This window comes from Hemitrygon akajei, chromosome 9 (assembly GCF_048418815.1).
Source record: "Hemitrygon akajei chromosome 9, sHemAka1.3, whole genome shotgun sequence".
NCBI lineage: Eukaryota > Metazoa > Chordata > Chondrichthyes > Myliobatiformes > Dasyatidae > Hemitrygon > Hemitrygon akajei.
This window is the reverse complement of record NC_133132.1, coordinates 111,817,304-111,961,482: the sequence shown is the minus strand read 5'-3', so window position 1 is coordinate 111,961,482 and position 144,179 is coordinate 111,817,304. Positions and strand designations below refer to the sequence as shown.

At 40.9% G+C, this 144,179-nt stretch overlaps 1 pseudogene; it reads left to right on the top strand.

Moving 5' to 3' along the window:
* Positions 1 to 129,588: 129,588 nt before the first annotated feature.
* LOC140732674 (Y-box-binding protein 1-like) lies at positions 129,589 to 130,861 on the top strand (annotated as a pseudogene).
* The last annotated feature ends 13,318 nt before the right edge of the window (positions 130,862 to 144,179 follow it).

The window sequence follows — 144,179 nt, the reverse complement described above, 5'->3', positions numbered from 1 at the left end:
ACTTAATAGATGTGTACAAGATGATAAGAGGTAAAGATAGAATGCATAACCAGAGAATTTTCCCTGGAATGAAATGGCTAATACAAGGGGGCATAATTTTAAGGTGATTGGAGAAAACTATTGTGAGGATGTTAAAGATAAGCTTTTTAGATAGAGGGTGGCAAATGAATGAAGTGTCCTGCCAGGGGTTTTGGTAGAGGCACATTCATTAGGAGCATTTAACGACCTCTTGGATAGACATACGTATAATATTAAAATGGAGTGTTATGTAGATGAGAAGTACTAGACTCATCTTAGAATAGGGTAAAAAGTTAGTACAACATTGTAGGCTGAGAGGCCTGTACTGTGCTGTAATGTTCTACGTGCTTTGTAATGCATGTAAAAGGCATCATGGAATGGAAATTCCCAGTGCTTCCCATGTACATGGAGATGAAGGTCGACTTGGTTGTCAAACTTTTACTTAGAACCGATATCCCTCCAGAATGTGAATAAGGAAAAAAATATATTCAGAAAGGATGTCTAAATTGCTGTTTGATTTACATTTTTGCCAGAATGAAATTTCTCCACCATCTTGGCTTTCTGTCCTTGGACCTTTTAAAACATTGGCTGATGCAATCAACTGGATGCATCACTTCACTTGAGAAACTCCAGTGCTTATTAATTTGCCAATTTTCTTTGTGTGTTGAAAAGTATACTCAATTGTTAAAGGCAAGATAATAAATGTTCTGTCTGCCATTTCTTGATAGAATTATTGATTCCTCCTAAGCAGCATATTTATCTGCATGCTGTCAAATTTCATCTAAGTCCTTAGACTGTTTGTTGTTATATATGAAAGGAATGACTCCACACTTAATCACTTTGGTATTAGATAGATTTCTTTTGAGCCTTGTGTCCTAGGCATTCCTATCCCCATTTCACAAAGTATAAGCCCCTTTCAGCAAAACATGAATCATTGGGAGTTAGTTACTTGAGAATGCTAAGATTATAAGCAACTTTGACTTAGGCAACACAAAATCATAACAAAAAAATGTACCACTTCACAGTTTACAATTTTTGAAACTAAAAATAGATGGAAAAGTTTAAGCAGATTCCTTCTGTTTACTAGGGGACACTACTGTTTGCATTGCAACTTGAGAGAAATATTTATCAGCTCCTTAGTCCTGGGTTCAGGCACAGTAATGAGTTTCAAACTATATTTATCAGGGAACCAATGCATGAGAATAAATAACAGCTACTTCTTTAAAGATATTCAAATGGGAAAAAAAATCCAGGCAACGTACAAATTCATTGTGGAATCTATTTATCTCTTCTTGAAAGGAGAGGGGAAATAAACAAGTCCGTCTTATTTTATAAATACAGTCACATACAATAGACAGGCGATCAAACATTGATGAGAGGTTTGTAAAAGTACATTTTACGTTGAATATATTCCAATTAAATATGTAGTAAAATAAACAGATATAAATTGTAGAAATACAAAAATTAACAGAAATGACTAAAAGCTAGAAAGAGGGAATTATAGTAGGTTATGAAACTCATTAAAGCAAGTGCCATGGAAAGGCAGATGCAGCTTGCTGAGATAGGAACAGAGAGGTTGTGAGGGATTGAAAGGTAAGAATTCACATTTAACCTTTATACACAGAAACACATTGTCAGTTCTAACTCACCATCTGTCATGGGGAAGGTCTTTGCAGGATCTTCCACTACCATCTCCACCTCTTCCTATTGGCTAAAGAGCTGTGCTCTCAATCACATTATCCTTTCTATCCATCCTGAGGCAGAGTGGGCATCTTCTATATGTGGACTTTCTCAAACTTGTCAGAGCTTTTCATTGCACCAGTAGGGAGGGACCATGAAACACTCTACATATTCAGCTCACCATGACAATTTACCTCTTTACAATTGCTCCATAATGGCATGCAAGCCTTGATATTAACCAACAGAAACAATTCCAGTGAAGACTAGCCTCATACGAGGTGACATCAGTATCTCATTTGAAACACCATAATCTCATCTTCTACAGACATCCTGAGACGGTGGAGTTAATTTGCACTACCAAGGAAAACTGTATAACTGACAGTGACGACAATCCAGAACCACGGTTACTGAAACCTGCAGATAATACTTGAGCTTGAATACACCCAGAGACTCAAAGCTAGATACCTGACCATTTGAAAACAAAGAGCTTTGCATTCAATATTTTGTTTATTTACTTATCTATCTATCTATCTATCTATCTATCTATCTATCTATCTATTTAGTGATATAACACAGAATAAGCCCTTCTGGCCCTTCAAGCCATGGCATCCAGCAGCTTCCAACACCCCTGATTTAACCCCTTAATCACAGAACAATTTACAGTGGCTAATTAACCTACCACTTTGGACTGTGGGAGGAAACCGGAGCATCCAAGGAAAACCCACGCATTCCACAAGGAGGACGTACAGACTCCTTACAGACATCACTCCAATTGAACTCTGTAATAGCCTCGCACTAACTGCTACACAACCAGGGCACTCATATCTACAAGATCAAGGTGCTCTATCAATGTGCACCACATTGTCCACTGACAATAAAGTTCATGCCAAGACCCTGGAAAATGTAGATCACTTCACATATCTCAGAAGCCACCTGTCAGTGAAATTCACCATCACCTTCAACACACAGACGGAGGGAAGGATATCCAAAGATCAAATCACAGACTTACACAAAACCTATAATTGACCAAATAACAATGATTCCTTTCTATGTCATCCTGAGACATAGAGAAGGATTTGGTTAAGAGGAAGACAGAGCAGACTATCACACAAAATAATTTTAACATCCCATCCCAACAGACACCTCCTGGGCTATGTAGATACGACATCAGCCACCTCAGATCCCACAAGACAAGAGTCCCAGTAAATAAATTCTGAGGAAAGAGAAGCAGTGAAACTATGGCAGACATCAGAACCTAATTCCTGATCTTCGCTTTCCACAAGCAATCAGAAATGATAAAGGTGCTTGGACCATTCTAATCTGCTCCTAGATTTCATGAAGAATTTAATTTCTTTATCTCAGGTAAAAACAAAAATGAACTCAGCAATTAGGGATGTGATTAACATTTCAGGTTTGGCACACGTTTTGCATTTCTTCATCGACGGCACAGACTGAGTGTTCTCATCCATCGTGTGATATTTTTATGAACTGACAGACTGGAAAAACGTTGGAGGTGTCATGATTGCACTGTAAAATGCCAATGCACAATAAATAACCTCCATAATATTTGAACATGTTGAAACTCCTGGCCTATAGACAAAGCTTTTAAAATGTTCGTGACTTTTAATGTTCCTAATGTACATCTGTGACTTCTTTATACAAAATTTTATGTTGACTTTCCCTACTGAGTGGTGGGATTAAGGCCACGAGCCTCACCCTTAAATGAAACAGCATTGGATGTAAACCGCAATTCTGGTGAGCATTGGCTTTGTGGGATGCAGGGATGGTATTCCTGGAATGTTCATGTTTTATTTTATTTTATTTAGAGCTACAGCACGGAATAGGCCTTCCAGCTCTTAGAGTTTGAGATGTTTCCATCTGCTGAGAGAAGATGGCCCCTTTAATTATTGGATAATTTTTAATACAACAGAAATTAGTGATTTTATTAGAATGAGAGGTGATAATGGTATGAGAGAGATTATTCAATCCAAAACCTCAGGAAAATCACATGAATCCAAAGCTAAAAACAACAGAATTCGAGGAAAATATGTTTTACCCAAAACAGGACTGGAGCTCTTATTATTAGAAGACACTTTTAAAATTGTTGTTAAAACTGTAACCATTTGGATTCTATTCGCCTTTTTGAGTCAGATAACCAAAGTCCTCTCACAACGGCTTTAACTTCCTTTAAGGTGAAAATCCAGTATTCTAAATGAGTCTCAATTTCTTGAGTGCCCTGAATCTCACACAGGTGCTATATGTCAAAACTAAAAACACAGCCTTTTAAAATAGGCCTGACGTTACAAGCTGAAATGTAGCAATTAAAATGCTTCAAATGGAGAGTAAATGGAAGGCAGACTTTAATGGATCTCTTTTGTCAACGTGCCTTTTTGTAAAGTTGCACAGATATTAAGTAATATGCTACTTCAGTTTAAACACAGCACATAAAACACAATTTAACTTATTAATTAAACTATTTTTAAAAGAAACACATGCAATAATTTAATAGTCCTACAACATTTTGGGTGATCATTGCAAGACCTTGAAGAAATGACAGATGATATACAATGTTGAGAAATTTACAGTTGTACATTTTGGAAGAAGAAATATTCGGGCAGATTATTATTTAGATGAGGAGAAAATTCAAAAATCGGAAGTGCAAAGGGACTTGGGGGTCCTCATGCAGGATACCCTAAAGGTTAACCACCAGGTTGGATCGGCAGTAAGAAAAGCGAATGCTATGTTGGCATTCATTTCAAGAGGAATAGTGTATAAGAGTAAAAAGGTGTTGATGAGGCTCTATGGGGCACTGGTGAGACCTCATTTGGAACACTGTGTGCAGTTTTGGGCCCCCTATCTTAGAAGGGATGTATTGTGTTGGAGAGAGTTCGGAGAAGATTTACGAGGATGATTCCTAGAATGCAAGGCTAACATATGAGGAGTATTTGTCGGCTCTTGGACTGTATTCATTAGAGTATAGAAGAATGAGAGGGGATTTAATAGAAACATTTCGAATATTAAAAGGGTTGGACAGAGTAGATGTGGAAAGGCTGTTTCTCTTGGTGGGTGAGTCCAGGACAAGAGGCCACAATCTTAGAATTAGAGGGCACCCATTTAAAACAGAGATGAGGAGATTTTTTTTAGCCAGAGGATCATGGATTTATAGAATTTGTTGCCACATGCAGCTGTGGAGGCCCAATAATTGAGGGTGTTTAAAGAGGAGATTGATAGGTATTTAATCAGTCAGCGTATCAAGGGATATGAGGAAAAAGCCAGAAATTGGAACTAGATGGGAGAATAGTTTAGCTCATGGTGGAGTGGCGGAGCAGACTCGATGGGCTGAATGGCCTACTTCTGCTCCTTTGTCTTGTGATCTTGTGATCTTGTGAAATCTGATAAATATATAAAACCTTAGATTTGAGCTGATAGAAAATTGGATCACCCATGATGAAATAGCGGAACAGACTCGATGGGCCAAATAGCCTAATTCTGCTCCTATATCTTAAGATGAATCCAGTGGTCCTGATGTGGCCTCATCCACATTGATGAGACCTGATGTTGATCCGGGGACTGCTTGGTCAAGTACCTCAGCTCCATCCACAAAAGTTTTCCATCTTTAATATCTTTATTTTTCCCTTTCTTGGTTCTTTTGAAGACCCTGACCTGGAGTTACATGCTGGCTTCGGTTCTTTGCAGGAATGGGACCCGTTCTTGGGGTTTCAGGACTGGCCGTTGTTTGGCACACCAAGGGTTTGGCCTGAGAGTCTAGCCCGAATTCGGAAGCCTAAGATCTCAAGCTCTGGAGCTGGGCGGATCGAGGGTCAAGTCACAGCTGGGAAAAAGGAGACACCTTTTTGGCCCTTATTAGGGAGACAGAGAACCTGTGGGATGTTGAATGCCAGGTGAACTGTGAAGCCTTTGGGATAACTGTAAGTTTGTATCTTGGTTATTGCTTTGCTCACGCTTGAGTGCTCGGTGATGGTGCCGATGCTTTTTTTTGCTGGTGGGGGAAGGGGTCATTGCTCATTGCCGCTTACTCGCGGGAGGGAGGGGAGCTGGGGGGGACTTTGGGGTTGTTACGTTTATCTGTCATTCATTCTTTGGGGCACTTCTCTGTTTCTTGGATGTTTGTGAAGAAAAAGCATTTCAGGGTGTATATTGTATACATTTCTCTGACATTAAATTGGACTGTCTAACCTTTAAACCTTTGAAAAGCAAAACTTCCCCATGGCCAGCCATTTTAATGCCTATCCCCCTTCCTATTCTGATATGTCAGTACAAGGCTTCCTCTTCTGCCATGATGATCCACTCTCACGTTGAAGGAGCAACATGTCATCTTTCATTGAGGTAGCCTCCAACCTGATGTCATGAACATCGATTTCTCCAACTTCATGTAATTGTCTCCTCCCCCTTCCTTCCTTCTTCATTTCCTCACTCCTGCCTCTTACCTCTTCTCCTCACTTTCCTATCACCTCCCTCTGGTGCTCCTACTTTTTCTCCCATGACCCTCTCTCCTCTTCTAACAGATTAATTCTTCTGTAGCCCTTTGCCTTTTCCACTTATCACCTCACAGCTTTTTACTTCATCCGGCCTCCCTCAAGCACATAGGTTCACTTCTCACCTGCTAGCTTGTCCTCTTCCCTTCCACCCACCCTCTTAGTTTGTTATCTTCCCCCTTCCTTTCCAGTCCTGTCTCAGTCAGCAACACCAACCATTTATTCATTTGCATCGATGCTGCTTACACCTGATGAGTTCCTCCAGCACTTTTTGTGTATTGCTCTGGATTTCCAGCAGCTGCAGGATCTCGTATGTAGAATCAAGAGCTCATTTTTGGATTAAATACAATGCTGTGACTGGTTCAATCTGAGGTAATGCCTGAAGTGAGGGAAGAGATTGTTATTCTTCTTCATCCTCCTCCTCCTCTTCCACTTTCTTCTACTTCCTCTTACTTTTTTTCTACTTCCTCCCTTTTGTTTGAGGGTGACTTGCTTCCTGGTCCTATGTGTTCTAAGGTTACTGAGGAGTATGGTGTGGGATTCACAAACTTCCGCACGTAGGACAGGGGATACTTGAAAGAATGGTTGAGTGAGAGGTTTGTTCCCAGGAATCAGTGGAGCTGTTGCATATTATCAAAGAGGGCTTCAGAATATTCTTTGATTTTTAAAAAATTTATCCACTTGATAACTACTTCCCAGGAGAAAGCACTGAACAGAATATCTTCTCTAGGATAAAGGAAAGTGGCTAATTTAGACAACTAAATAGAGCTTCAGTTATGAGACTGCTGGCTTGTCGACAATGCTGATGTTGATTTACTCATGAAGTCAAAGAGCATGAAACAAGCCCTTGTCTATGCTGACCAAGGCTTGACCAATTTTCATGCATGTGGCCCACATCTTTTCAAATGTTTCTTCACCTTGAATCTTTCCAAAGGTCAGTTAAAGTAATTATACCTGCATCTACCGCTTCTTCTGTCTGCTTGTTCCTTTTTCCACACCCTCTGTGCAAAAAACTTACCCTTCAGCTCCTCTTTAAATCTTTCCCCTTTTACCTCCTTGTCCCAGATTTATGGGATTAAGGGATTAAGAATCCTGCTGCATATTATTTAGGTAGAAGCTTAAACTATTCTGAAGGTAACTATTCCAGTCAAAATTGGAGCAAATACAAAAATCCTTGTGAAAGATGGGCTGAACACTGTTAATGAGAAGCAGAGAAGCAGTTTATTGCATACTGCCAAAGATTATCACATTTTGGGCACAAGATAAAAGTGGACTTAAGTTACTCACATCTGGTTTTCCACAGTTTCTTAAATTTGACGTGGTAACATAGTGTTCTATTGGGTTGATTTCCAAGATTTGAACTTGAATGCCCTCTTACAAGCAGAGAAAGAAAATCTGTTTTAGATTCATTTACTGTGAGAAAAAATCTGTGACCATCCATCATATCTATGCTCCTGATTTTATAAACCTTTTGAAGGACATCCATCAGCCTTCCCAGCCCGGGGAAAATGGTTGCACCCTATCCAGTCTTTTGTTATAACTCAAGACCTTCCTTCTCAGCAACATCCTTGTGAATCTATATTGCATTGCTCTCAAGCTTATTCATATCTATCTCACTTTAAAGCACCATGGCCAAGGCCAGGGCTCTCCCAGTCGGAAGAGAGATAATAGTTCCATGCTCCGAAGGGAACCGGTACAGCTGGAGTTTGAACACCAATGAGCACTGAGTGAGGAAGCCACAACGAGAACCTGGATCACTGTTGAATCCCTCTGGGGATTCTCTGGCAACAGCCTTACCCAAGCATTTTGGGCTTCCCCCTTGCGAAAGTTGGCCTGCGAAGACTTGGAAGTCATGTATCTCTGGACTCTGTCTAGAAATCCTCTTGCTGCGGCTAGCCACTGAGAGACGCTGATACCCAGCTGGTCAATATCTGGCTCAAATTGTACTGCCAACTTAGCTGAGAATGGTTGGACCCAAGTGCTGGAGTATTGAAGGCTGGAATTGAGACATGATGCAAGACTGAAGCGAGAACAGAGTACTAAACTAGATACAAGGGGGAAGCCACAGATGCTCAGGTAAGGCTGTCAGGTACTCTGTAGAGCCAGGACCTCTTTCAACCCGATCAAGATTCCACGGTGACTGAGGTTCTTCCTACAGCTTCCTCACTCAATGCTCATTAGTGTTCAAACTGCAGATAGAACTAATCCAAGTAGAAAAAACAATTGAGCACAGAACCTCCATTCAGGTACTCCTTAACTATTGCAATCCCGGCACAAAAACATGGCTGCCAAATAGAGGGATGTCCTAAATTCTTAAAGGGGCTGCAACAGCTATCAATATTCCAGAGAGTTAGTGTCTAAACCATGGAAACTGACGTGGTTGGGTGTGTTTCATAACAGGCCCCCGTTCTCTACAGCTGACTCCTGATGGCCCTGGATGTTTGGAGAGATGGTGATGGTAGTCATAAATGAGAGCCATATCCAAGATGTTTTTTACAGGAACCCAGCACCATTCCCCAGGTCCAAATCCTTCCCAGTCCATGAGGAACTGCCAAACACCCCGAACAGTTTGTGAATCCAAAATTCTTCTAATGGTGTCAGACCTGGATGGTTGTGGGTCTAATGGTGGTGGGGCTAAAGGATTGGAGTTAACAGGGTTTAATTTGGAGATGTGAAAAGTAGGACTGATTTTGAGGCTCTTTGGGAGTTGCAAGGTGTAAGCCACCAAGTTTACTTTCCTGAGAACCTTGAAGGGTCCAGTGAACTTGGGCACCAACTTTCTTGACATTACCTGGAGAAGCAAATCCTGAGTAAACAGCCAGACCTGATGCCCAACCTGCAAAGCTAGACCCTGTCCTCTCTTTTTGTTCACCTTGATTTTGGCCTTCCAGGTAGAAGCCAACAAAATCACCCTTGCCCTAGTCCATTCATCCTTGCAGTGCTGAACGAGATCTTCAGCTGCAGAAACCTCAACCTCGGCTTCTGCTCAGGGAAGAGTGGTGGAGACCACTGGCTTGCCTGGAATTCAGAGTCTTGGTCCCTAGACTACAAGCCAGGTTCTTCTGGTTTGTCCAAATGATAAAAGGGTTCCTGGCCCCCTCAAGCCAGTGACACCATTCTTCCACAGCCCACTTGATCTACTCCCAATGTCATAGTTCACCTCTGCTGGGGATAGCCACCTGGAGAGGAATGCACACAGGTGCAGTTTACTGTACGAAGGTGTCCATTGAAACACTTCTGCACCCACTTTGACGTTCAAGGCATCCACAATGAAGGGAAGGCCTAAGTTACAAAACCAAAATGGAAGCCATCATGAATCGCTGCTTGCGCTCTGCAAAAGCAATCTCTGCTTCAGTAGTCCAAACAAATAGGCCCGTGGACTTCTTACTCAGGGCCGACAGTGAGCAGAATTTCCTGATGAATTTCTGGTAAAAGTTTGCAAATCCCAGGAATCATTGGACTTGTTTCATATTCCATGGTTGTGGCCAATCTCTGACTGCCTGGGGCTTAGTGAGGCCCATCTTGAGACTGCTATCTGAGATGATAAAACCCAAAAATGAAATAGTGATCATGTGAAATTTGGACTTCTCCAGGTTGACAAAGTCCATGGTCTAGAGGCCTTTTAAAAAATGTCCCTGACGTGCTCCACCATGGACTTCTAGAAGATTAGGATATCATTCAAGAAGATAATGGTATACATGGAAAGCATCCCTAATTGTTTATAAAGGCCTGGAAAACCTCTGGAGGGTTCCTGAGACCAGGTACTAACAGTGCCCTATAGGTGTGTTGAATGCACTTCTCATTGCCCTCCTTTATGTGGACCAGGTTGTACAAGTCTGCAAGTTTAGCTTTGTAAATACTCTTACCCCTTGGAGATTTTTGAAGGCAGTGTTCATGAGCAGCAAGGGGGTTACAAAATGTGACTGTTATGAGCTTCAATCCTCTGTAATCAATGCATGGTCACAGGCTCCCATCCTTTTCCTGCACAAAGAAGAACCACACGCCGGCTGGTGAGGTGGAGGGTTGAATGAATCCCATGGCAAGAACCTCTTATGTACTTCTCCGTAGCACTTTCTGGGCCTGAGAGCACGTACAATCAACCCAATGGAGAACAAGTTCCAGGCAGTTGTGCTACAGCACAGTCGTAGGGTCAGTGCGGTGGACGAATCAAAGCCATTCCCTTGCTGAAGGACTCTTCCAAATCCTTGCGGACAGAAGGGATTGCAACCAGTTTGGATGTTGTGATTTCCTCTGAACCTTTCTTCATGGACGACTCCTGAGGCTTCTTAGGTGGCATGGGTGACTTGACAGACCTCCGAGTCCCCTCCATAGATTCACTAGACTCTTTTGTTGAAACAGTGGCCAATTCCTATTATGGCAACAAGGCGTTACAAAAGGCCCTTGAACCCCTGTGACCAGGATCCAAAGGACTGTGTTTAGGAGTTTTTCTTTAGTTGGGACTTGGCCGCTGGATCCTTTACGTTTAGCTGCTCGAGTTCCTGACTGCTTGGGCACCTCCTTGGTTTTCCAAAAATATACCCTCTTCCAATGAATTGAATTGACTTTATTTCTTATATCCTTCACATACATATGGAGTAAAAAATCTTTATGTTATGTTTCCATCTAAATGTGCAATTTATAGTAATTTATACTAAATATTAAATACAACAGGACAGTCAATATAACACAGAAATACAATTATGTCAGCATGAATTAATCAGTGTGATAGCCTGGAGCCTGTTGGTCCTGGCTTTTATGCTGCGGTACCGTTTCCCAGATGGTAGCAGCTGGAACAGTTTGTGGTTGGGGTGACTCAAGTCCCAAATGATTCTTCTGGCTCTTTTTAGGCACCCGTCTCTGTAAATGTCCTGAATAGTGGGAAGTTCACATCTACAGATGCGCTTGGCTGTCCACACCACTCTCTGCAGAGTCCTGCAATTGAGGGAAGTACAGTTCCCATACCAGACAGTGATGCAGCCAGTCAGGATGCTCTCAATTGTGCCCCTGTGGAATGTTCTTAGGATTTGGGTGCTCATGCCAAACTTCTTCAATCGTCTGAGTAGAAACAGGCACTGACTGGACCAAGGAGTGATTCTCTCTTCCTTCCAGTTCACCAAAGGGTTATGCTGGGATGGCTAAAAATGCCCAAGGATCAGGGGTAAGAGGGGCAAAATGATGATATACAGTAGAAACCAATGTCCTCCCCAATGATCCTCTATCCTCATCCACAAGACCAACATCTGTTACTGGATCTGCCTGGAACTTAGTAGACAGCTGTCCAGGACAGTTGCAGACATGGACTGGCTGAACTCTTGCACTGATATGTTGAGCCAACAGGCAGTCCCACGTCCAGGAAATTACCAGCTACCCCAGACTCCACAGTGTGACACCAGAATCTGTGGGGTTGGGAGTAGTGTCTGCTACCGTCACAGTCCTCCTGATCTTAGCACTTCACCTGATGGCTGCAACCTTTGACATTCGGCCCACAGCTGACCTGTTTCCCCGTAATAATAGCAGACACCTTGACTCTGATGTCAGGATCTCTCATCAGCAAAGTGTCTCGTGCAGCCAATTCGCATAGGCTCGACAGGATCCTGAACAGGGGTGGGTTGGTCATTGTCCGAGATCGAGGAGTGGAACTGGGACAGCTGGAGTTTGAACACCAATGAGCATTGAGGGAAGAAGTCATAGCAAGAATTCCGGTCACCATCGAATCTCTCTTAGGTCAGAAGAGGTACTGGCTCTGCAGAGTGACTGACAGTCTTACCTGAGCATCTCTGGCTTCCCCCTTGTGAAAGTTGCCACACAGCTAATTTGAGGGAGTGTATCTCCAGGCTCTATCTAGAAATCCTTTTACTGCAGCTGACCACAGCAAATGAGAGACTCTGATATCCTGCTGGGTTAATGTCTGACTTAATTGAACTAAAGCAAGAGACCTAGGTGAGGATGGTTCGATCCATGTGCTGGAGTGTCCGAGGCTGGAACTGAGACACAATGCGAGGCTGAACGAAAGCAGAATACTAAACTAGATGCTAGACGATAATCCAAGTAGAACTGACAATTGAGCATTAAACCTCTCTCACTCTCCGTCTTGTTTTACGGCGGTTGGCACCCAGCTTAATGGTGCATTACCGCCTCCTTCTGTTCCGGAGTATGCGATGGACTCATATTCTAAATCCCTTCACCTAATCGCACACATACACATACCCCAACCTACACTTTATCCTCCCCATCCTAGTACCTTATTTTTGTTTATCCATCAAATCCTATAAAAAACCCCTGTACCCCTTAAGAAAGCTAAAAATACCCTGACCTGTGTTCTCTCACCCATGCCCAGCAACCCTTTTAATGTGAATTCCTGCACCCCCAATTCCCTTAGATTAATTGTCATCATCTTTCTCTGTATCCCATACTTCCTGCAACTCAGAACTACCCATTCTACTGACTCCTCTTCCTGAAAGCACTAAACCTCTGTTCAGTTGCTTCCTAAATACTGAAATCCTGGCACCAAAACATGGCTGCCAATTAGTGGGACAATCCTGAATCCTTAAAGGGGCCACTCCAGATATCTATATCCCAGAGAGTTAGAATGTCTCAACGCCAGAAGCTGGAGTGGGTGGGTGCATATCATAACAACATAACAGCATAACAGAAAAAGCACACATATTTGGCCATACTGAACCTCAAAGGGACCTGTTCTCTCCCAACATACCTTTATGTTCTTAATACACTAATAGAATACTTCATGGGATTTGGATGATTCCATATGGAAAGCACTGGTGGTATCACTCCAACATTTTGATGTGCTTTTCTGTATATACTTCAAGTCTCAGATGCACATAGGCCAGAGAATCGCGCTGCCCAGAAAATCTCGAGTTTTGTTCCTCTTCTTCTTTCACCTCTTGATCATCAAATACCATTTTCTCCAGTCAGACATGGAAATGGTGCATGTTTTCTATGGTCTCGAGGTGAGTCATTACACTCGACATTTGCAAGACAAAGGTCCTCTGTTAGTCTGTTCATATTGTAAGGCTGGCTGTGCAGTAGACCAGAGTCAGTGATTCAATTAGAAAAATGATAACCAAACGCTGATCCGATGTCCTCAGATAAACCACCAAAGGAAGGCTTACAGAGAATTGTTAGGAATATAGCTGAAGCAGTATTCCCAAATAGTCAGATGCAAAACGAAGATTTTATTACATGATGCCACACTACTGTATCAGTTCAAAACTGGAGCAAAGACAAAAATCCTTCTGAAAAATAGGGGCTGAGTAGTATTAATGAGAAGCAGAGGTTTGCAGTGAAGTTTTATTGAAAACTGCAAAAGATCAAGACATTTCGGGCACAAGATAAAAGCAGACATAAGTTATATCCATCTGGATTTTCTCCGTTTCTTAAGTTTGGCAACACACCATACTACTCTGTTTGGTTGATTTCCAAGATTTCTATGCCCTCTTACAAGCAGAAAAAGAAAACTATTATCTGACCCCGACTGAAATGGCTGAGAACATTCCAATCTGCAAAATTTGACATCAAAGTGATGAATCTCTGATTAATCTTAATAAATGTTTACTTAACTGCAAATAAACATTGTGACATAATAGCATACCAGTTTCATCTTTAGTGCAAATAAAATTTTGTGGATTAAGTCTGATACATCTAGACTCATAAAATATCATCAACCAATTAATCATGAATAACATGACAGAAGATCCAGGCATTGTACTCTAAATATTATACCCCAGGGCCACATTTTGTTATAAATGCCCTATTTAAGAAAAGTATAGTTATCTGTAGAGAATTGTTAAGATTTATCAGAGAGCTCTTGTAAATATGTGCCGTTATGAAGCTCCAGTCTCTGACTGGGTTTCATTCTTATCTTAAAGAATAGTATTTCACATTTGCTGCAAAGTGTGATGCTTGGCATGGCATGTGGAATTACAAGGGTAGTCAAGTAGGTAGAACATAAGACAAAGAACGGCACAGCAAGGATAATCCCTTCAGACCACAGCATCTGTGCCAAGCATGCTACTGCCTCATATCTCCAGTGAACTGGGTTCAATCCTGACCTCAGGTGTTGTCTATATGATGTTTACAATTCTCCCCATGTCTGTGCTGACTTACCCTTGGATGCTCCAGTTTCCTACCAAAATGCATTAGAAGAATTATTGGCTCCTGCTTAGTGTGGATAAGATGCAGAGGGATCAAAAGGGAATTAATAGGCATGTGAGAAAGAATAAATTGCAGATAAATTAGTAGGGATCAGAGTAACTGATAGGATTGTAGTGCTGGGCATTGGTCTGGACCCAATAAGCAGAATAATGTACAGCTTTTACATTCAGATATATTCACTGGTGGCACAGTGCGAAACAGCAGTGTTCTTACATCACAGCTCTGGTGCCATCTGTTAGGGAAATTTGCACAGTATCCCTGTGATCACTTGAGATTACCCCCAAGATCTGCAGATTTGTAGGTTAATTAGTTACTGTTCAAGTGTATGTAGGGAAATGGTGGGAATGTGAGGAAGATAACATAAGTACTTGATATCTGGCACAGACCTGGTGGGCTAAAGCATCTGTTTCCTTGCCATATGATTCTATGATTTATGATATGAATAGTTTTTCTCGCAACACAGCTCGACATCATATAATATACAGCTATAGCGGTTTTGAGCATGACACAAGTTGATGCAAAACCTATTAATCCACTGCTAAGTGAGACTGTATCACATTGCTCAGCTTACAATGTCTACATCTAGTTGAGCAGGTGCAGGCTGTAGGCACTTTTGAAGCAATTACTAGGTGGGACATGAACTTTAGGCATCAGGTCAGAGAACTGTTATTTCTTTCTGATTATTCTGCTACTTGGCCAAAGTTTAACATGGAAAAGATAGAAAACTAGATATCAATATAAGATGTCATTCTCCCCAGAACTTAATAGTAAAGGGCTATAGAAAAACTTAGCATTAAAGACATATCAAAAAAAGGTCAAACAAAATCCTTTCACTTTACCAACCACATTGCTTAAAAAATTCTCAGAGACTGTTTCATGAACCATGTATCTGTGGATAAGTAGCTTTTCTGGAAATAAAATCAAAATGACTTGGATTTTTTTGCCTTTTACAGGTTTCTGATCTCATTTTTTTCTGCTTGGAATGCTGTCCATAGTACAACTGTAGAAATTTGCACGAGTGTGTGGCGACATATGAAGTCTCCTCAAACTCCAAATGAAATATAGGCACTGTCAGGGGGAGCAGAGGAGTGCAGTCATGATAGGGATACCATAGTTAGAGAAGCTGACTGGAGTTTTTGTGGAAGTGAAAGAGATACCTGGATGATATGTTGCCTCCCAGTTGCCAGGGTCATGGATGTCTCAGATTGGGTCCAGGGCTTTAGAAAGGTGAACAGATGGAATTTGTGGTACATATTGGAACCAATGACATAGGTAGGAAAAGGGAGGAGGTCCTGAAATGAGAATATAGGGAGTTAGGTAGAAAGCTGAAAGGCAGGACTTCGATCTTAGTAATATCTGGATTGCTACCTGTGCCAGACACCAGTGAGAGTAAGAATAGGAGGATCTGGCAGATGAATGCATGACCAAGGAATTGGTGTAGGGAGCAGGATTTCAGATATCTACATCATTGGAATCTCGTCTGGGAAAGGAATAACCCGCACAAAAAAGACAGGTTTTACCTATGGCCAGGTCTGCTAGAGCTGTTGTACAGGGTTTAAAATAATTTGCCAGGGAGATAGGAACTGGAATGATAGGGCTGAGGATGGGGCAGTTGGTATACAAGTAGATTGAATTGAATTGAATTAACTTTATTACTTTCATCCATCACATACATGAGGAGTAAAAATCTTTATGTTACATCTCCATCTGAAAGAGCAATGTGCAGTCATAGTACTTTAAAATAAATAGTATGTACTGCAATATAACATAGAAATACAATTGTATCAGCATGAATCAATTAGCTTAATGGCCTACTGGAAGAAGTTAGCCCAAAGCCTATTGGTTCTGGCTTTTGTGCTGTGGTACCATTTTCCAGATGGTAGCAGATGGAACAGTTTGTGGTTGGGGTGATTCAGGTCCCCAATGATCCTTTGAACCCTTTTTACATACCTGTTTTTGTAAATGTCCTGAAAAGTAGGAAGTTCACATCTACAGATGTGCTCTACTGCCCACCTCACTCTCCGCAGGGTCCTGCGTTTGAAGAAAGTACAGTTCCTATACCAGGCAGTGATGCAGCAGGTCAGGATGCTCTCAATTGTGCCCCTTTAGAAAGTTCTTAGGATTTGGGAGCCTGTACTAAACTTCTTCAACTGTCTGAGGTGAAAGAGGTGCTGTTGTGCCTTTTTCACCACACAGCTGGCATGTACAGACCCTGTGAGATTCTCAGTGATGTGGATGCTGAGGAACTTAAAGCTGTTCACCCTCTCAGCCCCAGATCCATTGATGTCAATGGGAGATAGCCTGTCTCCATTCCTCCTGTGGGCCACAACCAACTCCTTTGTTTTTGTGACATTGAGGGAGAGGTTGTTTTCTTGACACCACTGTGTCAGGGTGATGACTTCTCTGTAGGCTGCCTCATTATTATTTGAGATTAGGCCATTCAGCGTAGGTGCAATGTATAGTGATACTGTGAGGAAGGACAAGCAGATAATAGGAAAAAACTGCAGTTAGTGAGATGACTTAATGTTTAACATGGGAACAAAATAATAAAAGGTGATGAAGAGAGGTCTGAAGGTTTTATATTTGAATGTATACAGAACACAGAATAAGACATACCTGTAGCGCAGTTAGAGATAAGCAGGTATGACATTGTGGGCATGATTGAATCCTGGCTGAAAGAAGATCATAATTGGGAGTTTAATATCCAAGGATACACATTGTGTCAAAAAGAGAGGCAGATACACAAAGGGGGTGCGGTAGCTCTGTTGGCAAAAAAAGAAATTAAGTTTTTAGAAAGAGATGAAACATAGTAGGATGGAAGATGTAGCACCCTGAGGGTGGACTTGAGAAACTGTAAGGGTAAAAAGACCCTGATGGGAGTTATATACAGGCTTTCAAACAGTAGCCAGGAAGTGGGGTACAAATTACAATGTGAGATAGAAAAAGCATTGAAAATGGGCAATGTTACAATAGTCATAGGGGATTTCAATATGCAGGTAGATTGGGAAAATCAAGTTGGTGTTGAATTACAATAGAGGAGATTTGTAGAATGCCTATGAGATAGCTCTTTAGAGCAGCTTGTGGTTGAGCCCACAAGGGGAATGGCAATTCTGGACTCGGTTTTGTGTAACAAACCATATTTGATTAGGGATCTTAAGGTAAGCCAGGAGGCTTTGATCATAATATGATAGAATTCACTCTGTAATTTGAGAAGCAGAAGGTAAAGTCAGATATATCAGTATTACAGTGGAGTAGAGGGAATTGCAGAGCCAGAGGAAGAGAGGAGCTGCAAAATTTAATTGGTAAGGGACACTAGCAGGGATGATGACAGAACAGCAATGGCTGGAATTTCTGGGGACAATTCAGAAGGTGCAGGATAGATAAATCACAAAATGAAGAAGTAATCTAAAGGGAGGATGTCACAAACATGGGTGAAAAGGGAATTCAAAGACAGCATAAAAGCAAACAAGAGGACATATAATCATTCTCTCTGTGACTGTGTGAGTTCCCTCTGTGTACTCCCACAGTACAAAGACATACCAGTTGGTAGATTAATTGGTTGTTGTAAATTGTCCCATGATGAGACTAGGATTAAATAGAGGGAAGGCTAGGTGGTGTAAATCGAAAGGCTGGAATGGCCTATTTTGTGCTGCACCTCAATAAATACTGTAAATAAATAAAGCTAAAATTAGTGGGAAGATAGAAGATTGGGAAACTTTTATAAATCAACAATAGGCCACTAAAAAGTCATAAGGAAAGAAAAGGTGAAATACAGAGGTAAGCTAGGCAATAATATAAAAGAGGTTCCCAAAAGTTTTTTTCCCAGATGTACTGCATAAAGAGTAAAAGAGAGGTGAGAGAATATATCAGAAAGGCAGGTAATGTTGAGGAAGCAAGGAGTCTACAGGAGGATTTAGACAGATTGGGACAATGGGCAAAGAAGAGACACTCTGGTAGAAATAATTAAGCCATAGACTATTCAAAAATAAGAGGTGCAAAAGGACTTGTACAGGATTTCCTAAGGTTAACTTACTGGTTGAGTTGATGGTAAGGAAGGCAAATGGAACATCAGCATTTATTTCAAGAGGAATAGAATATAAAAATAAGGATGTATTGCTGAGAATTTTTAAGGCATTGTTCAGATGGCCCTTGGGGTATTGCAAGCACTTTTGGGTCCTAATATAAGAAAAGATGTACAGGCATTGAAGAGGTCTAGAGAAGGTTAATGAAATTGATTCCAGGAATGAAAGGGTTAACATATGAAGAATGCTTGTATTCACTGGAGTTTAAAAGAATGAGGGTTATCTCATTAAAACATATTGAATATTGAAAGGCCTGGATGGAGTGGATTTGGGAGGTTTCTCCTGTAGTGGGAGAGCCTATGACCACCCCTTGCTCCAATTCCAACCTTACCCCCTCTGAACGCTCTGCTCTCCCTTCCCTCCGCAACAATCCCAACCTTACCATTAAACCCGCTGATAAGGGGGCTGCTGTTGTCGTCTGGTGCACCGACCTGTACATAGCGGAGGCACGACAACAACTCACTGACACCTCCTCTTATCTACCCCTGGACCATGACCCCACTAGGGAGCACCCGTCCATTGTCTCCCAAACCATTTCCGATCTCATCAGCTCAGGAGATCTCCCATCCATGGCCACCAAACTTATAGTTCCCACACCCCACACTTCCCATTTCTACCTCCTACCTAAGGTTCACAAACCTGCCTGTCCAGGCAGACCCATTGTCTCTGCTTGCTCCTGCCCCACTGAACTTATTTCTGCCTATCTCGACTCTGTTTTATCTCCCCTTGTTGAATCCCTTCCCACCTATGTCCGTGATACATCCCATGCTTTACATCTCTTCAAAGATTTCAAGTTCCCTGGCCCCCACCGCCTCATTTTCACCATGGACGTCCAGTCCCTATATACCTCTATCCCCCACCAGAAAGGTCTCCAAGCTCTCCGTTTCTTCCTGGATTCCAGACCCAGCCAGTCACCTTCTACCACCACTCTTCTCCGCCTCGGGGAATTAGTCCTCACCCTTAACAATTTCTCCTTTGGCTCCTCCCACTTCCTCCAAACTAAAGGTGTAGCCATGGGCACCCGCATGGGTCCTAGCTATGCCTGCCTTTTTGTCGGCAATGTGGAGCACTCTACGTTCCAAGCCTACACCGGTATCTGTCCTCCTCTTTTCTTGCGTTATATCGATGACTGCATCGGTGCTGCTTCCTGCACGCATGCTGAACTCGTCGACTTCATTAACTTCGCCTCCAACTTTCACCCCGCCCTCAAATTCACCTGGTCTATTTCCGACACTTCCCTCCCCTTTCTAGATCTTTCTGTTTCTATCTCTGGAGACAGCCTATCCACCGACGTCTACTACAAACCTACTAACTCCCACAGCTACCTAGACTATTCCTCCTCCCACCCTGTCTCCTGCAAAAATGCTATCCCTTTCTCTCAATTCCTCCACCTCCGCCGCATCTGCTCTCAGGATGAGGCCTTTCATTCTAGGACAAAGGAGATGTCTTCATTTCTTAAAGAAAGGGGCTTCCCTTTGTCCACTATCAACTCTGCCCTCCATCGCATCTCCCGTATTTCACGCACCTCTGCCCTCACCCCATCCCCCCCCCAGCCCACCAGGGATAGAGTCCCCCTGGTCCTCACCTATCACCCTACCAGCCTACAGATCCAACGCATAATCCTCCGTAACTTCCGCCACCTCCTACGTGATCCCACCACCTCCTACGTGATCCCACCACCAGCCACATCTTCCTCTCCCCCCCCACTCTCGGCTTTCCGCACGGATCGCTCCCTACGTGACTCACTTGTCCATTCATCCCCCCCATCCCTCCTCATGGACCTCCCTCCGGGCACTCATCCCTGCAAACGGAAGAAGTGCTACACCTGCCCCCACACTTCTTCCCTCACCACCATCCCAGGCCCCAGTCAGTCCTTTCAGGTGAGGCACCACTTCACCTGCGAATCAACTGGGGTGATATACTGTATCCGGTGCTCCCGATGTGGCCATTTATACATTGGGGAGACCCGCTGCAGACTGAGAGACTGTTTCGCCGAACACTGGCACTCAGTCCTCCAGCAGTGGCGGGATCTCCCTGTGGCCACACACTTCAATTCCACAGACTATTCCCACTCCGACATGTCTGTCCATGGCCTCCTCTACCGTCAAGATGAGGTCGATGGAGCAATACCTTATCTCCCGCCTAGGTAGCCTCCTACCTGCCGGCATGAACATTCAACTCACAGACCTCCATTGATACCCCTGCCCCCCACCCTTACCCCATCCCTATCTATTATTTTAGACTGGTTCTCTTTCTCTCTCTTTTTCCCCCCTCGCAATAATCTCTCCCCCCAGCACTACCTTTCTTTCTCTTTTATTTCCCATAATTCTCCACCTTCCCCCAGCCCATTTCCCTCCTGCCAATCACTTCCCAGCTCTCTACTTTATCCCTCCCCCCACTTCTTATCCCCCCTAGACCATCCCATGTTACTTCACCCCTGATGAAGGGTTTCAGCCCGAAACGTCGTTATTACCTCTTCCCATAGATGCTGTCTGGCCTGCTGAGTTCTGCCAGCATTTTCTGTTTTTTATTTATTTCCAGCATCTGCAGATTCACTCGTGTTGTCTATGACCAAGGTGCACGGTTTCAGAATGGAGGGACTTAGAACAGAGATGAAGAGGAATTTCTACTGCTAGAAGGTGGTGAATCTGTGCAGTTAATTTGCACGTATAGCTGTGCCAATTCCTTGAGTATTTTTAAAGTGGAAGTTGCCAATTTCATAAGAACATAAGAAATAGGAGTAGGTGTAGGCCATCCAGCCAATTGAGCCTGCCCCGCCATTCAATAAGATCATGGCTGATCTGTCCGTAAACTCCGCTCCATCTACCTGCCTTTTCCCCATAACCCTTGATTCCCCTACTATGTAAAAATCTAACTGTATCTTAAATATATTTAGTGAAGAAGCCTCAACTGCTTCCCTGGGCAGAGAATTCCACAGATTCACCACACTCTGGGAAAAATAGTTTCTACTCATTTCCATCCTAATCTTCTCCCCTGAATCCTGAGGCAATGTCCCCTAGTTCTAGTCTCACCTACCAAAGGAAACAACTTTCCTACTTCTATTGTTACGTACCCCGTAACTGGGTCACTTACCAGCAAAGATAGAGAGGTCCGTTGGTCTGATGGTACTATTTTTAACAGTATTTATTGATAAAAAATACACAAAATAATGTCAATGCAAACATGCAGATAATATACGTCGTCAATACTAAATCTAAAAGCGTGGGTATAATAATAATCAATAAGAAATATCTCTATCGTTGTCTAGGGGATAATGTATTGTCCGATGGAAATATAAAAGTCACTCAGTTCATTCAAGCTGCAGCTTTTGGGTTGGAGAGAAAGACGGGTTTAAAACTTGCCCATTCCTTTTATGATGTCAATCCTTCGAGAGTCGTTGGGAGTTGGTTTCCCCGTTGTTAGCTAAAAACCTTTCGTCTGTGGAAAAGGGCCCACCGATTCCAGGGCAAATGGAACCGGACGCACGTGGTCTTTCCCCTGGTTTCTTGCTATTACGGGATCGCTGGCGTTTCTTCTGGTGCGTCTGAGGGGCTGTTCCCACAGACCCTCTTTTTATCCTGACTCACAGGGTCTCAGATGTCAATCAGGTTGGGATGATGCAATCCCTCCACCAACCTCCCCCTCATTTCATTGCCTGGGGCGTCGATGCATCGTACAGGATGCAATACACAAGTCCGTCTCCAAGAGACAATAGCCGGCATCAATGGGTCCGCCTCTCGGAGGCCAAGACACATTCCAATGACTTGTGGATTCTGCATGTCTTTCTCTCATTTCCTGGGTCTCCTGAATGGACTCAATAGTGATCTTGCGATTCTCACAAAGGAGGGGGCTACCCCGCACCCTTCGGCCCCTCCGAGCTGTGGTACATTCATAACACCCCCTTTCTTCAAAGCGTTTTCAGCAGCGGTGAAAACGAAGTAGTACAGAGTCTTACAGGATTTTAGAATCTAACACAATACAAAAGCTTTTCTTTTCACTACAGAGTAATACAGTTATACATTCAATTCAGTATCTAGATGGTTACCGATTACAATTGTCACTTCCTTTAATATCTTAACATCTTGTACCCTACTAAAGTCTTGTAGCATCAGACTCCAATTGAATAACCACCTATTTTTAGGTCTTATTTTTCTTTAGCCAACAAAACTAAAGAGTTGTGATCTTAGCTTACGGGTATACTACAACAGTTCATGCAAATACTAATCTTTATGTGGCTTTCAAACTCAACAGGCAGGCTTCCATGGGGGTTGTCTTTTATTATTCACAGGCTTTGTCAAAATCCCTTAAAACCAGTTTCTGCTATTTAAAAATGGTGTCCCCATTAACCCTCTCCTCTTTTCCGGTTAGTTCCCATGTGGGGAGCTTGGGTACCCTGGCGAAATAGGCTGTTGCCCGCTTCTTTCATAGGAGTTAATTTATCAACACCATGTCCCAAACTTAGACCATCTTCTGAATTTCCACCCAGTTCTTTAATCTTACGCAAGTTGCTAGCTTTCTCTTCAGGATCCTTCAGGCTATTAGTTTTCAGTTCGAACTCTTTGTTCAAGCAGCATTTCAAATTCTGCCTTTTCACACCACACTCTGGAATAACAATAACATGGGGGGCCCTGTCATCTTCCAACTCAACCTGTAAGTGATCCGCGGGTTTTAAATTTTTTTCATTCGATTTGGGAACTACATATTTCCCGTTTCCTTCAATGATAATATTCATCTCCCCACTTTTGATCTCCGCATTAACTTTTAACACACCTTCGAGCACAAACACCTGGGAACTCTCACTTCCCACTATTACCAAGGTTAACCCTTTCTTCGCTGAACCAAGTCTATCTGACCCACAAGGACTGCCTTCCTTGTCAACTGAATCAAATACCTCAGACTTTTTCCGAGCTCCATTACTAGGTTCAGTACCACGTGCATCCACATCTTGGACACACTCAAACGGGACATTTGCCTCTTCCAGGCTTTCAATACCCGTACCTGGTCCAAATTCTAAATTCCCCTGATTCTCCCAGCTACTCTCTGGGCAACTCCCTTCCGGAGTAAACTCAACCCCGCGGGCTGAAACAACCTCATCTGCCAACCCAGCAGACTTCTTCAAGGTAAGGGCACCCTTTTCATCTAGGACTGCCCTCAGTTCATTATCGGGAACACCTTTAGAATTTTCAACTTCTTCAAACAGTTCTGCCAAACCAGTCAGATCATCCATGTCCAACTCTGGACCTTTTAACAGCTCTACCTGTTTCTCATCTTTATCTCCTGCCTCTAGAACTTTTCTCCTCGCTAAGGGAAGGTCTACCTCCTCTCCCTTACTCTCTTTCACTTTACTACTCTTCGTTTTACCACCCTCTAAACCCTCGTGGTACAGGGTCGGTAAAAACTTCTCGGCCAAATCGATACTGGCCAGATTTAAACTGCTCTCGTTCTCAGCTGCCTTTCTCGACATGCTGCAAGTAACCGCGCATGTGGGATAGATCTTGGATGCTAGGGGCGGGGCTGCAACGCTCACCGGCCGGCTCGTCAGCGTCATTGCTGACCAAACCTTACCACCGGCTAAATCGTTACCCAGAAGGACGTCCGCGTCAGTTCTCGGGAATTCTGATCGCACCCCCATTTCAACTGGTCCAGAGACTAGTTCGCAATTCATACTGACCCTATGCAAGGGCACCATTTCTGTCCCTTTGCCTATTCCTTTCACAGCTACCATTCCCGTCTTGCGACCAAAATCTAGTACCTTACTGCTGATCAATGATAGTTCAGCCCCCGTGTCTCTCCAGATCCGTACTGGAACTGGGGTGCCTCCCTCCCTCACAGACATGGTTCTGTTTGACATACAAGTCTCAGACCCTTCTCGTACTCTGTCTACCCGGGGCTCTCTTGTCGATTTACTGATTACCACGGCACATCCGATAGGGACTGCTGCTTTCCCTTTTCCTGTCTCTTTCTTCGGAGCAAAGCACCTAGATGCAATATGCCCCCCCCCCCACCTTCCACAATTAAAACAGGTCAAGCCCGGAAATCTCTGGCCGTCTTGCCTTTCCCCCTCAATCTTACCACTAGCCCCCGGCGGGACCTCTGCCTCAGCCGGCGGGCTTTCTCGATCGTTCCCACGGTCTCTCTGGGAACTTTTATTCGAGGAAAACTTTGTCTTGTGGGTTAGGGCATATTCATCTGCGAACCTAGCAAATTCTGAGATGGACTTATTTGGCTTCTCATTCAAATACATCCGGATATCCTCCGAAACACAACCTTTAAATTCCTCAATCAGAATTAACTTCCTGAGTCGCCAATAATCCTCTTCCACTATCTCTGCTGTGCACCAACGATCCAAGAGCACACCCTTCTCATAGGCAAACTCGGTATACGTCTGATTCCACCCTTTCTTTAAATTTCTGAACTTTTGTCTATACGCTTCAGGTACTAACTCATAACTCCGGAGAATGGCTGCCTTTACTATGTCATAACTCTCCTCCTCTTCCTCCTCCATGGACAACGCCGTATATACCTGCTGTGCCTTCCCTTTTAACACACTTTGTAACAACGCCACTCACTGTTCTCTGGGCCACTTCTGATTCACGGCCACCTTTTCAAAAAGCAAGAAATAACTATCAACATCCATCTCCTCGAACGGAGGTACTAACCTCAACTCCCAACTAACATTAAACCGCTCCTCTCGGTCTGACCCCTGAACTCGTTGCTCTTGCCTTAACTTCTCCATCTCCAAGTCATGTTTCCTCTGTTTCTCTGCCTCCCTCTCCTTCTCGGCCCTTTCCTTCTCTTTTTCTCTCTCTCTCTCGGCTCTGTCTTTCTCCTTCTCAGCTGCTTCCAGCTGTTTTAACTGAATTTTGTGCTCTCTTTGTTTCTCAGCTCTTTCCTGCTCCCATTTCACCTCTAACTCCTTTAGCTGGAGCTCATGCTCCCTTTGTTTGTCGGCTCTTTCATTCTCCTTCTCAGCTGCTTCCAGCTGCTTTAACTTAATTGCATGTTCCAACCTTAATTTCTCCAACTCTAACTGAGCCGTCCCACTAGCTGGTACCTTTTCAGGGATATTTTCCAATACCTCAGCTGTAAACACATTCTTCCCAATATAATACTGAGTTATTGCCCTTTGCACCTCCCGCTTTTTCATTGACAACCTCACCTCTGCGAGGTTTAACCCCTTCACCAAATTTTTCAAGTCTGATTTGGTGGCCACCTCCAGCGCCTCCAGGGTCAGGTTTTCTATAAATGCCCCCACATCCATCTTTGCTGGTTTCCCTTCTGGCTAGCCGCGTAACCAGATCCAAGTTCGGACTTACAAGCCCGATTCACTGGACCCCCCAATTTGGTGTCAAATCCTGGGACGAGAACCCCAATTGTTATGTACCCCGTAACTGGGTCACTTACCAGCAAAGATAGAGAGGTCCATTGAAGTCTGATGGTACTATTTTTAACAGTATTTATTGATAAAAAATACACAAAATAATGTTAATGCAAACATGCAGATAATATAGGTCATCAATACTAAATCTAAAAGCGCGGGTATAATAATAATCAATAAGAAATAGCTCTATCGTTGTCTAGGGGATAATGTATTGTCCGATGGAAATATAAAAGTCACTCAGTTCATTCAAGCTGCAGCTTTTGGGTTGGAGAGAAAGACGGGTTTAAAACTTGCCCATTCCTTTTATGATGTCAATCCTTCGAGAGTCGTTGGGAGTTGGTTTCCCCGTTGTTAGCTAAAAACCTTTCGTCTGTGGAAAAGGGCCCACCGATTCCAGGGCAAATGGAACCGGATGCATGTGGCCTTTCCCCTGGTTTCTTGCTAATACGGGATCACTGGCGTTTCTTCTGGTGCGTCTGAGGGGCTGTTCCCACAGACCCTCTTTTTATCCTGACTCACAGGGTCTCAGATGTCAATCAGGTTGAGATGATGCAATCCCTCCACCAACCTCCCCCTCGTTTCATTGCCTGGGGCATCGATGCATCGTACAGGATGCAATACACAAGTCCGTCTCCAAGAGACAATAGCCAGCATCAATGGGTCCGCCTCTCGGAGGCCAAGACACATTCCAATGACTTGTGGATTCTGCATGTCTTTCTCTCATTTCCTGGGTCTCCTGAATGGACTCAATAGTGATCCTGCGATTCTCTCAAAGGAGGGGGCTACCCCGCACCCTTTGGCCCCTCCGAGCTGTGGTACATTCATAACACTATCTTATTTATCCCTTTCAAAATATTTGTATGTTTCTATAAGATCCCCTCTGATTCTTCTAAATTCCAGGGAGTATAGTCCTAGGCAACTCAATCTTTCCTCATAGGTTAACCCCTTCATCTCTGGAATCAACCTGGTGAACCTCCTCTACAGTGCCTCCAAAGCCAGTATATTATTCCTCAAGTATGGAGAACAGAACTGCATGCAGTACTCCAGGTGCAGCCTCACCAGTACCCTGTATTGTTGCAGCATGACCTCCCTGCTCTTGAATTCAATCCCTCTAGCAATGAAGGCCAACATTCCGTGTGCCTTCTTAATAACCTGTTGTACCTGCAAGCCTTTCTTAGTTAGTAAGGGTGTCAAAGGTTATGGGGAGAAGGCTGGAGAATGAGGTTGAAAGGAATAGTAAATCAGACATGGTGGAATAGTGGAGCAGACTCGATGATCTAAATGACCTAATTCTGCTCCCTTGTCTTATGGCTCCCTGATATCAGTGCCCCTGATATTATACCATTCATTAGTCAGCCTTTTCAAAACTAATCGTGACCTCCTGAACCCTGTCAAATTTCCTCTCAACCTTCTGTTCTCCAAGGAATAAAATCCCAGTGCTCCTTCAAACTGTGCAACTGACATCTTTTGTTTTGGGAGGATTTTATTTAGTGTCCTCTCCATGATCTTCTCATCGATTGTAAAGTTGAGACTCAATACTGCCATGTTATTGCAAAGTCTGCATTTACCCATCTTGGTACAAGTTATTACAAGACATTTACTACATTGTATTTAAAATCATGCAGTTACAGAAGCATACATTGTGGAAATGTGCTGTTTGCTGAACTGAATTGTCATTGAGAACCAAGCTTCCGTTCATATAATGATATTTTATTTTCTCCAGACACATAAAATGGATGGTTGCAGTCTTTTCTGCAATGTCAGGAGTCCAAAACTGGAGGGTGGGGGAGGTGATTGATTTTGGATGTGAGGGGAAAGATTTAAATGGGGCCTGATGGGCAGCTTTATCCACACAGAGTGCTGAGTATATAGTTTATGGAATGAGTTACCAGAGGAGGTGGTTGAGTCAGGTACAATAGTATCATTTAAAAATCACTTATATAAGCACAGGCAGGGACGGGACTTCGAGGGATATGGGCGGGAAAGGGCCTGCATGAGATTGATGGACTGAAGGGCTTGTATCCATACTCTATTGCTCCATGACACTATGACTCTGTAGTATTTTCTTTAATTCTCTCCAGATTTTACCACTCCGTTTTTTTGGTTTTGATTCACAATAGCCAGCAAAAATAGCTAGGAATTGTGATGTACCATCATACTAACAAACTACAGTGGATCAAAGCCCGCCAAGTCAGCATGGTGAACATGTTATACTACTTATCCTGGGGAGAAACCATGTCAAACGCAAGCTCTGAGGATGCTAGGGGCAATTCACAGTGACCAGTTAACACGCCTTTGATATGTGAGGGGAAACGAGAACACCTGAACAAAACAAGAGGACCTGCAAACTCTACACAGGCAGCACCAAAAATTAGGATTCATTGCAGAATACTGGTACCTTTACAAGCTGCACCACTGCTTTTTATTGCTTTTTTTTCATGCGCTTGAATGCAATCAAATGTTTCTAAAGAGATTCCTGAGATAAGCTGATGTGGTTCAATGTGAAATATGTTTTTCACTGATGTGCCAACTATTGTCCATCATCGTTTTATTTCTGAAACCTCAAAAGAATGTTCGAATTAATTTGAAAGTGACAGCTTTATTTAATTTTCAATCCAATTACAAAAAATAAAAACATACATCTTCTCCAGTATCCAACCAGACATCTAGTCCAAGCAAATTCTTTCCTTCATACTGGAATATATTCAATGTTTTTGTCAGATTCTGCTTTAACTTAATATTCTTGCATGTAGCCTGTTTTCACCCTTATGAATTAAAACTGCAGAATGCCTTGTTCTGCCTGTTCTTCTCAAACATATATATCCAAAGAATGTTAAACAGATGCCACAAGGTTGATTAGTTTTTGAGCTTGAAGCAGATGACACCCACAGAGACTTGTGAGTGGAAATCACGGATGGCCACTGTAAATAACCACACCAGACAAATATCAGTTTTCAGATGCAAAGATTTAACATTGCTTTCCTGCAAGGTTTTAAAATTAAATTGTTGCATCACAGTTCTACCTCAGTTCTATGCTGACTCACTGACTGAATTATACTGATGCAAAATCAACAAACTAATCAGAGGAACAGCCGTGCTGAGACATTGCATCGGAGTCTCTTTATTCCTACGGAACAGAAAGACTTTAATTTATTACCACTCCAGAAAATATTGGGCCATAACTTTACATAAATACTTTCTATCAAATCATGTAAGATTCAGTGCTAGCTCAACGTATTCTTACTGTAACACTCTCCACTTGGCTACTTCACTTCCCAGAACCAGACCTGATATTGCTTCCTCTCTTGCTGAATCACTGATTAATTACTCATGGAGTATAGAGTAACTCAAGTAGTCATAGAGAGATGTAGCAGGGCCACAGGGTCCTGAAAAACCATCAGGCACCTACTGCGCTCATCCTATCCTAATCAACTTTATTCTCATCATATTTGCATAAACTCCCCTCAGATTCCACCATTCATCTCCACAGTAGGGGCAATTAAAGTGGCAAATTATCCTACTAATCCCTACATCATGTGGGCCATACCGTCATAGAATCATATTGTTATACAGCAAGGAAAAAGGATCTTCAGCCCAACTTATCATTGCCAATCAAAGGCCTTCCTCATCTAGAATCTTATGCCTACATTTGATCCATAATTTGTCCTTCTAGTCCTTTTCCATCATATTTACAGTTCACAAAACTGTTAAACATTGCAGTGTACCCAGTTTTATCACTTCCTCTGGCAGCTCGTATATAGGAAGCACAGTATACAGGAATTCCTTCAGCATTTTGTGTGTGTTGCTTAGATTTCTAGCATCTGTAGATTTTCTTTTGTTTGGACATGTAAATTATAGACACTTTTTCAGAGTCAGAATTGGGTTTATTATCACTGACAGACATGAAATTTGTTGTTTTATGACAGCAGTGCTGTGAAAGACAACATATTCTATGAGATACAGTAGATAGACAGTGAGGTAGCGTCCACCTTTCACACTACTAAGACACTTTTTGTAACTTATAGTATATTTTACAATAAAGTGCCCAATTATGATATGAAAGGTCTATTTTAGTGTAAAGTGAGCAAAGTGGCTGTAGTGCTGCTACACTGTTGGGATCACGGCTGTGCCGATTGGTTCCAGAATCGAATGGTGGAGCTTCCCGAGGAGGTAGTTGCAGTGGGTACAATTGCATTTCAAAAGTTCCATACCGACAGTATTGGAAGTGAGAGTTAAACCAAGGTTGTGGGCAGCAGGTCCCTCCTTACACATTTTAGAAAATCTTTTTACAGTTGACCTTTATCATCACACTAGGTATACCTAATATCTTGGAGGAACTAAAATCTTTTTTAACAACCATTCTACTTTTGTTGTATGCTTTTGAAAACTACAGCAAATTAATGAGAATAATGCACAGGACATTTTCACTTCAGAATGTTTTCTTTTCTTCAACCCATGTTTTCAGAGCTACTATTCGCCATAATTGTTTTAATGTCTCTCAGTCAGTTTTGGTGGCCTCCAAAGGTATTCCTCGAAAACTAAAAGCTCCCACCTTTTTCTGGTATACCAAGACATGAAATCTGACAAGAATCAAAATAACACAGCAATCAGCATAACTTATTGTACATAATTCATAATAAGACCATAAGATATAAGAGAAGAATTAGGCCATTTGGCCTGTTGAGTCAGTTCCACCATTCAATCATGGCTCATCCTTTTTTTGCACCCTGCCTTTTATATATGTCTTTACCACGATTCACTTTTAACAAACTTCTGCATATATTATGAAAAATGGATAATCAATGAAGATGTATAAAGATCTGTCTAATAGTGGATATTATTGTTAAATACATGGCATTAATCAAATAAAGTTATTTCCTGTTCTACGAATATCTGGAGAGAGTACACAAATTTGATGCTGATGAGTTGCTATAAATATGCAAGATGACAGTGAATCCACACTGTGGATTTCAGTACAAACAACACTAAGCAAGTACCTCAATGCAACAGCAGACACAGTAAATGACCATCATAAAGTTGTTCCTTCCCTTGACATTTCCCCTTATATTCGTGGCAGCTCGTCATTGGTGAAATGTTGTATTGATCCCCATTCAGTGAACATCACAAGCTACTTTAGGCACTTAAAGGCCTACTCCAGTATAGCAAAGATACTGTAGATGTGATCAGTACCTGCTCATACCATGACCTCTCTGGTACTACTCCTCACCTATGGGTTGTCTATGGGCCATTATTTTCCTGGTATTCCTTCAGATCTTATCTGCAGTAGCTCACCTTCAGGAGGTGCCAGAGATCTGGAAGCAACTTCCTGGACATTTTCTTGGCTCAAAAGAGGATATGGGCTGCAAATAGGACGAGATGATCATTAACTTTAATTCTTACTCTGCATTCATCCATTACCGTCCTCCCATTCCATTCCTACCTCATGAGTAACAGCAGTCTGGGATGTCACATACTGAAACTATGTTTTTTATTGCTATCCTGTCCCTATATATGAACAACAGAGACGAGTGGAGAATTTACCAGCAGAAATATAAACTCCATTATCTCATCCGGTTTGATGTTATAAACTGGAGTGTGATAAAATACAAATAAAACACTAACACAAATATTTAATAAAGGGTAGAAACAGAGTAATATCAGTGTATTGAGGCCCTGGCTAATAAGAAGAAAGAGGCGCATAGCAGGTATAAGCAAGCAAGGAAACAATGAGGTGCTTGAGGAGTATAACAAATGCAGGAGAACACTTAAGTAGGAAATCCGGAGGGCTAAAGGAGATATGAGGTTGCTCAGGCAGCCATGGTGAAGGAGAATTCCAAAGGCTTCAACAGCGATATTAAGATCAAAGGGATAGCATGTGACAAAATTGGTTCACTTGAAAACTGGTGGACTTCTATGCATGGAACTGAAAAAGATGGGGGAGATCTTAAATGGATCTTTTTGCATCACTATTTACTCATGATATGGACAAAGGGTCTATAGAAGTGAGGCAAAATAGCAGTGAGGTTATGGACCATATCTGGATTGCAGAAGAGGAGATGCTTGCTATCTTGAGCATGTTAGGGTGGTTACTTCCCCAAGGCCTGAGAGGATGTCCCTTTGGACCTTGTGGGAGGCTAGTGTAGAAGTTGCAGGGGCCCTAACAAAATTCAAATTTCAAAGTATAGTTATTGTCAAGGCATGTACACAGAATACAATTCTGAGATTTGTCCTCCCACAGGCAGCCAAGAAACGAAGAAACACCATGGAGCCCATTCCCAGAAAATTATCAAACACCCAACAAGTGAAAAAAAGAAATTGCGCAAAGAGCAAGAAGTGAGTGAATAGCAGATAGAATATCAACACCAACCAGGAGCCCAGGACTATTCAGTTTAGCTCAGTTCAGTTCATTTCAGCTCCTCCAGCCAACTGCAGGCCACAGACCCAGTCTTCATTGAAGCACCCCAGTCATCATCAATCAAACCGCTCAAAACCAGCATAAAAAAAGTAACCAGGAACCAGTAAACCCATGCAGCTTGATCCTCAAAGTCCCCCAAGAACTAATCCTTAGCCATGAGCCTCACGGATCAATCCTTGTAATGTGGAAACCAAGACTCTTGCATTTCCTCCGGCAAGAGGGAGAGGAAGACTGGTCAAATGCAGGCATATGGCACTGAACACCCGTCCATCTTCCACTCTCATTGGTCATCTTCAAACTTGCTCAACGCCTCATTCGGTGAGAAGCAATGGAGTTGATCATGGGCTTGCATCCCATCGCTAGGCTTCAATGCCTCCAGGCTGCACTCTTTGCTCCAAACCTCACTGAACTCCCTCGGAGACAGCAAAGCACCAGATCACTCAGTCAGCCCCAAACCACACCACCAAAATCTCGGACTGGAGTGCTATGCATAGTGGTGTGCCGCAGGGATTGATGCTGGGTCCATTGATTTTGTCATCTATGTTAATGATTTGAATGATAATGTGGTACACTGGATCAAAAAATTTGTGAAAATCTGCAAGATTGGGGGTGTAGTGGATGGTGAGGAAATCCATCAAAGCTTGCAGCAGGATCTGGACCAGTAAGAAAAATGGACTGAAAAATTATAGATGGAATTTAATGCACATTAGTGTGAGGAGTTGCACATTGGGAGGACAATCTAGCGTAGGACTTGCACTGTAAACGGAGGGTACTATGGAGTGCAGTAGAACAGAGGGACCTGGGAATGCAATCCATAATTCCTTGAAAGTGACATCACAAGTAGATAGGGTCACAAACATAGCTTGTTGTACATACATTAGCCTTCATAAATCAATGTATAGAGTACAGGAGTTGGAATGTTATGTTGAAGTTGTATAAGATATTGGTGAGGTCTAATTTGGAACATTGTGTGCTGCTCTGGTCACCTACCAACAGGAAAGATAGCGATAAGATTGAAAGAGATCAGAGAAAATTAGCAAGGAAGTTCGTGGAACTTGAGGACCTCAGGTATAGGGAAAGGTTAATAGTGTAGGAGAATGAGGGAAGATTTGATAAACGTATACAAAATCATAAGAGGTATAAATAGAATGAATGTAAAAAGGCTTTTTCCACTAAGGCTGGATGAGACTAGAATTAAAGGTCATGGATTAAGGGTGAAATGTTTAAGAGGAAAGTGAGAGGGAACTTCTTGACTCAAAGGGTGGAATGAACTGCCAATGGAACTGGTTGATGTGGGTTTGATTGCTGAAATTAAGTTAAGTTTGGATGAATACATGGTTGGGAGGGGCATCGAGGGCTATGGTCCAAGTGTGCGGTTGATGGAACAAGGCAGAATAACATTTTGGCACAGACTAGATGGGCTAAAAGACGTCTCTATGCTGTAGTGCTCTATGGCTCTATTATTTACATGTTTTTTCTGGTGGAAAGACTCAGCAGATCATGCAGTATCTTTGGACGGGAATAAAATTTCAATTATTGAACTTTTTTCCGGTGTGCCCTCACTTTTTGTACAACTTTAATGGAGACAAGTAGCCACAAACAACCTTTGTTGCACCCCTTTCTTCTCCCAGCGTCTGAGAGATGAACATCCAACTCTTAATATTAATATAACTCTATCACATAAATCCTGTGCACAAGATGAAGGAGCTAAATTCAAATATATCCACATATGGAAGATGTCAAAACAAACTAACAAGTAACAAAGCTGTCAGATGATGCACCTTATTATGTGGGTCTATTTTTACCACTCAAGGCTGTCATGACTCTTTAGCTTGATTCATGCACAATGAAGAGCTGTCTTATTAAACCTGTCTGGTCAGTGTTGCAGAAAGGCTCTGTTGAAGTGATTGATGAGGTGGTTTGCTGACATTTAGCAATTGCTTGATTGCATTTGGCTCCGGATATAGAGAACGCATACTTTCCACCTGAATGCAAATAGGTCAATAGTTTTAATTCACTTTTGCTTTTGTGAATGAATGTTTGCTTCAGTACGTGTAGAAGAGCGATCACACTCTTCAGGGCTCTCTGCGCACGATGATTCTAACCCAATATTTGACTGACAGCATTGGCAATCTTATTTGTCACAATTAACTTCACTGTAAATGGAATTGAAGACTTCTGATAGAATCAGTGTTTTAGTTGATATGTGAGCCATTTCTCCCTACCTACGTCAGTGCTGATAATTAAAACAAAGGGCATAGGATTTACCCAATTTTAATTTGTCATTGTCATTAAATAATTGCAGGATCAAAGGACAGATTAAATTGACTTGTCACCTTTAATTCTGCATGGCATCTTCATTTTATAATCAATCAGAAAATTGGAGCAATTTTGCCAAAATATTTTAAAGGGGCAGTCACTTCATTTGTATTTATTTGACAAATTATTCTTGTTTTGTGTGATAAACTGTACATTTGCATTAAATTGGATTATCATTTCCATAAGCATTACCTTCAGTGGTGTTAGAGTGACAATCTTAACATTGTCTTGCTTCAAAAAGATTTCCTGCCTTCGTCTCCCAACCCCACTCCTTCCCCTCTTCAAAGTTGAGTTTGTTCTCATATGTGCAAACACATGTACACACCAGCGCATTGGAAAATGGACATGAGGCAGCATCATAGACACGTATTATCATTTAAGCAACGCTTACAAAAAGCATGAATCAAACATAAATTACAAAATATTTACAAGAAACCACAAGCAGAACAACACAAAACAAAGTCCATTTTAGTGCAAAGTGGTCAATTTAGTCAAAGTGTTGCTAAATTATAGTGAATAGCGTGTTTCCGGTTGGTTCAAGAAACAACTGGATAAAGAGAAACAACTGTTCTTGAATCCCATGCTTTCAGGCTTTTGCAAATCCTGCCCAATGGTCACTAAGAAAAAATAGCATGGTGGTGGGAGCTTTGCTGGTAGATGTTGATTTCTTGAGGCAGCACCTCCTGAAAAAGACTAAGGAGCTGGTGGTGGACCTGAGGAGGGCTAAGGTACCGGTGACCCCTATTTCCATCCAAGGGGTCAGTGTGGACATGGTGGAGGATTTCAAATACCAGGGGATACGAATTAACAATAAACTGGACTGGTCAAAGAACACTGAGGCTGTCTACAAGAAGGGTCAGAGCTGTCTCTATTTCCTGAGGAGACTGAGGTCCTTTAACATCTGCCGGACGATGCTGAGGAGATTCTACGAGTCTGTGGTGGCCAGTGCTATCATGTTTGCTGTTGTGTGCTGGGGCAGCAGGCTGAAGGTAGCAGACACCAACAGAATCAACAAACTCATTCCTAAGGCCAGTGATGTTGTGGGGGTGGAACTGGACTCTCTGACGGTGGTGTCTGAAAAGAGGATGCTGTCCAAGTTGCATGCCATCTTGGACAATGTCTCCCATCCACTCCATAATGTACTGGTTAGGCACAGGAGTACATTCAGCCAGAGACTCATTCCACCGAGATGCAACACTGAGCGTCATAGGAAGTCATTCCTGCCTGTGCCCATCAAACTTTACAACTCCTCCCTCGGAGTGTCAGACACCCTGAGCCAATTGGCTGGTCCTTGACTTATTTCCACTTGGCATAATTTACTTATTATTATTTAATTATTTATGGTTTTATATTGCAACATTTCTACGCTATTCTTGGTTGGTGCGACTGTAACAAAACCCAATTTCCCTCGGGATCAATAAAGTATGTCCGTCTGTCTGTCTGTCATTGTGGTGGGGAGTGATGAGACCATCATGTATTCAGCAGAGTCCATTATTCTCTGCAGCTTCTTACATTCCTGTGCATTTGAATTGCCATACCAGAGCATGATGCAACCAGTACATCTATGGAAATTTGGTAGAAGTTACGCTTGTTGTTTGGTGACAAACCTAACCACCTTAACTTCCTAGGAACATAGCTATTCTGGAGTGCTTTCCTTATGACAGCATTTATGTGCTGGGCCCAGGAGAGGTCATCAGATCTAGCATTTTAACTCTCTGTTTTCTTTAGTTGGTGGTTGACTGAAAAGGAAGATTCAACCGACACAGGATATCATTTTCCAGCTCATTATTATTGACAAATATTGTATACAGAAGCACAAAGCAGATGAAACACTATTGTTCATTTTTCTATTCATGATCTGATCTCAGGGGCAATGTAGGCCTTAAATGGATCAATTGGAATTTTGGCTCCTACCCTTAAATAAACAAAGATACTGGTTAAGAAAAGTACCTTCTTTTAAAAGGATGCATTAAGCAAATAAGGTATGAACAATACCTACCTGCTTAGCCAAGTGTGATTCAGCCAAGTGTTCATGTATGCATTTATGAATATGGCACATTATTTTCCTTGCATTAGAAAAGAACTGTGTGGTAATTTTTTTGTGAGTAAATTAAACTTCATCTTCTATCCATCAACCTCAAGGATGACCTGCTTCAGCTTTAGTTTTGTGGATTCTGAAGTGGCTGATGAAGTCAATGTGCAAAATGCAGATTCTTCCACTGGTACAGGAGGTAGCTGATAGGCTTAGAGCTTAGCAGAGCTTCTGCCACACAGTGCTAGAGATGCAAATTCACTCCTGACCTTGGCTACTGCTGATGTGAAGTTTACACTGTCTTCTTTTGACTGTATGTTCTTTTTCTAACTGCTACAGTTTCCTTTCACCTTCCAAAGACATGCAGGTTGAAAAAGTGAATTGGCCACTATAAATTGCTCCTTATGTATAGATGACTGCAGGAATCTGAGAGAAGATTATAAGAATATGGTGTAAATTAATAAAAAAAGATTGTTGTAATCAATGCAAATAGATGGTTGGCATAGATTCCATGGGCCAAAGACCAGCATCATGTCAAAAGATTTCTGAAAATCCAAGTAAACAATATCCACTGACTCTCCATTGTCTATCCTGTTTGTTATTTCCTCAAATAATTCCAACAGATTTATCAGGCCTGCTTTCCCTTAAAAGAAACCATGCTGACTTTTGCCTACTTTATCATTGCCTCCAAGTACACTGAAACTTCATCTTTAATAATAGATCCCAACATTTTCTCAACAACTGAAGTGAAGCTAACTGGCCAATAATTTCCTTCGTTTTGCCTCCCTCCCTTTTTAAAGAGTGGAGTAACATTTGCAATTTTCTAGTCCTCCAGAACCATTCCAGAATCTCGTAATTCTTGAAAGATCATTATTAATGCCTCTACAATCACTTCAACTACCTCTTTCAGAATTCTGGGTTGTGTGCATCAGGTTTGGGTGATTTACCTACCTTCAGACCTTTCAGCTTCCCAAGCACCTTCTCCTCAGTAATAACAAATGCACTCATTTCTGCCCCCTGACACTTGAAATTCTGGCATACTGCTAGTATCTTCCATAATAATGACTGATGCAAAATACTTATTAAGTTCATCCACCATTTCTAGTCCCCCATTACTACCTGTCTAACATTATTTTCCTGCAGTCTGATATCCACTCTCACCTCTCTTTTACCCTTTATATACACAGTTTGAAAAATATTTTGGTATCCTCTTTTATTTTGGCTAACTTAACATCACATTTCATCTTATTTAATCTTCATAACTTTTTTAGTTGCTTTCTGTTAGTTTCTAAAAGCTTCCCAATCCTCTAACTTCCCACTAATTTTTGCTATATAACCCCACTTTTGCTTTTATGCAGACTTTAACTTCCTTTGTCAGCCATGGTTGCCTTCTAGAATGCTCTTTCTTCTTTGGAATGAAGCAGTCTTGTGCCTTTCAAATCACTCCCAGAAACTCCAGCTATTGCTGTTCTGCCATCATCCTTGCTAGTCCCCCTTCCAATCTACTTTGGCCAGCTCCTCTTTGTAATTCCCTTTACTCCAAGCTGATTTTACTTCCTTTACTGATTTATCTGATTTTATCTTCTCCCTCTCAAGTTGCAGGGTGAATTCTATCATATTATGACCACTGCCTCTGAAGGCTTCTTTTACCTCAGTTTTCCTAATAAAATCCGGTTCAGGCACAACGTTTTACAATACAGGTGACACAGGTTCAGTTCCTGCTGCTGACCATAGGATTTTGTATGTTCTCCTTGTGAACGCATAGGTTTCCTCAGGTGCTTTGGTATCCTTCCACAGTCTATAAATGTACCAGTTGGTAGGTTAATTAGTCATTGTAAATTGCCCCATGATTAGGCTAGGATTAAATTAGGGGATTGCTGGGCAGTGTGGTTCGAAGGGGAAAGGGCTTATTGCGCACTGTAACTCAATAAAATAAATAGTTTGAACACATCCCAACCAGAATTGCCATTCCTCTAGTGGGCTAAACCACAAGCTGCTCTGAAAAGCTCTCTCATAGGCATTCAACAAATTCCCTCTCTCAGGTTCTAGTGCCAACCTAATTTTCCCTATCTATCCACATAGTGAAATACCCCATAGGTGTTGTAGTATTGCTCTTATTACACACCTTTTCTATCTCTCATTGTAATTTATATCCAACATCCTAGCTACTGTTTGGAAGCCTGTATATATCTCCCATCAGGGTCTTTTTACCCTTGCAGTTTCTTAACTCTACTCGCAAAGATTCTACATGCTCCAATCCTATGTTACCTCTTTCTAAGGATTTGATTTCTTTTTTAACAGTGCCAACCCATCCCCTCTGCCTACCTGCCTGTCCTTTCAATATAATGTATATTGTTGGATGTTAAGCTCCCAACTACAATCCTTGACTCAGTGATGCCCGCAATGTCGTACCTGCCAATCTCCAACTGCACCACACGATCATCTAACATCACCGGTTTGAATTTCCCCCCCTCCCCCATGTTACATTTCAATTCATTCTACTGACTACAGTTTTGCCCTATCATCTGCCTGTCCTTCCTCAAAGCCACACTACACACCAGTTGTCCCATCCTCAGCCCTATCACTCTGAATAGCTCTGGCAATCCAGCCCATAATGATATTGATCTTCCTTCAGGTTCAGATGTAACCCATTCTTCTTGCACAGATCATACCTTCCCCAGAAGAAATTCTAATTTCACTTCCTCCTGCACCACTTCTTTAGCCACTCATATCAGCCTATTCCTGCCCTAACTAGCATGTGACACTGGGAGTAATTCAGAGATTACTGAATAGGAGGTACTGCTCTTCACACTCTCCCTAACTCCCAGTACTCATGGTGCAGGACTTCTTCCCCCTTTTTACCTATCTCATTGATACCAATGAGCACCATGATCTCAGGCTACTCACCCTCTTTTTGAGAATCTGTTGCCACCACTCTGAGACATTGTGAATCCTGGCACCTGGGAGACAACACGCCATTCTGGTGTCTCTTTTGAGGCCACAGATTGCTTCCCCCTATCTACAGAGTCTCCTATCATTATCGCTCTGCCTGACTTTACCCTTTCCTGCAAAGCCTCAGAGCCGGCCACAGAACCTCTGGCCTATCTACTCTGCACTGATAGGTCATCTCCCCAGCAGTATCCAAAGGTGTATATTTGTTGCTGAGGGGAATAGCCACAGGGGAACCCTACAGTGACTCCCTTCTTCTCCTGGTGGTCACCATCTACAATCTGCCGCCTGCACTCTGCATGTGACCACCTCAGGAAACATCTCATCTATGAGCTTGTCAGCCTCCTAGGTGATCCTGAGTACCTCCAGCTCTAGCTCCAGTTCCTTGACATTGTCAGTCAGGAGTTGAAGTTGGGTGCACTTACTGTAAATGTAGTCATTAGGTAGACTGTTAAGTACCCTCAGATCCTACATCTCACAGTAGGAGCATTCATTGCCTAAACTACAATCCTGTCTACACTTGTTATATCTCTAACTTCCCGAGCTTAAATTCTAGCCTGCACCCATTGTCGCCTAAGCTTGTTGAGTTGAAGCCTGACTACTCTAATATTGGCTCATTCCAACAATGGCCACTCAGCTTCTACCTTGCTTTCTTTTCCCCCTCCTATCTAGCAGAAGAAAGAAAAGCTTGAAAGTACATACCACCATTCTCAAGGATAGCTTCCATACCACTGCGATAAGACAATTGTACAGTTACTTAGTACGATAAAAATAGACTCTTAACCTCGTAATCTATCTCAATATAACCATGCACTTTATTGTTTCTTGCAGTGCACCTTCTCTGTAATAGTCAGACTTTATTCTGCCTCTATTGCTTTACCTTGTACTATCTCAATACAATGTTGTAAGTACATTGATCTGTATGAACGTATGTAAGGAAAGGTTTTCACTGTACTTCAGGACATATGAATTTACCATTTAGAACATAGAACATAGAAATCTACAGCACATTACAGGCCCTTGGCCCATGATGTTGTGCCGACCTCGTATCTACTCTAGAGGCTGCCTAGAATTTCCCTACTGCATTGCCATTTATTTCTCTAAGTTCCATGTACCTATCGAAGAGTCTCTTAAAAGATCCTATTGTATCCGCCTCTACCACTGTCACTGGCAGTGCATTCCACACACCCACCTCTATCTGTGTGAAAAACTTACCTCTGACATCTCCCTTGTACCTACTTTCAGGCACCTTAAAACTATACCCCCTCATTTTGGCCATTTCAGCTCTGTGAAAAAGCCTCTGGTTATCCACATGACCTCATCATCTTATACACCTCTATCATGTCACCTCTCGTCCTCCGTTGCTCCAAGGAGAAAAGGCCAAGTTCACTAAAACTATTCTCATAAGACATGCTCTCCAATCCAGGCAACATCCTTGTAAATCTTATCTGCAATCTCTGTATAGTATCCACATTTTTCCTCAAGATCTTGCTGATCCTCCACACTGCAAAGAGTCTTACCATTAGTATTATATTCTGTCTTCAAATTTGATCTACCGAAATGAACCACTTCACATTTATCTGGGTTGGACTCCCATCTGTCAATTCTCAGCCGGTTCTACATCCTATCGATGTCCCACTGTAACCTCTGACAACCTTTCAGACTATCCACAACTGGTACTTTTCCCATCCCTATTTATGATGCAAAGATCATCGCCAGTGGCTCGGCTATCTCCGCCCCTGCTTCCCACAGCAGCCTGGGCTATATCTTTTCCAGTCCCAGCAACTTATCTAATTTATCTTTCAAAAACTCCAGCATATCCTCTTTCTTAATGTCTATACACTCAAGTGTTTCAGTCCACTGCGTCATCTCCACAGTTGCTAAAGTCCTTTTCAATGGTGAATACTGAAGCAAAGTATTCTTTAAGTACCTCTGCTACCTCCTCCAACTCCATGTGCATGGTTCCTCTATCGTTCCTGATTGGTCCTATTCTCACATGGCTCATCATCTTGCTCTTCAAATACTTGTAGAATGCCTTGGGATTTTCCTTAATTTTGTTCACCAAGGCCTTCTCATGACCCCTTCTAATTTCATTCTTGAGCTCCTTACTGACACCCTTGTAATTTTCTGGAGCTCTAACAGTACCTAGTTTCTTGAACCTTTCATAAGCTTTTTTTTTCTTAACTAGATTTTCGTACATCCTTTGTACACTTTGGTTCTTTTACCCTACCATCCTTTCCCTGCCTCAATGGAACACCATATTCGCTGAACATTTGCCACATTTCTGCTGTACATTTCCCTGAGAACATCTGCTTCCAATTTATGCCCCCAAGTCTCTGCCTAATAGCATCATATTTCCCCCTACCCCAATTAAATGTTTTTCCAAATTGTGTGCTCCTATCTCTTTCCAGTGCTATGGTAAAGGAGATAGAGTTATGATCACTACTTCCAAAATGCTCTCCCACCAAGAGATCTGACACCTGACCAGGTTCATTTCCCAATACCAGATCAAGTACAGCCTCTCCTCTAGTTGGCTTATCTACATATTGCACCAGGAAACCTTCCTGAGCACACCTAGTAAACTCTACCTCATCTAAAACGCTTGTTTTATGGAGATGCCAATCAATGTTAGGAAAGTTAAAATCACCCAGCACAGCAACCCTGTTATTATTGCACCATTCCAGAATCTGCCTCCCTATCAGCTCCTCTAAAGAGGGGTCTATTATTGCCTCCTTCCTGTTTCTGACGTCCACCCACAATGACTCAATAAACAATCCCTCCATGACTTGCTCCTTTTCTGCAACCATGATACTATCTTTGATTAGCAATACCACTCCCCGACCTCTTTTGCCTCGCATCCTGTCATTTTTGAAATGTCTAATGCCCAGCAGACTCAGCAGTTATTCCTGCTCCTGAGAAATCCAAGTCTCTGTAATGGCTACAATGTCATAGTTCCACTTATCGACCATGCTCTAAGTTCGTCTGCCTTGTTTATGATATTCCTTGCATTAAAATAGACACATCTCAAACCATCTGGCTGAGTGCATCCTTGTTCTATCCTTCCTCATGAACTCCCTACAAACCTTCTCTACTTGTGCGCCAACTGCCCCATTCTCTGCCTCTTCACTTCGGATCCCAGCCCCCTGCATATCTAGTTTAAACCCTCCCAACAGCACTAGCAAACCTCCCTCCCAGGATATTGGTTCCCCTCCAGTTCAGGTGCAAACTGTCCCACACTTACAGGTCAGCACTTCCCCAGAAAAGTTCCAATGATCCAAGAACTTGAAGCCCTGCCCCCTGCATCATCTCCTCAATTACTCATTTACCTGCACTGTCTTCCTGTTCTGGCCTTCTCTAGCTCATGGCACAGGGAATAATCTGGAGATTACCACCTTGGAGGTCCTGCTCTTCAGGCTGCTTCCTACTCCCTAAGCTTACTGTGCAGGACTTCTACCTCTCTCTTGCCTATGTCATTGGTACTGACATGTACCATGACCTCTGGCTGCTCACCCTCCCCTTGAAGAATACTCAGAGACACCCTGGACCCTAGCACCCAGGAGGAAACACATTATCCTTGTGTCTCTTTTGCTGACACAGAATCTCCTATCTGACTTAACTATCGAGTCCACTTTGTCTATTGTTCCACCTGACTTCACTTTACCCTTCTAAGGCTCAGAACCCACCACAGTGCTTTTGGTCTGGCTACTGCTGCCTTGCCCAGATTGGTCATCCCCCCTCAGCAGTATCCTGTTGCTGAGGGGAGTGGCCACAGAGGTTCCTTACACTGACTTATTTCTCCCTTTACCTCTCTCAGTGTTCACCCATCTACTCCTCAAATTCTGCACTCTGGGTGTAGCCAGCTGCTCAAAAGTTCTATCTACCAATTGCTCTGCCTCCCAGATGATCCTACCTTTATGCAACTCCAGTTCTAGCTCCTTAATACGTCTTTCATGAGCTGGAGTTGGCTGCATTTCCCACAGGTGTAGTCATCAGGGAGATTATCAGCTTCCATGAATTCCCACATCCTACAGGGGGAGCATTCTACTGCCAGATCTACCATTCTACCTGCATTGTACAATGGGCAACCAAGGCCAAATCTTCTAGACTGTTTCTTTGGCCTCAGCCTCTTCTTGTTGAAGCCTCTTGAGTCAATGCCTGATACTCATACTCTCACCACTGGCCTACTCCCAACAATGGCCGCCCTGCTTGTCCCTTTTGTATTTGTATTTACTTTGCAGTGCTCTACTCCCATCTCTGATTGGGCCTCCAGAATGTCGGAACAACCGCAAAGCTTTCCTTTTATACAAGGTTCGCCTTCCTGAGAATAATGTTGCCTCATTCTATTTACATCTCATACAGAGATGTACTTTCTTATGTCCCTTTGTTTTCTATGGAACACTTTTTACAGGAATGACTAAGTGTCTTACTGGAAATGGTAGTATTTTTTTGGGAAAAAGCAATGATGTCTTGCAGGTTTTGATGCAGGCTTTTATAATACAGCTTGAGATCTCTTATGCAAGGTATGCTAATAACATTACACTAAGGCAAAGCTTTTCCACAAAGTGTCCTGCTTCCAGAAACTTTAATTAAATGGAGCACATATTCTGTAATATTTTGTGTTAGTTATCTTAATCATCAACAAAAATACAACCAATAATGGCACAGGAAGAAATGTTAAACCTTTGCTTAGTGTAAGTAAGAACTGTGGACTGGAAATATAAACCACTCTGACAGGAAAAGCAAACAATAATAATATTGGTCCAGTTCTAGTAAATGCAGGCAAAAATAAAAAAAAAATCAGATTAGGCTGGAATGTTTTCAAAACCACAGTAATGCAATTTGTAAAAATAGACAACCATTTGTCTTTAAAGGTGATCCTTCCGACTTGAGAGCTTTAAATTTGGCTCAGTCACTGCCAACTGTCAGACACCATCAGAGAAGATAATGGGGAAATATGATCACTTATGGAGCTTGAGAAGCTGTTGCCCATTAAACTTTGTAAAGTTGAGGAGTTCCAATTATCACATTTCCAACACTTGCATCCCCATTTCAGTCCCCCATTATTCAGGAAAGTTGATTAAATATAATTGCTCTTTTTTTGCCTATCTGATCTCAAGTTTATTATCATCAATATTGTTAAGAATTTTTAATTTTTTACATGATTTTTCCATGCTGTTCCTTCTGAAAGACTAGATGAATTTCCCCAAAGAATTTGATAAACTATTGAGGATTACAACAAATATTCTTTTTTTTTCTGATGGATATAAAAAGTCACAGACATCCTGAAAAATGAAAAATAGAATTTTATATTAGTCTGCTCTGCCAAAAAAAAATAAGTACTGTATAGTTTATAAAGAACAATTGAAAATGCTTTTTATCTGAACTGAATAGATGGAGTTTGGCTGAGTGGTTAATGTTTATGCTCACCCTGCTTCTATCCTCCGCCCACTCTCTAGCACTCTGTCTGATAACTCTTCCACTGAAGTCTGTGAAGGGAGATGAAAGAGACATCCTTTCCAATCCTGGAAACTATACACATTCTCTGTATCTTATAATTTTTAAATGGTAACTTTATGATCCAACTGAATGAAGTTCGAAAGGAAGTACAGGTTTATTGCTGGGTATGTCAGAGGGAGTTAGGAGTATAAACAGAACACTGGACTATCTCAGGAGGGCAAGCTGCAGATGTTGAGATCTCAGGTAGAGAAAGGTTTTCATCTTTTTACACTTTTTTAGTAACTTTTGCCACCACAGATGCTGCTTAATCCACAATTATAAACAGTGTTCCATTCAGGATTTCAGATTTTATCAGCTGCACTCATTTTTGTCTGGATTTAAGAGTGAGCTAGATTGATATGAGTCTGTAATGATAGGCTAGGTAAGGGTGGTCAATCTTCTGCTGTGGAGGGGAGCAATGTCTTTATGATGGTCCATTCAGTTCATTACCAATAATAAGCTTTATATTCAGTATTTTTTTGCTCTTCATAAACCAAATTTGAATTTTCAGCAACAAGGCCATATTTGAACACAAGTCTTTAGCTCATTAGTTTAGTGCTCTGGATTAGTGGTCTAGTAATGCATTGCTGTACTTTCAATCAAAGATATTGATATATTCCCACTTTACTATTGAACAGGGTTATTGCATGACGTGTAGGATAGTTACAGCCTTCCACTTTGGGTCACTGGTTAATGAGCCTCTTTAGATTTTACTTCACTGGAGCAACTCAGAATTCCGCCTCCAGCCTTCTTAAAATGGCCCTATTGATTCTGGAAGTACAAGTGCACCCTTAGTGTAGGGTCCATATTCTAGTTCTGATATTACTTACACAAATCTGTCTCACATTGTAACTTGCAAACTCTGACAAAAATCCCAGGAAGGGCTGTTGTAATATCTGTTAGATCATAGAACCATAGAACCATAGAACATTACAGCACAGAAACAGGCCTTTTGGCCCTTCTTGGCTGTGCTGAACCATTTTTCTGCCTAGTCCCACTGACCTGCACCTGGGCCATATCCCTCCAAATGCCTCTCATCCATATACCTGTCCAAGTTTTTCTTAAAACTTGACTAAAAGGAAAAAGATAGTTTAAAAAGCTAACATCAACACCAAAAGAATACACCCAATTTACTTAAAAATACAATTAATGGAATTAAACAAATAAAATAAAGAATTTTTTTAGAACATAATAAGAACAGGAATAGAATGTTAAGTATCATTTAATTTTTACATTAATCAAGACATTTGCTTTATTATCACTATTATTGCTTTATTATTGTAGAATGATCTCTACAGATTATATCTGATAAATTCAATATGAATAGCATATGATTATGAATGAAATCAAAAGGCTTGCTCATTGAGTTTGTCATTGCTCATCGACTCATTGACATTGCTCATTAAACTCACATTTAATTGACTATAACCATATCATCATATTGAGTCATTTCCCTTACATGGTTCTACTTATCTCCAGCCATCTTCTGCCTCTATCTTTCCTCCCTCTATGCCTCACTTGATTCCATATGTTGAATCTGTTTCATTAACTGTTTCCACCTATCACCCATCAGCTTCTGCCTCAAATCTCAACTTCAGACTCAACTTCAAATTTGCCCTTTGAGTCTACACCACCATTTCAACATTGCTGATTCAATTTTCCTCTTAGCCCCAATCTACTGCCTTTTCCCCATAACCTTTCAAACACTGACCAATCAAGAACCTAACAACTTCTGCCTCAATGACTTGGCCTCCACTGTGGCAATGAATTCCATAGATTCACCACTCTCTGCCTAAAGAAATTCCTCCTTTTCACAGTTTTAATTGGATGCCACTCTATTCTGAGGATGTGTCCATTGGTCTTAGGAAACATCCTCCCCACTTCCAGTCTATCAAGGACTTTCACCTTTTCAACATTTGATTGCTCTCAGTGAGATTCCCCCCTCATTCTTCTGAATACCAGTGAGTACAGGGCCAGAGCCATTAAACGCAGCTCATACGATTAGCCTTTCAATTCAATGTATTGTTAACCTCCTTTAAACACCCTCCAATGTCAGCACATCCTTTCTCAGATAAGGGGCGCAAAACTGCTCCCAATACTCTGAACGAGGGCTCTCTAGCGCCTTATAAAGGTTCAACATTACACCTCTGCTTTTATATTATAGTGCCCTTGAAATAAATGCTAGCATTTGCTTTCCTCACCATCAGCTCAATCTGCAAATTTATCTCTAGGGACTCCCACGTCCCTTTGTACCTCAGATTTTTAAATTTACTCTCCATTTAGAAAATAGTCTACACTTTTATTTCTTCTACCGAAGTGTATGACTATACACTTCACGACACTGTATTTCATCTTCTACTTCTTTGCCCATTTCGCTAATCTCTCTAAGTCCTTCTGTAGTCTCTGCCCAAGACATCGATAGTTTACTCCTTTCCATAGATGCTGCCTGGCCTGCTGAGTTCCTCCAGCATTTTGCGTGTGTTCCTTCTGTAGCCACTCTGCTTCCTGAACACTACCTACCCCTCCATGGATCGTTCACAAACTTGGCCACAAATTCATCAACTCTGTCATCCAAATCATTAGCATAATATGTAAAAAGAAGTAGAACCAGCACAAAACCCTGTGAAACACCAATAATCACCAGCAGCCAACCAGAAAAGGCTCTCTTTATTCGCACTCTTTGCCAACTGCCAATCAGCCTATGCTAGTATATTTCCTCTAATATCATAGTCTCCTAACTGGTTAAGCAGCATCATTGGCAATGCCTGGTCAAAGGCCTTCTGAAAATCCAAGCAACCAACATCCACCAATTTTCCTTTGTCTATCCTGCTAGCTATTTCTTCAAAGAATTTCAACAGACTTGTCAGGCAAGATCTTCTCTTGTGGAAACCATGCTGACTTCAGCCTATTTTTTCATGTGCTGCCAAATACCATCGATGCACCATCAATAACTCACGGAGACGTGAGGCGAGAGATAGGCTTTTATTAGCTGGAAGAAGGCATTGTCAGCAGCAAGAGACCATCACACAACATCCTGGAGACTGAGGGAGGAGCAGTGCCTCCAATCGCCTTTATACAGGGGTCTGTGGGAGGAGCCACAGGAGCAGTCAGCAGGGGGCGTGTCCAGACAGGTATATGTAGTTCACCACAACCTTGAAACCACATCCTTAATAAATGACTCTAACATATTCCCAACCACTGAGGTCAGACTAACTGGCCTATAATTTTGTTTCATCTGCCTCTCTCTCATCTTGAAGAGTGGAGTGACATTTGCAATTTTCCATTCTTCCAGATTCCTGCCAGAATCTAATGATTCTTGAAAAATTATTTCTAATGCTCTCACAATCTCTTCAGCTACCTCCTTTAGAATACTGGAGTGTGTACCATCAGAGTTATCTACGTTCAGACCTTTCAGTTTCCAAAGCACCTTCTCCCCAGTAATGGCAACTTCACTCACTTCTGCACTGACATTCTTGAACTTCCTGCATACTGCTAGTGTCTTCCACAGTGAAGTCTGATGCAAAATACTTTCAGCTCATCCTGCCATTTCCTTGCCCCCCATTTCTACCCCTGCAGCATTATTTTCCAGCAGTCTAACAGCTACTCTCAGCACTCTTTTATTCTTTATGTATCTGAAGAAACTTTTGATATCCTCTTTAATATTATTGGCTAGTTTATCTTCGTATTCCATATTTTCCTTCTTTATGACTTTTTTAGTTGCCTCCTGTTTGTTTTTAAAATCTTCCCAATTCTTTAACTACCCACTCATTTTTGCTCTATTTTATGACCTCTCTTTGGTTTTTTTGTTGCCTTTGACTTCTCTTGTCAGTCATGGTTGCATCATCCTGCCATTAGAATATTTCATTTTCTTTGGGATATTCCTACCCTGCGCCTTCTGAATTGATCCCAGAAACTACTGCCATTGCTGCTCCATCACTATTAAAAATGTAATTATATTTGTGATATAGCAAACTCTTTTCAGATGAGCAAGGCAAAGAACAAATTATCCGTATCTCATATGCTGCACCTCGAGCTTTGCACTGTAGTCTGAAGGAGCCCAACCATAATAAACTTCTGCTGAGTGCTTCCAGCATTGTTCGTTTTATTTCAGATTTCTGGAATCTGCTGGAGTTTTATTTTCTTAAGTTCATCATGTTCCACCCTTGAGTCCCATTTAGTGTTTCTCGGAAAAACATGGAACATAGAAAAGGGAGTTGCTGTCAGGTTTCACATTACGCAGAGAGCCACTGCCATTGGACAAGCAGCAACAAAGCCATTTGTTCTTTCATTTGGCCTTTCTGTTTTACAAATACTGAACTGGTTTGGAACATAGTATCATGAAGTATGAATTGCTTAGTAGTCTCACATATTCTTGGCCATGTGCAAATTTTGAAAGCTGAAAGCAATTTTGTAAGACAATTGTTGGGAAGATTGAAGGAATGGCTGCCACTGAGTGAACTGAAAGGATGCAACTCACAAAGGAGACTCTAGAAATATGCAAAAGCTGATCCAAAAATATTACCAGGGTGTGGTAAACTATGTCTATACCTGTCTGGACATGCCCCTCTGCTGACTGCTCCTGTGGCTCCTCCCACAGACCCCTGTATAAAGGCGACTGGAGGCACTGCTCCTCCCTCAGTTTCCAAGATGTCATGGTCATGTTTGCAGCTAATAAAAGCCTACCTTTTGCCTCCCGTCTCCGAGAGTTATTGATGGTGCATCACAGGGAACGACAAAATTAGAGATAGGAAAAAATACTTAAGAAGTACAACAAAAGTTGTGAAATAGTTTAGTCCTGATGAAGAGAATCAACCCAAACATTCAACTGTTTATTCCCATCCATAGATGCTGCCTGATCTGCTGAGCTCCTCCACCACATTATGTTGTATTGTGAAATATATGTCTGTTTTACATTTTTAAAAATTTGTCCTCATGGAAAAAGTCTAACCAATTTCAAACACTTCAGCCATGATGTGTTCTTTTGAAAGTTATATTAGTTCTCAGAATATTGACCAGTTTTTTACCATCCTGTTTCTATTCTGTCAGTAATATGCTGAGGTATTTTAAAGGCGTAAATAAATTACTTTGTAAACACTGTAGAGAAATGTCAATTGTCATGTGATAAATGGAACTGGCTCAACAGAAGTGAAATTAAGCCATTGTATCTTATCTTGTTATAAGTGTGGGAAGAACCCATTTTGATTTATTACCAGATCTAGCAGTCTGGACATGAGCTACACACCTACACCAACACAAATCAAAGCTTTTGCATCCCTTTAACTTACCCCAGAGATGATCTATTGAATGCTATTTGGAATGTACTACAGTGCGAATGACTTAGAGACATGCCCATTTTTATAATTCAAGTTAATAATTTCAAAAATATTTTTTCTTTATTTCAAACCATTCAGATCTGTTGACATTCAAAGTGTTCAATTATGCATCTTGTTTTTATTCTAACACAGAAAGAGGCTATTTGGACCATTGGGTTCCTACTGGCTGTCATGAATCTCATTGAGACAAAAGAGACTGCAGAAGATCCATTAGACTCATTACCCCTCTCCTTGTGTCTCTGTACCCTAAAACTTATTCTTTCTCACATATTTACTCATCAGAGCTCTTTTGATTCTTTTTAACCATTAACCTACTCAAAAGGATAGTTGACAGTGGCTAATTAATCTTTCCCTAGGATAGGGGAGGAAATTGGAACATCTACACAGTGATGGGAGAGAAGCTGCAAACTTCATACTAGCAGCATTTAAAGTAGAATCAAATCTGTATCCCTGAAGTTGTGAGGTGGTGGAACAAACTGCACTGTTATTCTTAATTCTTGCCTTTAAACCTGATTTCAAACCTTTGATCTAAGGAACATATAGTGAACTGAGAGAACACGTGTGATTGACAGCCATAACATACATGAGTTTGTTAATGCTGCAAAAATAAAACTGCAAGAAAGGCCCAAGCATCCAAGCTCCCACCCCACAGAAAGTCTAGAGAAGAGGTAAACTTATCTAGGACTGAAGAACTGCTTTGAATCTCCTCAACTATGACCCTGTCTTTGCTGTGAACTCCTGGATTCCCTCCCATAGCAGGGCCAGTCTTCTGCCAACCTCTGAATGATAAGAAGCCAAAAAGATCACATCCCCATTCAAAAATAACAAGCCTCAGGAACAGATGGTATCCAGAATTTGACTGTGAAAAGCTTCAGTCAGAAATTGATAATATCATTGTCCTTATCTATGAAGAAGAGTATATACCTGGAGATTTCAGATGATTATGACCATCGCCAAGAAGGAATTAGTAAGGATTAGTAAGTTGTGTGCATACTATGTAGGCACCAGCAGCATTGCAGCTCTTGTGGACTGCCCAAGGCGCACATTCAGAATTTACTGGTCATTGACAAAAGCAACACTGATCCCTATATGTTTAGATGTACATGTGGCAAATAAAACTAAGCTTAGTAAAATAGAGTGCTATGTGGTAAGGAAATACTAAGCAGTTTCTAGAGTGGGTTACATGGTCGGCACAACATTGTGGGCCAAAGGGCCTGTAATGTGCTGTACAATTCTATGTTCTATGTTCTAATCTTTAAAAGGAAATAAGCCTGATTGTAGTAAACATAATTGAGACTTCCTTCTGTCTGTTTTTGGGAATATCATTGCCAGGATCTTCCTCAACTGCTTCTTTGCATGTGGATTCCATCCATTTTAAGGCACAATGGACACAATCTTCAATAGGTGGCCAATCCAAGTGAAGTACAGGTGGTAGCAACAGTCACTACACATGGCCCAAACCTTAACCTCACTAATGCCTTTCCATCAATCGACAGGCCCAAAGGAACTGCTTCCTCAGCTTCAGATGTCCACTAAAATTTTTCTCCATCATACGACATGCAAGCTATGAGCCTAAAATGTGGAGACCAGCATCAAACAAGACTTTCTGTACCATATTTTGCTTAGTCTTTCTCACCATAATGTTGCAATTCGCTTCCAACAGCTCCCAATAAAATGATACTAATTTTCAGAACTATAAAGCAACTACTTGACTACTGTATACTCCAGAACCCGAGCCACAATCACTAAGCTTCAATAACCAGATTATCCTCATGTCTGTGTGTAATCAAAGGCTGAATTTCAATTACAGTACACGACTGGTTCATTTTCTGAAGCACTTGAAATGATGGGCTTATAGTCGATATAAACAAGTTCAAGATCCTCTATCAACCTGTTTCAGCTGTAGGTACCACATTGCCCTCTGACAATAAAGGTTTGTGACAAGTCCCTGAAAAACATCAACCATTCTGCATAATCAGAGAAACCATCTCTCAGCAAAAGCAGGAATTAGTGGGAACTGTCCATGTTCTGCAATATGCCATTGCAGTCCATGGTCAATTGCAGTAAAAGGTATTTGAAGATATAAACCTCATTTCACTTCCAGTATTTGTCCACTCTTTGCTTAAAAATACCTTTATTCACACATTTGCAGCATTTATAAGAATACAATATCCTTCAGATTCAGATTCATTTACTTATCACATATACTGTATGTTGAAAGCATATAGTAAAGTGTGTTATTGCATTAACAACCAGCACCACCTGGTTATTACTCAAGATGCAGTACTGCCCCTACAATGTCCACCATTCATAGAGTTGCACAGCACAGAAATGAACCTTCCAGCCCACCATATCATTGCTATCCTTTTTGTTCTTTTACACAAACTCCAATGGTTTGTATTAGGACCATATACTTCTATGCTTTGCTTACTTATTTGTGTCTATATATGTGTCTTTTATATTTGATTCCACTACCTCCTCTAGCAGCATGTTCCAGATATCAATCAACTCTCTGTAAAAAAAAAAAGACCCCTCAAATTAAACTCTTGTTTTTGATAGCCCTGCATTGGACAACCTACCCTATCAATGCCTCTCATATTCTTCCATTGGGTATACAGTACAAGATGATTCTGCTCCCAGAACTCCAAAGGATACTACAGGGTGCCTCTTAAAGCACACAGGCATGTGTCTATCCTTAAAAGAGGTAAAGTCCTCAGCCCAGAGCCTGCAGCTGTTATGATTGGTTGGTCTTCTAATTGACTTACACTCTCCCTCCGCCCACATTAAGCCATGGAGCCTTTGTTGCCCAGAAACATAGGCTTGAAGTGGACACAGAATCTGAGGTGCAGCCCCTGAGGGTCCTCAGAGAGAGGCTTCCACCTCCCACATTTCACATACATGAACACTTCGAGTCCACGTATGGCAGGCAGCCAGGATTTTGTGAACTCATTGCGTGGGATGACTCCGTACTGTATCCTCCACCTCAGATCCCCAATGGAAAAAGTGAGATCTCCTGCAGTTCCACCAACCTATCCGAACCCCATCTCCAGATACTTGACTGAAGGACAACTGTCATGACCCATCTGGATGTCAGATGAGGCCAAACAAGTGGAAATTTTGTTGTAACATCCCATGCCAGGAATGCCTGTAACAGGCATGGTTTTTATTTTCCAGAGATGACTCATCGCGTGTGGAGCTACTTCCTGATGCCAATTTCAGGATCTATGCCCAAAGAGAATTTCTGGCTATGCAAAGTTCAGACAGTGAGAATCACCCCACATCACTGTTCTTCCTAATGCCTAGTGTGATGAGGCTGCTGGAAGCTTCAGCCACAAATGTCACAGGACAATCTTCAGGCAATACAATTCATGGACTACATAATGCATCATAAATACTTAAAGGTAACAGAGGAAAAGCAAATAGAGTTTAATTTCAATAAGTGCAAGCTGTTGTATTTTGGGAAAACAAATGTAGGCAGACCCTTCATATTAACCAGTAGGGTCTTAGACTCATGTGGCGCATGGCCAAGTGGTTAAGGCGTCGGTCTCGTGATCTGAAGGTTGTTAGTTCGAGCCTCAGCTGAGGCAGCGTGTTGTGTCCTTGAGCAAGGCACTTAATCACATATTGCTCTGCGATGACACCAGTGCCAAACTATATGTCCTAATGCCCTTCCCTTGGACAACATCAGTGGCGTGGAGAGGGGAGACTTACAGCATGGGCAACTGCAGGTCATCCATACAACCTTGCCCAGGCCTCAGTCATCATCGAAAATCAATGGACAACCGAAGAAGAGAGGGTCTTAGGATTGTTTTATACTGGTCTGAAAATGGAATCACTTGTAGACAGGGTGGTGAAGAATGCTTTTGACCTGCTGGTCTTCATTCGTGAGGACATTGTGTGTAGAAGTTGGATTGCTATGTTGCAGTTGTATAGGATATTAGTGAAGCTGCATTTGGAATATTGTAGTCACCCATTAAACCAGAAAGAGTGCAGAGGAGATTTGCAAAGATATTGCTGGGGCTGGAGGGATTGAGTTATGGAGTGAGGTTGAGCAGGTTAGGACTTTATTCATTGGAGTGGGAGAGTGCAGGAGGATATAGAGGTGTATGACATCATGAGGGACAGACATAGTGTGAATGTACACAATTATTCTGGGGTTGGTAAATGAAAATTAGGGGTCATAGTTTTAGGGTGAGAGGGGAGAAATTTAAAAGAAACCATTGGGGAAATTATTTTTGCCCAGAGGATGGTCCATATTAGGAATTAGAAGCCAGAGGAGGTGGTTAAGGCATGCACATTAACAACATTTAAAACACACTTAAAAAGATACATGGAAAATTGCTTAAATGCATGTCAAGCAAATTGGACTAGCTCAGTTGGGAATTTTAGTCAAAGGGCTGCTTCTGTGCTGTATGACTTGAGTTCTCTATCCTGCTGTTGACTGCACAGCCTCCTGTGCTTATCAGATTGAGGGGTGTAACCATATCTGCAGCAAGATACTGTATATTCATTTATGCATATGTTAAATGGGCCAGATGACTGTGTGGCAACTGAAGTATTGTGACCTCCATATGCACATAATTTGACTAAGCTTACTATCCCAGCATGCCATGCAGTGCAGCAATGAACTTCTAAAGGACAAGTTGTTAGATGAAGGAGATTCTGTGGAGCTGCTTGTACCAGCACAAGCAGGATACAGTTGGCATTCACCATCTGTTTCCTTCTCTGAACTTCTGTCACTACCAATGGAATTTACATTAGCACATAACGAACTACCAGGGTTCCATCAAATTTGCAGCAGTGTTAAACTCAGAATCATCATGAGGATGAAATTTAGATGTTTCCCAAATGACAATAAGTTTATATGGAATTGAAATAAGTGAAATACGTGATGATAGTTGTGCACAGAATGACACGGACTCTCCTAATATACAGAATTCATGACATAATGAAGGTATACTAGGACATATAACAGTGACATAAGATAACCAGCATAGTCCGGAATCACACTGTCATATTTACTTGGGCCATTTATAACACTACTCTTCCTTAGCAGGAACTCTCTGTCTCTCTGACAAGAGAGAAATTATCCAGTGGCTTTCATTATGAACCTGTCAATTATCACACTTCCCTGGACAAAATCTCTTCCCACCCTAACTCCTATAAGGATGCTACAACTTCCTGCTGCTGCTTTTCCAAGAGAGTGGTGAATTTGTGGTATTCTCTACCCAAGGAAGCAGTGGAGGCTACCTCAGTAAATATATTTAAGACAAGGATGGATAAATTTTTGCATAGTTAAGGGTTAAGGGGAAAAGGCAGGTAGGTAGAGATGAATCCTTAGCCAGATCAGCTATGATCTTATTGAATGGCAGAGCAGGCTGGATGGCCTACTCCTGCTCCTATTTCTTATGTTCTTATGTACCAGTTTCTCTATCTCCACTATATCTACTCTTAAGGCGAGACCTACCATTCCAGCATATATAAAACATCCTCCTATTTCAGGGAACATCGCATCCTTTCTACTGTGGATGATGGAGCCCACCTTTGCGTCCTGTCAGTTTCTTGTAGTTCTTCTCTCACCATACTTACTCCAAGCTGAACTGAGATAGAGTTCCATTATTTCCCACCTTTCAGTCTATAAGCCTCCACATCCAATATAACATTCTTCATTTCCACCAGCTGCAACTTAATCCCACCACCGACTACATCTTCTCCTTCCCAACCCTTTCAGCCTCTGCAGGGACCACTCACTCTGAGATTCTCTGGTCTATTTATCCCTCACCACTGACCCCCGGCACGTTATTTATTTATTTAAAGGTGCAGCATGATTACAGGACCTTCCGCACCAATGGCACCATGCCACCCAATTACAACCATGTGACCACATGGAGGTTTAACACTTATTTTTTAAAACTCTTCACTCACCACCATCCAGCCCTACTCAGTCAGGCAAAGGATCACATGCACCTCCTTCAAGCTCATCTCCTGCCTTTTGTGCTCACAATCAAGTGCAGACTGGGCGTCCTGCAGTGGCCATCCAAATGCCATTTTAATTCCCCATTCCATTCTGAAATGATGCTCTCCATCATCGACCTTCTCCACTACCAGGGAGAAACCAAAGAAGAGGATCGACACCTCACATTTTGCCAGCGTGGTCTATAACCCAATGGTATAAACACTGACATTTCCAATTTCAGGTAATTCTCTCCTCCCCCTTCCTTCCAATACTCCTCCTGTTTCCCCATTAAGTACTTCCAGCAGATTGTTCGTTGTTACATCAGAATTTTGCCTGGGTTGAAGGACTTGAGTTATGGGGAGAGATTGGATAGGCTGGGCTAGTTCACTCTGGAGTGAAGGAGGCTGAGTGATGAGCTGATAGAATTATACAAGACTGTAAGAGGCATAGTTAGGGTAGATGGTCATAATCAATTTTGCCCTGGAAGGGGTATCAAAAACAAGAGGGCACAGGTTGAAGATGAGTGGAAGTTGATTCTTGGGAATCTGTGGGGATATCTGGAACTTGCGGACTGAAGATATAGTGGAACAATCATTATGTATCACAACCATGGACTCTGCCGCAGAGTCTGTGTACCTTCGCAGGTGGGTCTCCGAACAAATTCGGCAATCAGGCTCATTAGTATGCATGCTGCAGCCATTTGTGTTAGTATTTAACTTCCTTCCTGCTGAGACTTGACCAAAAGCACAGCAACATCTATGCTCCCTGCTTGCCTTCAACTCTGTTTCAGGAAAGAAGACTATAGTTTAGTTTGATACTGTAAAGGAACAATAGTTATTTAATGCTAAGTTATTGCTTCCTAGCTGACGTGTCAAAATTAGCGTTCACTTTGAGAGATTTAGTTAATGGCCCTGTTGGCCTAGCATTGATTGATTTTCTTTTAATTGTGTACAGTTCTTACTAAAAGTTAGTGAACTTCAGTATCTATTTCAGTGGAGGCAGCACAGCTACATCTGCCCTGAATTTCACTGGGCAGTTAAAATGGATGCTAAAGATAGTAGAGGCTGGTTTTCCTGATGTGGCTCGTACATTGTGACAACTACTTGCAGAGTGGTAACCCTTATCCAAAACAAAATTCATTGGTCAGATGAAGGAGAAGTTAAAGCCAATGCACAGTGCCTGGCAAACTGAATGGTCTTAAGATGGATAGAGGAATGGGTGACAAACAGGAGGTAGTGAGTGGGAATAAAGGGGGCCTTTTCTGGTTGGCTGCCAGTGACTAGTGGTGGTCCTCAGAGTTCAGTATTGGGGCTATTACTTTTCACTTTGTTTGTCAATGATTTGGATAATGGAATTGATGGATTTTTGGCAGAGTTTGTGGATGATATGAAGACAGGTGGAGGAGTAAGTAGTGCAGAGGAAACAATGTGATGAATGGGTTAAAATGTGGCAGATGGAATACAGTGTTAGAAAACGCTTGATAATGCATTTTGGTAAAAAGGGTAATAGTGCAGACTATAATCTAAAAGGGAGATAATCAAACATCAGAGGTGCAGAGTGACTTAGGAATCTTTGTGCCACCTTGGCCAAACAGAGGAACACACTTAGTAATAGACTAAGGCAACTGTGCTCCTCCAAAGAGTGCTATACGAGGCCATTCTTACCCTTGGCCATTGGGCTCTATAATGAGACAACCTATAGCTCAGGAAGTGATGACCCCCTTCCGTTAGACTGTTTGAAGTAACTTATTTTTTATTGTTTCTTACTTCTCTTCTAATATTTGTATATTTGTGCACTTGTAATGCTACTGTATAATGTTACTATTTGTTTAATTTACTATCTGTGCAGTAAAACAATTTTCTTGAGCATATTGATTAGAGCACAATGCAATTGCTCAAAAAATGGTGACACAAAACCAGAAATTACACCACTAGAGTTTTTTCTTCATCAGTATCATTGAATTTTGTAAAAAGGTTAGTGGTATCTCCCTGACTTAATGCTCACCAGGTAAAAAAGCAGGTACACCTATGAGTAGGTAGATTCCTCATTGTCTAGAATGCTAGAATTTGTAATTTTTAGACATTAGAAAGAAGATGGTAAATTCTGAAATACGGCTCATGGTGTCAAAAATCTCTGTAGTGTTAAGTGATAATCAGAGTACATTTATGAAAATTAAATATACAAATATAACAGTAACCCATGATTGGGAGAAAAGTGATTTGAGAATTTGAAATATCTTGGTGACTATTCTACTAAACACCATTTCATATCATTTTGCTGTTGTGTCATAAAGATAACAGCTTTGATGTGTTCCTCCTTGGGTAATAAAGATGTAGCTTCTTTTGAATGTTTGAAATGGGGAGGAAATTATTTTACTCTGATGAATTTTCTGGAGAAGTGTAATGATAAAATTTGACAGCTGAGGCATGGTTTTATTTTGCGGCACACTTGAAAATTGCTGGAAGTAATCATCACATTATTGCATACAGAAAAAAAAACTGTCATACAATGGCCACCATGTGCCCTGAGGAAGGAAATAACTTAAACTGTACATTCACTTTCATATAATTATTCCTTACATCGTTGCAAAACTGATTGCAAGCAAGTGAAGGGGGATATTGTTGTCAGGAAAAGCATCATTTTTCAGAAAAAGAAATATTGACTTTAATATTTCTAATCTAAATCGTTGCTCTGCTGCAGTTTCTTTTGAGAGTCCCATCTTTGTACATTTTTATGCATTTTCTGAAAAAATACCAGCATTTTAACTTACTTGGGTTATCATTTTGGGTTATCAGATTGCATCATATCATGGTGATTCTCTGAGAAATTCCTTATATCGTTGCAGGATACACATGGCACTCACCTCAGCTCTGAGCTGGCTCCATGACTATGGACTCAATTTTGGGGACTTGGCGGTTCATGTTCCCTGTATTATTTGTTTTCATCTTTATGGTTTGCATGATTTGTTCTTTTTATCACACATTGCATGTTTGACGACTTTTGTTGCGTGTCGGTTTTCATGGATTCTATTGTGTTTCTTTGTTTTGTGGCAGCCTGTAAGATGATTCTCAAAGTTGTATATGGGTATATGTACAGTACTTTGAACTTTGACCGAGTTGTGAAGTCAATGTCAAGCCACAGAGAAAGAGACCCTTCAGCCCACCATGTTTGCATTGACCCTGAAATAGCCATCTATATTTGTTCCAATTACCGACACCTGATCTGTAGCCTTCTATACCCTGACAATTCAAGTACTAGCCTATATATATTTTAAATATTGTGAGATATCTACCTCCACTACCTTCTCAGGCAGTGTTTTCCAGGTTGCATCCATCCTCAGAGTACATAAAAAATGCTTTCCCCACTCACTTTCTTCTTACTCATATATCTTGGTTTGCCAATTTGCCTTGGATCCTTTTGCTATAAATTTTTGTATCGATCTTCAACAAGGGACCTTGTCAAACACCTTACTGAAGCTCCTGTATCTCTCCCCTTGCTTCTCACAGCAGATTGGGCATATCTCATCAGACCTGTGGAATTATCCACAGTAATACATGTTGAGACATTAAATTTATCCTCTTTATTTAATGTTGGCATTCTCCAGCAAAAACCTGCCCCTCCCTGAAATCTGCAATTATAATATCTTTCTTGTTTTCTCCTTCTTTTAAGACGTCACCCATTTTCTCTAGCTCCATTCCCTTTTCATCTCTAATTTTCCTTTTATTCTTAATAAGCTTATGAAATGCCTGAGGGATTTCCTTTCATCTTATCTTTGAACAATATTTTGGCCCCCTTTTCCCCCCTCCCCAATTTTGTAATATATACAATTCATGTTCCTGATGAATTTCATCTTTTTCAGTACTCAATGCCTCCCATTTTCTTCCTTTTTTTGAAGTTCAAACTCTCAGTATACCTTCACATTCAGAGATCCCAAAACATATGTTACTTACGTCTCAACTGTTCAAGAACTCATTTGTCCAAATTGCCACTATTTTGCTTCTAAATGCCAGTTATCACCTAAACTAACTACTCCACATTCCCTGCCAGGTCTTGTCTGCTGACATTGAAATTAGCCTCTCAGCCCTCCCCCACAACCATTTCAAGACCTTAACTGCCAGTACTCCCATTCCTTTGCGTGACCTCCATTATAGAGTTATGCTCACTCACAAACACATTGTCCAGCTTCATACCCCTCAGATTACGATCAGGGTCTTTGCTCAAAATGTTGACTGTTTATCCTGCTCCAAAAAATGCTACCTGATTTGTTGAGTTCCTCAAGCATTTTTTGTATGATGCTCAAGATTTCCAGCATTTTATGAATCTCCTGTGTTTACCAGTACTGTCTTTGCTGTAGATTTAAATGCCAGCTTCAACTGTCCTGAGCGCACTGTAACAATTCCACACCTCGAGGCTTTATACATTGAGGTGATACCAACTAATAATCAGAAAGTTGAAATCCCCTCCAACTGCAAGCCTGTTCCTTGTATATCTCTTCTAGTCAGTGGTTAATTTAGGAGCAGGAAAATGTAAGACAATCACATATAGGAGTATAATATGAGCAAAGTGATCAACCTGTTTTTATTTCTGGTCTCCTGGTTTGAAGAGCTTTCTAAGCCATCTTCCCTCATTTCTACACTAATAGTCTCCTTGATTAATAATCCAAAGCTTCTATTCTTTTCCTCAGAAACATTCTCAATGATTCAAAAATATCAACCCCCTTCCTTCCACTCGTTCATATCATCTATCTTCCTGTTTCTTTAAGTGGGAACATGAGGCACTGGAAGCAATCAAGAGATTTCAAGCTTAGAGGTCTGGTTCTTTAATCTATGATTTATCTAATTGTGCATTTTAGGACTTTTAACAACACCATGTTATCAGTATCAATGAGCTTTGTTTCCTTTTCCCAATCGTTTTACAATATCCTGCAGCTGCTCTGCAAGTTGTCTGACCCTTACACCATCAAGGCATTCCAGACAGGAGTCTTGTTTCTGGTTATACAAACTCTTGCCTATTTCCCTTACAAATGAATCCCTTATCACTAAAGCTCTCCTAGTTTTCCTTATTACACCACATTCTCATCCCACTATATAAGAACATAAGAAAAAGGACCCATTCTGTGTGGAGGGCAGCAGCTCCATTCATTCATGGCACTACTATCTTGGCTGTTGTTGCTTTCCCCCAAGAAGTTGCCCATCACTCCTGACAGCGTTCAATATTGCCATGATGATGTATGATGGAGAAACAAGACCTTAGTTGCTGGAATCTGGAATAACATACCATCTGCAGGAGGAATTCAGCAAGCCAGATAGCAACAGTAAGGAGAAAGAATTTGTCAATATTTTATGCTCAAACCCAGCATCAGGACTAGTGCTGTTCCTGCAGAAGATCGTTTGTGGTTTCGATGTCACATAGCTGTTTCAGAGGGATGTGCCCATGGGGAATTTCTTCACTCTCTGCCTACACTAACTACTGTTGCTGATGGTCACGTATCTCAGTTATTGTATGGCTGTAGAAAATAATTGCATGTACAACCAGCTCAGTAAACATGCTATTCACAATATACTCAGCAATACTAGTGTATAATCAGGAGCTACCTACAAACATGGACGTCTCCCTGATTTTGCACATTTTGCAGGAGGAGCACTCCACAGGTTCAGTTCTTCTTTCATGGAATACTCTTTAATTACTTTAATTAAGTAACTCACAACAAAGCGAGAAAGTAATTACATCCAGGAGCTTTATTCCAATTTAAACACAGCCTGAAGTTGCAATCTTTAAATTAAGTGGTAAAGAAAGGTAAAATATCCACATGTTGCTATTCAACATTCACCTGCTCATTGAAGCCCATCACTCAACAAAGAATGCACTTTGGGCCAGCTGCACTGAGACAGTTCTGCAATAGTGCATGTACCCAGCAAATCACAAAATGGCAAAGGCAATCAATAGCATGGAGAATTAATATATACACTCATCTCTGTACACCCTAACCTCCATTGTTTCTCAGCGCTCTGATTTGCACCCCTTATTAAAATCTCTTTGTGATCTCATTGTTACATTAAGACAATAAGACAATAAGACAATAAGACCTTAAGACATAGGAGCAGAATTCGGCCAAAGTATGCTCAACAGCTGTGAGGAGCTTGAATGCTGTCACATCCTACAAAGCAAAACCAAGTGATAGAGGAGACAAAAAGGTTTAATTCCCAAATGAGCTCAGTGCCATTTATGCTTGCTTTGACCACCAAAGCATTGAGGCATCTTCATGAAATCCCACAGCCCCTACTGATCCTGTGATTCCGTTTCTGAGGAGAGTATGAGAATATCTTTCCAGGGCATGACTCCAGAGAGAACATTTGGCCAGATGGAATACTAAAGACTGACCAACTGGCTGGAGTATTTGCTGATACCTTTAACCTATAGCTTCGTCTAAAGTACCCACCTACTTCAAGCATGCTTCAATATACTTTTATCTAAGAGAAATATGGTAACCTACCTCAGTAAATATCATCCAGTATCACTTAGATCAACTAAGTTCTTTAGAGAGGATGGTGATGAAACATATTAACTCCTGCCTGTGGCATGACTTATATCCATTCCAATTTGCCGAACAACACACCAGGTCACCACCAGATGCCACTGCATTGGCTCTTCACTCAACCCTGAAACATATGGACACAGGATATGCATATATCAAGATGCTCTTCATTGACTGCAACTTGGTATTCAATACTATCATCACTTCAAATCTAATCAATAAGCTCCAAGACTAAGGCCTCAATACCTCCTCGTGTCTCTGGATCCTTGATTTCCTCACTTGGATTCCTCAGTCATTTCAGATTGGCAACAACATCTCATCCACAATCACTATCAGCATAGGTACACCACAATACTGTGTTAGCCCCCTTCTCTGCTCGCTTTGTTCTGATGAAAGCCTAAGCACAGTTCCAATGCCATATTTAAACTTGTTGAAGACACCACTGTCATTGGCCAAACTAAAAGTGGTGACGAATCAGTATATAGGAGGGAGTAAACATCCTAATACATGTAGATAACAACAGGAAACATGGCACCAGTTTGATAGGGAGAGCAACTGTAAGCTCATTGAAAACAACAGATCGCAAAGAAGTTTCTAAAGTTATGAGAGACATTGATAAAGTAGACAGCCATAATCTTCCGCCAGGGTAGAAAAATTAAATACTAGAAGATATGTATTTAATGTGGAAGAGGGGATGTTTAAATATGATGTGCAGACAAATTTTATTTTGCCCAGAGAGTAGCAGGGACCTGGAATGGCTGCCAGAGGCAGTGGAAGCTGGTTAAGAGTCTCTTAGATAAATGCATGAATGTGCAGGAAATGGCGGGATATGAATCAATTGCAGACGAACGAGATTTAATTTAATTTGACCTTCCAAAATGGCGCCAGAGAGTGGTGACTTATTGTGTGCAGCTCCCAGGGGAATCATCAAAATTCCTGTTTAGAACTACTGCAGTTCAGAGTACTCAAATCTGATGAGAGGCCGTGAAGTATTAATCCTGGTTATCTGTCCAGAGGAACTATCCAGACTGCTGAGTTTTTCATGCTTGCTCAATATTTGCAGTTTCCAGATAATATGATTTCTTGCCTCAAGCTATTCAATTTTTTCTTAAGGGCAAATGTCTAGGCACAATACGTGATAAATTTCCTGTTTATAAGAGAGGCTTGCAGGAAAATTTATCTTTCAGGAACTTCCAGATCACCACCTCCATCCATTGCATCTGCAACCTCGCATCTATATGTGCAAATTCTAACAAAGACAACCACTCATCGGTCCTTAGAAGGCCCGGATTTATTACCTATGTGATTACTGGAGACTAATTCCTTCTATGGATCACACTTAGTTGAAGGGCCTGGAGAACAATGACCAAAAAAAACTTTCATTGCAGAGTATTGATCCCATGTGGACAAAAACATAATGGTGTTCTTTTTCACAATATGTGCATCATTTGCAACGCCATTCACTACTAATCCCAAGTTGTCCTTAAGATGAGGATCGTGGCCCAGCTCTTTGAGTAGTTGTAGTTCTTCTGATAAAAGTATCCCAGAGCATGGCTGGATGGGAGGTGTCACGATTTGGGTTTACCGATCATAAAGGAAGGACAATATATTACACACAGTGAAGACAGTCAGACATCATTTTTAACATACTGCTGTTGGCATTGCCAGGTGTTTGCTGACTTTACAGTAGACTTAGTGAGGTCCTGTTAAAGTAGCTTTGGCAATGCATTTTTCTAAATGGTGGTACATCCAATGGAAGGAATGAATTTTCACACTGGTTGATGTGATGCCACATACCTCCATTCCTTTCTTGGCAAGAGCCTACCTTAAACTCTTAAACTTTGCTGTTGTGTCACACTCCACTGCCACCATTGCCCATGCATTTCAGGAACTCATCACCTTCTGTCTAAAACAAAACTTACCCTAAACATTTCCTTTGAACGTATACCCTCTCACCTGAAATGCATGCACTCTAGTTTTGACATTTCAACACGGGAAAATGATACTGGCTGTTGACTATCTACGTCTGTCATAATCTTATAATCTTCTATCAAATGCCCCCTCAGCCTCTACTACTCCAGAGAAAATAACTGAAGTTTATCCTTCTCCTTATAGCAGGACAAATCTAGGCAGCACCCTGGATTTGTACTGACCCAGCGAGAAGCATCTCCTGGAAGTGTTCTCTCTGCTCATGGCCCAGGGGTATGCTGTCGCTTGAATGAGTGTTGGTGTTACTGGACATAGAGTCTTCTCCTGAATAATTTTGTGCTGGCTCCACCTATTCAGGTGGTCTAACAGAATCGGCAGGGAAAATGCCAGCTGCATTCTGATTGAATGCCTTATAGAAACATAGAAAATAGGTGCAGGAGTAGGCCATTCGGCCCTTCGAGCCTGCACTGCCATTCAGTATGATCATGGCTGATCATCCAACTCAGAACCCTGTACCTGCTTTCTCTCCATACCCCCTGATCCCTTTAACCACAAGGGCCATATCTAACTTCCTCTGAAATATAGCCAATGAATCGGCCTCAACTGTTTCTTGTGGCAGAGAATTCCACAGATTCACCACTCTCTGTGTGAAGAAGTTTTTCCTCATCTTGGTCCTAAAAGGTTTCCCCTTTATCCTTAAACTGTGACCCCTCGTTCTGGACTTCCCCAACATTGGAAACAATCTTCCTGCATCTAGCCTGTCCAATCCCTTTAGAATTTTATACATTTCAATAAGATCCCCCCTCAATCTTCTAAATTCCAGTGAGTATAAGCCTAGTCGATCCAGTCTTTCTTCATATGAAAGTCCTGCCATCCTAGGAATCAATCTGGTGAGCTTTCTCTGTACTCCCTCTATGGCAAGAATGTCTTTCCTCAGATTAGGGGACCAAAACTGCACACAATATTCTAGGTGCAGTCTCACCAAGGCCTTGTACAACTGCAGTAGAACCTCCCTGCACCTGTACTCATATCCTTTTGCTATGAATGCCAACATACCATTTGACTTTTTCACTGCCTGCTGTACCTGCATGCCCACCTTCAATGACTGGTGTACAATGACTCCCAGGTCTCGTTGCATCTCCCCTTTTTCTAATCGGCCACCGTTCAGAAAATAATCTGTTTTCCTGTTCTTGCAACCAAAGTGGATAACCTCACATTTATCCACATTAAATTGCATCTGCCATGAAATTGCCCACTCACCTAACCTATCCAAGTCACCCTGCATCCTCTTAGCATCCTTCTCACAGCTAACACTGCCGCCCAGCTTCGTGTCATCCGCAAACTTGGAGATGCTGCATTTAATTCCCTCATCTAAATCATTAATATATATTGTAAACAACTGGGGTCCCAGCACTGAGCCTTGCGGTACCCCACTAATCACTGCCTGCCATTCTGAAAAGGTCCCGTTTACTCCCACTCTTTGCTTCCTGTCTGCCAACCAATTCTCCATCCACATCAATACCATACCCCCAATACCGTGTGCTTTAAGTTTGCACACTAATCTCCTGTGTGGGACCTTGTCAAAAGCCTTTTGAAAATCTAAATATACCACATCCACTGGCTCTCCCCTATCCACTCTACTAGTTACATCTTCAAAAAATTCTATAAGATTCGTCAGACATGATTTTCCTTTCACAAATCCATGCTGACTTTGTCAGATGATTTCACTTCTTTCCAAATGTGCTGTTATCACATCTTTGATAACCGACTCGAGCATTTTCCCCACCACCGATGTCAGACTAACCAGTCTATAATTCCCCAGTTTCTCTCTCCCGCCTTTTTTTAAAAAGTGGGGTTACATTAGCCACCCTCCAATCCTCAGGAACTAATCCAGAATCTAAAGAGTTTTGAAAAATTATCACTAATGCATCCACTATTTCTTGGGCTACTTCCTTAAGCACTCTGGGATGCAGATCATCTGGCCCTGGGGATTTATCTGCCTTTAATCCCTTCAATTTACCTAACACCACTTCCCTACTAACATGTATTTCCCTCAGTTCCTCCATCTCACTAGACCCTCGGTCCCTTACTATTTCCGGAAGATTATTTATGTCCTCCTTAGTGAAGACAGAACCAAAGTAGTTATTCAATTGGTCTGCCATGTCTTTGTTCCCTATGATCAATTCACCTGTTTCTGACTGTAAAGGACCTACGTTTGTCTTGACCAATCTTTTTCTCTTCACGTATCTATAAAAGCTTTTACAGTCCGTTTTTATGTTTCCTGACAGCTTTCTCTCATAATCTTTTTTCCCTTTCCTAATTTGTCCTCCTCTGCTGGTCTCTGAATTTCTCCCAGTCCTCAGGTGTGCCACATTTTTTTTGCTAATTTATATGTTTCTTCTTTGGACTTGATACTATCCCTAATTTCCCTTGTCAGCCACCGGTGCACTACCTTCCCTGGTTTATTCTTTTGCCAAACTGGGATGAACAATTGTTGTAGTTCATCCATGTGATCTTTAAATGCTTGCCATTGCATATCCACCATCAACCCTTGAAGTATCATTTGCCAGTCTATCTTAGCTAATTCACGTTTCATACCTTCAAAGTTACCCTTCTTTAAGTTCAGAACCTTTGTTTCTGAATTAACTATGTCACTCTCCATCTTAATGAAAAATTCCACCATATTATGGTCACTCTTACCCAATGGGCCTCGCACGACAAGATTGCTAACTAACCCTTCCTCATTGCCCAATACCCAATCTAGAATGGCCTGCTCTCTAGTTGGTTCCTCGACATGTTGGTTCAGAAAACCATCCCGCATACATTCCAAGGAATCCTCTTCCTCAGCACCCTTACCAACTTGGTTCACCCAATCTATATGTAGATTGAAGTCACCCATTATAACTACTGTTCCTTTATAGCACACATTTCTAATTTCCTGTTTAATGCCATCCCCAACCTCACTACTACTGTTGGGTGGCCTGTACACAACTCCCACCAGCGTTTTCTGCCCCTCAGTGTTATGCAGCTCTACCCATATTGATTCCAAATCGTCCAGGCTAATGTCCTTCCTTTCTATTGCGTTAATCTCCTCTCTAATCAGCAATGCTACCCCACCTCCTTTTCTTTCCTGTCTATCCCTCCTGAATATTAAATATCCCTGGATGTTGAGCTCCCATCCTTGGTCACCCTGGAGCCATGTCTCTGTGATCCCAACTATATCATATTCATTAATAACTACCTGCACATTCAATTCATTCACCTTGTTACGAATGCTCCTCGCATTGACACACAAAGCCTTCAGGTTTGTTTTTACAACACTTTTAGCCCTTATACAATTATGTTGAAAAGTGGCCCTTTTTGCTTTTTGCCCTTTAGGTGGTCGTTCATTGATTCAGTTATAATTACTACTCTATTGATTAGATAAGTATGTCCTCAAGGAAATGAATCTTCTGGTTGTATATGGTGACATATATGTACTTCGTTAGTAAAATTTACTTTGACCATAGAACTTCGGTTTGCCTTTTGTTAGGTCATCAATGATCTTCCTCATTTGCGTGTAAATCTGATTGGAGGTTGTGCTCCAACCTGCCCACTATTATTTCATTATTCTGGAGTTTGTTTGTGACAAATTCAGCTATGAAGAGAGGGTCAGTGATTTGTGTATCAGCCTTGCTGTAAGCGCAGTATGGGACTGGATTGCAATAGTAGTAACAATATAAAGGGAATCATCAACAGATTCTGATAACCACTTTAGTGTTGCAACAAGTATAGAGCAGAAAGATACTTAGTAATAAGATGATAAGACCATAAGATATATGAGCAGAATTAGGCCATTTGGCCCATCGAGTCTGCTCTACCATTTCATCATGGCTGATTCAATTTTCCTCTTAGCGCCAATCACCTGTTTTCTTCCCATGTCCCTTCATGTCCTGACCAATCAAGAATCCATCAACTTCTGCCTTAAATGTACATAAAGACATGGCCATCACAGCTGTCTGTGCAAAGAATTCTACAGATATACCACTCCCTGACAAAAGAAGTTCCTTCTCATCTCCATTCTAAAAGGACACCCCTCTATTCTGAGGTTGTGTCTTCTTGTCTTAGAAACACCCACTATGGGAAACATCCTCTCCACATCCACGCTATCAAGGCCTTTCACTATTCGATAGGTTTTAATGAGGTCATCCCTCATTCTACTGAATTCCAGAGAATACAGGCCCAGAACCATCAAATGCTCTTGCTATGACAAGACGTTCAATCCTGGGATCATTTTTGTGAATCTCCTTTCAACCCTGTTGAGTTTCAATGCATCCTTTCTAAGATAAGGTGCCCAAACCTGCTCACAATACTCCAAGTGAGGCCTCATCAGCGCTTTATAAAGTCTCAACATTACATCCTTGCTTTTATATTCTAGTCCTCTTGAAATGAATGCTAATATTCCATTTACCTTCCTCACCAGAGTCAGCCTGCAAATTAACCTTTAGTGAATCCCGCACAAGGACTCCCAAGTCCCTTTGTGCTTTGTTTTTTTTTTGTATTTTCTCTCTTATTTAAAAAATAGTCAACTCTTTTATTTCTTTTCCCAAAGCACATGATCATACACTTCCCGACACTGTATTCCATCTGCCATTTCTTTTCCCATTCTCCTAATCTATCTAAATACTTCTGAAGCCTCCCTACTTCCTCAAATATATCTGCACCTCCAGCTAACCTCATATTGTCTTCAAACTTTTCAACAAAGCCATCAATTATCCCAACACATACCCCTGTGGAACACCACTGGTCACTGGCAGCCAACCAAAAAAAAAGGCTCCCTTTATACCCACCCTTTGCCTCCTGCTAATCAGCCACTGCTTTATCCATGTTAGAATATTTCCCAGAATACCATGGGCTCATAGATGTTAAGCAGCCTCATGTGTGGCATCTTGTAAAAAGCTTTCTGAAAATCTAAGTACACAACATTAACTGATTCTCCGTTGTCTATCCAGCTTATTGTTTCTTCAAAGATTTCCAACAGATTTGTAAAGCAGGATTTACCCTTGTGAAAACTATGCTGACTATGGCCTATTTTATTATGTGCCTCCAAGTAGCATGACTCTTCATCCTTAATAATTGACGCCAACTTATTCCCAACTATTGAGGTCAGAATTAACTGACCTATAGCTTCCTCTGTTCTGCCTCTCTCCCTTTTTGAAGAATGAATGACATTTACAATTTTCCAGTCTTCAGGAACAATTCCAGATTTTAAAGACCTTTACTAATGCCTCCACAATCACCTCAACCACCTCTTTCAGAATTCTGGAATGTACACCATCTGGTCCAGGTGACTTACCTATCTTCCAAACTTTCAATTTCCCAAGAACCTTCTCTCTAGTTATGGTAAGTTCACATACCTCATGCCCCCTGACACCTGGAACTTCCACCATGCTGCTAGTGTCTTCAACACAGTGAAGACTGATGCAAACTACTTATTCAATTTGACTGCCATTTTGTTGTCCTCCATTAGTACCTCTCCAGCATCATTTTCCAGCATTCCGATATCCACTCTCGCCTCTCTTTTACTCTGAAGAAAGTTTTGGTATCCTCATTAATATTATTGGCCAGCTTACTGTTGTATTCTATCTTACCTTCTTAATGACTTTTTTAGTTGCCTTCTGTTGGCTTTTAATGATGCTATTCTGATTTTATAGCTATTCATTTTGATGTGTTAGACCATTGAGACTTTGTATTGTTTCCATACATATCTCAATTGATTACATGGCATCATTAAGGTTTTAAGAAACATGGAGCAGGGTATTTCTGGAAGGCTAGGTGGCAGGGAATTATTTATATTAATCTAGCTATTCAGCTGCCTTCCCTGGGGGTGGTAGGGCTCTGTTTGGCCATTTTCCTGCACAGGAAAGTTGACCTCTAACTTTCGTACCATGATTGACAATACAGGTATCAGCTGCATCTGCATGCTAATATTTGGAAACTTTTCAGTTAAATGATAGATTTTCATAGAAATGAAATATATTTTTCACATGTGCAACAGGCCATCAATGGATCTGAAAACCTAGTACCTCTGAAAATACCCATCAGTGAAATGCGGTTGAAGTTCAGCCAGCAGACTGATGTGCAGGTCAAGTCAACAGGTGGCTTCAAAAATCAATCCATTTTCCACCCAGAACTCACCTCAGATATAGGAACCCATGGAAACTAAATAACCTGACACTACTTAAGTGTAGAATGACCAGACTGAAAAGTATTTAGATGTTTGGAAATGGGTAATCACTACCTAACTCCAGCAGAGTTCAGATTGTTTATCTTTAGAAATTTGGTTGATAATCCATTTTAATTTCTGAAATTGAACTAAGTGCTTTTGAATCCAAAGAGATATATCTCTTTGCTGGATATTCCTGTCACAACTTACATTGAGATATTTCAATTGTTTAGTCTTGTGTGGATGATGGATTCATTGGCTGCATTGTTTAACAGAGGTCATGAACTTGCACATGCAGCAAAAGCTACAGCTTCACAGCAAGTGAGCAGGTCAGCCCTTGTTTGTGGATTCGGTGGCTCAAGAGCAGCGTTGAGGGATGATGGAGAGAAGTCTGCATGCAATCATTCCTTTTCAAATAGTGAACAGCAAAGAATCAGGGAGGCCCCCTAGAAGTGAATGATTAACATGTTAATTTTCATGTCAAGTCTAATTTTTCAAGCATTGCACTTTGGAACATCAATCTGCACTTAGGTTTACGATGTTTATCTCTGCAGTAAAGATCTGATAACAGTGCATTCTCCTGTCAGTTTCAAAGAAGCCTCAAGTACCTTAAATTAAAATCACCCTGCCAAAATAGGTCAATAAAACCATATTAAGTAATGGATATCAAGAAGTATACAAAATAGGGTGAAAAATTTCAATCTTGATCCATGCTGGTGTCAGTCATGAAAATTATAGGATGTTCAGGCTGGTTTAATTGATGCAGACTGAGGATTATATACCCGGAGAATTTTCAACATCATCAGCATCATTATGAAGAGGCAACTGTGCTCTAGAATGTCTTTTGGGCTTATCTTGCAGATAGGAAAAATTTAGAGCACAACAATGATGTTGAAAGTATGCTCCAAATTCTGAAACTTTTAAAAATTCAGGGAGGAGATTAAATCTTCCTTAATGTTGAGGGATGGAGTAATATTAGTGCACATAAGAACATCAGAGAAGCAAAATTTGCCCACTTCACCCCATTTACTTGTTCTGACATGAATAAGATAATAGGTGATCTTTTATTTTACTGATAATAAGTGTATATTGATCAATAGCCAGAATATACTTGTTGCAAGTTGTTTTTCACTTCAGTTTTGAATGACTAGTGGATTTTAAGACAATGGTTCTGGGCTTTAGACATCTGAGAAAAATGAAATGTCATCCCTGTATCTGTCATGATAAGCCCAGTATGAACTTCTTCTGTTTCTATGTGATCATCTCTTACTCATCTCAGTTTGAGAGAGCATAGCCCATTCTGTTTTATCGATTTCCACCCACTCCAGTGAACCTTTGCTGTATTTCCTTTAATAAAAGTATTGATTCCTTAATTAGTAAAACAAGGACTCTTCACATTTTTGCTCAATAGGGACATATACATTCAGTGGCCACTTTTTTAGGTATGCCTGTACACCTGCTCATTAATGCAAATATCTAATCAACCATTTGGGTTCAAAGTTCGAACTACATTCATTATCAAAGTATGTACATGTAATGTATGGATCTATTTCTTTTAGAGCAATGACTACATATGGACTGTTGTCTATGCATGCTCATTGATCTCTCTCTCTCTCACTCGCTGCAATGTGAATACACCAATTGAAGCCATCTCCCATGTGCATGCCTTTATTTAATTGATATGCAGTTGCTCAAACACAACCATACACATGATACAATTTGTGATTTTTCTCCTTACAGACAGCCACAAAACAAAGAAACCCCAAAAGAAACCATTAAGAGACTCGCATACACTCTATGCACAGAGAGAAAAAAAATCACACAAACAATAAAAGTAAGCAAGTAACATTCAGAACAGAAGTTTTATGAAATACCCAAGGCCAGGGATCACTCAGTTTAGCACAGAGCTGAATAAACCTCATGGAGCAGCAAGCAGGACCGTCCCATCCCTCGCCTGTGGTCCCGACACCCTGAACCTTTCAAAAAGGCTGGTGCTTAAATCATCCAAACACCAGGACATTCCTTGCTCCCGGCCAGCTCTGGTGCTTCAATCCCACTGCGACAATTCACCCATACCTGATCTTTCCAGTTCAGCCTGGCACTTAACTTGATCAAACATCAGGACATTCCTCGCTCCTGCCTCTGCTTGCCTCCTGTATGCCTCACTTTCACCTTTGTCTCTGCCTCTACTTGCCTATCCCTGCCTAAGCGTGCCTCTCTATTGTTAGCAGTGATTGTTATTAATAAGGTGTTTAGTGATTTACTTTGTTTAATATTCTGCTGCCCATAAGTGGTCTCTGGGCATCACCAGCTCCATTTTAAACTGGAAAAAACAGCTCAATGCTTAAAAGCATGCAGGCATAGCCAAGAAGTTCAATTGTAGCTCAGATAAAGTATCAGAATGGAGAAGAAATGTGATATAAGTGAGTTTGACCATGCAATGTTTGTTGGTGCCAGACGGGGCAGTTTGAGTATCTCAGAAACTGCTGATCTCCTGGGATTTTCACATACAACAGTCTCTAGAGTTTACAGAAAATGGTGTAAGGAACAAAAAGCATCCAGTGAGCTATGAGTGAAAGTGCCTGGTTAATGAGACAGGTCCTAGGAAAATGGCAAGACTGGTTCAAGCTGACAGGAAGGCAACAATACCTCAAATAATAACCATTATAATAGTGATGTGCAGAAGAACATCTCCAAATGCACAGCACATCAAACCTTGAGGCTGATGGGCTACAGCACCATGAATGCACACTCAGTGGCCACTTTATTTGGTACTGGAAATCCCTAATAAAGTGGCCACTAAGTGTACACCTTCAGTAAAACATCTTTATTCTTGGACTTGAAAAGAAAAACTTGAAATTGCTGAATTTGCACATTGGCTTTCAGTCATTTGTGCACAGGTGCCCTGGTCATTCTGTCTACCAGCACTTTTCAATCTCTCAGCATTGAAAAATAACCTGTTTTTCTACTTCATCAAGTCAAGAAAATGACTTCACATCTTTTACATTATACTTCATTACCCAGCCACGTTTCACTGGTGGTGTAGGGAACAAATGTTTAGAGTGATGAGGAAGTACTGATTAAGCAGATTGCTTTGTCCTGGATGGCATGGATGTTACATGATTCTTATGAACCCATGCCTGAGTACTGTCTAGTTCTCACTATAGTATTATGTGATGTTTATGAACCCATGCCTGAGTACTGTCTAGTTCTCACTATAGTATTATGTGATGTTTATGAACCCATGCCTGAGTACTGTCTAGTTCTCACTATAGTGTTATGTGATGTTTATGAACCCATTCCTGAGTACTGTCTAGTTCTCACTATAGTGTTATGTGATGTTTATGAACCCATGCCTGAGTACTGTCTAGTTCTCACTATAGTGTTATGTGATGTTTATGAACCCATGCCTGAGTACTGTCTAGTTCTCACTGTATTGAGGAACTATGAATGGAATTGTGAGATTTTTACAGAGTGACTCATACTTGGAATGTGCTGCCAGGAGAGGCGGTGGAAGCAGATATGATAACACCAGTGAAGATACATTTAACCAGGGATATGAATGGGCAGGAAATAGAGGGACATGATCAGCAAGGACATCATGGACCAAAAGACCTGCTCTTGTGCCACATTGTTCTATGTTCTAAAGTTCAGATCAAATGATAGTAATCACATGCAAATCCAATTCAGAATGGGGATGTGAGTTTCTGCAGCACTTTTCTTCTCAGTGCTACATTGACGGATATGTTCTGGGAAAATCTGGTGCATCTATTGCAGCTTAATCTCTCAAATAATTTCTAACACGTCAATTGACTGATTGGACTTATTTTTGATTATCTTGTACATCAGTGGCTTTTCTATTCGGAAGTCTAAATCTGTAAATATCAGTTGATGATTTGTAAGCTGATGTGTACTAATCCTGGGAAGTACAGCGTAATTTCAAATGCCAGAAAGAATCCACATTTTCCCTAAAGTCAACTCACATTGATGGCACATAAAATATAAATTATTATTAATTTTTAATAATTTTATTACAGGAAAGATTCTAGCATGGTTAAAGCAGTGTCTTATTACAGGAAAGATTCTAGCATGGTTAAGGCAGTGGCTGATTACAGGAAAAATTCTAGCATGGTTAAAGCAGTGGCTGATTACAGGAAAGATTCTAGCATGGTTAAAGCAGTGACTTATTACAGGAAAGATTCTAGCATGGTTAAAGCAGTGGCTGATTACAGGAAAGATTCTAGCATGGTTAAAGCAGTGACTTATTACAGGAAAGATTCTAGCATGGTTAAAGCAGTGACTTATTACAGGAAAGATTCTAGCATGGACAAAGCAGTGGCTGATTGGCAGGAGGCAGAGTGGGAATAAAGGGAGCCTTTTCTGACATGCTGCTGGTGTTCTTCAGGGGCCTGTGTGGGGAACCAATACTTCCTATGTTATATGTCAATGATTTGCATGATGGATTTGCTGGCTTTGTTGCAAAGTTTGTAGATGAAATGAAGGTAGCAGGAGGGGCTGGTAGTTTTGAGGGAGTAGAGAAGCTACAGAAGGAGAGATGAGGAGAATGGCAAAGAAATGGCAGATGGTCTTCAGTGTCAGGAAGTGTATGGTCATGCAGCTTGGTAGAAGAAATTTAAAAATCCCTATTTTCTAAATGGAGAGAAAATACAAAAAACTGAAATGCAAAGGGACTTGGATGTCCTTGTGAAGGATTCCCTAAAGTTTAATTTGCAGGTTGAGTCTGTGGAGAGGAAGGCAAATGCAATGTTAGCATTAATTTCAGGAGGACTTGAAAATAAAAGCAAGGATGTAATGTTGAAACTTTATAAAGCACTGGCAAGGCCTCACTTGGTGTATTGTGAGCAGTTTTGGGTCACTTATCTTAGAAAGGATGTGCTAAAAACTGGAGAGGGTTCAAAGTAGGTTAACAAAAATGATTCCAGGATTGAATGGAATGCCATCTGAAGAGCATCTGATGTTCTGAGCCTGTATTCACTAGAATTCAGAAGAATGAAGCCTATCAAATGGTGACAGGCCTTGATAGAGTCGATCTGGAGAGGATGTATCCTATGGTGGGAGAGTCTAAGACCAGAGGACACAGCTTCAGAATAGGGGGGCATCCTTTTAGAACAGAGATGAGGAGGAATTTCTTTATCCAGAGAGTGGGAATTCAGTGGAATTCTTTGCTACAGGCAGCTGCATAGGCCAAGTATTTATGCACACTTAAGGCAGAGGTTGATCGATTCTTGTTAGGTTAGGGTATGATGGGATATGGGGAGAAGGCAGGAGATTGGGGCTGAGAGGAAAATCTGATCAACCATTATGAAATGGTTCAGCAGACTCAATGGGCCAAATGGCCTCATTCTGCTCCTATATCTTATGGCCATATGGACTAAAATGCCATTTCTTAAATCCAGTCTGTGTGTTTAGCTGCATCCAACAATGTAGAAAGTTACAATGTGATGAGTTAATTGATTGGCAGATTAGAAATAAATACATCCAGAGGATGTTAATAGAAATCTGCTCTAAACTCCTTAGTACAGTATTGTGACTTTTTCTCTGCATGAAGAACCTTCCTCTGAAGGCCATCAGCTTGTAATTAAAGGATTAGTAGCAAATGAATGGTTTTCTTAGTGGTCAGATTATTTCTTAATTTTCTGTAGCAGGGAAATCACTAACTAGACTGTCACTGCCTGCACAGAAACACTCTGAACCATGATCAATAGTATGACACGTTTATGATTCAGTATGTAGGAAGCAAGTTAAAAAGGTTTTTAGTAAAAAAAAACACATATGTATTTTGTGTCTTCATAATGTGATTAACTTTTGCAGCAAAGTATTTACAGGAAATTGGAATACAGAATGAACAATGGCATAGTGAGCCTAAGTACCTGTTTCAGTCATTGTGACTGAGGTGTTGATGGTCTCCTTTCTTAGAATTAAGTATTTCATACGTCTGCTTGAGAACAAATTTCGGTCTCTGGTGTAACGTCTCATTCAAATGATGACACCTCCATTGGTAGTCCTAATGCACAAATCAGTGGAGTGCAATTGAATTTAGGGCTTCTAACTTTAGTAACGGATGCAACCAACTGGGCCACAGCTAATGCCAAGGATCATTGACTATATCAGAAGGCAAAGGCTTCGAACAGAAATTAACTTGTTTATTTAAACTGCTTTAGCACTACCACTAATTTGCTACAAATGTGTTTAATGCCCAATGATAATTTCAAGAAAAGTTATTAGACTTAAATGAAGATGCTGAGAATAATGTTTAAATTAGAGGCTTGAAAAGTGATTAACCAAGAAGGAAACATAAATATTTGGACATAATGTAAAGTTTGAGTTTAGACAGGTTTGTCAAACCCAACTATTTTCCTTACCATTCTGGAGTTTGAAATTCATAGAAATTCTATCCACAAGACCTGAACATTAATGGGGCCTCTGCACCCCACTTTTAACACACACTATTTTAACATTTCTGCTGCTTTTTTTAAGAAGCTTTGTTAACCATTTCCAAGTTATTCTCTGAATTTCCACCCTTTGAATCAAAAGTTGCTGATTTTTGTACAGAACTACATCAAAGATTTTTCTTTACATGCGGCTAGGTGTAAAGGATTTCTATAATCCATTTGGAACTGATTATGCTTTAGGCTTTGGCTGGCTGCTTCATCAAATTCACAGCAAAGGATTGCATCTACAAGCAGGAGAGTCCAAACTAAGTTTAAATATAACCTTTTGTGCCAAAGTTAAATATGAGGTAGAATGATTCAACTGAAAAACAAGTACCAAATATTGCTATCACGTTTGATGAGTGTACTCATCTTACTTTATTTGATGCCGGGAATGATAACACTGATATACTTCAAAAATTTAAATGTTCCCTTGAGATACCTAACAAGAACTAGGGCATTATTAAAGCATTGTCTCCATATCCAGAGTTCAGCAACCAAGCTTGTTCTTGAGTCCAATTAAAAGATAGGAGGCATTAATTAGGATTGCAGTTTTGCTGGAGCGGGATGACTCGTTAGATCTATGCTCTGCAAATCTACTCATTACGGGCTCATGGCTTATATCTGCCTGCACTACATTTTCTCTGCAACAGTAACACTTTATATTGCATTCTGTTATTTTTTTTTCCCTTGTACCACCTAAATACACTGATGTGATGAAATGATCTTTATAGATGGCATCACAGTATATGTGACAATCATAAAACAATTAAAAAATATATTTTACCAATTAACTGTCACCATGAATCCAGAGGAAATTTGGCTATTTTCTAGACATACCTGAAGAACTAATTTAAAAGGCCATAAATGAACAAGGTATATTTGGAAATCAGGATTTCACTTTTTAGCATATGAATGGTCCATTCAAGAATCTAATAACAGTAGGATAGAAGCTGTATTTGAGTACTAAGTTTCATGTTCACAAGCTCTGTATCTTCTGCTCTGTATTTCAATCAATGGAGTACAACTTATTATCTAGTCAATAATTCATCTATCTGCGCACGCCATACCTTAATTCAGTTTAAGATAGTACACAGGGCCTATATGTCCAAAGATAAATTGGCGCATATTTTTCCTAATGTAAGCCCTATTTGTGACAGATGTAACGCAGAACTGGCTACTCTAACTCATATGTTTTGGTCATGTGTAAGCTTAAACAATTTTTGGAGGAATGTGTTTGGAATATTATCTAAAGTTATAGATGTGGATGTTCAACCTAATTCACTTACAGCAAATTTTGGGATTATTCCAGAAGAAGCAAGCAAAGTGTCTGCTTCAGCTCAACATGTGATAGCCTTTTCAACTTTACTGGCTAGGAGAGCTATTTTGCTACATTGGAAAGAATCTAACCCACCTACTGTTTTTTATTGGCTCTCCTCCATTATGTCATGTCTAAGCTTGGAGAAAATTAGAAGCCGGACATCTGATACTTCCTTTAATTTTGAACAAGTCTGGTGACCCTTTATTCAATATTTTCACATGATTTAATTTATTTTTTATTTATTTATTTTTCCTTATTCTCTTTTGGGAAAATCCTTATCCATGAAGGTTCGGAGATGACTGGAAGGATTTTTTTATCTCTTTTTTTTAAAATTTTATCCTCAATTGGACTGCCCAATCTTTCTTTTTCTTATTTTTTTCTTTCTCTTTTTTTTTGTTTCAGTTTAGTTAGTGGGTTTTTTTCCTTTATCAAATAAAATTTCCAATCTTTTTTTATGATTGCTATGAGGAGTTGTAGTTTCTTTTCTGACCATTGTATATATAACAGCGTAACATTTTACCTATCTGATTTTGACATTATATACTTTCTGTTTTTATTATTGCTGTTTATATGTCTTTTATATTATCTGTTTGCTAAACTCCTCCTCTGATTTGTATATCCTTTATTTGAAAATCAATAAAAAGATTGAAAAATGATATGTATTTTCTGCCTGAGAAGTGAAAATATCTGGGATGGGAGGGATCTTTGATTATGTCGGATGCTTTCCCAAAGCAGGGAGAGGTGTGGACTGAATCAATGCAGTGAGGCTGGTTGCAAGATGGACTGGGCTGTGTTCACATCTGTCTGCAATTTCTTGCTGTCTTGGACAGTGCAGTTGCCATACCAGACTGTGAGACATTTGGATAGGATGGTTTTATGGTACATCTGTAAAAATTACTAAGAGTCATTGAGAATAAGACTATTGTATTTTATCCTTCTAATAATAAATTGATACGTAAGTACAATTATGTTTCTTCTTCAGCAGTCCCTTAGGATTGGGAATGACTCACATCCAATCCACTTCTGTTGTGTTGTGAGGTATCTCTGCACAGGGTTAACAGGTTGGATGTGGTACTCTTTGGATTTTTGTACTCTTCTGCTTCTTCCATTTGGCCTCCCGATGCTTCTGATGGAGAGAGGATCAATTCTTAATGCTTCTCCTCTACTTTAATACGACCAAGACCAGGGATTCATGTGCATCTGTGATGAAGTTATATTTTCTCATGAGGGTTTTTTCTACCCTGACAGAAACTATGTGCAATAGCATAAATTGTAAAAGTGCTTGCTTTGGGAATCGGGTGTCAGGTATATAGAAATGTTACTGATTTGTTTTCTCCAGAGCAGATCCGGCCTCTTTCTGTCAGATCTAATCTGTTTTTCCAGTCTATCCATCCTGCAACTACTTTGCAGCTTAAAGTTACCTGTTTTTTTTCCTACTGTGTTCTAATGAAGGGTCTTCAAACTAAATTGTCACCTCTGTTTCTCTTTCCACAGATACTAGCATACTAAGCAGTTCACTTTTTGTTACAGTGATGAGGTGGTCCACTCACAAAAGCTAGCGTGATTAGATGTCTGCTGGAGATATCGCTGAGGAGAGGATGCTGCTACTTATTTGACTATCTGTTGGTGGATATTGAGGATTTTATGGAGGGATCACTTGTAGTACACCTTTTCTACTTCTGTAACTTGTCTCTGAGACGTGCAGGAGGAGAAGATTCACTCCAGCCTGATGCAAGGCTTTGATGTTTTGATCTTCAAATGCTCTTCTCCATTGGTGGCTGGCTGGCATGTTCAAAGTTCAAAATAAAAATTATTATCAGAATACATATATGTCACCACATTCTACCCTAAAATTCATTTTCTTGTGGGCATCCATAGTAGAACAAAAAAAAACAATAGAATTCATGAAGAACAATAAACAAAGACTGACAATGTGCAAAGGCTGTGTAAATACAAAACAAACAATAAATAAATAAATACTACTGAGACTACAAGTTGTAGAGTGCTTTAAAGTGAGCCCATAGGTTGTGGAATCAGTTCAGTGTTGAGTTGAATGAAGTTCAGGAGCCTGATGGTTGAAGAATAATAACTATTCCTAAACCTGGTGGTGTGTGTCCTAAGGCTCCTGTGCATCCTCCACAGTGGCAGCAGCGAGAAGAGAGCTTGGCATAAATGGTTGGTATCCTTGATGATCAATCAAGTTTCCCCCATGGTAAACTGATTTGGAAGGTGAGATCTGATGGGATCCAGGAAAAGTTAGCTAATTGGATCCCAAATTGACTTAGTGGAAGCAGTCAGAATGTGGTAGGAAAGGGCTATTTTTCAGAATGAAGGCCTATGACCAGTGATGTTGCATTGGGATTGGTGTAGAGTCCCATGTTTTTGTCATATATACTAACAGCATGGATAAAAAACTTAAGTGCCAGGATTTCTAACTTTGTGGATGACATCAAAGTTCATGGCAAGTCAGGCAGTGAAGACGGTTGTCTAAGATTACAACAAGATCTAGACCAAATAAGAAAATGGGCCAAGGAATGTCAGAAGGAATTTAATTCAGGCAAGTGCAAAGTGATACATTTTGGGAAGTTAATCCACTTAAGATTTGAAAACAGGAGTTGGGACGACATGTTACATCTTTATAGGATGGTGATAAGACATCACATGGAATATTCTGTGCAATTCTAGTCAACATGCTATAGAAATTATGAGATTAAGCAAGAAAAGATAGAGAAAAAACTCACAAGAACGTTACCAGGCAGGAGAATGATGGATAAGCTGAGACTGTTTTCTCTGTAGCAAAGGAGGTGAGGGGCAAATTTATAAAGATATATTAAATAATGAGGGGCAGGGATAAGGTAGATAATCTAGGTAGGTGAATCTCAAACTAGAGGACATAGACATAAGGTGAAAGAGGAATGAGGACTTGAGGGAGAATTTGGAAATGTTCATGGATATGAAATGCATAGAGAGACAAATAACATAGAGACAAATAAAGACACAGATAAATGGGACTTGATTAGGAAGGTACCTTGGTCAGCAAGGACAAATTGGGCTGAATGCTTGTTTCCATGCTGCAGGAAGAAAAACACATGAACCATGAGGATCAGAACTGAACTTTATATTAACCAAATACCTCCTTTTAATTATTTTATCATACATTATCTGATTTTCAGCAGTTTTTCTCCTGTACTTCCTATATGCATTGTTTAAGGATAAAATATGGTGAGGTCATAACTATCTCAGTCATTTCATAAAATTATTTATGTCAGTAGCCATGATCTTGCCTGATTTGTTAGTAAAATTTCATTTAGGTGATTACATTCGAACATTGGCAGTGCAATGAAGGAGCATTTGGGGATTTGTTGATAAATCTCAACTCTCAAAGTCATTTTATGTATTACATGCACAGTTTCTTTCTTTATAAAAAGTAATGAAATAATTCATAGCATGAAAAAATTAGCTTCTGTAAAACATGCACTAGCACAACTGCAGCAGAGTAAAACAATTGAGAAATTGTCTGTGTAGATATAATGTTACACAGATGTGCAGCTCTTCAGAATATGAACTTGTAACCTTTATTTGAAGTCTGATAAATGTTAACTTCAACAAAACTGTTCCAAACACTATGGCATTTGAGATACAAAGTGCAATTTATTAGCAGCACAATCAATCACATAACATAAGAATGAATTAGATCGTAGATCTAGATCAGGTGTTTGTAAAGTGCGTAAATTCAAAATGGCTCCAGTTCCATAATGTTTTGTAACTCCAAAACATAAAATGAATTCAAAGGAAAACAAGAAAGCCAAGAGATGTGAGTCTCAGTTTGTTTTTTACTTTAAATGAGGCACACACATATCACATTGCTGGAGTGATGGCATATACCATTCACGTACTTTTACAGATAACACGCAGTGCATTTTGTAAGCGACACAGAATGCTTAAACTAACTGTCTATTTACAACATTACTCAAATATTACTGAAATATTAAATACACAATCCTGCTTAGCTATAAACTCCAACCCAATATAGAATACATCTCAACTTATATACACAGTATACTATATAATTAAACTGTTATACAGACATCCACAGCATAGTAAACTTTAAATTTTCTCTTTTAGATTTAATCACTGTGGAGGATTTCTTACTCTTGTGGGATAATGTTTTTTCCTGACAAGGGAGTCACTCCGCAGGGCAGATGAGTCTTGTGGCTGTGCGGATATGGACCTTCTCCACGGTGCTTGTAGGAACTGACTCTGAGACGTCAGCAACTGCTCTGGACACCTTTCTTTTCCTTTCATATGCTTTTCTCTCTGGATCTACTTCAATCATTGCTTCTCTCCTGGGTCAGGCTTCGTACTCTCTTCATATACCATTTTCAACCCCTTTCTCTCTATCTCTTCTCTCATTTTCAACCTCTTGTCTATTTCTCTTGCAGGTTGATTCTGTGGTGAGTAAGGCAAATGCAATGTTAGCATTCTTTTCAAGAGGACTGAAATATAATTGCAAGAATGTCATGTTGAGACCTTATAAAACATTGGTGAGGCCTCATTTGGAGTATTATAAGCAGGTTTGGGCCCCATATCTTAGAAAGAATGCACTGATGGTGGAGATAGTTCAAAGGAGGATCATGAAATTGATTCCAGGATTGAATGGCTTGTCCTATGAATAGCGTTTGATGGCCTACATTCACAAGCCACATTTTGCTTGTAATTGCCTGATTAACATATCAAAAGCTTTCTCAGATATGTCACCGACAAAAACTGTTGCAGTCAGACCACTGCTTTCATGACTTTCACAATCCCCCTGAGCAGCATTGCTCCTTCCCTGGCCCAATATGCTTTCCATCCAGAGGCACAGAGGTTGGCACTCACCTGTTAGTTTTCTGCTGAGGCAATGGTTCGTGGTGTACAGCATGGAAACAGTTGTGGCATCATCCAGTATCTTTCAGTTCACTCTATTGCAGTGGATATGTCATGCAAATGGTGAATGGATCTCCAATCAAGTTGTTGCCGTCTCAGCCAATCACAACCCTACAACGCTGGCCCTCCTGTTTTTAGCACATGCAAGCCTAATGTGGCTTGTTGTTTGTTGTATTTCACAGTCACAAATGTTATTCCCACAGGAATTATCTTCACTCCAGGTTCTTCAATGGATATCTGCAGGCTTCAGTTTAATATCTTTTTCCCATGAGGCGGCGCGACATGGCAGCAGCGGCCTTTCAGACCTGGTGTTACTTTAATTTAATTTTCTATTTTAAGTTAGATACACAATTTTCGATTAGGGCACATGGATAACAGAGCGGCTATCTACCATCGCCAGATACTACTACAATACAGAGATCGCCCAAAAACAAACCTTCACAAAGATCTGCTGGCTGAATTATGTGATGTCTGCTTGCTGAAGGGAACGGGCCTACAATCCTCAGACTTGCCTGATGCTGGTAGCCGGAGATGGAGACGTCGAAAGCGATGTGCGAGGAAGCAGAAGCGAGGCAAATGGGCAGGGGTCCGTGCCAGGCTAAAAGCAAACCCTAGCTGGCCAGCTCTCCCATCCATTCTGCTCTCCAATGTCCGCTCCCTGGACAATAAAATGGACTACATCCGACTCCAACGTAATACTCGGCGGGAGTACAGAGTTTTCTCCGCGTATGTCTTCACAGAGACATGGCTCACTGATGGGATTTCGGACGCTGCCATCCAGCTAGACAGGCTAGCTTTGTTTCATTTGGACAGAGATGCAGCTGTCTCCGGTAAGACTCGCGGTGGCAGTGTCTGTGCTTACATCGACACGGAATGGTGTAAGAACTCTGTGCTGGTTTCCAGACACTGCTCATCGTTAGTGGAGTTTGTGGCAGTTCGATGCAGACCATTTTATTTGCCATGGGAATTCACCTCTGTCCTTACATTCGGCGTCTGCATTCCCCCCAGCGCTAATGCTAATGAGGCGCTCTGTGAACTGTACGGGGCTATTAGCGAACTGCAGAACGCATACCCTGATGGTCTATTTATTGTCACCGGTGATTTTAACCACGCAAACCTTAAGTCAGTCCTCCCCAAATTCCATCAGTATGTGGACTTTGCAACAAGGGGGAGAACGTATGGGACCTGGTTTACACAAACATTCTCGATGTGTACCGGGCAGAGCCCCACCCCCACCTCGGTTACTCAGACCACATCTCTGTTATGCTAATCCCAGCATACAGACCGCTCGTCAGGCGCTCCAGACCAGTTCAGAAGCAGGTGAAAACCTGGCCAGCAGGAGCCATCTCTGCTCTTCAAGACTGCTTTGAGCACACTGACTGGCACATGTTCAGGGAGGCTGCAACCGATGGCAACTCTACCAACTTAGAGGAGTACACAGCATCAGTAACCAGCTACATCAGCAAGTGTAGTGATGATGTTACTCTGTCCAAGACCATCACTATACGTGCCAACCAGAAGCCATGGATGACCGCAGAGGTGCGTGCGCTGCTGAGGTCCTGCGACTCCACCTTCAGAGCAGGCGACAAGGCAACTCTAACAACAAGGGCCAAACTGTCCCGAGCCATCAGAGGCGCAAAGTGTGCACATGCCCAGCTAATCCACAGTCACTTCCAGGACAGCGGTGACACGCGGTGCATGTGGAAGGGCATCCAGGACATCACCAATTACAAGACAACATCACCTGACTGTGCAGGTGACGCCTCCCTTCCAGATGCGCTGAATAACTTCTAAGCCCGGTTTGAGGTGGTAAATGACGTGGCGGCGAGTAAGTCCACTCCTCCTGTGAATGACCAGGTGCTGTGTCTCTCCGTGGCTGACGTGAGAAGAACCCTGTGCAGTGTCAAACCACAGAAGGCTGCTGGACCAGATCAACATCCCTGGTAGAGTGCTCAGAGGATGTGCAGACCAGCTAGCAGATGTTCTCACTTCAACATCTTCAGATCAGCTCAGATCTTCAACATCTCGCTGAGCAGTGCCACCATTCCAACGTGCTTCAAGGGGGCCACCATCGTCCCCGTGCCGAAGAAGTCTTCAGTGTCCTGCCTAAATGACTACCGTCCCGTTGCACTCACATCCATCATCATGAAGTGTTTTGAGAGGCTCGTCATGAGGCATATCAAGACCCTGCTGCCCCCCTCACTGGACCCCCTGCAGTTTGCATACTGTCCCAACCGCTCAACAGATGATGCCGTTGCCACCACCCTCCACCTGGCCCTAACCCACCTGGACAAAAAAGACACATACGTTCGGATGCTGTTCATAGACTTCAGTTCAGCATTCAACACAACCATCCCTCAGAAACTGACTGGAAAGCTGAGCCTACTGGGCCTGAACACCTCCCTCTGCAACTGGATCCTAGACTTCCTGACTGGGAGATCTCAGTCAGTCCGGATCGAGAGCAGCATCTCCAACACCATCACACTGAGCACGGGGGCTCCCCAGGGTTGCGTGCTCAGTCCACTGCTGTTCACTCTGCTGACCCACGACTGTGCTGCAACACACAGCTCGAACCATATCATCAAGTTCGCCGATGACACGACTGTGGTGGGTCTCATCAGTAAGAACGACGAGTCAGCTTACAGAGAGGAGGTGCAGCGGCTAACGGACTGGTGCAGAGCCAACAGCCTGCCTCTGAATGTGAACAAAACAAAAGAGATGGTTGTTGACTTCAGGAGAGCACGGAGTGACCATTCCCCACTAAACATCGATGGCTCCTCGGTAGAGACCGTAAAGAGCACCAAATTTCCTGGTGTTCACCTGAGGGAGAACCTCACCTGGTCCCTCAACACCAGCTCTATAGCAAAGAAAGCCCAGCAGCGTCTCTACCTTTTGCGAAGGCTGAGGAAAGTCCATCTCCCACCCCCCCATCCTCATCACATTCTACAGGGGTTGTATTGAGAGCATCCTGAGCAGCTGCATCACTGCCTGGTTCAGAAATCGTACCATCTCGGATTGCAAGACCCTGCAGCGGATAGTGAGGTCAGCTGAGAAGATCATCGGCGTCTCTCTTCCCGCCATCACGGACATTTACACTACACACTGCATCCGCAAAGGAAACAGCATTATGAAGGACCCCATGCACCCGTCATACAATCTCTTCTCCCTCTTGCCATCTGGGGAAAGGCTCCGAAGCATTCGGGCTCTTACGACCAGACTATATAACAGTTTCTTCCCCCAAGCTATCAGACGCCTCAATACCCGAAGCCTGGACTGACACCTTGCCCTACTGTCCTGTTTATTATTTATTGTAATGCCGGTACTGTTTTTGTGCACTTTATGCAGTCCAGTGTAGGTCTGTAGTTTAGTATAGCTTTCTCTGTGTTTTTTTTATTACGTAGTCCAGTCTAGTTTTTGTACTGTGTCATGTAAACCATGGTCCTGTAAAACGTTGTCTCATTTTTACTATGCACTGTACCAGCAGTTATGGTCGAAATGACAATAAAAGTTGACTTGACTTCACTTGAAATGCCATTCAGACTCATTTTGTGGGATGACTGAAACTGCTGAGTCAATGTTCAATTCCATTGTAATTAATTTGCTGTTCACTTCTAGCGAAAGCCATATTGCTTGTCTATTGTTAGTTTTCATATTGTAAATCTGAAGGCTGCTCAGTCCTGTGTCAATCTCATTATTATCAGATTTTTCATCAACAATATGCAGATTAGTGCTCTTTTTGAAACTGCAGCTTGATTTTTAATCTTTTTCTCTTCCTTGTGTAGTCTATTTGTTTTTGTCTGCCTGACATGCTCTTTGGATGTGTCCTACTTTCTTCACGTTTTGTCTTTAAATCTGCAGTGGTCTGGTGTATATGAACCCCTGCCACAACAGTAACACAGTTTGTTCGACCAGGCAGGTTTCTGTTCAGACATTGCAGTTTTGTTTACACTCACTTTAATTCCTGACTGCAACTCAATTGTATCTCTGCAGTTTCCATTGATACAGCGATTTCAACTGCTCTTTTAAGAGCAAGTTGTGCTTCAGTTAGGAGCTATTTTTTGAAGATTCCATAAATTAATTAATCTCTCTGTGCATCATTAAGCCCATTGTTGAACTAACAATGATGAAATAGATTCCCTTCTTTTTGATTCCACCTATGAAACCTAAACCATTCTGCAATCAACAATACAAACTACATGCCATTAAATCCAATGCACTCAGCAAATTTGAGATTCACTTTCCACCAACTATTCCATTTGCTTTAAAATCTGCTTAACCTTTTCAGCATACAAAATCCAGTTATCTGTTGTGAAATGGAACATGTCTATTTTTCCTGCTTTTTTATGATTATTATCACCCAGTACTCATTGTTTATGTACCCATGAATTATTGAATTTTGTGCATCTTTTAATTTGACCATTTCTCGCTGCACATTTTAAACTCAAATAATTTGCTTTGATTCAACTGGTAAGTAGTTATCATGGGATCGCTTAAAACTTCTTCATCACTACTGTTATGTTTTGTAACTCCAAAACATTTTGTAGAACTAATTCAAAGGAAAACAAAATAACTGAGAGACTTGAGTCTTAATTCATTTTTTACTTTAAGTCAGGTGTGCACTTATCTGAAGGTGGCATGATGACATATTCCATTTACGTATTTTTACAGTTAAATAGTAATGCATTATGTAAACAACAAATAATGTTTCATTAAACAATACATTTACAATATTACTCAAATATTACTGAGATATTAAATACATGAAAGTTCTACTTAGAAGATCGGATGTCACAATCAGCAATGTCCTTTTTGCTGCTCTGAATCTTCATTCATCATGCAACACGTCCAGCTCTGCTTCCAAGAATGGGAATGTCAGCATCTCTTTTAATTTTATTACAATAAGAGCAGATACTAATAATGTTAAAACTTTTCTTTTCATGGTATGTTTAAAAGAACTTTGTGAGCTTTAGTGATGTAAAGATAACTACTTGCTCCTTCAAATGCCCTAATATCATTTTAAATTGTTAATTGTGAGTGGGGCATTCTGAATGAGCTCTAAGGAATTTAAAACAGTCATAATTTAAGCACTGTAGGGGATCTAGACATCTCCAGCATAACCATTTGTAGGCTTTGGAAGACTGACAGATATTTGAGCCAGATGCAGAGATAACTTCATGCTTGAGATTACCCTCTGGATTCTGAAAGTAGGGAGTCATTAAGCTTGTACTCAAATTTTAATAAAGTCCTGCATCATTCACTTGCATGGTTTGTGCTGAGCATTATATATGCTTTATATTTGTTACTAATGATTTATTTAAAAAAACTTTGAGAGATTCAGGGTCCCAAATTGGATGAATAAAATATGCATTCAAAATGTTTACTGTTCATCTGTTTGAAGTGCTCTGAAGTAGAACAATGTTCAGCTATCTAAAACATCCAGTAAGCATTGCAAGACAAGCTCTTAAAAAAGTCATTGATAGACAACAGGCTGGACAGTTGGATTCCAACGAACCCTTCCCAGTGGCTGAAGACCACAGCCAGTAGAGTAATAATAGCAAAATTCAGCTGCTTTATGCAACAGTAGCTTGTACTGATTTTTTTCTGCTTACATTTTTCATATTTTATATGCCTATATCAAATTTCAAAGGAAGAAATCCAAAAATTATATATTTTGCAACAGAAGTACCAACAGTACACATATATTGCTCTGTTAAATGGCCATACATCTCCTTAGTGAATTATTTCTGGTTAAATCGGTGGGTACAATCCTCACTAGTCATTATAAAATTGTATAATTTGCAACTAAGGCACTTTACAATTTACAGGCTGGATAGGTTGTGTTTCCAAGTGAAGGAAACAAGGGTAAAATTACAAACAAGAGAAAAAACTGCAGATGCTGGAAATCCAGAGCAACACACACAAAATGCTGGAGGAACAGCAGGCCAGGCAGCATCTATGGAAAAGAGTAAACAGTCGATGTTTTGGGCCAAGAACCTTCATCAGGATGGAGCAGTAAAATTAGTCTTCTTTTGAGGAGAAACTAGTTACAGGTACAAGACAATAAAATATATGATCGTGTTAATATTGTTTGTTTTCTTTTCTGTTAACCCATCATCCACATTTTTACTGCAGGAGAAAAACCTTTCCACTATTTTATTATTATGCTAAACCAAACCAAGAAAGCAATCCTGTTCCTATTGGTGTCAGGAGAGGCCCAACTAACACAAGTCTGGGTTTCTTACAGGCATGGGGAATGTAACATATTTGACTTTGTGTTGCATTTGCTGTCTGGTTAAAAACTGAGATTAGAAACTTCCCAGTTTCTCCAGCCTGCCAGTTTTTCTCTCCAATGTGAATTTATTCAATACTTTTCTAAAGACAAATTAAAGCTGCATGTCATTTATTTGTTTTAAATATCTATCTTCTTCAGAGCATTAATGTTGACAAGACTATATTAAATACTGTTCCCTCATGATATGCCAACAAACTTTCATCAACTCTGGAAGATGATCTTGATCCTTTAAAGTCCTCAAATGCAAAATTGAAAGAAGTGATATGTGTGAGATGTAGGTAGTATCATCTGCCAGCTGCTCATAGTAGTGGAAGAACTGGGGCTGAACTGGGGTATGACTACATTAAGGCTTGTGAATTGCATAGAAAAATTCTTAAGAACCCCCAGAATGTAACAGGGAGAACATTATTTAAAGGAAGCACTTCGGTGGGAACAGTTTAGCATAACATGATGGGGAGTGTGCAGTTTATTAAATTGTATACTTGAGCTTACACAAGTGAATAAAAACACAAGCAATTCTGCAGAGCAACACACACAAAATGCTGGAGGAACTCGGCACCAAGGGGAGGTGATAGGCAGATGAGGAGAGGCAGAATAGGGAACTGAAGAAGAGGGAAGGTGGAGGGGATAAGAAAATAAAAGAGAAAAAAAGACTACCAGAAAGAGAAATCGAGGTTCATGCCATCAAGTTGGAGACACCCTAGACAGAATATGAGGTGTTGCTTATCCACCCTGGAAGTCTGTAAGCCGTGGACTGACATGTCGGAACAGGAACAGGAAAGGAGATAGGAACTTAAATGGCTGGCCAGTGGGAAATTCCACTTCTGGTGGATGGAGCAGAAATGCTTGATAAAAGTGGTCCCCTAGATTATATTGGGTCTCACTAATGTAGGCTACATAGGGAGCACAATAGATAACCCCAATAGATTCACAGATGAAGCCTTGCCTCAGCTGGAAGGACTGCTTGGGGCTTTGAATAGAGGAAAGGGAGGAGGTGAATGGGCAGATGTAGCATTTCTCTCACTTGCAGGAATATGTAGCAGGAGAGAAGATTGGTAGGCAGGGATAAATGTACAAGGGAATCACTGGGGGAGTGATCTCTGCACAAAGCAGAGAACGGGAGGATGAAAGATGTGCTTGATGGTCGGATCCTGTTGAAAATGTCGGAAGTTGTGGAGAATGGTTTTTTGGATGTGAGGTCTCAGGGGGTGGTAGGTGAGGACAAGAGGACTTTTATCCCTGTTAAGGGAGCAGTAAGAAGAGGTGAGCATGGATGTCTGGGAAATTGGATATACATAATTCTCTCACTGAAAAATCACTAGTGGAAATCTTTAAGAGAAAAATTATTCATTATTACATCCTGCTTTATTGTTCTTTTTACAGATGTGTTAGAACAGTTCCCTTACAAAACTTCAAAGAGGTTTAACATTGAATACATATACATTGCAACTATTTTATATGAACTAAATCTCTGTAAATGGCATTGATGAGAATTTCCAATGATATTCTTTGTGAAATAGTTTGAGGGGAGAAATTTACTTATGTCACTGGGAGAATTATGAGCTAAAAATTCTATTGTATTAGGATGACTGTTCTTTATGCTGTATGATAGATTTTTTTTAAAATCTAGAATGTGCACAAATGCCAGTGATGGTAAATTGTACTGAGATCCTACTACTACGGTGACTGCAGTATAAATAACAGCAGTGACAAACAGCCATGTTTTGTTAGTATGCACAGCTTTTAATAGCTGTCAATGTTCCCCCTGCTGCTAGATCTGAAGTGGCAGGCTTCCAAAGATCAAAGAACAAAGTAACTTTATTCTCTAAGTACGTAGGTCACCATATAAAAACCTGAGGTTTATTTTCTTGCGGGCATACCAAGTAAATACAATAACCATAATAAAATTAGTGGTAGATTGCAAAAACAGGGTGGACACCCAGTGTGCAAAAGACAACAAACTGTATAAATACAAAAAAAGAAATAATAATAAATAAATAAACAAACAAACAATAAGGATTGAGAACATGAGATGAGGAGGCCTTGAAACTGAGTCCATAGATTGTATGATCATTTCAAAGATGGAGCAAGTGAAGCTGAGTGAAATTATCCCCTCTGGTTTAACAGCCTGATGGCTGAGGGGTAATAACTGTTCCTGAATCTGGTGGTGTGAGTCCTGAGGCTCCTGTACCTTCTTCCTAATGGCAGCAGCGAGAAGAGAACATGACTTAGATGGTGGGGCTCCCTGATGATGGAGACTGCTTTCCTGTGACAGCATTTCATGTAGGTGTGCTCAGTAGTGGAGTGGGCCTTACTAGTGATGGACTGGGCCATATCCATTACTTTTTGTAGGATTTTACATTAAAACATTACCAAGGGCATTGGTAATTCCATACCAGGCTGTGATACAGCCAGTCAATATACTCTCCACTACACATATGTAGAAGTTTGTCAAAGTATTAGATATCATACCAAAGCTTTGCAAACCCTTTAGGAAGCGGAGGTGCTGCCATGTTTTCTTCATAATTGCACTTACATGCTAGGCCCAAGATAGGTCCTCCAAAATAATAACAATAATAACTATTTTTTAATAATAATTTAAAGTTGATGACCCTCTCAACCTCTGATCCTCCATTGAGAACTGACGCATGGACCTCTGGTTTCCTTCTCCTGAAGTGAAGAATCAGCTCCTTGGTCCTGCTGACATTGAGTAAAAGGTTGTTGCTGTGACACCACTCAGCTAGATTTTCAATCTCCCTCCTATATGGTGATTCATCACCAGCTTTGAGTCAGCCTACAAAAGTGGGTGCTGTCAGCAAAAAGTGTTTAGCCACATGGTCATGGAGTGTAAAGTGAGTAGAGCAGGGCATACAGCCTAGTGCTGTACCTGTGCTAATGGAAATTATGGAGGAGATATTGTTGCCAGTCAACTGACTGGATCTGCAAGTGAGGAAATCTGGGATCCAATTGTCAAAGGAGGTATTGAGGCCAAGGTCTTGGAGAACAGCACTTCATAGAAAACTCCAGCCAGAATAAGTCACTATATACAACCCTGGAATTCATTGTTTTGTGGGCATTCACAGTCAATACAAAGAAACAGTACAGAATCAATGAAAAACTGCATACAAGATAAACAACTAATGTGCAAAAAAACAACAAAATCCAAATACAAAAAGGAAAATAAACAGAATATTAATACATAAATTAGGCATTCCATTGTTTGGGTTGACTATGGATGTTGCATCCTAGCCGTCTACATGATACACAAGCCCAGGTAGAACAATATGTAGAGCAAGTTGTTGCCCATGTGACAGGCTCCCCCCTCTCCATGCAGCAGATGAATCTGAAGGAACAGCAGAGAATGATACAGTTTGGCATCAGCGGGAGTTACTGAGGACTGCCTTATGGACTTCAGCTCTGGACTTTTCTGCTGGATTTACACATTTGCGATCAGAGCTTTCCTTCTCCTAGATGAACTGCCAACCTTGGACAACAAGCTCCATCTATCCAAAGCAACTGGTTTTAAGCTCCAATAACCCACCACTTTCCCTTCTCCTGTCAGTAGAAATGGTTCCAGCCAGCTTAGTAGTTAAGCTACATGTGAAGTCAAGGAGCTGGATTTTATTGTCAGAGGCTATTTGAGACCCATGCCATTGGGAGCACTTAATAGGTAGTGGGAGCTTCTCCTCACTACCTCCCCTGGCTATGATAACCTTAAGGAAGTGATAAATATAGCAATAAATATTCAGAACATGAGATGAAGAGCCCTTGAAAGTGAGTCCATAGGTAATGCGATAATTTCAAAGAAGGGGCAAGTGAAGATGAGTGAAATTATCCCCTCTGGTTCAAGAGCCTGATGATTGAAGGGTAATGACGGTTCCTGAACGTGGTGGTGTCAGTCCTGACGCTCCTGTACCTCCTTCCTGAAGGCAGCAGTGAGAGGAGAGCGGGGTCTGGATGCTGGAGATACTTGATGATGGATGCTGCTTTTCTACAACAGTGCTTCTTGTAGATGTGCTCAATGAAGGGGAGGGGTTAGCCATGATAGACTGGGATAAATCCATTACTTTTTGGAGCTTTTCTATTCTAGGGCATTAGTGTTTCCATACCAGGCCATGGTGCATCCAAACAGCATACTGTCCACCACACATCTGTACAAGTTTGTCAAAGACTTAGATGACAAGCCATATCTTTGCCAACCTCTCAGAAAGTAGAGGAACTACCCTGCTTTCTTTGTAATGACTTTTACATGCTGCATCCAGGACAGACCCACTGAAATGATAATGCTGAAGAATTTAAAGCTGCTGACTCTCTCCACCTTTGATCCCATGATAAGGATTGGCTCATGGTCTTCCAGTTTCCTCCTCTTGTAGTCAATAGTCAGCTGTTTGGTTTTTCTGATATTGAGTGAGAGGTTGTTGTCACACTACTCAGTCAGATCTTCAATCTCCCTCCTATATACTAATTTATCACTACCTTTGATTCAACCAATGACAGTGGTGGCGTCAGCAAACTTAAATATGGCATGGATACTGTGCTTAGCCTCACTGTCTTAAGTGTAAAGCAAGTAGAACAGGGGGCTAAGCACACAACCTTGTGGTGTACCTGTGCTGATGGTGATTGTGGAGAAGATGTTGTTGTCATTCTCAACTGACTGGAGTCTGCAAGTTAATAAATCAAGAATCCAATTGCACAAGAAGGTATTAATCACTACACTTGACTACATGTAAGTCAATTCTGAAACTAAGTGACCAAGTAACCATGGATAACATGCGCATTAATTTTCCGGATGAGCCTATTCTCAGTCTACTTTGTAAACACCTTACTCCATGTAGAAAATATCCAAAACTTCATCAAATTGCCTTCATCTTTCTGTATGATATGGGTGCATGCTTCTAAAGGCATGTTGTATTTAGGTTGAAAGAACTTAAGTACCACTGTCTTCAAACAATTAAGTGTTACCTTTTGTATAATGAAATATGTAACCCCCATCCTGAATGTATAAAAAAATTTCTGCCCCCATGCACCATTTAGCAACATATGTCTGAGGCTTTCTCCTTTGTGAGCAGAAGTGATCTGGGCTTCTCTGATTTTTTCCTGCAATTTTATTCAATGTGTTCAAATGAAATAATCTATCAACAGGGACACCTACAGCACTGTAATTAGTTAATATTTTATACAGTTTGTCTGATTATCTTCTTTATTAAGTTAGAAATATTCTCTTTTTTATCTTTCTACATCTGATATACAATCATATGGCAGAAACATAACAGGTAACCATGATCTATTATATCCTCTGGCAAAATTTTTTTCCATCTTGCTAAAGCTGTATAAAATAGTTAAAGAGCTGCATAGTGTCGCTGTTGATAGTTGCTGTCTGTTTGGTATAATTGGCATCTTGAGTATTTGATGCAAAGATGCTTCAGTTATCTCTGAGCAACCACTTATGCATTGGTATGCGATAACCACAGCTTGCCACTGTTTGTTGTCACTAAGGAGAAGTGATAGTTTTTTGTCTCTGTAAGAGAACTGTTAAGCAATGACATCCTACATTCTGACAAGACATTCCAAAACAATCAACTCAAAAAAAGAGATAATGTTGATTTTTTTCATATTGCAAGATAGGACTTTGTAGTTTCAGTCTGTCCATTGGACTCATCTCACAACAGAACTAAATAAACCAATTTTAGGTATACATAAGATCATAAGACACATGAGTAGAACTAGGCATTTTGGCCCATGGAATTTGTTTCAGCATTCATTCAATCATGGCTGATTTATTATTTCACTCAGCCAATTCTCCTGCTTTCTCCCCATAGCCATTGGCACCCTTACTATTCAAGAACCTGTGATTGATATTCCTTTCTAAGCTTACTAGCACTGTGTCATAACCTTTCCAATTGGTCAGAGTTATCGGTGATAAAGTTAAACTGACTTTGTTCAGCTTTTAGTTGTAAGCATATGGTTTCTGTGACAGAACTTATTGTCTGCAACTCATTGGTATCTTCTTCTAGTTCATAAGAATTTTACTTGTATTTGGAAATCCTTTGCAGTTAATAACTCTTCAGTAATTTGGAAATCTTTTATGAATTGGAAATCCTCTGTGAGTGTTAAGTGCATGCCAAGAAATATTTATCTAAATTTAAATGGGTATCATTAAAGTAAAATAACTGTGTTAAAACTACTTCATTAGCTGGAAGTATCACCTCCTTAGTAGGAAGGGGGAATCCACCACTCAAACAGTGGATACTGCCAGCTAGACCTCACCACAGAGACTAGACAGGGAAGTAAACTAGTCCTTGAAGAACAGGTGGATACGGTATAACCTCGTTATTGTGAGGGTAATTGTTGATATCTATATATTAACATCATTGTGTGTGTGGATACAGCTACAGTGATCTAAACAACTTCTCAGAAATCACCTGAGATGGAAGCTTTTTTTTGGAATTTTAATGAGATTTCTTACTTTTGTGAAACTGAAGACCCCAAACAGACTGTTGTTGAGGTCTGGACCCCACAAGAGTACACTGTTCATAGATATGCAGTTGAACTCTGCACTTGAATCAAAGACAATTCATATTTGTGCAGATTTCTGGGGGCGGTAAACATCAAAGTTGTGGAAGTACCAGTTTTCTTTGTTGAGATCTGGTGGATGAGCCAGCTCAGCATGAAGAGTCTCTCCATGAACTCCACTCAATCATCTGTCATTTCTGTTTTCCTTCTCACTGTGCAGCTGAGGTATATAAGTCACCTAAGGGCCTGCTCTCTGTTGATTGGTAGGAGTTGTCACAGAGAGCAGAAAGGAAGGAGAACTACCCAACTGTTTGACTTATCTTTGTTAAACTCTTTGTTCATGATTTGAAGGAAGACCTCATCATCAAAAGAAGGTGCCAGTTAATAATCATTTTCCAGTGACAGAAGACCAGCCTACCTAAATCCGGTTGAGCAGTGGTAAGTAGTTCAGGTCACTTGGTTTGCTTATCTACTATCTTCTTTTTCATACGGATTCTACTCTCAAGGGTCTGAAATAACGGGCATCAGTTCTCAAGGACATTAATCTTAAATGGGCTGATGAACACCATTGAGGCAGAGTTCGCCCACTTTGACCCAACCCATATCCAGTCATTGGTCATAAGGCGCATCATGTCGGCCATTGTGCTGTTCACAAAGCTTACGTGCACAGATGGTGTCTTTGCCAAACTGCAGGAGAATCTCAGTGGAAGAGTCAAGTGGGGGAATCTTCTCAGCTATGAGCTTAAGATATGGATGACCAAGTGCAGTTTCAGGAGTTGGGATTTCATCCCTGTTGTTGGGAATATGGTTGCCCTCCTATTGACTCCATGAGAAATCCACTGGCTCTTCTTTTAGTGACATCTTATGTTCCAGACCATGTCTTTAGAGTGCATGGGAAAAAATAACTTTGGATACTGAATAGATCAAAGAATGTTGATTTTGCCAATGACCTACTGCTCTAATCATCAAATATCACATATGCCTTTATGATATGCTCAGGATGTCCTTTCAGGTAGATGCCGGGTAGACATATTTTAGAGCAGGATTTGCCTTGGAAGCCCTTCTCACATACCTAGGTGCATGAGAAAGTAGCTACATCTTATGGATGTTCAGCTGGTTCCTCACCATGCTCTGCTGTGGGTGTGCCAGAACCAGTAATAGCTCAAGGTTCTGGCCCTGATTTAAGCGCTGATTGTGCCAATCACTGTTGCACTCAGTGCAGTGTAAGATAACTTTACAGTCTTTTGTTTGGTATGCTGTTAAAGTACCACATTTGAAACATATTGAGTGCTCTTTTAGAAAGAGTTTTCAGTCTGCAATCATTTTTTTTCTCTGAGTCTTCTGCATTTCTGTAAGGGTTAAGGTTTCCTATGGGCAAAGTATTGTCTATCAGGGTTCCAGAAGGCATTTGATAAGGTGCCACATAAAAGACTTTTCCATAACATAAGGGTGCATAGAATTGGGGCTGTTGTATTAACATGGATAGAGGATTGGTTAACTAATAGAAAGCAGAGATTTAGGATACATGGGTGTTACTGTAGTTGGCAATCAGTGGTGAACGGTGTGCCCCAGGAATCAGTCTGGGCCTGCAACTGTTCACAATATAAATTAACGATCTGGAAGGGGGTCAAAGTGTAATGTATCTAAGTTTGCTGATGATACTAAATTGAATGGAAAAGCAAATTGTGCAGAATATAAGGAGAGTCTGCAGAGAGATATAGATAGATTAACTGAGTGGGCAAGGTCTGGCAGATGGAGTACTAAATTGGTAAATGAGAGGTCATCCACTTTGGAAAGGAAAATGAAAGAGCAGATTATAATTTAAACAGAGAAAAAATTGCAACATGCTGCTGTGCTGAAGGACTTAGAAGTGCTTGAGCATGAATCACAAAAGGCTGGTTTTCAGGTGCAGCAGGCTGACAAAATGGTCAACGGTATGTTGGTCTTCATTGCTAGAAGGATTGAATTTAAGAGCAGGGAGGTTATGCTGCAACTATTCAGGGTACTAGTGAGGCTGCATCTGGAGTACTGTGTGTAGTTCTGGTCTCTTTACTTGAGGAAAGATGTACTGGCTTTGGATGCAGTGCAGAAGAGGTTCACCAGGTTGATTCCAGAGATGAGGGAGTTATAATGTGAGGAGAAATTGAATCACCTGGGATTGTACTCGCTGGAATTCAGAAGAATGAGAGGAGATCTTATAGAAACATATAAAATTATAAAAGGAATAGATAAGATAGAGGTAGGAAAGTTGTTTCCACTGGTAGGTGAGACTAGAACTAGGGGGCATAGCCTCAAGATTCGGGGAGTAGATTTAGGATGGAGATGAGGAGGAAATGCTATTCCCAGAGAGTGGTGAATCTGTGGAATTCCTTGTCCAATGAAGCAGAAGACACTAACTCAGCAAATATATTTGACAAGGTTGGATAGATTTTTGCACAGTAGGGGAATTGAAAGTTATGAGGAAAAGACAGGTAGGTAGTGATGAGTCCATGGCCAGATCAACCATGATCTTATTGAATGACAGAGCAGGCTCGACGGGCCACACAGCCTACTCCTGTTCCTATCTCTTATGTTCTTATAATAGAATTTTGCTGAGCATGATAGGGTTTTAGTTTTCATGTTTTTTACTGGAGACTTCCCTTTGAATTACGTGCTACTAGAAGTTGAGACCATAACACTAAGGTCATTTTGCATTTCTGCGTGGTGGGAGACCAAGTCCTCACAGAATTAAGATCATGAATATGGGGTTTAATGTTTTGATTTATACCTGATGTAACCAAGAAACTCAGCCCTGGTAAGTAACCTTCATTTTTTGTGGCTTGCAGTTCCAACATCAGATCTGCATACTTCTGTAGCTTCTGTGGTTCTTTGTGTGGGAACTTTGGAAAATTATCAAATCTATTGAAGAGGGATTCTTTGATTGCCTATGTCCAGCCTCTGCCACTCCATTTGTAAACATGCAGCTGGATTCTTAATGTGAACTGTCCTAACCCTTCTTGCATGTTGCAGTGATTCCCTACAAAGCCACTTACAAAGAAATTTTAAAACTATTTTCAATAGGTTTGAACTTTAGTCCTTCCACAACATTGCAAAAGCATGACTTCCAAAATATATAACAGGTATACTGGTTATTGAATATTTTTATTCATTGTGACTAGATCTCAATGCACCTGTGGTTCCTGAATGAGATCATTCTGAAGGCTGGTTTACCAAATGTGATTCCTGGGATGGATGGAAGATCTTTCTGTCTATGTTTGTGCAAATGGAATTAGTACCAGTAACAAGTCTTGTGAAACAGCGAAAGGGGATATTGTGGTATTTGCTGCTGTAAACCTTGACTGTCAATACCTGGACCATGTGAAAGATATGCTGGCTGAGTGATGTGGATTGCTTCTTCGTGTAGAGCTGAAATGCTGTCTTTTTTTCATAACCAAATGCATTTAGAAATATTCTTTCATGAGATACATTGGGTGTTGTGATGGCAAAGCATGACTGGCTCCTGTTGGAGACTCACAGCTGTCCAAGCTGCTGCTTCATATGCATTTGCCTCTGCTGAGGGAGCCACATTTTCACTCTCTTCCCTAAATGTACTTAATGTAGCTTCTATATGTGCCCTCTCCTACTCTATATATGCTTGTACCTTGTCCATAAGTGCCTGTTCCACTTGTATCTCAATTTCACTCTGAGCACATGGTGTTGTCATTCCTGCCACCTCAGCTTTAGCACAAACTTGGCAAGAAAAGGAAATGTGTCTGACCATTGCATATTGTCAGCTTTCAATCTGGCAACACTGATAGCCAAAACCCAGAATGCAGCTTATCTACCATGTCTTCACAATGCTCAATTGAAACCACATTTCCTTTTCTTGCCAGTATATTTCCTGTAATACTATAGGATTTTATCCTGTTAAGCAGCCTCATGTGAGGCACCTTATCAAATGACTTCTGAAAATCTAAGTAAATGACATCCACTGCCTCTTGTCCTTAACTTCCATTGTCAGCCATAGTTGCTTAGCTCTGGGATATATTGATTCTGTGCCTTGTAAACTATTCCAAGAAACTTCATCCCCCTCTGTTCTGCTAACATCCCCACCAGTACTCCCTCCAGTCCACCTGGGCAAGCTCCTCTCTCACGCCCCTGTAATTTCTTTTAGTCCATTGTGATATTGATGCATGTGACTTTAGCTTCTCTCTCTCAAACTGCAGTATGAATTCACTCATATTATGATCACTGCCTCCTAAGGGTTCCTTTAAGTTAAGCTCCCTAATAAGATTCGGGATATTACATGACGCCCAATCTAAGATAGCTTTTCCCTGAGTAGGCTCAAGCACAAAGCATCCTGACGAAGGGTCTCGGCCCGAAACGTCAACTGTGCTTCTCCTTATAGATGCTGCCTGGCCTGCTGTGTTCCACCAGCATTTTGTGTGTGGTGCAGAAACTTAAGTTTGCTATGTCATTAATGTAAAGGAGGGAAAATATGTGTCGTTTATGTCCACACCTTGTTGTACACAGTTATTATAGATGATCATGTGGGAATGGAATGGATCCATACCCTGCTTTGGATTGTCTTGACTCATAGTTTCTGTCTATAGCAAGTACTTATCTGACCTATATAAATCCATGCATGGTCTTTGTAACAGGCAAAAGCCTGGAACACAGCAAGATAATGTTTGGGTCTGAAATGTTGACTGTTTATTCCTTTCCATATATGCAGGCTGACCTACTGAGTTCCTCCAGCATATTGTGAGTTTTACCCAAGATGTTTTATTCTTCTTTGCACTCTTGTATTCTTATAGATAAGCACTCAACATTTGGTTATTATGCCCCTGATTAGCACAACTTGACATGGTCAGAGATTCATCACATGAAATACGTGCAGTGGGCACGGTTCTGCCTGCTCCTGCTCAACAACACTGAGCATTGGAACTACAGTCTATTGTAGAATGATGCATTCTGTTATGCCTCAGTGTAACATTTTCTGTCCAATCATGAGTCATCTTATAAAGTGTACCAGACTGCAGTTCTATATTTGCCTTCTTGCTTAACAGAGCTTCTGTTTCATTGTAGTACAGGTCAGCATGATTAATTATGAATATACACTCTCTTTAAAAATGGTGATGCATTCTGTAAAGGGCAATTCCACTTAGAGCTTGGGGAATCTTTCTTGGCTGCATTACGTTCATCAGCAGGAAATTTCCAGCATCAGGCTGTTATCCTCTACGCATGCATTTTTGATTTTTTTGCCAATACATATTTAATCTTCACATAAAATTTACACTGGTTCTTATTCCGATGCACCTTCATTTACAGTCCTTCAGATTCATCTATGAATAAACCATTTTGAAGCTATTTTGTAAAACTCCAAAGGGAAAAGCTAATGAGTTTGAAGTGGCTCCAGCATTATAGACATCCTACTCAAACATTCTTTGACTCAATATCACAAATTCAAAAGTTTGTGTTAAAATTTCAAAATAGAGGCTCTGATACCCATTATCATGAAGTGGTTGTGGTACGGTACACATAAACTTCAGCCTTCCAAACAATATCAACCACTGGAATTTGCTCACCACTGTAACAGGTCCCTGACAGACATCATCTCCTGGATATTACTCAAGTCTACAACATCTGAGTAACTTTATTTAGAGATACAGTGTGGAACAGACTCTTCTGGCCCACTGAGCTATGCTGCCCAGCAACCCACTGATTTAACCCTAAGCTAATCACAGGACAATTTACGAACCTACTGACTGGTACTCGGAGGAAATCAGAGTACCAGGAGAAAACCCATGCATACGTTCTTACAGAAGATGTCAGAATTGAACTCCGAACTCCAATGCGCAAAGCTGTAATGGTGGCACCAATATTGGACTCCTATGTGCAGACTATAGCTTTGCCTTCAACACTATATTTCTCAGCAAACTCATTTCCAAACTCCGAGACCTAGGACTTAACACCTCTCTCTGCAACTGAATCCTTGACTTCCTGACCAACAGACCACTATCAGTATGAATAGGCAGCAATGCCTCTGCTATGAATATCCTCAACACTGGTGGCCCGCAAGGCTGTGTCCTTAGCCACTTACTTTACTCCCCATACACACACAAGTGTGTTGCCAGATTCTACTCTAACTCCATTTAGATGTTAACAGATGACATGACTACAGAAAGCCATTCTGCCCATTGAGGCTGCTCTACCATTCAATAAGATTATAGCTAATCAAATTTCATCTTAACTCCTTATTCTTGTGATGGTATTAGGTTCACTGTACGCAAAGCCCTAAACTCTAAAGAGAAATTTAAGCCCTATCTAATATAGGTATCTACTGGAACAGTCACTATAGGGAGATTATACTGTATCAATCTACTCTTCAAAGGCTAATTACTTCTCCATGTAGTTCTGTGGTGAGGTCCAGCTGCTAATACCCACTATTTGAGTAGAGATTTCTCCCTCCCAACCAATGAGGAAATTAACCCAGCTAACGAAGTACTTTAAAAACAGTTTATTTTATTTTTTTAAATACACATTTAAATCTAGATGAATAATTCTTAACATACGTTAAAATTCACAGATGATTTCTGATTTATAAAAGATTTCTGAATTCCAAAAGATTTATAAACCTCAAAGGATTTCCAAACACAAATACAATTCTTCACAAACTAAAAGAACACGTCGATGAGTTGCAGCCAAGCCAGTTGTCATTGCAGAAACTGAAGGTCGAGGAATGAATTCTAGTTCCTTCTGTCATTCTCCTTGTCATTTCTAACAATCCCCAATGCTTCCTAATATTTAAGCTGTTTGTATTAATTGACATCATTCAAATTGCCGACTGGTTATTCACCTCCAGAGTTGCTGCCTGGCTTGTTGAGATCCCCAGGTATTTTGTGTTTGTGGCTCAAGTTTTACAGTGTCTGCTGATTTGGTTGTGTTGAGGACTGATGGAACTATTGGGATTGGTTGCTTGGCACTGGCATGTACCCAGTGTGCTGAGTGCCTCTTTCTTTGTATCAATGAATTAACAGACAAGATGCTGTAAACCTAAGTTAGGGCAAAATGTAATAGGTCAAAGTGGTTGATCCAGTGGAAAGCTAGAACATTAGTTATCTTCATTCAAAGTCTGCAATGCCAAATGACCCAAGTTAATATTTATATTGAGTGAAGTTGAGTTGAGTTGATTGCACAGATGTAATGAAAATCTTACAACAGCTTCACAGGTACATAGCATCATATAAATAGTATTTGCAAGAAAAACATAACTTAGGCATAAATTTTACACATTTTCTACAACAAAGTATACAATTAGAACAAAGAAAGTCCATTTTAGTGCAAAGTGATCAATGTAATCATAATGTTGCTAAACTTTAAAGATTAGAGTTGGACTGGCTGGTTCAACAATCGAATGGTTGAAGGGAGTGAGCTGTTCTTGAACCCATGGTGTGGGACTTTGGTCTTCTGTACCTCCTGGGCATGGTAGCTGTGCAAAGATGGCATGGCCTGGATGGGGGAAGGGGTAATCTTTGATGGATGTTGGTTTGTTGAGGCCAAGCCTCCTGCAGATGAAACTGATATGGCCCCACTGTCATCTAGTATTCAGTATTGCCCACTAGTCTGAGTTCATATTGGGAGAAACCATTTAAAGAAGAGGTTGATAAGATAAACAAGTTAAATAAGTTTGTTTTTTGATGGACTTCATTTCCCATACATTGGAAAAATCCAAGTGGCTTAGAACTGCAGTTGGTTAATTTAATTTATGCTACTCCATGCCTCATTGAAAGCATATGTAATCCTTAAGAGATCTGATGGGTTAGATGCAGCGATGTGTAACCTTGGATAAATCTCAACTAAGGATAAGAGTCTCAGAATAAAACCTTTACTATTTAGCGTTGAAGCAAGGAGATTTTACTTCAGTCTAAAGGTCCGTGAATCTTTGGAGATGTCTCTGCCAGTGGGGCATGGTTCCTCTATTTATATATGATAAATTACCTGAATGTTTGCAGGTTAGAATGTTACAGAGACAGGGCCAAACATATCTGTCAAGGTACTGAAATGCTGCAATGATGACAAGTTTAACTTGTACATGCTCTTAGAATCTATGAATCATTATACAGAAGAAGTACACTAGAAAACCAACCATCTCTGCTTTTTGTCTGAGTTTTCAAAGCTGTTCCTGAGGAAAACTACACCAAACATTTCAACACTATAATGGTGTACCCCTCAGATTGAGACTGACTTAAGCACAATATGTACAAAAAGACCAATGCAATTTCATTGAATGTTTTGCTATTGTTACGAATGTGCCACAACTCTGAGGGGCCGAAGGGTACAAAGTCGCCCCCTCCTTTTTGAGAATCGCAAGATCACTATTAATTCGGGTCTTGGACCCAGGAAATGAGAGAGAATCCTCAAGGTTTTGGAATGTGTCCTGGCCCCTCAGCAAGACAAAGCCACGGATAATGGCCATTGTCTCTTGGAGACGGAATTGTGTATTGAGTACTGTACTATTCATTGAAGCCCTCGGGATGACCAGAATGGGCTGGTTGAGGGATTGCATCTTCCCAACCTGATTGACATCTGAGACCCCGTGAGTAAGGATAAAAGAGGGTCTGGGGAACAACCCCTTCAGACACACCAGGAGAAACGTATGAGACCGGTGGGGACTTGTGTGTGTGTGTCCATCCTTGCCTGGATGACAAGTCCTCCATGGAACGGCCTCGCTAAAGGACGAATACGGATCAAGATCAGATCAAGGAAAGCCGGCAAGTTTCTTTTCTCAAAATCTCTCTCTCTCCAACAATTGCAAACCCAGCTGAAGCCAGCAAACCAAAGGCTGCAGCCTGCATGAACTGAGTGACTTTTATATTTCCATCGGACAATACATTATCCCCTAGACAACGATAGAGCTTATTTCTCATTGATTATTATTATACCCGTACTTTCAGATTTAGTATTGACAACGTATATTATCTGTATGTTTGCATTGATATTGTTTTTGTGTCTTTTTACTAATAAATACTGTTAAAAATAGTATCAGACTTCAACGGACCTCTCCATCTTTGCTGGTAAGTGACCCAGTTACGGGGTTCATAACACTATAAAACATAATTTTATATGCAACCTAGCTACTGAAGTAGTTTCTGTAAAATCAAAATTATATTTTCAAGTGCACTTGTAGTAAAACAGCCCCAGAGAAAGGAAATATTCAATAGCTTACTTTGCAACATGAAAACAAACATTATGCTGACAAGTCACAAAAATGAAAGTGGTATTGGTTAGTAAATACATTTTTCCCCAGTTGTTGTCACCTTGCCCCAGGAGCACAGATTGCAACCTGGCTGTGAAAACAGATAGATGGTATACTTAAAAACACAAAAATGCTGGCAGAACTCAGCAGGCCAGACAGCATCTATGGGAGGAGGTAGTGAAGACGTTTTGGGCCAAAACCCTTCATCAGATGGTATACTTAACTGCAAGGATTGATTCCAGTTTGGGTTAAAAGGTGCTGAGATAATGCCATTCAGCTATAAAGTCATCCATCCATTTTCAATGAAATCTTGAGCATTGTTTTCTTTACCATTTTTTCCTTCCCCACAATCAATGATCTCCTCCATCTAATTCATTCCTGTCCTTTACTGATTATAACTCTTTACTTTCATCTGTGCTCTTTCAAACACATAGATTGTACTGAACCCTTTTTCCTGAAGTTGGATTCATTGCACTGGAATTTTGAAATTGTGTTGCTAACAGTCACAAGCACATTATTACTGCCTCCATTAATCCATTTGAACATCGCTTCAGAGATAAAAGAATAATATTGATTCAGGAATGAAAGGATTACAATACAAGGAACATTTGATGGCTCTGGGTCTGTACTTGCTGGAATTCAGAAAGATGAGGGGGGAATCTCATTGAAACCTTTCGAATGTTGAAAGGCCTAGACAGAGTAGATGTGGAAAGGATGTTTCCCATGATGGGAGAGTCTAGGACAAGAGGGCACAGGCTCAAGACAGAGGGGCACCCTTTCAAAACAGAGATGTGGAGAAATTTCATTAGCCAAAGGGTAGTGAATTTGTGGAATTTGTTCCCACATGCAGCTGTGGAGGCCAGGTTGTTGGGTATATTTAAGGCAGAGATTGATAGCTTCTTGATTGGACATGGTATCAAAGGTTACGAAGAGAAAGTCGGGAACTGGGGTTGAGGAGGAGATAAAAAAAAGGATCAGCCATGATTGAATGGCGGAGCAGACTCGATGGGCCAGATGGCCTCATTCTGCCCCTATGTCTTATGGTCTTATATGCAAAGGAAAAAGTGTTAAGCAAGCTGAAAGATCTTAAGTTGGATAAGCCACCTGGATCAGATGAACTACATCCCAGAGTCCAGAGAGAGGTTGCTGAAGAGATAACCGATATATTGGTCATGATCTTTCAAGAATCACTTGATTCTGGCATGGTCCTGAAGCACTGGAAAATTGGAATTGTCACTCCACTTTTTAAGAAGGGATGAAGACAAAAGAGAGGAAATTATAGGCCAGTCAGCCTAATCTCAGTGGTTGGGAAAGTGTTGGAGTCCATCATTAAGGGTAAAGCTTTGAGGTACTTGGAGACTAACGATGAGTCAAAGTCAGCATGGTTTCTGTAAAAGGAAATCTTGCCTGAGAAATCAGTTAGAATTCATCAAGGAGATAAAAAGTAGGGTCGACAAAGGAGAGTAGTGGATGTCATTTACTTAGATTTTCAGAAGGCATTTGATAAGATGTCTCACATGAGGCTGCTTAACAGGATAAAATCCTATAGTATTACAGGAAATATACATGGTTAGAGGAATGGCTGACAAGCAGGAGGCAGCAAATGGGAATAAAGAGGGCCTTTTCTGGTTGGCTGACAGTGACTAGTGGTGTTCCTCAGGGGTCAGCACAGGGACCATTGCTTTTCACATTGTTTGTCAATGGTTTAGATAGTGGATTTGATGGCTTTATGCCAAAGTTTGTGGGTGACACAAGGATTAGGTGGAGGGGTGAAGACCAAGTCCATGGGAATATTTAAAGCGAAAGTTGATATATTCCTGATTGGTCAGAGAATCAGGGGATATAGTGATAGGGTAGGTATATGGGGTTGAATGGGATCTGGGATTAGCCATGATGAAATAGAGGAGTGGCGTTGATGGGCTGAATGACCTAATTCTGATCCTATGTTTTCTGGTCTTATGTTCCTTCTGTTCTATCCCCCCATTCCTCACACATTCTCCAACTCTCCTGTTTCACTCTCTTTCACAACTCTGATGAAAAGTCCTGGACCTGAAATGTAAACAATCTCAGTTTCCAAAGATGCTGCCTTTCCTAAAGACTGGCTCTAGCATTTTCTGTTTTTTATTTCCTCTTTCTATGGGACTGTTTTCACTATTGCAACACATGGTAGCACCAAGCTAAGGATTAATTTACAAAATATTTTTTGAATATGCCATACTTCACCACATTTTCTGACAGGATCTCTAAAACATGCTGTTTCAGGATCCATATTGTTACTTCATTAAGTAAAACCACTTTAGAAAGGAGCGAGTGTTACAAAGCCCACAAGGATAGAGCTGCTATTAACATGGTGATGGTAACGAGGCATTTCAAATGCAATAGAATCATGTCCCTCACTCATGAAAACTTTTTGCAGTATTTCTTGGAATTAAGAGGAATATAAAGCAATCAGAAGTATTGGGCATTAAGAAAGACGGATCAAAATTTAATATGGTGACTTTATGTTTTAATCTCTGGGACCTTTTAGGTGATCTGCTATTAGTAATAATCTTTCTAAATGAGACTCTGGTGGGCTTGTTGTTCCGGTGGAGTTGGGTACAATAATATTATTTGATTTCATTGTATTTGATATAGTCATGCTATGATTGCATCACAGTCATTGACAAGCAATGGAAGCACAGAAAAATTGGATGAAGTATTCTATGTTGTTACTTTTGCCCATGAAACTGCTGCTGGATCAGCACAGGGAAAGGCGTTGCCCAGAAATTCACTGAAGACTCTAGAAAGGAGGTGGCTCTAGAAATCGTGGACGCATTGGTAATCATTTTCCAATGTTCTATAGATTCAGGATCAGTTCCTGCAGATTAGAAGGTGGCTAATGTTGTCCCACTTTTCAAGAAAGGAGGGAGAGAGAAAACAGGGAATTATAGACCAGTTAGCCTGACGTCAGTAGTGGGAAAGATGCTGGAGTCAATTAAAAAAGAGGAAATTATGACACATTTGGATAGCAGTAGAAGGATCAGTTTGAGTCAGCATGGAATTATGAAGGGAAAATCATGCTTGACTAATCTTCTGGAGTTTTTTGAGGATGTAACTATGAAAATGGACAAGGGAGAGCCAGTGGATGTGGTGTACCGGGACTTTCAGAAAGCTTTTGATAAAGTCCCACATAGGAGATTAGTGGGCAAAATTAGGGCACATGGTATTGGGGGCAGAGTACTGACATGGACTGAAAATTGGCTGGCTGACAGGAAACAAAGAGTAGCGATTAACGTGTTTCTTTCAGAATGGCAGGCTGTGACCAGTGGGGTACCGCAAGGTTCGGTGCTGGGACCGCAGCTGTTTACAATATACATTAATGTCTTAGATGAAGGGATTAAAAGTAACATTAGCAAATTTGCTGATGACACAAAGCTGGATGGCAGTGTGAAATGTCAGGAGGATGTTATGAGAATGCAGGGTGACTTGGACAGGTTGGGTGAGTGGGCAAATGTATGGCAGATGCAGTTTAATGTGGATAAATGTGAGGTTATCCACTTTGGTGGCAAGAACAGGAAGGCAGATTGCTATCTAAATGGAGCCAAGTTAGGAAAAGGGGAAGTACAACGAGATCCAGGTGTTCTTGTACGTCAGTCAATGAAAGCAAGCATGCAGGTATAGCAGGCAGTGAAGAAAGCTAATGGCATGCTGGCCTTTATAACAAGAGGAATTGAGTATAGGAGTAAAGAGGTCCTTCTGCAGTTGTACAGGACCCTGGTGAGACTCCACCTGGAGTATTGTGTGCAGTTTTGGTCTCCAAATTTGAGGAAGGACATTCTTGCTATTGAGAGAGTGCAGCATAGGTTCACAAGGTTAATTCCCGGAATGGCAGGACTATCATATGTTGAAAGATTGAAGCGACTGGGCTCGTATACACTGGAATTTAGAAGGATGAGAGGGGATCTGATTGAAACATATAAGATTATTAAGGGACTGGACACGCTGGAGACAGGAAGCATGTTCCCACTGATGGGTGTGTCCAGAACTAGAGGCCACAGTTTAAGAATAAGGGGTAAGCCATTTAGAACTGAGATGCGGAAAAACTTTTTCACCCAGAAAGTGGTGGGTATGTGGAATGCTCTGCCCCAGAAGGCAGTGGAAGCCATGTCTCTGGATGCTTTCAAGAGAGAGTTAGGTAGAGCTCTTATAGATAGCGGGGTCAAGGGATATGGGGAGAGGGCAGGAACGGGGTACTGATTGTGTATGATCAGCCATGATCACATTGAATGGCGGTGCTCGCTAGAAGAGCCGAATGGCCTACTCCTGTACCTATTTTCTATTGTCTATTGACTGTAGTGCTAAATGTGCCACATTGCTGTATCCACACATATATGGTGCATCCAGCCTTAAGGGACAGAATGTAATGATTTGTGCGTGACTAACTGTGGATGAATTTCTAGCCAGACATGTCTGAATAGAGACACTTTTATAAGATAATTTTGCATTTGTTGGGATCTTCCAAGTGGTGAATGACACTACTTTTGATCCTCATTGAGTGATCCATAAAATCCATTTTGAAGCAGTGTCTACCATATAACTGAACTAACAACTGGGGCCAAGCCACTTTTGTCTGCAAAAAGAAGAAATATCTCCACTTCTTCATGCAGAGAGTGATAAATCCCTAGAATTCTCTCCTCTGGAGGGCTGCAATGGCTCAACCATTAGAAAGTTTTCATAGTTTAATATGTTTTTGGACACCAAAGTAACCAAGTGATATAGGACTAGGGCTGGAAGATGCTGCTGGGGTAGGAGATCAGCTGTGAGATTGTTGAGCAACATTGCAAGCTGAAGAGCATACTGCTGCTCTTATTTCCTGTGTTCTAATGTTCTTCCACCTGTCAGAAAGGAAAGCAATTGCAGCATGCTAATTCCTTGGGACAATGCCATAGTTTTGTGAACAATAGCAGGTTTAGTTACTTGAAGCAGATCTTCCACCCTGGGGAGAAGCTGATAATAAAGAATGGAGTGAGGATTCTCTTTTTTTTAACTGTTAATCCCTATAAGCACAGAACCTGATGCAGTCAGATATCAGGAATTTGCGCACAACTTCCAGAAAGTAAATTTGTATTGATTTTTTTGCAAAATATGACTCAAAAATGACAGTCGGGTTGAAAGTCAACATTTCTATAGGCATTCAACAGAAGAATGATAAAGCATTAGAGATAAAATGCAAACATTGATTGGGGAAGGCTGCCTGCAGGTCAAGGGAATGTCTGACAAATGGGAGATTCCCAAGATTGAGATAGAGTTTTATAAAAAGTATTCACCCTATTGGATGTTTTCATGCTTTATTGTTTTGAAGGTAGAAACACAATGGATTTAATTTGATTTTTTAACACCAATCAACAGAAAAATATTCTTTTGTATCAAAGTGAAACAGATCTCTACAAAGTGATCTAAATTAATTACAAATATAAAACACAGAATAATTGATTGTGTCAGGATTCACCCCCTTTAATATGATACACCAATTCATCACTGGTGCAGCCAGTTGGTTTCAGAAGTCACATTATTAGTTAAATGGAGATCACCTCTGTGCAGTCAAGGTGTTTCAATTGATTGCAGTAAAAATAAACCTGGACCTTGTGGTGAACTACATATACCTGTCTGGACACGCCCCACGCCCCCCCCCCCCCCGCTGACTGCTCCTGTGGCTCCTCCCACAGACCCTGGTATAAAGGCGATTGGAGCCTGAGCCCTGGCTTCAGTCTCCTGGATGTAGTGTGGTGGTCAATTGCTGCTTATTCTTTCTTCCAGCCAATAAAAGCCGATATCTCGCCTCACGTCTCTGAGAGTTATTGATGATGCATCAATTGGAAGGTCCAACTGCTGCTGAGTCAGTATTCTGGCAAAAACTACACCATGAGGACAAAAGAACAATTGCAGCATCTCCATGAAAGGTTATTGAAAGCACAAGTCAGGAGATGGAGGCAAGAAAAATTCCAAGTCAGTGAATATCCCTTGGAGTACAATTAAGTCAATCATCAAAAAATAAAAAGAATATAGCACAGTTATAACTCTGCTTAGAGCAGGATGTCCTCGAAAACTGAGTGACTGTGCGAGAAGGGGACTAGTGAGGGAGGCCACCTCTGGAGGAGTTACAAGCTTCGGTGGCTGTGATGGGAGAGACTGAGCATACAACAACGGTTGTCTGGGTGTTTTACTAGTCACAGCTTTATGGAAGAGTGACAAAGAGAAAGCCACTGTTGAAAAAAAAACTCAAGAAATTATGACTAGATTTTGCCAGAAGGCATGTGGAGTCTCTGAAGTCAGCTGGAAGAAGGTTCTATATTCTGGTGAAACCAAAAGTGGGCTTTTTCGCCATCAGACTAACTGCACATTATCAAAAACATGTGGGAAGCATGGTAATGGCTGCATTTTGCTGTAGGGATGCTTCACTGCAGCAGGCCCAGAAGGTTTGGAAAGATAGAGGGTAAAATGAATGTGGCAAAATACAGGTAGGTCCTGGAGGAAACTCTGATGTAGTCTGCAAGAGAACTGCAGCTTGGGAGAAGATTTTTTTCCAACAAGACAATAACCCCAAGCTTAAAGCCAAAGCTACACAACTTCCCTATCGGGAAGCGGCCTGGTTGAGGGAAGTACCTGGTATGAAAACTGCCAGTCTTTGGCTCAAGAGTCTTCAGCGAGGAGGCTGAGGGAGGAGACTACGCCAGTCACAATTGGAGAGGGTGAAGACATGACCGCTAAGCTGATTCTGTGTGCTACGTGCATGATGTGGGAGGTCAGGGACACTGATGGTGCCCCCGGCTGCTACAGCTGTGGAAAGTGTGTCCAGATTCAGCTTCTGAAGGAGCATGTTGCAGCACTGAAGAAAGAACTGGATGACCTCAGGTTTATCTGCGAAAACGAGAGTTTTCTGGACAGGACCTACAGTGAGGTCATACACCGAGGATACTGGAAGAGAGAAAGGGGGCGATGATGAGGAAGGAAAGGATGCTTGAAGTACAGGAGACCCCAGGGGATGTACCTCTCGTAAACAGGTTCACCTTCTCGGAAGCTGTCAGGACAGAAGATACTGCCAGTCTGAGAGGCGGACAGGTCTGCGGGCCGAAAATTGCTGCAGAAGCAGAGCCAAAGAGTCAGACATCAGGAAGAGCCATGGTAGTAGGGGACTCCATAGTAAGAGGTACGGAAAGGGGTTTCTGCAGCAACAGGCGAGATTTAAGGATGGTGTGTTGCCTCCCTGGTGCTAGGATCCAGGACATCACAGACCGATTGCAGGGAATCCTCAAGGGTGACGGTGAACAGCCGAAAGTCGTAGTGCATGTCGGCACAAATGACATCGGGAAGAAGAGGAAGGATATTCTGCAGCGGGACTTCAGAGAACTTGGAAGAAGGCTGAAAAGCAGGACTTCCAGGGTGGTTATCTCTGGTTTGCTTCCAGTTCTTCATGCTGGAGAGGGCAGGAACAGGGAGATAACGGATCTGAATGTGTGGCTGAGGAACTGGTGCAGGAAGCAAGGATTTACATTCTTGGACCACTGGGATCTGTTTTGGGGTAGGGATGAATTGTACAAAAGGGACGGGTTGCACCTTAATAGGCAGGGGACCAGCATTCTGGCAGACAGGTTTGCCACTGTAACACGGATGTGTTTAAACTAAGTAGTGGGGAGGAGGGGATGAACTGGAAATATAAGGATGGAGTTAAAGGGAAAGTGAAAATAAGAAAAGTTAAAAAGGACAACAGAATCGCTGGAGCAGAAAGCTCAAGAAGAGATCATGCAGTATGGCCAAGTGAAATAGGAATTGATATGAAAGGAGAGGGGAGTAATGAATTAAAAGTATTATATATGAATGCACGAAGTATAAGGAATAAAGTAGATGAGCTTAAGGCTCAGTTGGAAATTGGCAAGTACGATGTTGTGGGAATAACAGCGGCATGGCTTCAAGCGGACAGGGCATGGGAAATGAATATTCAAGGATATACATCTTATCGAAAGGACAGACTGACTGGAAGAGGGGGTGGGGTTGCTCTGTTGGTGAGGAATGATATTCAGTCCTTTGCGAGGGGGGACATAGAATCAGGGGATGTAGAGTCAGTATGGATAGAACTGAGAAATTCTAAGGGTAGAAAGACCCTAATGGGAGTTATCTACAGGCCCCCAAACAGCAGTCTGGATGTAGAGTGTAAGTTGAATGAAGTTAAATTGGCATGTCGCAAAGGTAATGATACAGTTGTCATGGGGGATTTCAACATGCAGGTAGACTGGGAGAATCAGAATGGTACTGGACCCCAAGAAAGGGAGTGTATGGAGTACCTCTGAGATGGATTCTTAGAACAGCTTGTACTGGAGCCTACCAGGGAGAAGGCAATTCTAGATTTAGTGTTGTGCAATGAACCGGATTTGATCAGGGACCTCGAGGTAAAGAAACCATTAGGAGGTAGTGACCATAATATGATATGTTTTAACCTACAATTTGAGAAGGAGAAGGGAAAATCAGATGTGTCAGTATTACTGTTGAACAAAGGGAACTATGGAGCTATGAGGGAGGAGCTGGCCAAAGTTCAATGGAACAATACCCTAGCAGGGAAGACAGTGGAACAACAATGGCAGGTATTTCTGGGAATAATGCAGAAGGTGCAGGATCGGTTCATTCCAAAGAGGAAGAAAGATCCTAAGGAGAGTAAGGGGTGGCCGTGGCTGACGAGGGAAGTAAAGGGCAGTATAAAAATAAAAGAGAAGAAGTATAACATAGCAAAGATGAGCGGGAAGCCAGAGGACTGGGAAGCTTTTAAAGAGCAACAGAAGATAACAAAAAAGGCAATACGCCAAGAAAAAATGAGGTACGAAGATAAACTAGCCAAGAATATAAAGGAGGATAGTAAAAACTTCTTTAGGTATGTCAATAGCAAAAAAAAATAGTTAAGACCAAAATAGGGCCATTGGAGACAGAAATGGTTGAATTTATTATGGGGAACAAGGAAATGGCAGACGAGTTAAACAGGTACTTTGAATCTGTCTTCACTAGGGATGACACAAACAATCTCCCAGATGTAATAGTAGCCAAAGGAACTAAGGTAAAGGATGAACTGAAGGAAATTTATATTAGGCAAGAAATGGTGTCGGATAGACTGTTGAGTCTGAAGGCTGATAAGTCCCCTAGACCTGATGGTCTGCATCCCAGGGTACTTAAAGAGGTGGCTCTAGAAATCGTGGACGCATTGGTAATCATTTTCCAATGTTCTATAGATTCAGGAATAGTTCCTGCTGATTGGAGGGTGGCTATTGTTGTCCCACTTTTCAAGAAAGGAGGGAGAGAGAAAACAGGGAATTATAGACCGGTTAGCCTGATGTCAGTGGTGGGAAAGATGCTGGAGTTAATTATAAAAGAGGAAATTATGACACATTTGGATAGCAGTAGAAGGATCAGTCCGAGTCAGCATGGATTTACGAAGGGAAAATCATGCTTGACTAATCTTCTGGAGTTTTTTGAGGATGTAACTATGAAAATGGACAAGGGAGAGCCAGTGGATGTGGTGTACCGGGACTTTCAGAAAGCTTTTGATAAAGTCCCACATAGGAGATTAGTGGGCAAAATTAGGGCACATGGTATTGGGGGCAGAGTACTGACATGGACTGAAAATTGGCTGGCTGACAGGAAACAAAGAGTAGCGATTAACGTGTTTCTTTCAGAATGGCAGGCTGTGACCAGTGGGGTACCGCAAGGTTCGGTGCTGGGACCGCAGCTGTTTACAATATACATTAATGATTTAGATGACGGGATTAAAAGTAACATTAGCAAATTTGCTGATGACACAAAGCTGGGTGGCAGTGTGAAATGTCAGGAGGATGTTATGAGAATGCAGGGTGACTTGGACAGGTTGGGTGAGTGGGCAAATGTATGGCAGATGCAGTTTAATGTGGATAAATGTGAGGTTATCCACTTTGGTGGCAAGAACAGGAAGGCAGATTGCTATCTAAATGGAGTCAAGTTAGGAAAAGGGGAAGTACAACGAGATCTAGGTGTTCTTGTACATCAGTCAATGAAAGCAAGCGTGCAGGTACAGCAGGCAGTGAAGAATGCTGGCCTTTATAACAAGAGGAATTGAGTATAGGAGTAAAGAGGTCCTTCTGCAGCTGTACAGGGCCCTGGTGAGACTCCACCTGGAGTATTGTGTGCAGTTTTGGTCTCCAAATTTGAGGAAGGACATTCTTGCTATTGAGAGAGTGCAGCGTAGGTTCACAAGGTTAATTCCCGGAATGGCGGGACTGTCATATGTTGAAAGATTGGAGTGACTGGGCTCGTATACATTGGAATTTAGAAGGATGAGAGGGGATCTGATTGAGACATATAAGATTATTAAGGGATTGGACACGCTGGAGGCAGGAAGCATGTTCCCGCTGATGGGTGAGTCCAGAACTAAAGGCCACAGTTTAAGAATAAGGGGTAGGCCATTTAGAACTGAGATGCGGAAAAACTTTTTCACCCAGAGAGTGGTGGGTATGTGGAATGCTCTACCCCAGAAGGCAGTGGAAGCCATGTCTCTGGATGCTTTCAAGAGAGAGTTAGGTAGAGCTCTTATAGATAGCGGGGCCAAGGGATATGGGGAGAGGGCCGGAACGGGGTACTGATTGTGTGTAATCAGCCACGATCACATTGAATGGCGGTGCTGGCTAAAAGGGCCGAATGGCCTACTCTTGCACCTACTGTCTATTGTCTATTGTTCACTCATGAACCCATGCAGTCTGACTGAGCCTGAGCAGTTTTGTAGAAGAATGGGGAAAATCTGCAGTGTGCAGATGTGCAAAGCTGATAGAGACCTTTCCACAAAGACTCAAGCTGAATTACTGCCAAAGGTACAGTCAGCAAATACTGACTTGAAGGGGGTGAGTAATTTTGCAATAAATTATTTTGCATTTAACAATTGTAATAAATTTAGACCAATTTGTAGAATTTTTTCCACTTTGACACGGAAGAGTCTTTTCTGTTGACTAGTGTCACAAAAGCCAAATTAAATCCATTGTGATTCCAAGTGTAAACCAATAGAACATGAAAACTTCCAAGGGGGTGAATACTTTTTATAGGTAGTGTACCTGTTATAGTGAAGAACAAGACTGACAGAATTGGGTGTTATGTTCCTTCTTATTAAAGACAAACTGCATTGGAAAAAACTAACACCTATTTATTTACAGAGTGGCTCTAGCTCCACATGATCACCAGGACCAGCTCAGTTCATGGTTTCTGTTCGACTTTGGTACATGCAACCAGCTCGCTTTGGGAAACACTGAGCATCATAGGAAGTCATTCCTGCCTGTGCCCATCAAACTTTACAACTCCTCCCTCGGAGTGTCAGACACCCTGACCCAATAGGCTGGTCCTGGACTAATTTCCACTTAGCATAATTTACTTCTTATTATTTAATTATTTATGGTTTTATATTGCTATATTTCTACACTATTCTTGATTGGTGCGACTGTAACGAAACCCAGTTTCCCTCGGGATCAATAAAGTATGTCTGTCTGTCTTCTCTGCCCCTCTGTTTTCACAGCATGAACTGTTGTTTCTGCCCTTTGCAGCTCCTTAGCCTGAGATTGCATGGTCTGCCCTTCAGGCTCGACTGGCTGCTAAATATACATTGAACCACTGTTTGAATCATTTCCAGTTATCAGTTAGATTGTGGGTTAACTATAATGGTGTGGGAGGACTTAGCTTATCCATGAGAGTTTTCTGGCTCTCAACTGAATCTCCCTCAGTGAACTCTGTGAACAATGGCAGCTTCAGGACACAGCATGCTCTCTGGCCAATAGGCTCCTCTGTCGGAATCTAGCGTCTCTTTCTTCATTGCTCACAGTACATAACTCTCCATGCTTAATCCTCATGCTGACTTCTGACACCACGTTATGCCTGTTTTTAATAATGGGGTTGGATAAATCTAACATATTTATTTACAGAATGGTACAAGCTGCACACGATCGCAGGCGAGCAGCTCGTGGCTTCAGCTTGATCTCAGCGTGTGCATCCAGCTCGCCAAAGTCATTTCAGGTTTCAAATGATCTACCCTCATTGTACACCGTGAACTGAAGCTCTTTATTACGTACCTACATAATACTACATTAGGGAATCTTAGTTGATGAAGGATATTGAGGCACTGGTTAGAAAAAAGAGAATGCATGTGTCAGGTATAGGCAGCCGTGATGAAGCATCTCCATTAAGAAGTATAAGCAATCCACTTAAGAAGAAAATCAGGAGGGCAGAAAGAGGACTTTGGGAGATTTCTTGAGAACTTCTATGCATATATTAAGAGCAAAAGGGTGACTAGAGAGAGAATATGAGTGTGTCCATCTATGTATGGAGCCTAGGAGTGTAAAAGCTACGTTAAACTATTCTCAGGCTTCCAGCCAGGTACAGGTATCAGTTTTAGCTGACATTTTTGATTACAAACTTTGCAGAGTTTGTCATTGAAACAGTGGTTAAAATTGAAACCTGTACACGGCTGGAAGCCCGAGAAGAGTTTATTTATCATATACGCTGGGAAAGCACAAGATCCTTTTTCACGTTAGACTATTGTTTATTGACTACAGCTCCACCTTCAATGCCATAACTTTAAACAAACTCATTATAAAACTCCAAGACAGTAGAGTCAAGAACTCCCTCAGCAATTTGATCCTCAACTTCTTGATCAGAAGCAGTAAGAATAGGTAGTAACACTTATGGCATAATTATTCTCAACACTGCTGCTCCACAGGGTTGTGCCCTTAGCCCCCGACTCGACTCCCTATACATTCATGACTGTGAGGCCAGACTCTGCTCTAACTCTATCTGCAAGTCAAATAATGATGAGTCGGAGGAAACAGAGAGCTTACTAACCTGGTGTCATGACAACAATCTTCCTCTCACTGTCAGCAAAAGCAGGAATGGGGGCAGTGCACATGCTCCTGTTTACATCAATGGTGTCAGTGTCAAGAAGGCTGAGTGCTTTAAGTTCTTCATCACCAGCAGCCTGTCCTGATCCAACCATGTAAATGCCATGGCCAAGAAAATTCATCAACCCCTCTACTTCCTCAGGAGTCTAAAATAATTTGGCATATTCCCACTGATCCTTGCCAAGTTTTATCAATGCACCATAGAAAACATATTGACTGCATTAAGCATGGACTTGGTACTGCAACTGTTACGTCTATGACTGCAAAAAACTGCAGACAATTGCGGACATGCTCAGCACATCATGGAATCTAGCCTTCCTTCCATGGACTCTGTCTATACTTTCCGCTGTGCCAGTAAAGCAGCTGGCATAATCAAAGACTCCACCGACCTCAGATATTCCTTCTTTTCTCCTCTCCCATCAGGCAAAAGATGTAAAACACTGACGGCATGTGCCACCAGGTTCATGGACAGTTTCTACTCTGCTGTTATCAGGATATTGAAAGATTCTCTCGTGCAATGAAATTGATTTTTGTCCTGACATTTTGCCCGTTATACTCATGCACCTGCATTGCACTTTTTTTCTTGATCTGTAACACCTTATTTTGCAATCTGTTATAGTTTTACCTTGTATGATCTCAATGCAGTTTGTAATGAACAGATCTGTATGAATAGAATGCAAGGCAAGCTTTTCACCATATTTCAGCAAATGTGACAATAGTAAACCAATTCCAATTTCTAATTTGCAGTCCTTTGCTCACCAAGCCTTTCCCTCTCAAAATATTCTTGATTTTCAATTCCGTCACTGAACCTTCTCTGATGTAAGATTCATTTCTGTGCTTCCATTCTCACCACACAACTGATTTTCATCATCCCTTTCTAATGATTATCCATTTACCCAATCTAAAAAAAAACTCATCACTTTCACAGAAATATTCTGCAAGAATATGAATAGAAAGTTCCTAACCAAGACCCAAGCAATGTTTTCAAATAGTTTATTGTTATTATTTACGTTACTAATCTATTAATAATAGAAAATCTCATTTATCTTATGACATCCTTCTTAATTTTTCTGTCATTTTCAATTGTGATTCTTCATTAATTTTAAAACGTACTGTTTACTTATAATTATTTCTTCTAATTCTATCTACATCCCAAGTAAATGTAATGCTTTGAACTTCCTTGCATTAAAGTTAATTTGCCTTTTGTTTGATTTACCTATCAGTGTATGTACTACTGAAAATTTTTAATGACTACATTTTTTAATTTTTTCTTGAAATTTGTAAATGTTGAACTTGAGTCCCTATATCCAGGACCAATGTGCATTGAGATTTTTTTTTGTTCTACGGGAACAGAGTGGACTTAACACTTAATACTTTTGGTCATCTTGGTACAATATTGTAAATGAAATGTTTTAGTTCACTTGGTTGAACCATTTCCACTCATTAAAAATATCTTGCCTGCTCTTCACTAGATGCCAATATGTACCTCAGTGTACTAGCAAAATGGTGATTAACACTGTTCTTTTATCTACCATTACCCAAAGATCTAAATTTGTGCCAGAAAGATGGCCAAGTTGGAAAGTTAATTAAATTCAGTACATTTGAAACTTGAGAAATTATTTCGTCTAGTTTACTAGAAAAGCATAGTAGTTATTTCTTATTTCTATGTCTATTAAACTCTTACTATGTACCATAAGAAGCCAATATAGTTTTGAGCAGTGGCCAATCAGGCAGAAGAAGCTTAAAGACGTAGTTCACTCAGGTTCACCGATTGAGTAGAAAAGGCATCAACGGTAGCAGCTGGAACAGTTTGTGGTTACAGTGACTCAGGTCTCCAATGACCCTTCGGGCCCTTTTTACACACCTGTCTTTGTAAATGTCCTCAATAGTGTCCATATCTACAGATGCACTGAGCTGTCTCACCACTCTCTGCAGAGTTTTGGTCACCTACCTACAAGAAAGATGTAAATAAGATTGCAAGAGTGCAGAGAAAATTTACAAGATGTTGCTAGGACTGAAAGACCTTAGTTATCAGGAAAGGTTAAGACTTTAATCCTTGGAATATAGAAGATTAAGAGAAGATCTTATAGAGGTATATCAAATTATGAGTGGTATAGATGGGTAAACACAAACAGTCTATTTCCACTGAGTTTGGGTGGAACTACAAATAGAGGTAATGGGTTAAGGGTGAAAGGTGAAAAGTTTAAAGAGAACATGAGGGGAAGCTTCTTCACTCAAAGGGTGACAAGAGTGCGGAATGAGCTGTCAGCGAAAGTGGTGCAGATGAAACTGCACTGAGACTACACCATATGTCTATACACAAACAAGAGAGAATGTGCAGATGCTGGAAATCCAAGCAACACAACAAAATGCTGGAGGAACTCAGCAGGCCATGCAGCATCTAGGGAAAAAAAGTACAGTCGACATTTCAGGCTGAGACCCTTCGGCAGGACTGGTGAATAAAAGATGAGAAGTAAATATAAAAAGTGAAGAAATACAAGGTGATAGGTGAAACCAGGAAGGGGAGGGATGAAGTAAAGAATTTGGAAGTTGTTTGGTGAAAGGGATACAGGGCTGGAGAAGGGGGAGTCCTAAAGGAAAGAATAGAAGGCCATGGAAGAAAGAAAAGGGGAAAAGGGGGGAGGACAACCAGAGGGAGGCAATGGGCAGGCAAGGATACAAGGTGAGAGATGGATAAACGGATTGGGAATGGTGAAAAGGGGTGGGATGAGCATTACCGGAAGTCTGAGAAATTGATTTTCATGCCATCAGGTTGGAGGCTACCCAGACAGAATATAAGCTGTTGTTCCTCCAACCTGAGTGCAGCCTCATTGCGACAAGAGGAGGCCGTGGATTGACATATCGGAATGGGAAGTGAAATTAAAGTGGGTGGTCACTGGGAGATCCTGCTTCTTCTGGTGGCAGAGCATGGGTGGTTGGTGAAACTATCTCCCAATCTACATCGGATCTCACTGATATACAAGAGGCAATACCAGGAGCACTGGACGCAATATATAAATCCAACAGACTCACCGATGAACTGTTGCCATTCCTGGAGGGACTGTTTGGGGCCCTCAATTGTAGTGAGGGAGGAGGTGTAGGGGCAGGTGTAGCACTTGTTCTGCTTGCAAGGATAAATGCCAGGAGGGAGATCAGTGGGGAGCAATGAAAGGACAAATGAGTTGTTTAGAGAATGATCCCGATGGATAACAGAAAGTGGGAGGAAAGAAAAGATATGCTTAATGGTAGGATCCTGTTGGAGATGGCAGATGTTCCAGAGAATTATATGCTGGGCACAGAGGTTGATGGGGTGTTTGGTGAGGACAAGAGGAATCCTATCCCTGGTAGGTTGGTGGGGGGATGGGATAAGAGCAGATGTACATGAAATGGAAGAGACGTGGTTGAGTGTTGTGTTGATAGTGGAGGAAGAAAAAGGGGGATTGCTCTCTTTTAGCAAGAAGAGCAATCTTGCTTAAATGGAAGGAGTCTACCCCTCCTACACATCTTCAATGGCTACGTGATATTATGTTGTATTTAAATGTAGAAAAGATCCGCTGCTCAGTCTTAAATTCGAAACAATCTTTTTATGATATTTGGGGACCTTTCCTAAATTACTTTTCCAATTTATAAAGTTTAATAGTGCACAGACTTTTATGTATATTTTTATCTTCTCTTCTTAAGTGAATATGTTTTTTTTTTCTAATTATCCATTGTCATCCATCATCTTTTTTCTTTGGTAGTTGGTAGGGGGTTGACTTTTTTTATATATATAAAAAATTTCTTTTATGATGTATGACCAATCTTTAAATTTTTGATTACAGAGTGGTATACCTTTATCTGTTATGCTATAACATTTTGATCAATTTTATTACAATATATGAATGTACACAAGTTATGTTGAGATGTATCTATGTGTTGCACTCTGTAAATCTTTTTTTTCTTCTGAATAAAAAAATATTGTAAAAAGAGTGTTGTGTTGATAGTGGAGGAAGAAAAAGGGGGATATCTCCTTCGTTCAAGAATGAAAAGATTCATTCCTGAGAGCAGATGTGGTGAAAACGGAGGAATTGAGAAAAGGAGATAGAGCTTTTACAAGTAAGAAAAGATCCAGAGCGTGTCATAGATGTCTTGGGGGGGGGGGGGGGGGGTAAGTAATACAGAGTCAAGATATGCAGATATGAGTTCAGTGGAGAAGAAACAAGCTGAAACAATAGGTCTACCTCGACAAGTGGGTTTGTGGATCTTGGGTAGGAGATAGAAACAGTTGGTGCAGGGTGTGTAAGCTATAATAGACAATAGACAATAGACAATAGGTGCAGAAGTAGACCATTCGGTCCTTTGAGCCTGCACCGCCATTCTGAGATCTTGGCTGATCATCTGATATCAATACCCGGTTCCTGCCTTGTCCCCATATCCCTTGATTCCCTTATCCATAAGATACCTATCTAGCTCCTTCTTGAAAGCATCCAGAGAATTGGTCTCCACTGCCTTCCGAGGCAGTGCATTCCAGACCCCCACAACTCTCTGGGAGAAGAAGTTTTTCCTTAACTCTGTCCTAAATGACCTACCCCTTATTCTCAAACCATGCCCTCTGGTACTGGACTCTCCCAGCATCTGGAACATATTTCCTGCCTCTATCTTGTCCAATCCCTTAATAATCTTATATGTTGTAATCAGATCCCCTCTCAATCTCCTTAATTCCAGCATGTACAAGCCCAGTCTCTCTAACCTCTCTGCGTAAGACAGTCTGGACATCCCAGGAATTAACCTCGTGAATCTACGCTGCACTTCCTCTACAGCCAGGATGTCCTTCCTTAACCCTGGAGACCAAAACTGTACACAATACTCCAGGTGTGGTCTCACCAGGGCCCTGTACAAATGCAAAAGAATTTACTTGCTCTCGTACTCAATTCCCTTTGTAATAAAAGCCAACATTCCATTAGCCTTCTTCACTGCCTGCTGCACTTGCTCATTCACCTTCAGTGACTGATGAACAAGGACTCCTAGATCTCTTTGTATTTCTCCCTTACCTAACTCTACAGTTATGTAAGGTTGGTGGCCACCAATATGTCTGTAGCCACTTCCTGATAAGCAAAGTTCAAAGTAAATTTATTATCATAGTACATGTATGTCACCATATATAACCTTGAGATTAATTTTCTCGTGGACTTACTCAAATAAATCCATAATAGAATAATAACCAGAATAGAATCAGTGAAGGGCCACACAAACTTGGGCATATTCAACCAGTGTGAAAAAGAGAATAAACTGAGCAAATACAAAAAAGAAAGAAATAATAATAATAAATAAGCAATAAAGATCACAAAAATGAGATGAAGAGTCCTTGAAAGTGAGTCCATAGGTTCTGGGAAAAGTTCAGTGATGTGATGAGTGAAGTTATCCCCTCTGGTTCAAGGGCCTGATGGTTGAGGGGTAATAACTCTTCCTGATCCTGGTGATGTGAGTCCTGAGGCTCTTGTACCACCTTGATTGCAGCAGTGAGAAGAGAGCATGTCCTGGGTGGTAGGGCTTCCTGCTGATGGATGCTGCTTTCCTGCGACAATGTTCCATGTAGATCTGCTCAATGGTGGGAAAGGTTTTATCCATGATGGACTGGTAATATACGTTACATTTTGTAGGATTTTCTGTTCAAGGGCATTGGTGCTTCTTGCCAGGCTGTGATGTAGCTAGTTAATATATTCTCAACTACTCATCTATAAATGTCTGTCAATTGTTAGATGTCATGCCAACTCTTCATAAACTCTGAACGATGTAGAACCTCCTTGTAATTGCACTTATGTTCTGGGACCAGGACAGATCCTCTGAAATAATAATACAGAAGAATTTAAAGTTGCTGGCCATCTCCTCCACTGTTCCTCCACTAATTATTGGCTGATTTCCTCCTGCTGAAGTCAATTGTTAAGACATTCCTTTTATGGCACCACTCAGTCAGATGTTCAATCTCCTTCCTATATGCTGATTTGTCACCACCTTTGATTCGGCCTACAGTACGTCAGCAAACTTGAATATGGCATTGGAGTTGTGTTTAGGCACACCATCATAGTCCGCTGTTCTACTTGCTTTACACTAAGTACACAATCTTGTGGTGCACCTGTGCTGATGGGATTTGTGGAGATGTTGTTGCCAATCTGAACTGACTGGGGTCTGCAGGTTTGGAAATCAAGAATCTAATTGCACAAGTAGGTATTGAAACCAAGGTCTTGAAGTATACTGATTTGTTTAGAGGAGATGATGGTATTGATTAATGAGCTGTAGTCAATATAAAACACACTGATGTATGCATCTTTGCTGGAGTGTACAGTCAATGAGATGGAATCTGCTCTGAACTGGTGGGCAAAATGGAGTGGATCTATGTTGCTTCACATGCAAGAGATAATATGCTTCATCACTAACCTCTCAAAATACTCCTAATACATAATGATCTGGATCACTTAGATTCAGACTTTAACACCCAAGGTGTTCACCCCCGTGAAGTTAGTTGTGCCAAATGTAAAGAGTCGATTCCAATTGCCCTGCACCAAAGTGCTCTAAGCTGTGCTTGGGGCTGTGTATCTTCAGGCTCTGTTCTGGAACTGACTCACCTGCTGTTAAAAAAAACATTTGAGTTATCTTTAAATAACTCCGGGGTATTTGAAAACTATCAAAGAAGATTTAAGTAGTTAAACAAAATAAAGATGCTTTAAAATAAAAATACATACAGTAAATTAATTCTAAAAGGCATTAAAATCTAACAATTCATTGACAATATTGAAGTAACAAAATGCTCCATTTACATTTTTCTAAAAGATTGAAGTTGCCGCTCTTATGCTTGTCATCTTGGGCTGAGGGGCAGATGTGCCTTCAGCTGCTCTCCAGCACATCTTGGACCTTCATGTTTTGACAAGGCAGCTGATGAGGTACAAGAAATATGAAGTACAAATGTTTGTATATATAACATGCACTATTCGTTTTGGTTGTTTCATCAAACCAAATTCACCCTTTACAAATGAACGTTGCTTGGTTCTCATTTTCAATAGTGCTATCTATTTTATATCTAAGAGATTTTCTATTAACAGTTACAAGCTAACTGGACTGTAATTAACTAGAGGTTCACAATTACACCATCTACAACTTAATAAGTACCTACAGTAAATCAAAAGAGATTCTGGGATAAAAGGGATTTGTGATGCGAAGAGGAGAAGCAGTTTGTCATCACCTGGCATTTTTTATCCATTTCAGCCATTGCCTCAACAATGGCAACACTAACAACTAGTAATGCTACTGCACCTATCCCCTGCCTTTTAGATCATACGACCATATGATATAGGAGCAGAATTAGGCCATTGGGCTCATTGAATCTACTCTGCCATTTCATCATGGCTGATCCATTTTTCCTCTCAGCCCCAATCTCTTGCCTCCCATCCCCCATATCCATTCATGTCCTAACAAATCAAGAAACTGGATGTTGCCAACTATCTTGCTAAAAAGAAAAGGAGCAGGAGGGAGGGAGAAAGTGCCTCTCTTACAGGTATGATTTATAAGTATCATACAATGTTTTACAGTGAAGTGTCTGTCATCAACGACCAGTTGACCAGAACACAAGTAATAAATCAAACCATGATAAGTTGTGAAAATGAAGTGGAGGACATGAATATTGGTCGTGAGTACATATTGTTGAAAACTGTAGCTTGGGGAATATTGTTCAATTTCTCAAAATGCATTAATGTTGATCAAAATTGAGAACAGTGAGACTGCTTTTACTTTAAGAATTTGTATCATATGGTTGTCCAATGCCATATTTGTGGGTATAAATCTGTTCATAGACTCATTTCAGGACTGACTGCCAAAATTAAGCTTGTATTTATTTGAAGCTCTTTTCCACAGCCATTGAATGAGTGTTAATGATCAACACCATTTTAGAATAATCTACAATACACTGCAACCTCTGCTGGCTGAATGCATTCCTGAATTTGCCATCATCTTCTCCAACCCCAAAACACCTCTCCTCTAAGAGGAGCAAGCTTTTAAGTTTTGAAAAACTCTACTGATATCGGCCCCTGATGTAGCATGCAGCCACTTAGAGGAAAGCAGCAATAATATTCACTTGTTAGTGGCAAAAAACTTGATCTGATGACAGTATTGGAAGTTTGAGCAGAAGTTAATTGCACAATGCAATTCCACTCACCATTTTTGGGAACTATTTGATATAGGCTATTTTATTTATCACTTTTAACATGCTGTGTAGATATATCCATCTGAATTTTTCTGGAACCAAGATGGCTAAATATAGTTAAAGGACTGATCATCTCAATTCCAATTTCAATGATGAGGCTATATCTGAGTCCTGTTCAAATGTTTTCTTCCTAATATTTGAGGAAACATAAAGCAAACAGGTGTCTTCCCCTTTCCTTTCCAGTCCTGAAGAAGGGCCTCAGCTTGAAACATTGACTGTTTATTCATTTTCATAGATGCTGCCGGACCTGGTTAGTTCTTCCAGTATTTTGTGTGAGTTGCTTTGGGTTTCCAGAGTCTGCATGCTTTTTCATATATAATTTCTTGTGTTTAATTTTAGATGGCAGTAATAACATTTTAATATTACTGACATTGAATTACTGCCGAATTGGCATTCAGAAAATGAGATTCCCATGTTTCCATACATTTCCTATGTATGTATTTTTTCTAGTATTCATCTAACCCATTTTATGACTGAATCAGAACCAGTTGAATAAATTCTACAAATCTTTATTATCCACATGTGTTTCAAAATATTAACAGCTGAAACAATTTGAACAGGGAAGCATTGTAATGAGATAGCTGTAGCCTAACATAATGGTGGTTGAATGGTCTGCAATAGGCCCAAAGATTGAGTATATTCTGCTGGCACAATGAAATAGGGTATGACTCATACAGAAAGGAAGTTTATTGTTTCAGGCAGCTTGACAGAGTAATATCGTATCAGGAAGGGAGCCTCGATAAAACAATTCAGAGATTGCTGGTAAAACAATCCAGCGATTGGAGGCTATTCATGTGCACTTTTATGAGATGTTGACAGAAAACTTGTGGAAAACATGTAAATGTTTTCCCTCAGTTTAAAATAATTGACCACACATTTTTCTTGCCCCATAATTATATAATTATCAATTCCATTTGAATGAACTTCATGTTTTTAAGGCTATCTGTACCATATAGCCTACTGTATAATATGGGACTAACTTAAGTCGTAGTAACACCTTATTGAGCACACGCTATTGGGCGTGTATTGATCTGTGTGTATGTGTTCAGTTTGGGTTCCATAAGTAAAAAGCCCCGTTAACTTAGCTCCAGTCTCTAGCGTTTTTATTAATGATATTGTTGTGTAAACGGCCACATACACAACAAATTGGCAACGAGGTTAATGAACCTACATCGTATCGGAATGCCGTGTTTTAATTGATAACGGCACTCGGAGGAAGAATGCAAGGAATGAGCCAAGCAGTGGGAAAAAGGAGGGAGAGTGAGGCCGCGAATCTGAAAGGAATGGGAGTTCGGCCAGAGTTGGGAACGTCGGAGCCACAGCGCATCCAGGCGAGGTCACAGCTGGCGCTGATCCCAAGGGCTGAGAGTCTGCCTGCCTCAGAAGGGAGATTAAAAAAAGGACTGACACATGCATCTGGCCAGAGTACACTCGCGACGCTAGGAAAAGAAAGGTCACGTGAGTCAAAAAGAAAACAAAGGACGGGGCTAAATTTACATAACAAGGATAAATTAACACAACAAGGATGGTGTTAATTGGAACCATTACAGTATTTGATAGTGGCATTGAAGACTGGGCAATTTATATCGAAACAATAGAGTTATATTGTGATGCTAACAGTGTTAATGAAGAAAAGAAAGTCAGCATCTTAGAGTAATGGACGCAAAAACATATGGCCTGCTATGGAGCTTGTTAACCCCTGAAAAGCCAGCTGACAAAACGTTCAAGCAAGTAGTAGACACTCTCCAACAGCATTTAAACTCCAAACTGCTGGTCATTGCTGAAAGATTTAAATTTCACAATTGGAATCAGAGCAAAAATGAAAGCATTTCTGAATATTGTGTTGAATTGTGCAAATTATCAGAACATTGTCAATTTGGAGCAAGTCTATCAGACGCTTTGAGGGATAGGTTAGTGTGTGGCATGTACTGTGAAATCACACAGAAGAAGCTCTTGTGTGGAAAAGACCTTGCATTCGAGAAAGCGCTAAACATTTCAATATCATTAGAAACAGCCGCACGAGGTGTTTCAGAAATTCAACAAAAATCCCTGGAATATGCTACTGAGCAGAAATGAAGGAAAGAAATGTTACCGTTGTGGGAACATGTCACATGACCCTGAGGACCGTTGGTTTAATGACAAGGAATGTAGGAACTGTGGCAAACAGGGCCACACTGGCAGAGTATGCAAGGCTAGTAAACAGCAGAAAAAGGGCAAAATACAGTGAAACAAGAAAGCCCAGGAAGGAAAATACAACAATGTACACAAAATGAAAGAAAGCAAACTGATGACAATGACCCATGTCTTCAACCTCACAGCCTGAAAGAGACAGATGATTGAAGAATAAGGATCACTCCACAAGTGGCAGGTGTCAAACTGAAAATGGAGTTGGATACAGGCTCAGCTTTAACAGTGATCTCTGTACATGACTACAAATGACTGTTTTCTTACATACCTCTGAAATGAACTGTTACTGCTAAAGACTTACATAGGGCAGAAAGTGTGTCCCAAAAGTAAAATTAAAGTGACAGTGACCTACGGGGATAAAACACAGCAGCTGAACCTCTATGTACTGGAACATGGAGGACCACCGTTGCTGGGACGTGAATGGCTCAGGAAAATCCAGTTGGATTGGCATACCATCAAGGTACTAGATGTGTCAACAAAGGAGGGCAGCTCGGTAGGGAAGATGTCTGCAGCTCTCCTCTCACCCATCGTCCACTATTACAACAATGAGAAGGGGCTAGACAGCATCAACAGGGAGACAGACATTGCCAATAAGCAGGATGATGAAGACTACCTGAAAGTAAAAGAGCAGATGTACCAGGAAAAATTGACATCTCTCAAAAGAGAGCTACAGCAATTACAGGAGGACACTTTGCAGGAGTATCAGAAAAGGATGAAGAAACTAGATCAACAATACAAGCAAGGAATATGAAATGTAGAGCTTTTACTGCAACTGGAGACAGAAAAAGTGAAAAGGAATTATAATAGAGAGAAGAAAGAAGTGGAGAGAGTGCAGGAGCCCCCAGCTCAGACCAGCCCAAGCCGTAGCCACCTCACGCAGCCTGTCAACACCATGAGCGAGGCCGAGACGGAGCAGCAATCTGAACAGCAGCAACAGCCAGACAAACCTGATGCACCATCAATAACTCTCGGACATGGGAGGTGAACGATAGGCTTTTATTAGCAGCAAAAGGGAGTATGGCATCTCGGAGACTGAGGGAGGAGCAGTGCCTCCAATCGCCTTTATACAGGGGTCTGTGGAAGGAGCCACAGGAGCAGTCAGCAGAGGGGCATGTCCAGACAGGTATACATAGTTTACCATAAAACCCAAATCCCCCGGGGAGAAGAAGGTAATTGCAACAAAGGTTCTTGGAACAGTAAGGTGGTTCAACATAAAATGGATATGGATTCATCAACAGGAATGATACAAAGGAAGATCTGTTTGTACATCAGACTGCTATAAAAAAAAGAATAACCCACGGAAATACCTCCGTAGTGTTGGGGACGGTGAAACTGTGGAGTTTGACGTAGCGGAAGTAGAAAAGGGTGCAGAAGCAGCAAACGTAACTGGTCCTGGAGGAGTTCCAGTCCAAGGAAGCCAATATGACACGGACAGAAATCATTATTGTCACTGCAACCCTCGCCTGCGAGGTAACTACCAACAGAACATTGAAGGTGGAGAGAAAGGAGATGGAGCAGAGTCAGCAATGGATGGAGAAAACCAAGATGATCAAAATCAGCAACATCTCCTTCCTTACAGAAGACAGCGTTACCCACCTTACTTTGTTCATCGTCGCTACGATCGCCGCCCACAATATAGCAACCAGCTTCAGGGAGAAATTACTGAGGGTGGTGAAATAAATGAAAACCAGGTTGCTGGGGAAGAAGGTAAACTTAACAGAGAACAAAATCAATTCCATTCAAACAGAACAGCTTTCGCACAAAGTAAATCTTGAACCAATTTTTTTCCCTCCATTGAGAATCATACACTTAATCCTTTGCGGGAAAGTTTCTTTTGCAAGTACATATTTTGAATCCTCAGCCAATGTGTCTTGTTTTTCACAAAGAGGTTGGACAACAGCATCAAAACAGGCGAATTCTGGCAACAAACTGTAAGGTTTCTATTGTTGTATTTTCACGCTGTGCTGAATGTGCATCTGAAGGAATTCTTCCTTTTCAGCCAGAGTGATAGCAGTGCAGGTAATCTTTCATATCAGCAAAACTATAATTTAACAGCAGCTTAAGAACAATGGAACGAACAACAGGATTTTGATCAACTGCTGCACCAAATGGTGAAAGATTACTGGTAAAGTAATTATCTTTCTGTGAGTCATTGGATTGCCCTGACTTTTGAATAACTAGTAGAGACAGCAGATCACCAGCCACTTCTGTTTGTGGTAAGTCATCTCTGAAGCAGACCGTGGAAACTCCTTTATGTTCAGAGGTCAAATTTTCATGACTTCTATATGGAAATCTGCATTAAAACAAACATGTTTATTGACAGACATTACTCAGAGGGGCAGAGAAGACCCCTTCCAAAAGACTTGAGTTATAATTATTATTATTACATTACTTTGTTATAATTTCATATTATTAAGTTACTAATTAAACAGTGGGTGGGCATTTGTATATTAAGAGTGCACATACAGTATTTGTTCAATGTATAAAAAAAGTTGATGCACTTTTTAAATAAAAGGGGAGGTGTGTACCATCTAGCCTACTGTGTAATATGGGACTATTTTATGTCGTAGTAACATACACAACACTATTATTTTTAAATGGAATTTAAAGCTTTAATATAGATGCAAGGGTTTTTCTAAATGTGAAAGCAGAACTAATTCATTTTGTTTTCTTAATTCAACAATCGAAAAATAAAGATCCTGGGTGTGGGAAGGAAATATATGACTATTAATGACTCCTGAGGTATGACCATCCTGATGGATATGGTCTTTCGTTAATTCTATTCTGTTTCTTGTGTTAAGTGTGAATGCTCACATGAAAGTGAATCCCAGGCTCGTATATGGTGACATATGTACTTCAATAATAAATTTACTTTGAACTCTTAATTTTTTTAAAAAAAGAGCACTAGGGGAAAACTCAGATGACTCACAAAAAGGTGGTGTCCATTATTAAGGATCCCATCATCCAGGACATGCCATCTTCTCATTAAAGGAGGTACAGAAGCCTAAAGGCACATACTCAGCGATTCTGGAAGCTTCTTCCCCTCTGCCTTCTGATTTTTAAGTGGAAATTGAACTCATGAACACTACCTCACTTTTCTCCATTATTTCTGCTTTAAAAATGTAATTAATATACATATATGCTTACTGTAATTTATTTATTTGTTTTTCAATATTTTGTCATGTATTGCATTGTACTGCTGCCGCTAAGTTAACAAATTTCATGACATATGCTGGTGATATTAAACCTGATTCTGATCCTACTCATAAGGACACATCAAACACAAAAGAGATTCTGCAGATGCTGGAAATCCAAAGTTATACACAAAATGCTGGAGGAACTCAGCAGGTCAAGCAGCATGTATGGAAGAAGTAAAGTCCCAATTGAAGGGTCCCCCGGAAATATCCACTCTTTATTCTGTTCTGTAAATGCTGGCTGACCTGCTGAGTTCCTCCAGCTTGTCTACAGGGACAATGTGCAAACTTAATGCCGACAATATTGGAGGTCATCATTAAACTTGTGACACTGGAGCTTTAAGGTAGCAGCTTTACTTGTCGTAACTCTTTACCAGACACATTTTGCTGCATTGTGAAGCTGCTGATTCAGTCATTTTCTATCTGATTTTAAATGAACTCTCTGCATGTAATTAGAATCACAGAAAGAAAAGCATAATTTGTATCAATGACACAAAATAAAGAACTCGGTCAGAATAAAATGTCACAGAATCTCATGTAGGATCTCAACATGAAATGACACCTTACATTTCTTGCCTCCACAGAAGGTGCTTCCAGTTTATGTGTACTTTCTCCAAATTCCAGAATCTGCCATTCTTTTTGTCTTCATCTAAATTTATTCTAAAGAATTTTATCATCGCTATGTTGCATGAGAAAAAGAATATATCAGTCTAACTCTTGCAAGTCATCATCTACTTCTAAGATCCTGAGCAGAATTAGTTTGTTTTGACAGAATAACTGAAATTTGCAATTGTAGACTATTATTCAACTCTTTCAGAACAGTGAATCATTAGAAATATATCAAGATATTCATATGCCTCAGGATGACATGTCTCTGAAATAAATATATAATTATTTCTTGATTTTTTTTGCATTTTACTGAACATAATGAACCTCTGTAAATTAAGAAAAAATAGATTTCTCTGTGAATGACAATATTATTTTCACATGCTTTCAAAAGAAATTGCGAGACATACTTGGATGTGATATCATTTCAGCAGCTATTCCTACACAGACTGTCCATTTGATGGTGTGTGACTGACTGAGAAGTTAGTTTCTAGTCATTTTTAAAAGAAAAACTATTTTTCAAGTTTTATATCTATTTACTGCTATGTTATTTAGTAAGTAGGAAATCATTTAAGACAGACGAAGAGAAAAGTAGTGTTGAGGAAGTTGAAATTAAAAGGTAAATTTGTAAATTTAAAACTAGTTCCAAAAGGACACACCAAGCAAAGGACTTAACGTTCCATGATGAGGCAATGTTTCCGTTCGTTTTCATCCACACTCTATTTCCATGAAGAGGAGGAAAAGTCTACATGTTTAAATGGCTTATTGCCATTGCTTTAGATGTACTTACTGTTCCATTATTGAACTTAATTCTGAACAAGTATCCCATTTTCTGTTTGCTTTAGGAAATGTCTGTATAATTACTGAAAATGCCAGGAAGCATTATTGAAATTAACAAAATATATGATATAAAAGAATAAAGTCCAGTTCTCAGAAGGGAGGGGTGGGGCTAATAGTTATAAAAGGAACAGATGTGTAGGATGTAATGGGCTCCATCTGCCTCAATTTTCATGAGATGCTGCATGACAGCATAAAATGCTGATTTCTATTTAGAGTTGTATTTGGCTTTGAAAGGGCATGAAAACCTGGCACCTGAAAAATTCTTCTGGTACCCAATATTTCCCATGGGTTTAGCATCCTTTTGGCTATTTAATAATTGTGGTATAAAATGATAACACTTTAAGCCTACTCCACAGCTGTTTGCATGTCTGTATATAAACAAAAACTTTGTGCAGCTGGTGGCTATAATACCAGCCGAGCAGTCTCCACACTTAGAGTTCATGTCAATGGAAGCACAGCATTAAATTTAACAAAGTGGACCATCTTGAGAAAAAGGTATTGGACTGCACGAAGAAAAATCACTACCAAATACACAAATACAACCATTTTGCATTCTGCCTGAGAAAGTATCCTGCAGATTGTTAGAAACCCAAATCCAAAGGCTGGTATAGTTAATAACATGAAAACATTTATGTTCACAAATTTTATTTCCTGCTCTGGCAATACAATATTGAATAAGCTTAAGTAAAATAAAAGCTCTTTGAGAAAGATGAAAAAATGAGAATCATTTATGAATCGTGTTAACGGGGGGCCAACGACTGGCATGGACACAGTGGCACCAAATAACTTTATGACTCAGTGCTAGAACTGTTCTCAAGCATTCTTAATGAAAATCACTTAAAGTGGATGTAGCAAGAGCAATATTTATAATAGTTTTGGCCTTAAATTATTTTCCTTTAATTATTCAATTATCATTCTTCCTGAGTGATCTCTTATGAAGTAAAATTTCAACAGAATAGGCAACTAATGGGTTAAATGAGAAACATGGAGTGTCAATTGCTATTATATTTACTTTTATTTTATATTTAATATCAAATAATTACTTAAAATTATTGTATTAACTTAGAACATGGAACACAGCCCATGATGTTGGCACGAACTAGTAACAAAACTAATCTCTTAAACTGACACGATGTCTATATCCTCCCATTTTCATAACATCCATGTGCATATCTAGAATTCTCTTTAATCCCCTCGATTGTAGTTGCCTCCCTGGCAGTGTTCCAGCACCCACCTGTCCCCTTTAAAATCTTGCCCCACACATCTACATTGAACTTGACCACTTTCATCTGTAATCCATGTCATCTTGTATTAGACATTCAACCCTGGGAAATTGATTTGATCTGTCAACCCTGTCTATGTCTCATATAATTTTACAAGCTGTTTTCACTACCCTCCTTGGCTCAGTCGCTAGAAAGAAAATGATCCAAGTTTTCTAACCTTTTCTCGTAGCATATGCCCTCTAATATAAGTAGGAAAAATAGAACACAGAACAGTACAGGCACTTCGGCCCACAATGATGTGCTGACCCTTTAACCTTTAATTAATCCTTTTTCAAATTAAATTAACCCTTCCATCCCACATAGCCTCCAATTTGTTTTGTATCTATCTACTTATCTAAGAATCTATTAAATTATCTGTCTCTCCTGTCATCCCTGGAAGAGTATTCCATACATCTACCACTCTGTGTAAGGAAAAAAAAATTCTACCACTATACTTTCCTCCAAACACCTTAAAATTATACCCCATTTCTGCCCTGGGAAGAAGGTCCACTCGATCTATGCTCATATCAGAACCTGGTTTAAAATCACTGGCATATGTTGTGAAATCTGTTGTTTTGTGGCAGCAGTACATTACAAATCATATTTATAAAATATATGAAACACAATAAGAAATATCTCTGCTGATAATAAAATCAATAAGTAGTATAAAAGAGATTAAAAAAAGTGAGGTAGTGTTCATGGGTTCATTGTCCATTCAGAAATCTGACGGTGAAGGGGAAGAAGCTGTTCCTAAAACGTTAACTCTGTGACTTCAAGCTCCTGTACCTCCTTTTTGATGGCAGCAATGAGAGAGGGCATGTCCTGGGTGATGGGGGTCATCTGTAGAAATTTGTGAAAGTCTTTGGTGACACACCCAGTGTCCTCAAACTGCTAATGAAATATAGGCAGTGTCGTCTCTTCTTTGTAATTGCATCAACATGTTGGGTCAAGATAGATCTTCAGAGATGCTGATACCCAGGAGCTCGAAACTGCTCAGCCTTTCCATTGCTGATCCCCTGGTGATCATCTTGTACACATCTATCAAGTCACCTCTCATCCCTCCCTTGCCCCAAAAGGAAAAGCCATAGCTTGCTCTGCCTATCCTTAGAAGACATGTTCTCTAATCCAGGCATCATCTTAGGAATCTCCTTTACGCTATCTCTAAAGTTTCCCCATTTTTCTTATAATGAGGTGACCAGAGTTGAACATAATACTCCGAGTGTGGTCGAGCCAGGATTCTACAGAGCTGCAATATGACCTTTGTAGCTCTTGAACTTAATCCCCCTACTAATGAAGGCTGACACACCGTACACCTTCTTAATCACCCTATAAACTTCCCCTGCAACTTTGAGGGATATATGGATGTGAACCCCAAGATCCCTTTGTTCCTCTACACTGCTAAGAAACTTGCCCTTAACCCTGTATTCTGCCTTCAAGCTGAATCACTTCACATTTTTCCAGATGAGTTCCATCTGCTACTTCTTAGCCCTGCTTTGCCTCTCATCAATATCCTGCTGTAGCCTTCGACAACCTTTTACACTAATCACAACACTACCAACCTTCATGTCATCTGCAGACTTATTAACCTAGCCTTCCACTTCCTCATCCAAGTAATTTATAATCAGAGACTATATCCCAGAATTGCAATAAACTACTTGTCACTAACATACAGGCAGAATACACTCAATCTACTACTATCCTTTGCTTTCTGTGGGCAAGCCAGTTTCCCTGGATCCCATGACTAAAGAATTTTTGAATAGGCCTACCATGGGAAACCTTGTCAAATGCCTTACTAAAATCCATATACACCACATCTACAGCTCTACCTTCAGTGTGTTTTCCCCAACCAATTCAATCATGCTTACAAGAAATGACCTGTCTCTCGCAAAACCATGGTGACTGTTCATAATCAGACTGTGGGGACTATATATGACAATTCCTTCACTGATGGGTGAGTCCAGGACAAGAGATCACAGTCTTAGAATTAGAGGATACCCATTTAAAACAGAGATGAGGAGAAATTCTTTTAGCCAGAGGGTTGTGGATTTATGGAATTCGTTTCCACATACAGCTGTGGAGCCCCAATCATTGAGGGTGTTTAAGGAGGAGATTGAAAAGTATCTAATTAGTCAGGGTATCAAGGGATATGGGAAAAAAGACAGAAATTGGAACTAGATGGGAGAATAGTTTAGCTCATGGTGGAGTGGCAGAGCAGACTCGATGGGCCAAATGGCCTACTTCTGCTCCTTTGTCTTGTGACCTTGTGAATTGCTCAGAAATCTTACTCTAATAAACTTCTCCAATTGCTTGCCCACCACTGATGTAAGTCTCACTGGTCTATAACTCTGAGAAAGATATACAAAGACAGAAAACTCAATCTCACCTCTGCTCTCTCACCAAAGTCCCTCGAGCCAAAGCCTCAATTCCCCACTCTAACCCTGTCCCATTGCAATAATGATAGCTGCACGCGAACTTCACTTCTTTTTATTGGCCCTTGCTTTGTGTCTATTCACCCAAATAATTTCAATCCCCACGTGGATTGCTGCTCATAGCTGTGGACTCAGTTTTAAACTCTGCGGGTTGATGTTCAATGTTCTGTGTGTTATTTATTCACTCCATTGTTTGCATGATTTGTTGTTTGATGATCTTGTTGTGTAGGATTTTTCTTTAAACAGGTTCTATGGTGTTTGTTTTGCAGCTGCCTGCAAGAAGAGGAATCTCATCGATAATAAATGGTCTTTGAACTTGGAACATGGTAGCATGCAGAGAAGCAGCGGCCTCTCCGGCTTCCAATAATGGTGCTGATTTTAAATTCTTAGATAGTATTTCAAAGTTTCTAGTCGCTGATTTCAGTAAACCAAAGCTCCACAATACAGCACCCCTGAACTTTTAGACAAAATTGCTTATAATCCACTGGCAGCAAAGTTAACAGATGCTCAATGGACAAGGGATTCTATGAAGACCAGGCTTGCTGACAATGACCTGGCTTAGTTGGATCAGCAGCACAGGCAGTGTGAGAGGAAGCAGGAATATGGCCAGAGAGCTAGGTTACTAGTTAGGTTAAGAGCTGACCCAACCAGGCCAGCAGTACCAACAGTTTTCCTTACCAACATCCGCTCACTGGAAAATAAAATGGACTCAATTAGTCTGAGAATAAACGTGCAGAAAGAGAAAGAGGTGCATTCTGGTTTTTGCTGAAACGTGGCTGCACAACAACATGCCCAATTCAGCATTCCAACTCAATGGAATAACTCTGTTCCATGTGGATAGTAATGTTCTGTCATCGGAAAAATCGAATGGATTTTGTGTCTGTGTATGCCTTAACAAAGCTTGGCTCACAGTCACGTTATTGTGCAGCCACGTTTCAGCATCCCCTCCAAATACAAACACTAAGGATGCACTGGGAGAGCATTATGGTATCATTATCTCTCTACAAAATAATCATCCAGACAGTCTCTTCAGAATTGTAGGAGACTTCAATCAAGTTGACTGTCAGGACATTTTATCCAAATTCTATCAACATGTCACTGTGGCTGCTCGGAGTATAAACAGACCGGACCATGTTTATACAAACATGGCACTTACAAAGCCATCCTAGGACTTCATCATGGCCTCTCTGATCACATCTCCATAATGTTAATCCCAGCATTCTGACCACTGCTGAAAATGGAGAAACCAGTCAAGAGGACAATCACTGTATGGCCTAATGAGGCAATCTCTATGCTTCAGGACTGTTTTGAATGGACTAAATGACAGATGTTCAAGCAGACTGCCACAAATGAAGGAGACATGGTCTTTGTGGTATATGCCTCATTTGTCAACTGTTTCATCAGTAGGTGTGTCAATGACGTTGGTAACTCAAGAATGGTTATCTCACAACCTAAGCAGAAGCCCTAGCTGAACACAGAGTTGCACTCCCTACTAAAAGCCCGGCAGGCTACCTTTTGGCCTGGTGATTGAACAACTCTTGGAGTAGCCATAAGAACCTCATTCTAGGCGTCAATTCTGCAATAACTGCTGACTCAAAAACAAATTCAGGTAAACCTCTCCAATAGCGATGCCCAGAGAATGTGACTGGACATTACTGTCGATGTAAGGAAAAGTATTGTCAACGGTACCAGTGAGACCTCCCTCCCCAATGCTCTAATCAAACTTTATGGAAACTTCAAGTGATGCAACTCCATGCAAGCCACGAAAGCTAACCCCCTCCTCGATGAGCAGCCACTGTAAGAGCAGCAGATGTGAGACCCACACTGCAGAGAGTCAAACCTGTAAGGCGGCCGGGTCAGATAACATTCCTGGTTGAGTATGCACACTAGCTTACTGCTGTCTTCATGGACATCTTCAACATGGACACTGAACCAGGCCACTGTCCACAGATGCTTCAAATCAGCCACCATCATCCCTGTACCAAAGAACTCTACATTTCAGAACTAAATGACTATCGCTGGTTGGCACTAGTGTCAATTATCATGAAGTGCTTTGAAAGATTGTTAATTGAATCTTTGCCTCTGTCACCATTTGTTCATCAGGCCAGCTGTCAATGTCTCTCACTAAGTTGAAGAGAGCTTGCCTCTTATCTAGTCCTTATAGCATTCAGTAGGTTTCAATGAGAACTACACCTCACCCCACCACCACATTCTTCTAAATTCCAGTTAGCACAGACCCAAATTAAGATTATGGGGAAAAGGCAGGTAGGCCAGATCAGCCACGATCTTATCGAATGGTGCAGCAGTCTCGATGGGCCAGATGTCCTACTCCTGTTCATATCTGTTATGTTCAAAGATGCCAAATGCTCCTCATTGAACACTGAACAGTTTTGGACTCTTCATATAAGAAAAGATGTGCTGACATTGGAGAGGATTCAGAGGAGGTTCACAAGGATGATTCCAGGAATGAAAGGGTTATCATGTGAGGAACGATTGATGGCTCTGGGCCTGTACTCACTGGAACTTAGAAAGATTCGAGGGGAATCTCATTGAAACCTTCTGAATGTTAAAATGCCTAGATGGTGTAGATGTGGAAAGGACATTTCCCATGGTCTACAACAAGAGGGCAAAACCTCAGAATAGTTGGACATCCACTTAAAACAGAGATGGAGAGAAATTTCTTTGCCAGAAGGTGGTGAAATTGTGAAATTTGTTACCATAGGCAGCTGTGGAGGCCAGGTTGTTGGGTGTATTTAAGATGAAGATTGATGGGTTCTTGATTGTCCATGGCATTACAGGAAGAGCACTGGGGAGTGAGGTCAAATGGCCAGTGATCCAATATCAGCTCTCACCTCCCTTTTACTATTTATATAACTTTAAAAACTTCCAGTGTCCTGCTTTTTATTATTAACTTCTTTGCCCTTGTATTTAATCTTTTCCTTTCTTATGGCTTTTCCATTGTCTTTTATTGGATTTTAAAAACTTCCCAATCATCCAATGTAACACTCACTTTTGCTGCATTATATGCCCTTACATTGGCTTTCATGCTGTCCTTAACTTGCCTTGACAGCCACGGTTGCCTACACCTGCCATCTGAGTACTTTTCCTGGGGGACGTGTCTATCCTTCGGCTTGTGAAACTTGAGCCACCTGCGCTCTGCCAGCAACCCCACCAGTATCCCCCCTCCAATCCATTTGGGGAAATTCCTCTCTCATGCCTCTGTAATCCCCCTTATTCCATTGTGATACTGATACATCTGACTTGTGCTTCTCTCCCTCAAATTGCAGTATGAATTCAGACCTATTATGATTATTGTCTTCTAAGGGTTCCTTTGCTTTAAGCTCCCTAATAACATTGGATAACACCACACCCAGTCTAAGACAGCCTTTCCCTGAGTAGGCTCAAGCACAAGCTGCTCTAAAAAGCCATCTAATAGGCATTCAACAAGTTCCCTCTCTTTTGATCCAACACCAACCTAATTTTCCCAATCCCCTTGCATATTGAAGTCCTCCATTACAATTATGACATTACCCATATTACATGCCTTTTTCCAGCTTCCTTTGCAATCTCAACCCCACATCTTGACTACTATTTGGAGGACTATATATGATCCCCATAATGGGTTTTTTTTTCACCCTTGCAGTTTCTTAACTCCACCCACAATGTTTTGACATTCTCTGACCATATGTCACCTCTTTCTAAAGATGTAATTCCATCTCTTACCAACAGAGCCACACCACTGACTATGCCTTCCTGTTTGTCCTTTTGATACAAAGTTATGACCTTCATTCAGCCATTACTCAATGATGCCCTCAATGTCATACCGACCAAATTCTAATTGTGCCATGTATTCATTTACCTTATTCTGAATACTACATGCACTTAAATACAGCACCTTCAGTCCTGCCTATTTGAATTTTGCTTCTGTGGTACTGTCTGTATTTATACCCAGTCACTGGCTTGTCCTTCCTTACATTCATGTTAAACCCATCATCTACTTGTAAACCTGCTGGCTCATCCTCAGCTCTATCATACTGGTTCTCATCCCCCTGTCATATTAATTTAAACCACTTCCATCAGCTCTCATAAACCTGCCCACAAGGATATTAGTCCCTCTCAGATTCAAGTGCAACCCATCCCTTTTGTATAGGTCACATCTGCCCCAGAAGAGGTCCCAATGATCTAGAAATCTAAATTAGAGGAAGAGGATTTGCAATACTGTCTGTATTACAATGGTGATTGCATCTTTCGTATTTTTGAGTACTACCTGTGGTCTTGGTGGATGAGTCCTCCAAATGTTTCCCTTGAGTAGAGCTGTAATATTGTCCCTGATTATTTGGTAACTTCTCCGCCACTTTAATCTTCCTCTCAATGTCTTCTAAGACACAATTAGAATCTCTTCAAAGGCTCTTCGAAAACCCTGGAACGTTTAGTGTGCAATCCTGTCCTTTTCTGTGAAATGACTACAACATCATAGTTCTATGTTTTGACCCATGTCAAAGTTCATATTTCTTGTCCTTTATACCCCTTCAACTTAAACACACATCAACCTCTCCATCCCATCATGTATATTGCCTAGATCCTACTTGATTTTCTTACAAAATTATTGGTCATCACAATTAGCTTTCTCCCTATCCTTCCACTTATTGAAATGGAGTTCTAGTTCCCATTCAAATCTATCTAAACTTCCAATCTTCCATCTGCCTCACTGCTAGTTTCAATCCCACCTTCCTGCCAATTGAGTCTACACCATCCTTAGTAGTTGAGCAAATCTCCTCACCAGTTCTGGTGCAACTCATCTCTCTTGTACAGGAAAGTTCCAATGGTCCAAAACTCCAAAACGTTCTCCCTGCACCAAGCCTTCAGCCATATATTCATCTACCGTAGCCGCCGATTGTTGCCCAAAGCACATACATCTTGTGGATAGTAATCCAGAGATTAGCCTGTCAATGTCATGGCTTAGACTCATTTTCTAGGAAAGGTTTTGGGCACGGTGTGGTGTGGTAGTAGTCATGTTAAAGTTTAGGGATAGGAAAAAGGGAGAATTAGAGGTCAGGAGTAGTAAATGAGGGGTCTTGGTAGTTTAATTCCAGGTTGGTGCGTTCCGCAGTTGAACGCCAGTAATCCCAGAGATCAAGTCAGCATTTGCTGAGGAGACCAGTGACCGTGCCCCCCCCCCCCCACCTCCCAGGTCGGTGAGTCCTTATGGGCAGTGAGTCTCAGATATGCATGGGAGTGACAGGGGCCAGTGACCCCCTGTACACTGGAGTCAGAGATCTGTGCAAATTCAGAAGTTGAAGCCTGAAGGTCAATCTATGATTGGCAAATGCTGAGGTTAATGCCCAGACATTGGCGAAGTCTAGAGAGCAAAGACAAGGGTCAAAATCCGGTGCATGGTGATTCTGGAGGTAGAAGCCTGAAGGCTGAACACTGAAGATAGATGTTTGAAAGAGTCATGAGGGCCTGGATAATCAGGGTCAGAGGCATGAATGTCAAACCCATAATCAGCTCTTGGGATCTAAGTCCTAAGACCACACCTGTGAATGGCAAATCCTGGGCTCAAGTCCAAAGTACCAGCAGCAGGACAAAGCAATGCATGACAACGTAGAAAGAAAAATAAATAAGTAAATCAATTCCAATAAGTGTATATATGTATTTTAAATAGATTAAAATAGTGCAAAAACAGAAGAAATATATGTTAGAAAAAGAACTGAGGTAATGTTCATTAAGAAAAGAATAATCCCTGAGTGTTATACTTGATCAGAGGGTGAAAGTAAAGCTTAGGCATCCATGATCAAACAAGGGATCTGAAACGATCATGATCCTAGAGTCACAAACGAAAGAAAATCTGCAGCTGCTAGAAATCTGTGAGGATTACATTCCTTGACTTCTCTAGTGCCTTTAACACCATCCAGCCCAAGATCTTAAGGCACAAACTAACGGAGATGGGAGTAGACTCTCACATGGTGGATTGGATAGTGGACTACTTGACAGATAGACCTCAATATGTGCGGTTGGGAGACTGTAGGTCTGACACGGTTGGTCAGCAGCACAGGAGCGCCGCAGGGAACCGTACTCTCTCCGTTCCTGTTCACCCTGTACACATCAGACTTCCAATATAACTCGGAGTCCTGTCATGTGCAGAAGTTCGCTGATGACACGGCCATAGTGGGGTGTGTCAGGAATGGACAGGAGGAGGAGTATAGGAAACTGATACAGGACTTTGTGATATGGTGCAACTCAAACTACCTGCGTCTCAATATCACCAAGACCAAGGAGATGGTGGTGGACTTTAGGAGATCTAGGCATCATATGGAGCCAGTGATCATTAATGGAGAATGTGTGGAGCAGGTTAAGACCTACAAGTATCTGGGAGTACAGTTAGACGAGAAGCTAGACTGGACTGCCAACACAGATGCCTTGTGCAGGAAGGCACAGAGTCGACTGTACTTCCTTAGAAGGTTGGCGTCATTCAATGTCTGTAGTGAGATGCTGAAGATGTTCTATAGGTCAGTTGTGGAGAGAGCCCTCTTCTTTGTGGTGGCGTGTTGGGGAGGAAGCATTAAGAAGAGGGACGCCTCACGTCTTAATAAGCTGGTAAGGAAGGCGGGCTCTGTCGTGGGCAAAGTACTGGAGAGTTTAACATCGGTAGCTGAGCGAAGGGCGCTGAGTAGGCTACGGTCAATTATGGAAAACTCTGAACATCCTCTACATAGCACCATCCAGAGACAGAGAAGCAGTTTCAGCGACAGGTTACTGTCG